Source organism: Tursiops truncatus, chromosome 1 (genome assembly GCF_011762595.2).
Source record: "Tursiops truncatus isolate mTurTru1 chromosome 1, mTurTru1.mat.Y, whole genome shotgun sequence".
Taxonomy (NCBI): Eukaryota; Metazoa; Chordata; class Mammalia; order Artiodactyla; family Delphinidae; genus Tursiops; species Tursiops truncatus.
Window position 1 is genome coordinate 161,670,408 of NC_047034.1, and position 144,179 is coordinate 161,814,586.

The 144,179-nt window shown below is 40.4% G+C and overlaps 1 protein-coding gene, 1 non-coding gene and 1 pseudogene across 13 annotated transcripts; 1 reads left to right on the plus strand and 2 right to left on the minus strand.

Annotated features, from left to right (window-relative positions):
* Nucleotides 1–721: 721 nt before the first annotated feature.
* PHACTR4 (phosphatase and actin regulator 4) lies at nt 722–117,930 on the minus strand. 12 transcript variants are annotated; one of them, XM_033839605.2, is made up of 16 exons: nt 117,820–117,892; nt 77,453–77,507; nt 76,993–77,046; nt 32,194–32,221; nt 31,069–31,239; nt 30,349–30,429; nt 24,072–24,236; nt 22,959–23,354; nt 18,155–18,758; nt 16,578–16,765; nt 15,602–15,755; nt 9,280–9,335; nt 8,001–8,062; nt 6,552–6,689; nt 5,854–5,930; nt 722–3,017 (listed from the first exon to the last, which is right to left on the minus strand). In XM_033839605.2, exons 2-16 carry the CDS (start codon nt 77,483–77,485, stop codon nt 3,002–3,004), a joined length of 2,223 nt encoding a protein of 740 aa, XP_033695496.1. In that variant the 5' UTR covers nt 77,486–77,507; nt 117,820–117,892; the 3' UTR covers nt 722–3,001. The 12 variants fall into 12 exon arrangements, with proteins under 12 accessions (XP_033695496.1, XP_033695518.1, XP_033695571.1 ...); XM_033839627.2 differs by having other exon boundaries at nt 32,198–32,221; nt 117,820–117,834; XM_033839680.2 differs by lacking the exon at nt 77,453–77,507 and having other exon boundaries at nt 117,820–117,930.
* TRNAR-CCU (transfer RNA arginine (anticodon CCU)) lies at nt 108,356–108,428 on the plus strand. The gene has a single exon. It is a non-coding gene; the product is annotated as a tRNA-Arg (tRNA).
* A 21,336-nt stretch (nt 117,931–139,266) lies between the features above and the next one.
* On the minus strand, nt 139,267–139,987 carry LOC101323118 (protein TEX261 pseudogene; annotated as a pseudogene).
* Nucleotides 139,988–144,179: the final 4,192 nt, after the last annotated feature.

Here is a 144,179-nt window from a genome sequence, read left to right on the forward strand (position 1 = left end):
ATAATCAAGGCCAGTCTCTGAAGTGACAAGTACAAAGTGAGTCATTGGTGGGGCCACCTCGAATGAAACTGGGCTGCTTGCCAGAGAGGAGTACATAAGCTACGATCTGTCCTATTGTGATGTCAGCCTGAGGTCTAATTATATGTGGTCCAGACACAGTAAGTCCTTGCAGGGACAACTGATTAGGATGCAATTGCTTTTCCTTGAATATATGTAAAGAGTGATTACATAATTATCTTTGACTTTGGGGAGGTAACTTCATCTCTCAAGTTCTTCACTGGTAAAATGAGTGTACTTTCACTTACCTCCCAGTCTAGGTGGGATTAATAAAACTAGAGCTGCACCTGCTACACAGTATGGGGTTCATAGTTGGCTTTCCCTTCTGCAGCTTATTCTTTTTCCACAATTCTGTACAGACAGACACAAACATCACTGACCTTCATCTCTGGTTACATTTAATGTTCTTACTATAATTTTTCCCCCTCATCTACTTCTCATTTAGGGTGTCTAGCAATATTTTAGGGATTTTTTTTTTTTTTTTGCCACGCTGTGCAGCTTGCAGATCTTAGTTCCCCCGCCAGGGATTGAACCATGCCCCCTGCACTGGGAGCACGGAGTCTTAACCACTGGACTGCCAGGGAAGTCCCTTAGGGAGCATTTTTAAGCAACCTTAAATCATTTGGAGTGAGGTAGAACATAAAAAATAAACACTACATACCAGAATAGTATAACTTTTTTTAATTCTAAAATACATTAATAATTAACATTGATAGGAAGACTGATTTACAATGCAATTATTTATTTTACAAGGAGATTCTGTACATCAGGGAAGCATCTTGAAGTACAATACAACAGGCTTTTATTTCTTCTTTACATTATGGTTGTGAATTGTTACTTACACGGAAAGAGAACACAAAATCCTCTTTATATATATATTTATATAAACACCTGAAAGACTTGACTCCCAAAGTATCTTGCTTCAAAAGAACATGAATGAGATGAAAGATGAACTAGATTCCTTGGTGGCACACAGAAAGCAGACAAGTAGCTCGGGAAATCAAATCCTGTTTCAAGCTTGGCACATTAAGGGAAAGGAAGGCGGTGAAAGGGGTTTGAAAAATGTCATCTGAAGCCACAGAGGATGCTGGCATAAGCCAAATAGTTTCCAAAACAACAAGACAGAAAGGTTAGAAGAAGTTAACACTTAATGTGTGGCCACCTTATATACAGACCTCTAACAACTTTGTAGAATTGTCACTTATCTTCCCTTGGTCATACCAAATGTTAATGAATTTGAAGGAGATGTGGGCCCAGTGTATCTCCACAGCCATAAAGCACTTGACGTTTACTGAGAAATCCAAATACCTCCCTATTCCCCATATGGAGGGAAGATATACCTTTTAAGGTCACTTTAGCTTTGTTTTAACCTGATATTCTGATTGTTCAGCAAATCTTACATGGACATGAAAGGAGGAAAAGAGAAAAATCCACGTAAAGATCACATACAGAACAACATGGACTGCAGAAGAAATCAGAAGACATCTATAAGATAGCCACCATTTTCTGAACATTAAAGGGAAAAAGCCACATTCATCAGTTAAGTAGAAACTATTTTTTTCCCTTCCACTTAGAATGTACAGGAATTAGAGGGAAATAGTAAGGCTGTATGGTTTTCAGTAATAATTCAAAGAAAGCAACTGAATCTTCTGTTTTAGGAAATCATATTAACATATATTACACATACAAAAAGGAGTGGGGCCTGAGTCAATGCCCAGGCACCAGCTGCACTGGCTACAGCTTGGAAGAGGAGTGAGTGAGGTGGAAGCTCCCAGAGAGGGTCAGCAGGAAGATCAGTGTTGGGAGTTAAGACAAAGCACACAGCAGGAGAAGGCAAACAGTACTGAGGAAAAGAGAGGAGCAGTGGGTCATGATCTTGCCCCTCCTAACTGCTTCTCCAAAGACCTTTTTCTATCTAGCACTCCACATCCCCAGGACCTTGCTGTGTTCTGGCTGGAAGTGTGGGGCTGACAGCACACAAGTGCTCCCAGAGTTGCTGCAACTCTGTTTTATGGGGGAAAACACATCTCTTGGTTAGAATGAGTTAGGGTATCATTTGGTACAACAAAAGTACAATAGCCTATAAAATTTAAGCCATGAGTCAGTTTTCTGCCAAGTTAGCCTCAATGTAAAGGCCTTTTTTGGTTTTGCTTTTATATACAGAAAACATATATGCTTTCTCATTTTCCCAACTTGGAATCTGGTTGCAGCTCAGACTGTTCAACAGACAGGAAAAACATAAGTTCCCATCATTTCTTCAAGATTTCTGTCTTTTTTTTACAGATAAAAGTCAGAATGACTTGTGCCAAAAGGAAGGACATGTCAGATCCTGAGCTTCTCTTGGGCTGGACTGCCTGAAGAGGACTGTCCTGCTGTGTCAGAAGAGGTATAGTGCAGTGCTTTCAGCTGACATGCCAGTGTGGTATGAAGGCTTCCCCTGGAGGTGGGGGCCACTTTTTCCAGAAGGTTGGGGGCCTCCAGAAGGTTTCCCCCACCACCAACTAGATGTGATGGCTAGAATTTAGCGCCTACACAGGTGGGTCTCACAACAGGACAGGGCAGGTAAGCCTAATCGTGCAAACTGTGCCTCAGCACAGGCAGTCATCGTGGGTGAGGGTGAGGTGCAGCCAATAAACCCTGGAACCTGCAAGTGACTCAGAACATTGGTGGCTGGTGAGGGAAGAGCCCTCAGGTACGCTGCAATATTAAAAGGTTCAAAAGCACTGACAAAGTGTTCAGCTTTGCCCAAGGCAGCGTATGAGAATCCATTCCAGTGAAATGCTACATTCACAGAAGTGCTGTTCACCCCAGAACTATATCCCAGAGGACTCAATTCTGGCTGCGCTGAGAAGTGCTGAAGTTCCCTCCATGTCGCTCTGGAGACTGAAGCAGCAAGGCAGCCCTGTTTTAGGGGGTTGCTTAGATCCTCTCTCAAACTTCAGCATCATGGACGGTGGTAGCTAAAACGGATGATCAAAAAGAGCCGAGTTACCAAATATCGTAGATTTCTTTGCTATTACAATTGACCCTTGAACAACAAGGGTTAGAACTGTGCGAGTCCAATTGTACGTGGACTTTTTTCAATAGTAAATACCACAGAACTACATGACTGAATAGCCTGTGTAGGAAGTGGAACCATGGATACCAAGGTGCCACATATATGGAGGGGAGCTATAAATTATATGTGGATTTTCAACTGTTCAGAGGGTTGTGGGAGCCCCAACTCCTGCCTTGTTCACAGGTCAACTGTATTATCTTAAAAGTAATGAAATGAATGTTCCAACTGAAAAAGTCACCTGTCCTCCACTCTAATCCTACCTAACGTTTCTGTAGCAGCCGATACTCCTGATCCTCTTCCTTCCTTCTGGAAACTCTCTTCTTTTGACTTCTGTAACACTATCTTTTCCCTAGTTTTCCCTCTTTTTCAATTGCTTTTCCTCAATGTTTTCCTGGTTCATTTTCCTCTGTCCACCCTTTAAATACAAAACACTTTTCTCCTTAAGAACTACTATCTTTTTTCGTAAATTTGAATCTTTATACCTTGCGTTTCTCCCTGGACTCCAGGCTGAATATCCAACTGTCTTCTAGGCAGCTCTCCCTCCATGTGTCACAGGCTCATCAGACTCAACATATATAATTGACTTTCTAGTTTGTTCACTGTCTGCCTTCCTCTTTTAGAATAAAAGCTCCCTGAGGACAGGGACTTTATCTTGTTCTCTGCTATATCCCAAGCACCTAGCACTGTATCTATCAGGTAGTGGGTGCTGAATATTCACCAAATAAATGTCCTAAACTCCTTATTAACTAAACAGTCTTCAAAAATCACATTGGAAATCTAAGGAGTCATTTTGATTACTTCCTTTAGTTCATCCTTGGAATCAACAGATTGCCAAATCTTGTTGATTCTATGCTTGAAATGTCTTTCAAACCTATCTTCCCTGGTCTGAGCTAGCAGTGTGTTCACTCTATTTTAGTTGCTTCCTAATTGGTCTCCCTGCTGCTGGTCTCGTCATTCTTCCAAATCACCTTCCACAGATCCACCAGGGCTTTTCCCCAAATACACAGAACTCCAATGGTTCCAATATCCTAGCATGAGTCAAAGCTCTTCAGAACACGACTGTAACCCATCTTGCTAGTCTCACCTTCACCATGCTGCCCCCATCCATCCTCTGCTCCAGCTACATGTTCTATTACTCAGAACACGCATTTTCCTGCCTCCCAAAGTCTTGCTAAAGCTGGCAGTTCTGCTTACAATGTTCCTTCCTTCCTTCCTGTCCAAATAAATTATTTTACATAATTTAAGATGCAGCCTAAATGTCACCTTCTCTCTGACTTTCTTGTATTGTTGCTCAATATGGTACTTTACTACTAATACTACTACTAATAAAAAGAGCTAACACTGGACTTCCCTGGTGGCGCAGTGGTTAAGAATGTGCCTGCCAATGAGGGGACACGGGTTCGAGCCCTGGTCCTGGAAGATCCCACATGCCGCAGAGCAACTAAGCTCATGCGCCACAATTACTGAGCCTGTGCTCTAGGGCCTGAAAGCCACAACTACTGAGCCCGCATGCCACAACTACTGAGCCCATGTTCCACAACTACTGAAGCCTGTGCGCCTAGAGCCCGTGTTCTGTAACTAGAGAAGCCACTGCAATAAGAAGCCCACGCACCACGACGAAGAGTAGCCCCCGCTCACTGCAACTAGAGAAAGCCGGCGTGCAGCAACGAAGACCCAACGCAGCCATAAATAAACAAACAAATAAATAAATTTATTTTAAAAAAATAGCTAACACTGACATAGCCAGGAAATGGTGGAGTTGGGATACGAAACCTGACAGATTCAGGCCTCAGAATGACTAAGGCATTTATCATAGGGATTGTACACAGTGGTACATAGGTCTCTTCCTGGATTAGACTATAATCTCCTTGCTGGCAAGTATGGTTTGTTATTTGAGTTCATATTACAGCACCCTGAATGGTGTTACTATTGTTCAAAGAATCTGCCTTCTCTAATCCTGTCAGAGTTCAGTACAAAAAAATTCTGTAGTTAAAATAACCATTTGTCTGTACTGTGATCGAAAAAATGTTTAACAATATTTTATTTCCAATTTTGCTTCTTCCTTTTTTTTTTTTTTTTTACAGCAAACTGTAATTGTCATTATAACTTCTTTCATTTAGCCTCCTTTTATAAATGTTCTGGGAGTCACCTAGATACTTTCACTGATTCCATTTGTGGCTCGCTGAGTCTTTAGGTATGGGCTGGGTCCTTAATCACAACAGTAATTCCAAATCAAAATGCTTCTTGGCTTGTTTCATGATGTTTATACACTAAATTGGTAAGATCAAGTGTGCTAGAAAGGACTGAAACCAGAGAGGGCAGGCTGTTGTCTAGCTCAGCAACAGTTCCTCATCCATAACCTGGGACAGTGAAGCGCAGAGAAGAAAGCACCCAGTGGCTTTTAGTCATTCATTCCTTTCCCCACATCCTGGTTGTGCAAGTCAAGCACATTACTTAACCTATTTGAGTCTACTTCCTCATCAAGAAAATGGGGATATGAACACACCTGGTATGTTTGCTGCAAGGATTAAATAAGATAATATACATAAAATGCCATATTCAATAAGGCATGAACTATGCCTCTTAGTTCTCATCTGTTTCTCTTAACGTAGTCTTCTTGCAATTAACACTGAGTGTTGTTCTTTTAACTATGTCATTAGAGTTCTTCCTAGCTGAACAACTCTGCTACATTTGCTTTCTGGTGGAGCTCTACTTAGCTCACAGTATTTGGGTCTTACCGTGTAAAATGTTTGCTCTCCTCATGAACTTCCATCTCTGAGCTTTTAAATTCATTTAATTCTTTTCTTATGGCGGCCTGCAGAGTAGAAACAAAAACGCTTCAGCATCTTCTGTCTGCTAGAGTACAGCAGTGTATCTGCCATCTAGTCTCTACTGTGCTTAACTCTGGGAGTGACTGCGATCCCCGGAAGGCAACCCAGAGGGAGGGAGGAAGCCAGGTCAACACATTGAGTGAAGCTCTGAGCCTGATGCATATCGCCTTTCCTGACACCCTTCATCTCATAATAAACCTGAAATCTCCAGTTAAATCGAAACACTTGAAGACCTCCAAAGAGATATTGTACTTTTTATAGTTTCCACAGCATGTAAAAGTGCTTTTCCTGTTATAAAAGTGAAATATGGGTAATTACTAAAATATTCCATCCAAACTCCCTCCAACCAAACATAACCACTGTTTAAAAATGTGTTGTATTTCCAGATTTTTGTACTCTGTGATGTAGCAGGGATTTTCTTCTGTTTCAGTTTTGGTGGTGGTGGTGAAGTCATTAGTATAAAGTTTTGGTTGGTACATCTTGGTATTTTGTACCTTAGATATTTAACATTATACGAGAAGTAGAAATTTTGTTATGGTTCCCCCTTCTAGTTAATGTCTTGTACCCTTCAAATAAAGAAAGAGAGACAGACAGACGACAGACACCTTGTCAGCAGGGGTCAGTTTGGTCCAAGGTTTGTCAGCTCGCCGGTCATAATCATGAGCATCTGTTACCTCCACGTATTCATTAAACCTCAGAATCTTCCTGGCAAGTAGTTCAGCCACAGTTGGCCTTTGACTGAGCTGAAAGAAATGGAGGCTCTCAGTTCACTATGCCAGGAGTTAGGCATCAATCATGCATTCAAACTGCCTCTAACTCAGAGCTTCAACCTTTCAGTGCACATCGGAATCAGCTGGGGACCTTTAAATGTGACTGATCCCTGGGTCCATCTTCAGAGATTCTGGGTATCAGGAGATTGTTTGTTTGTTTCTTTAAGCTCCACAGTGCACAGCCAAGACAGAGAACCATTGCTATAAACCAGTATAACCAGTGCTTCTCAAACTTCAACATGCATACAAACCATCCCATTGGGGATGTGGTTAAAGTGTAGATTCTGACTAAGCAGATCTGGGGTGGGGCCTGAGATTCTGCATCTCTTACAAACTCCAGGTGATGCCAATGCTTCTGCTCCGTGGACCACATTTTGGGTAGCAAAAGGGTCAGGGCTACAAATTCATATCTAATACATTAGAAAGTGAATACATTTAATATGAAAGCAGTATCTATTAATGGGTAATATTAAGGGTGAATTTCCTTTCACCATGAATAATGCCCAAGATATCAGATTCTGTAACAAATGATGATTAAAGGTTGAACAATCAGGTAACTTGCTCAATCTGAAGGCATTAAGTCCAGTGATGGCCTCTAGCCACCCCCAATCTATCAAGGATAATTCCTCTGGTCCTGGGGAAGGGGAGAAGTGGGAAAAATCAGGAGGAAAATGCCTAGATTCCTTGCTCTCCTGGGGATTCTTATACATTTTAAGAAATGTCTAGAGAACTCAGACCAACTCCAAGAACCTACAGGAGGTAATCACCAACTATTATGGAGGGAGGGAAAGGAAAAAGGGCTTAATCCCGGAGTTTAAGGGTTAACACAAGTTTGGTACAGAAAAGATTCTACCCTGATTTGGGACCAATGAGAAAATCCTATTTGGTTTTCATACTTTTCAGGTGTTACTAAGGGTCAAGTTCAGTTCCTTCTCTGTTTAGAAAACCACCAGTTTGCCCTGCAAAATTGAATTCTACCCACTCCTCCTGTTACCGCTTCCATACGTCAACAGCTTTTATAGTCTACACCAAAATCCCAGGTCTACCAAATAAAAGGTCAAAACTTGTGCAAACATTTATTGAGCACCTTCTTGTGCCAGGCTTTCTTTAAACAGTAAAAATGGGGAAAAAAAAGTTCTTATAATGCTGTGTTTTCTGTATTTTCATCATGTGTTCTATTTTCACAGCAGTCTATGGCAATTCAAGTCAAATTTATTTCTTTCCAGTCAAATAGGTCATTCAAATACAAGACACACAGTGAGTGGACAGACGGAGACAGTGTACCTTTCTCGTGAGCCGACGTTTAATCTCTCGTTTTTCTGCCTGACGATCAGCTTCATTTTTAGCTACAGTTGACAGCCACAAACAAAGAATATTACTTCAAAATGGCACTCTGCATATCAAACGTTTCAGTAATTACACACAGATATTTCTTTTTTTTTTTTTTGGCCGCACCCCATGACATGTAGGATCTTAGTTCCCTGACCAGGGATTGAACCCAGGCCCCCTACAGTGGAAGCCTGGAGTCTTAACCACTGGACTTCCAGGGAAGTCCCATACACAGATATTTCTTACAGGCTCCAAGTCAGAATAAAATACTTACTTTGGGACTGGTTAATCAAGACAATTTTCTTGTCAACTGGTGTAGTCAAATACTTAAGAGCATGGGTCAGCCAACTATGGTATCAAATCTGGCCAGCTGCCTGTACTTTTCCTGCCCATGAGCTAAGAATGGCCTTTACATTTTTAAATGGTTACATTTTGAATGGTTTGATAAGTACCTACATAATAGCTTCCTTGTGCTCTTTGGCCTGCAAAGTTGAAAATATTTACTATGTGCCCTGGAAGAAAAACTTCGCAGATCTTTGCTCAACAGTAACCACTAACAATGGAGAATGGAGCTCACACTAGGTTTCACATGATAAGTCTATAAAGGCTCCCACACTTGTAACCCTATGAAGCCTAATCCTCTTCACTGTGGAGGTATTTAAGGACAAATTTCACCCTATAATCGGGAAAAATAAATCTGTACTGGATTAGAATGCTATTTCAGTTAGTCATTTATATAAACAGAAAGCAAATTAAATACATGGTCCTATTTTCTGACTTTGGAGGTATGAAAGCCTTAAGAGATGAAAAAGGCAGAACAACTGCTGCATTTGAGACTTGCTCTGGGTCCCAGCTCTCAGACACTAGGAATAGGAAGGTCCACTCCAAATATACAACCACTACCTTACCTCTCTTAAGGCAGAGAAAAGTTGGGCAGCACACGCTGTCAAAACCTCTCAAATGCCCAAGGTAGGTGCAGGATACTATGAGAAAATTAAAATACAATTTTCTGGAGTATCCCAGTACACTAAACAATATCATAATGATATCTTGTAAAGGAAGCTTGGGGGGAACTATGTTCCTTCAGGGGTAAAAAGTATGAATACTCCTTCCTTGGCTAGAATACTCTCTCCTTGGCCCTTGTTGAAAAATGCTTCTCTTTTCTGTCATGTATATTAAAGTCAGAAACACACAAAGAAAATCTATACGACTTCATTTCCATAGCTGGACTCACGTTGTAGTATGTTTCGTTGTTCTAGTTCTTCTGGTGTCGGTCTTTGACTCAGTCGTCTAAAAAGGAGATAAATAAGAATATTGTCAATGTTAAGTCTCCCGGTCCTGTTTATAAAGATCTGTTTATGAAACACTTTTGAAACACGTTATGAAAAGTGTTTATAAAACACTTTTCACACTGAAAGTGTTAATACAGATATTACAACATAAAAAGGAATTGTACAGGCAAACAGGAGGCCAGGATTCTAGTTCCAGCTTTGATGCCAGCAAGCCCTATCACCACAAAAAAGCTCAGTTAGACCTTGAGTTACTCATGTGTAAAATGAAGATTTGGACTGTTCTGGTGGCAACCAAACAGATTTGCTCCTTCAGCATATGGGTTAACACAGATCCTCAAAGATATTAATAAAAATTCTCATTTAGGAAACCAGAATGAGGACTGAGACTGTGTGTGTGTGTGTGTGTGTGTGTGTGTGTGTGTGTGTGTGTGTGTGTGTGTGTGTGTGTGTGTGTGTGTGTGTGTGTGTGTGTGTGTGTGTGTGTGTGTGTGATGCTTCCCATATGACTCTGATGTTCCTCTTTTTATTTTTATTTTATTTATTTTGTTTTATTTTTTTTTTGGCTGTGCAGCATGTGGGATCTTACTTCCTCAACCAGGGACTGAACCTGCGCCCCCCGCATTGGAAGCGTGGAGTCTTAACCACTGGACCGCCAGGGAAGTCCTCTTTTGATTTTGATTTATTTATTTAATAAATTTATTTATTTATTTTTGGCTGTGTTGGGTCTTCGTTGCTGCACGCAGGCTTTTTCTAGTTTCGGCGAGCGGGGTCTACTCTTTGTTGTGGTGCACAGGCTTCTCATTGCAGTGGCTTCTCTTGTTGCAGAGCGTGGGCTCTAGGGTGCGCAGGCTTCAGTAGTTGTGGCACGTGGGCTCAGTAGTTGTGGCACACGGGCTTAGTTGCTCCGTGGCATGTGGGATCTTCCCAGACCAGGGCTCGAACCCGTGTCTCTTGCATTGGGAGGTGGATTCTTCTTCTTCTTTTTTTTTTTTGCGGTACGTGGGCCTCTCACTGTTGTGGCCTCTCCCGCTGCGGAGCACAGGCTCCGGACGCGCAGGCCCAGCGGCCATGGCCCACGGGCCCAGCCGCTCCACGGCATGTGGGATCTTCCCGGACCAGGGCACGAACCCGTGTCCCCTGCATCGGCAGGTGGACTCTCAACCACTGCGCCACCAGGGAAGCCTCTCTTTTGATTTTTAAACCAGTGTTTTAGGAACTACTGGAATTTAAAGTTGTCTCTTTTGGAGTTATATTCTGTAAAACCTATGATTTTAATTTCAGTTCTCTCTGAAATATCTGATGAAGTTTCTCATCTCATTCCCAGTTCTGAGATGTTATTCACCAACGACAACTTGTCATTTCTAGAATCAGAAAGTTCTTCATTTCTTACTTTTAACGTATAGCTCTGACAGTATTTGAACTATGTGCTAGTAACTCTTTAGTTGCATGGAAAACTCCCACCCCCATTTTATATACAATTTACAACTTTATGTATTTCAAAGCGTTTCTTTTTTCAATGTTCATTAAAAAAAACACCACCACAGCTTTACGAAGGTATAAGTGACATACAATAAATTGCATGATTTGATATTTTGACATAGGTATGTCCCTATAAAATCATCACCAGGACTTCCCTGGTGGTGCAGAGGTTAGGAATCTGCCTGTCAATGTAGGGGACACGGGTTTGAGCCCTGGTCTGGGAAGATCCCACATACCGCGGAGCAACTAAGCCCGTGCGCCACAACTACTGAGCCTGAGCTCTAGAGCCTGTGAGCCACAACTATGGAGCCTGTGTGCTACAACTACAGAAGTCCGCGTGCCTAGAGCCCGTGCTCTGCAACAAAGAGAAGCCACAGCAACGAGAAGCCTGCATACCACAATGAAGAGTAGTCCCCGCTCGCCACAACTAGAGAAAGCCTACACGCAGCAATGGTGACCCAAAACAGCAGCCAAAAATAAATAAATGAATAAATATATTTAAAAAAAAAGAGTGCATTAAACGATTTAGCTCCTCAGGGTAAAAATCTTAAAAAAAAAAAATCATCACCACAGTCATGGTAAGGAACATGTCTATCACCCTTGGACTGATTTCCTAGCGCTGCTGTAACAAATTACTACAAAGTGAATGGCTTATAACATTCACTTTGTGAGACATTTATTCTCTCACAGCTCTGGAGTCCAGAAGTCCACAATCAAGGTGTTAAAAAGGTTGGTTCCTTCTGAAGGTTCAGAGGGAGAATTTGTCCCATGCCTCTCTCCGAGATTCTGGTGGTTGCCAGCAGTCCTTGGCGTTCTTTAGCTTGTAGATGCATCATTCCAGTATCTGCCTTAGTCACACAGCGTTCTGTGTGTGTGTCTGTGTCTATCCATCCCAATTTCCCTCCTCTTATGAGGACACCAGTCATTGGATTAGAGCCTACCAAATCCAGTATGACCTCATCTTAAGTTGATTATATCTACACAGACCCTCTGTCCAAATAAGGTCACATTCAAAGGTACCAGAGATTAGGATTTATTTTGGAACATACAACTCTACCCACTACAACCTCCCTGACAAAATTTCATTTCCTTTGTAATCTCTATCTCCCTGCCTCCAAGCAAACACTCATCTGCTTTATTTACTCTCAACCACCCTGCCCCGAGGCAGCCACTGATCTGTTTTATGTAACTATAAATTAGTTTTCATTTTCTAAAATTTTATATAAAATCATACAGTATGTACTCTTTTTTTGTCTAGCTTCTTTCACTCAGGATAATTACTGAGATCCACCCAAGTAGTGGCATTATAAATAGTTCATTCCTGTTTACTACTCTGTAGTATTCCATCACAGGACTATGTTCATATTCATCCATTTATGTTTTGATGGACATTTAGGTTGTTTCTATTTTGGGGGACTATTAGAAATAATGGAATGGCTAGATCGTATGTTGTTTGATTTTTTTAAAGAAACTTACAAATTGTTTTCCAATAGTCTATTTTACGCTCCCAGTCTATTTTACCACCACTGTGGGAGAATACAGCTGGGCCTCATCCTCAGCTACTCTTTTTTAAAATTAATTTTTATTTATTTATTTTTGCTGTGTTGGGTTTCCGTTTCTGTGCAAGGCCTTTCTCTAGTTGTGGCAAGCGGGGGCCACTCTTCATCGCAGTGCGCGGGTCTCTCACTATCGCGGCCTCTCTTGTTGCGGAGCACAGGCTCCAGACGCGCAGGCTCAGTAGTTGTGGCTCACGGGCCTAGTTGCTACGTGGCATGTGGGGTCCTCCCAGACAAGGGCTTGAACCCGTGTCCCCTGCATTAGCAGGCAGACTCTCAACCACTGCGCCACCAGGGAAGCCCCAGCAACTCTTAATATTATCAGTCTTTTATTATTTATTTTATTTTTAAAAATAAATTTATTTGTTTACTTATTTATTTTTGGCTGCGTTGGGTCTTCCTTGCTGTGCGCCGGCTTTCTCTAGTTGTGGCGAGCAGGGGATACTCTTCATTGCAGTGTGCGGGTTTCTTATTGCAGTAGCTTCTCTTGCTGCAGAGCACCGGCTCTAGGTGCGCGGGCTTCGGTAGCTGTGGCACGCAGCTCAAGAGCGCAGGCTCAGTAGTGGTGGCACATGGGCTTAGTTACTGTGCTGCCTGTGGGATCTTCCACATGCCGGGCCCCCTGCATTGGGAGGGCAGAGTCTTACCCACTGGATCAACAGGGAAGTCCTTGCTTCCCCCACCGTTTAAAAAGTGGGTTGTTTCTTACTGAGTTTGGAGAGTTCTTCATATATTCTAGATATAAGACCTTTATCAGATACATGGTTTGCAAATATTTTTCTCCCAGTTTGTGGCTTATTTTTATTTTTTTATTTTTAAACAGTGTCTTTCACAGAACAAAAAATTTTAATTTTGATGAAGTGCAATTTACCAATGTTTTTCTCTTAAGAACCATGCTTTGAGATCATATCTATGAAATCTTTCTTTAACCCATATTCTAGAAATTTTACAGTTTTAGCTCTCATATTTAAGTCTATGATCCATTTTGAGTTAATTTTTTATATGATACACTGAATGAATTGAAGTTATTTTTGTGCCAGGACCATTTGTTGAAAAGACCATCCCTTCTTAATGAAACTGTCTTTGTACCTTTGTCATAAATGAGTTGCACATATATGGGTGGGTCTATTTCTGGGCTCTCTCTTCTGTTCCATTGACTTCTTTGTCTATCCTACCTTTACGTCAATACCATACTGTTTAGGTTACTTTAGCTTTATAATATGTCCTAAAATAAGACAGTGTTAGTCCTCCAGTCCTGTTCTTTTTCACAGTTGCTTTATATTTCCGTAACAATTTTAGAATCAGTTTGTCAATTAAAGCCTACTGGGGGTATTTTGATTGGAACTGCATTAAATCTACTGATGTCTTGATAATACTGAGACTTCTGATCCATGAATATGTTATTTGTCTCCATATATTTAGGTCTTCTTTACTTTCTTCAGCATTATTTTATACTTTTCAGTGCATAGGTCTTACACAATCTTTCATCAGGTTTATCCACAGGTATTTAAAGAGTTTTGATGGTATTGTAAATTGCTATTGTAAATGTTAATCTCTTGTATTTCTACATTTTAATTTTAGACTATTCATTGCTAGTGTCCAACAAGCTCTTCTAAGACGATTATGACCTGGGAAAAAAAACACTCAAAGATGAGCAACTAGCATTGCAATAAAGCCAAAGGAATCTATTATTATTATTATTATTATTATTTTTGGCGGTACGCGGGCCTCTCACTGTTGTGGCCTCTCTCGTTGTGGAGCACAGGCTCCGGACGTGCAGGCTCAGCGGCCGTGGCTCATGGGCCCAGCCGCTCCATGGCATGTGGGATCTTCCCGGACCAGGGCACGAACCCGTGTCCCCTGCATCGGCAGGCAGACTCTCAACCACTGCGCCACCAGGGAAGCCCAAGGAATCTATTATTAAAGATCCCCATTCTTGGATGAAATATACAGTGTGGGAATATAGTCAATAATAATGTAATATCTTTGTATGGTGACAGATGGTAACTAGACTTATTGTGGTGATCATTTTGCAATGTATAGAAATATCAAACCACTGTGTTGTGCACCAGGAACTAATATAGTATTGTAGGTCTATTATACTCCAAAAACCAAACAAACAAACTCAGAAAAAGAGATCAGATCTGTGGTTACCAGAGGCAGGGGGTGGACAGGGGGAACTGGATGAAGGTGGTCAAAAGGTATGAACTTCCAGTTATAAAATAAATACATACTAGGGATGTAATGTACAACATGATTAATATAATTAACATGTATGTTATATATCAAAGTTGTTAAAAGAGTAAAGCCTAAGAGTTCTCATCACAAGGAAAATATCTTTTTCTTCCTGTTTCTTTTATTTTGTATCTATAGGAGACGATGGATGTTCATTAAGCTTATTGTGGTCATCATTTCATGATGTATGCAAGTCAAATCATTATGCTCTATACCTTAAACTTATACAGTGCTGTATGTCAAATGTATCTCAATAAAACTAAAAGAAAAAAAAATCCCCATTCTTAACTAATTCCTAATCTTGATGGTCTCTTGCTGACACTCAGAGGGCCACAGTTCTGCATTAAGATTGCCATCAGCAAAGCCAGGTGTCTGAGGTAGGAGAGGAGAATATATTTTAATTAACAGGCATCCTTATTTGTTTTTAAGGAATACACCAGGAGTTCCACTTTCCGAGAGGAACATCTGAGGTGGGCAAACACTTGTCTGTATACCTAGACTCTATGCATAGTGCATATGCAGGAAGCTGGCCTGCATTCAGTCTCTCTATGCTTTTGGTTCCAGCTGACTTGAAAAATATACTAACACGTTGAAAGGACGCAGTTACATGGAACATGTGAAATAGATACAATGGAAATTATGTGTGTGATTTTTAACTGGGCTGGCACCTCATGGTTGAGCAAGCCAGAACAGGCTTGCTGTCCTGGGAGCCACCTAAATCCTTAGAAACTTTAAAAAAAAACATACTTATGTTTATCTTATGGTGTAAAGCTGTGAGATCTATCTCATGGTTTAAAGCTCTGAGAGCCATCTAGTTCCTTAATTTCCAAACTCTTAGAAGATACCCATCTGTGTACAATATGTATTTTTAAAAATTATGCTATTTCTAAAATTAAAAAAATAAAGATACCTGCATGCTCCACCACAAAGTACATCTCTAAGACATGTACTGGCATAATCAAATCAAATCAATCTATTCTAAGAAAAGGCCTACCGGATGAGCGTGTTCCCAATCTGGTGCCGTATTTCATTCCACTCCTCTTTGCTTTTTCGAGGCCAAGAATTCACGTTCATTTCAGGTTCACTGGGTCTGTGGTTCAACTTCATTGCCAGTGTGTCTTTCCTCTTCACTTTGTTGGCCAGAGCACCTTTGTACAAGGGAAAGAAAAACATGTAGGAGCTTAAAGCTCAGCCTCACCTGGAGCTAGGTAAGAGTCTGAATAAACAATATCATAATCCCAGCTTTCTAGCTGGCCTCTGATGATCCACCTAACAGAGAGGTGGGGGTAAAGCTGAGGACATCTAAAAATCTTTTTAGCAGATGGCCTCAGACGGGCTAAAAATATCTTTTCCCTTCTACCAGTTCTCTGTCTACATTTTTCTTCTTTTTTTTTTTTTTTTTTTTTTTTTTTACATTTTTCTTCTTAATAAGAGTTGCTAGAGGAGGGATGGTCTAAGCAGGGGACAGCCTCTGAATTACAACACAGAGGCATTTGCACTAACACACCTCATAAGGTTCCTACTCTTAAAGCTGCTTTCCACTTTTAGGAATCAGGATTCTATTATTCACAGATGTGTGTACATGAACATGTTTTTTTTTTTCTTTGCCCCATGAACACAGGAAGCTCACTAGGCTGAAGGAGTGCATCATTTTTGTCTTTTCCACAAAGCCCAAATACCAACTTTCCTTTACTCCACATTCTTTAACACCATCAAGGTAAATAATTTTTAAATCAAAACCAAACACATAAAAAACTGATTGACTCAACCTACTGGGCTCCCTCTCACTGGCTTGTTATAACAATGGGAACAGCAGGGACAAGAGTCTTTCACAGAGCCTTCCAAGAGCAGTCAGCCAGACGACTCGATGGGAGAGGGTGCCTGCTTCCATGCATCTTACACTTGCTAAGACCAGCACACAGCTTTATCTGTAAGAGAACTTTCTCCTTCTCTTCCCCTCCCTTTCTTACTATGATGGCTTTCATCTTCATCCTCTTCATCTCGGTATTGAATAGGACCTTCTGAATCAGAGTCACTCTCTTTCCCTTCTTCTTCCTCCTGCAGACACTGCGGTAGTTTAGGAATGACTGAGGTAGATGCTACATCTGCATCGAATGCAATTATGTGGATCTGCTCCTCCTCTTCTTCATCGTCTGGACTAACAAATTAACATAATTACATTTTACGTTTTCCTTTCAGAGACATAAAGAATAACTGATTTGCAAGGCAAACTACTGAATAACCATGAAAAAGTCCATAAATGAAATAATCTATAGTTATTTCCCTTAATTTTTACATTCTTGCTAAGAAACTTGTTAGCAGCTATTAATCTAAAGGGCTCTGGGTTCAAATCCCAGATCTACAACTTATTTACTAGCTTGTTAAGTTATTTAATTTTTCTGTAAATGTGAATGATACCTACCTTGTTGGTTTGTTCTGAGAATGAAATAGACAAATTCTAGAATGCACTAGTGTCTTGCACATAGGGCCCTGATGATCAATACATAAAATGCAAGTTTGCCTTGGTCTGATTGAATGAGAAGATCACACAGCACCTAACACAGTACTTGGCTCATGGAAGATACTCGATAAAAATACTTAACCCATTTCCTAAACCAAGGAAGCAAAGAGAAGCACGGATGAAAACTAACTTCTTTGCTTTACACTCTGGAGGCATAAAACTATGACTTAGTCTACTTCAAATTCCTAAACTGTCTCAAAATAAATAATGCAAAATAAATAATACCAGGAAGTACAAAAGATTATGGCAAAAAAACCAAAAAGTAGGATACTGCAACAACTCTATAACAATTCTTTTAGTTATTAGTAAGACAGATTTCCAACTTGCCAAGAAGTGTTAATCTTCAGTCACAATTTGTCTGAATTTTAAAAAGACAGACAAAATAGGTATAAGTACCAATGCTACTGTGAACAGATTGAGTGTTTGGGGACAGATGAGGGAGAGAAAAGATGAGCAGTTTCAGTCTGTGGGGCTGGAATACTGAGCTATCTTTCAGAGCTCCCTTCTTTTTCTCTAGGCTTCTCTCTGTCTCTCTCTACCAGGTTCTGTGCCAGGCACTAGAGCTTTCAGATTTGTCTAATTTCATTCTCGCAAGCCTGTGAGGTAGGTATTATTTCTGTTTACAGGTTAGACAACTGAAGAGCAGGAAGATTAAGTAACATACACTACTGCACGCTAGTAAATCAGAGGCAGAGCTGGGATTTGAACCCAGAGCCATCTTACTCCAAGGTCAATGTTCATAAGCACCATGTTACACTGCTTCCCGTATATCATATAAAAATACATAGTGATTTTAATTTTCAAGTACAGAAGTTTGTAATTTTTGTATCAACATGGAAATTTCTGCCATGGAAACAATGTTATAGAAATCAGGAGAGTAAAAGTTCAAATTCAAGAACATGTCCTATTTGTTGAGTAGTATTCTTAATTTAAATTTATTCACATTTTCTCTCTATAAGTAATTTTTTCCAAGAAGGACTAGCTACAGTAAAGAGGGAACAAGAAGCAAGCTTTAAAGGCACTCACACTTTCAGCATTTCAATAGTGATGGGAAGTGACCTGGTCCGACCCAGGGTACTGCTGTCCTCAGAAAAGTTGTCACTGTTCTCGAAGAGCAATGAATGAGCTCTATGAGAGCCTTCCAAGGGAGGAGTCATGGGGAGTGGGCTGGCCAGGGCCTGCTGGATTCGGATATGCAGTGGGACTTGGGGCAGCCTAGAGGGTACATGGGGCTCCCCAAAGCTGTGGTCCAACATCCTCTTGGGTACTTCCCTTTTCTGACTTTCCTGCTGGGGAACCTCCTGGGGTAGGTCTAAGGAAGGTGGAAACTCATTTTCTGGCACAACTTGAAAAGTCTTAGCAGGGAATGGAGGGGACCGAGGGGGTTCTGGAGGTATATGAGTAGGCAGTGGGGGGGATGGGGCGGTAGGGGGGATCATCAGCAGGGGTTCGGAGCCCACAGAGCATGTGCTCTTCTCTTTCTGATCACTTGGTGCTTTTGTGGTGGTGGCAGTGGCAGCAGCAGACTCTGAGGTGGGTACCAAAGTTGACGGAATGCCTCTCTTAGGTGGTAAAGGTGGGGACAGCTTTGATAACAACGTACCACTGTTTATTGCTTGGGATAGTTCAGCTGGAAAAGAGAAAGCAACACCGCAGTTTAAGATGGCTTTACAGTGCTTTGAGGGGCCAGTCCAGGGCCTAGAATTAGAGCTGAGCTCAGTCTTAATCTTTTGGGCAAATTATACCATTTCATGGCTTTGCCATTCCCTAGCTATCTAATCCTGAAACAAAATTAATATTTAAATATATAGAAGCCCTAATAAATGTACAGAGGTGTAGGAAGACCACTACCTTAATATTTTGATGAGACACTTCTTACTTCTTTACTATGATAATAGACATGACAATTTTTTATGACTTGATCTTGGTGTAGATAAAGTTAATATGAAAAAAACAAAAAAAATGTGGCTAGTAAATTCTTTTGTCTAACAGTACTCCATTAAAAAATTTAAACATGCAGATTGAAACAAAAAAACAAACACTATCAGGCATTGTTACCATATACTGATAAATAATGATATCTAGACATCAGAGTACTTTATTATTAAATTATCAATGATATCTTGGATTTTTATAGCAAACGCAGAGGCCTTTGAAGAAAGCAAGGTGCTTTTCTATCCTTGACTTCATATTCTTCTTATACAAGAGATCATCTTTACCATTTTACAGAAGCAAAAACTGAGGCCACAGAAGTTACGTGACTTGCCCAAGATCATACTACAAACTGGTAAGGACTCAGCTAGTTCCCGGGACTCATTATGAGGCTCCATCATCTGGATCCCACTGACTTTGTTTCTTATTAGTGTCCACACCTCTTCTTGTCCCTTATGTCCAATCTGTCATCTCCACTCTTCACTACCCTATGGGCTCCTTGACAACAGGGCACCCCTTGTCTCTATCAGCATATTCACAGGGTGGGGCACAGTGCCTGGCACGTAGTGGGTCCTCAATACATGTTTACTAGATGAGAGGCCCCTACCCTGTATCATGACAGTATATATCCCTATGTGATCCCCCAAAGCCCACAACGTCTCAGGTGTTGATTCCACAAAGTCCCTTTGGAGAGCTCCAAATGGCTTTTAAGAAGTGGATCGGGCTTCCCTGGTGGCGCAGTGGTTGAGAGTCCACCTGCCGATGCAGGGGACACGGGTTCGTGCCCCGGTCTGGGAAGATCCCGCATGCCGCGGAGAGGCTGGGCCCGTGAGCCATGGCCGCTGAGCCTGCGCGTCCGGAGCCTGTGCTCCGCAACGGGAGAGGCCGCTACAGTGAGAGGCCCGCATACCGCAAAAAAAAAAAAAAAAAAAGAAGTGGATCAACACATCACAAAAGGTCAACCTTGCAAAATAATTAAATAGTAGTTCTCTCGGTTACCAACCTCCAACCCTCTACCCAAACCCCTCACTTGTTTTCAAAGGTTTTATATGTCTTACCTAGAGAGCAACACTTCAAGTTTCCCTAAATTAAAAATTTAACTGCACTAAATCCCATTCCATTGGCAGCATTCAAAGTAAAAGTCTAGCTAATCTGATAATGCTTTAATGTCACTCTTCATAAGTAAAATTTTAAAAGGTCCTTCTAGAAAAATACTGCATACACATATAAAAAAGGATTCGAAAAAAGTGAATTTCAGGATCAATAAAAGGTATTTTTTGGTAGACTGGATTTTTGCTGTCTGTCTAAAAACAGTGGTTAGCTATTCCATCTACAACAAAACCCACCCCTGACAAGACCAAATTTGAGTATTTTAACATTTGAATTGATAAAGTAAATTACCTTTGGTAATTTATGGAAAACATATACTTGAAAAGTAAAGGAAATGACCTCTGGTACACATACCCTCTGGTACAAATACCCAATGGCATTTGGCTGTAGTTCCGTGGGAAAGATGCCAAAATGTTCATTGGAGGGGTTACAAATTCCCTTCATCTGTTCAGTTATTTATGGTGGTCCTTCCTTAGTCCCGACACTACTAATTAGTCCTAATACTATTATGCCCGTTAGTAGACATAGCAATGTCTAAACATTGGTTTCCAAATGTTTGGGTTTCATGGACCAATACTATTAAAAAGATTCTCAACCAATCTCAGGTTGTCAATTTTTATTATTTTCAACTAAGGCTTCTTTTTTTTTTGGCCGTGCTGCGTGGCTTGTGGGATCTTAGTTCTCAGCCAGGGATTGAACCCAGGTTCCCAGCAGTGGAAACATGGCACCCTAACCACTGGACTGCCAGTGAATTCCCTCAACTAAGGCTTGATATTCAGTAAACCACTTACGAACATAACCCCTTCATGGAAGAAATGGTCTTTTAACACCAAAGAATTAGGAAGGTCCATAATTTCAGAATAAAGGATAGTCCTTTTATTTATTTATTTTTTTGGGGCTATGTGGGATCTCAGTTCCTCGACCAGGGATTAAACCCAGGCCACGGCAGTGAAAGCTCGGAATCCTAACTACTAGGCCAGCAGGGAACTCCCTAAAGGATAGTTCTTTAAATCAAGTCTACTTAACCTTAATAAAAACTCTGTGAACTATCCTATTTTTCTCTTTCTGCCGAGGACCACTTGTGGACTGATGTTGGTCCCTCAGTCACAGGGCCTATTGCTTTGGGCTATTCATCTGAGGCCAAGAGTGGCCTCTGCAGTTTAGCCCAGGATACAGTACACATATTATCATTTTTTAATATTGTCTTACCCTGAAAAGGGTGGAGTACTACTGGTTTAGAGCAGTGGTTCTTGATGTGTGGTCCCCATATACAGAGCATCAGCATCATCTGGGAACTCATCAGAAATGCAAATTCTCAGGCACTACCCCAGACTTACTGAATTGGAAACTCTAAGGGCAGAGCCCAGCACTCTGTGTTTTAACAAGCCCTCCAGGTGACCATGATGAGAACCCCTGTTTAGACAACAGGTTGAGAACACAAGTATACAGGACAGAGGTCTGTACTCCAGAGTTGAAAAGGTTGTGTTTGGTTTCTATCTTTCACTAACTGCAACCTGAGTCAATCACAACTTCTTCACATTCTTATTGCCCTAACTATATAATAGATAAAATAGATAAAACTTCACAAGGTTTTGAAAATAAGTATATGAAAGCTCCTCAGTCCTCAGAGATAAGTCAACACAGCACTATCCATCCAAGGTAGTGATAATAATAATAATAACCTTCATCCTGTTTTTATCAAGCTCCTCCAACCTGCTATAGTCACAATGAATTCTAAGCCTGTTTTTCAAGGTTCTAGTCACTCCACACAATTTGGTTAATTAGCCATTTGATGAGCACACTTTTTGTTTCTCCAATCATTAACAAAAACTTTAAGCAGTACTAAGCCTAATATCATTTTTCTTGAAAAACTACCTTTTTTCCTCTCCTCCCTTTCTTAAAATTCCTCTAAATTTATATAAGGAAAACTGACCTAAATATACTATAATATATTCAGGTAAATATAAAAAAATTACTAAACCAATAAAAAGTTACTGGTTATCTTCCCTGCTTTCATTCTTCCACCACTTATTTTATTAAAAGTAGCATTCTTAACTCTCCTGAGACAAAACATGATTTTATCAGGATAATTTAAATACCTTTGCAGTTCCCCATGAATGTACTATGCCAGACACTGAATCGCAAGTTACACTGGCACCTATACAATCATCTTTTTATCTACTGGATTTATGCTGAAGGAAGGCATTGGCAGTTTAAAGTAGGTTAAAGAAAAAACCCTTTTCTCCAAGCAGATCAAACCCATTGTGGTCTTCACACGTACAGTCCCCCAACTACAAACAGTAGTTCAGAAACATTGTTTTAGGAAAATAAATATTAATCCCCCAAAACTTGAACCTAATTTTAGTGATATTTAACCCCACTGTTTCCATTTATAGCCATCTGCCTCATTTTCAAGGCTTTTTTCTATATTGAGGGCATTCATAAGGACAAGCTATGGAGAACTCTCTCACAGACCAAATCAATATTGTACCAGTTATCCAATAAAACAACTGTCTTGGGCTTCCCTGGTGGCGCAGTGGTTGAGAGTCCGCCTGCCGATGCAGGGGACACGGGTTCGTGCCCCGGTCCGGGAAGATCCCACATGCCGCGGAGCGGCTGGGCCCGTGAGCCATGGCTGCTGAGCCTGCGCGTCTGGAGCCTGTGCTCCGCAACGGGAAAGGCCACAACAGTGAGAGGCCCGCGTACCGCAAAAAAACCCAAAAAAAACCAAACAGCTGTCTAAAACCAAACCAAACCCCAAACAATGGAAATCTAAAGACTTACTTACCAATGACAGGGTTGCTATTTCTGTGAGCTGGTTTAGGGGGAGGGATAGGGGGCTGCTTGGCAGGAACTGTATGAGTGAGGCTCGGGGTAGCAGTAGTGTTAGTGCTGGCAGAAGAAGCAGGCAGAGTCCTGGGTGCTTGGGAAGGGGGGACAGAGGAATTAACAGTTTTTGCTGGGTTTGTGGCAGCCGTGGTGGCAGCGGGTGCTGTGGTGATGGCAGTGGTGGGCGTGGAGGAGAGTGGTCTTGCTGTGCTGCCAGAGGAAGTGGCATCCTTTGCTTGCCCTTCATTTGCTTCGTGAGAAGAGGCCAAGTGTCTTTTAGGGGGAAGTAAAGGCTGTTTGGGTACATTCTCAGGAATGGACTCTGCTTCAGAATTAGGCTGGTTTCCAGTTGAGCCTGTGTAATAACAGATGTGATTTAAAAGGAAAGAGTTACAAGACAGACTGAAAAAGCTAACACACCCATAGCTTACGGTCAATTCCATCCATTATTTAATGTATAGATTGGTTTACGGACAAAGTTTCCCAACCTCAACGTACTTAAGGTATATGACACTTTCTCAATCATAAGACAGACTTGTTATGGTAGTGATTCTTCACACAAGAGCCAGGCAACTGGACACAGAGTCCCTTGGGTGGAGGAGGAGGAATGTGTAGCTTGAAAAAGTCCTACAGTTATCTGATATTTAACATCCTCTTCCATCCTTGAGAATCACACATTTAGGTATTTTGTGAATACAAGAATGAGGGGAGAAATTGTACTTAAAGTGGCAACTAGGTGAGGAACTGCTAGAGGAGAACAGAAGTCCCTCTGGATTTTATTTCTCCCCTGGCTCTTGGAACCCCCCGAAGTAAATTAGAATGACTGATCCATGGCTCTTAAACTAAAAAATTCAGAGTTGGGCTTCCCTGGTGGCGCAGTGGTTGAGAGTCCGCCTGCCGATGCAGGGGACACGGGTTCGTGCCCCAGTCCGGGAGGATCCCATGTGCCGCAGAGCGGCTGGGCCCGTGAGCCAAGCCTGCTGGGCCTGCGCGTCCGGAGCCTGTGCTCCACAAAGGGAGGGGCCCCAGCAGTGAGAGGCCCGCGAACTGCAAAAAATTCAGAGTTAATTACCTAGTCGCTTCTTTGGGTCCTCTTCTGGAATAGGCTTCTTAAGACTTGCTATTCTTCTTGGCTCTTCCTCTACTTGGACTGGACTAGAAGATCTGGCACTCCCTATGGGGGTGGTATGGCCATTCTTTAATGTGGCATGGCTCAACTTCCCTGGATCCTCACCACCTGCAAGGTCCAAAAGAAAGAGCAAACTGATGGACTGGTGTGGTCAGGTAGGGAGAAGAGTTGGCAATTTCTAACCTTTCTTATCCCCTTTATCCAACCCTCTTCCTGTTTTAGCTTATTATTTAGAGTTTATAGTAGTAATGAAAATAAGTAGTTCTTTTTCCAATAAACATTTGATTGTCTATTATGTGCCGGCTGCTTTGCTACATGAATAAGACAGATTTATTTCACACGAATAATTACAATGCTAAATGTTAAGAGCTATTATGAGTGATGTGCTATGGTACAAATGAAGAAACAATTTTCTTGGGGGTGGGAATGGGGTTAGAAAAGCTTCACAGAAAGTCGTAGCTAAACTGAGTCTTAAAGGAGGAGTAGGAGCCTGCCACTCGATGACAAGATGAGCAAAGACCATGTAGGAAGAAGAAATAGCATGTATGAAGGTGTGAAATTATTTGACATGTTTGGGAACTGACAATTAGTTTGTCCTGGCAGGAGAACAGATGCACATAAGAAAAAGTTAATAGGAATGGAAAGGCAAGCAAAAGCCAGCCTATGAAGGGTGCCAAGCACCATGTAAAAGAGCCTGGACTGAATCCTGTAGGAAACAGGAAGCCAAAGAATTAAAGTAGAGAGAGATATGATCTGCTCTGTCTTTTAGAAAGTTAATTCTGAGAGCTGTGAGAAGGATGGATTAGGCAGTGATTGGAATAGGAAAACTAATAATGAGCAGAATGTAGGTGAGAAATAGCAGAGGGTGCCTGAGGGCATTAGGAGTGGACAGCAAGGGGGAGAACTGATAGACACATCAAAGGTAAAACACGGTACACATGATGAATTCCTATAAGCTAAACTGCAGGAATGATCACTAGGCTGCAGGCTTTGGGATGAACACTCATCGCTATTAAACTTGTAGGCAAGATCCTTTTATGGAGGAATTAGACAAGTGTTCCCAGTTACTGCTGAGGTTTCCTTTGGAGGAGAGAACTGAAACACTGAGGTTAGAGACTGAAAACTGTCTCACCTCCTAGTGTCATGGGAACTGGAACTATTTGCTCTCTAGTTACTCTCTTTGTTTTCCATAGGGAGACACTCTTCATTTTAGTGTCTCTTGAGTTAGTCCCTCGAGTTCTCATAGACCAGACTCCCTCACCCCAACCCACCACTTCCTACTAAGAGATTAGACAGTATCATTCTTCATACAGTCTCAGAAAGAGGTGGAGCTTGGGCTAAAAGTAGTATAAGTCTAAGGCAAATGAGCACTGAATGAAAAATGTACTTCTAAAGTGAAAGTATTCTGACAACTATTTTTTAAATTTTAAAACAGAGGAAGGGACAAGATGACAACAACTATGTAAATGTTGTAAGTTACTACTTATGTTAATATAGCGCACCTTTAACAAAAACAGGACTTTCTAGAATGTAAAGCAATGAATCATTTCAAAGCCCCTACTTTCTTTCTTTTTTTAAAAATATTTATTTATTTATTTTTGGCAGCATTGGGTCTTCGTTGCTGCGTGCAGGCTTTCTCTACTTGCGGCGAGCGGGGGCTACTCTTTTGTTGCAGTGCTCAGGCTTCTCATTGCAGTGCCTTCTCCTGCTGCGAAGCACGGGCTCTAGGCACGTGGCCTTCAGTAGTTGTGGCACACGGGCTCAGTAGTTGTGGCTCGCGGGCTCTAGAGCGCAGGCTCAGTAGTTGTGGTGCACGGGCTTAGTTGCTCAGTGGCATGTGGAATCTTCCCGGACCAGGGCTCGAACCCATGTCCCCTGCATTGACAGGCAGATTCTTAACCACTGTGCTACTAGGGAAGCCCAAAGCCCCTACTTTTAAAAAACATACAGTGAAAGGTAAAGACACATTATTAATTAGTTTCTACTCAGCACATACCAGCAAAAGTGATCAGTCATCTTGCAAGTTACTTAATCAGGATTGTCTACTTTGAAGTGAGACTTCTTATATATACATATATTTTAAAAAAATAAATTCATTTATTTATTTTTAGCTGCGTTGGGTCTTTGTTGCTGTGCATGGGCTTTCTCTAGTTGCAGCGAGCTGGGGCTACTCTTCATTGTGGTGTGCGGGCTTCTCATTGCAGTGGTTTCTCTTATTGCTGAGCACGAGCTCTAGGCCCATGGGCTTCAGTAGTTGTGACGTGTGGGCTTCAGTAGTTGTGGCACGTGGACTCAATAGTTGTGGCTTGCGGGCTCTGGAGCGCAGGCTCAGTAGTCGTGGTGCACAGGCTCAGTTGCTCCACGGCATGTGGGATCTTCCCGGACCAGGGCTCGAACCCGTGTCCCCTGCATTGGCAGGTGGATTCTTAACCACTGTGCCACCAGGGAAGTCCCAAACTTCTTATGTTTAATGCAAAGGGTTTGTGCTCAATGCTAACAGAATAGAATAGAATTAGAATCTGGCCTCAACATCTATGAGTGCCTCTCAACCCCCAACTCAGAAAATCCATTACATATTTTATAATATAGTCAAGTCAGAACCATAATCAAGCCAAAAGCCATCTCTGAGTATGAAAAGAACTGCAAGGTTCAAATACTGCTTTTAGCCTAAACTGGAGATATGTAAGCCAGGCTGTGAGGCCCATCTCTTAGTTTCTTCTTTTTTTAAAAAATTATTTATTTATTTATTTTTGGCTGTGTTGGGTCTTTGTTGCTGCACGCGGGCTTTCTCTAGTTGCGGCTAGTGGGCGCTACTCTTCGTTGCGGCGCGTGGGCTTCTCATTGCGGTGGCTTCTCTTGTTGTGGAGCATGGGCTCTAGGCGTGCGGGCTTCAGTAGTTGTGGCACGCAGGCTCAGTACTCTTGGCTTGTGGGCTCTAGAGTGCAGGCTCAGTAGTTGTGGCTCAAGGGCTTAGGGGCTCCGCAGCATGTGGGATCTTTCCGGGCCAGGGATCGAAACCATGTCCCCTGCATTGGTAGGCGGATTCTCAACCACTGTGCCGCCAGGGAAGTCCTCTTAGTTTCTTCTTACAGAGTACAGTTTAGGTCAGTTCTCTGGTTGGCAGAGGGACATCTTGTCCAATGGCTACAATTCACTTAGCAATTGGACCTCTGAGCTTGCTTCTAAGCTGTAAACAACTTGGATCAAGAGCCAATAGGAAGCATATGGCAAAAAAGACTGAATGAAGGTGAAAAACAAGAAAGAAGTAATGTATGGGGTTTGGTGAGTGAGCAAGAAAGGTGAGAGGTAGGAAAGGGCATAGGGTGAGGAATGGCTATTATCAAAAAACAATGGCCAAAGACGTTGCAACAGAGGCATTATAACTGTAGTTACCCACCTAAATACCTAGAAGTTTTTGTGTCCTACTGTAAAAAAACAAATAGACTCATGAAAATTTAGAAAATTTAGAAAAATAGAAAGAAAAAAAATCCCCTACATTCCTATTCCAACATCCAGAAATAACCAATGCTAATAATATTTTAGTATTTTTCCTTCAAGCTTGTTTTTTCTACTTAAGCTTTTATATAGTTGAGACAATAAATACATAATTTAATTAAATTTTGCAAACAAGCAATATATTCAAATGGTTCAAAACCTAAAGAGTATAGTATTTCTTCGGTTTGGTTCCTTTCTTCCACCAACCAAAGGATATATTTTTAAAATTTGGCTTTCAGGGCTTCCCTGGTGGCGCAGTGGTTCAGAGTCCGCCTGCCAATGCAGGGGACACGGGTTCGTGCCCCGGTCCGGGAAGATCCCACATGCCGCGGAGCGGCTAGGCCCATGAGCCGTGGCCGCTGAGCCTGCGTGTCCGGAGCCTGTGCTCCGCAACGGGAGAGGCCACAACAGTGAGAGGCCCGCATACTACAAAAAACAAACAAACAAACAAACAAACAAAAACTTGGCTTTCATATTTTGTCTCATGCTAAGTAATTCTAATGAAGAGAAATGAAATGCAACCAATGTACTACAGCCTTACTCTTCTGATAAGCTGCTTCATAAAAGTCATACATTAGAGAAAGTCCTGACATTATTAAACCAGCAGTGAGTGTTGAAATACCAAAACATGATCTTTATGACAGACAAACAAGAAATATTAGGGCAGCAATATGGGCCTGGAGACAAATTTGGTATTTAAAAAATAAAAAGGAAATGACACAGTACTGCAGCTGGCACAAAGCTGAGGATGTACAAAGAGACAGAGAATGGTTGTCCCAAGGATCCTTCACCAACCACTCAACTGCAATTCCAGAGTTAAAGACCACAACCAGATAAGGTAGGTACTTGGAAGGAAGGGTGAAGGAAGCTTTTTTTATTCCTCAGCAAGAAAATGGACTTTAATACAGAAAATTAGGCAGCAATTATTGGAAGGGGTTTACCCCTTATGTTTACCCCCTAAGCTGAGATTCCTTAAACAAAAAAATCAATTATTCTCATTTATGTTTTAATATTTTTTTCTTCATTAGATATTTTCATTCCCACAAAAAATATATGCCCAATTATATGCAATAAAGGGGTGGGGAAGTGGGAGGTACAAACTACTGAGTGTAAGACAGGCTCAAGGATGTATTGTACAACACGGGGAATATAGCCAATATTTTGTAATAACTGTAAATGGAAAGTAATCTTTAAAAATTATACAAAAAATGCCTTCTTAAAATAAATCAAATATAGATGGTATGCCACTGAATTCCATAGAAATATCTTATCATTATTTAGTATTTTTCATTGTCAAGTTTAATGCCAGTAGAGAAAAATGTACAAAATAGAAATGTAAATTTCAAAGACATATTACAAGGAAAACCTTGTGTGATCATCATGGACATTAGGAAATAAAATGTTTTCAGAGCTCTCTGAAGCCTCTCTCTCTCCCTAGTAACATCCTTTCCTTCCCCCACAAAGCAATCAATCACTCTCCTAACTCTTATGATAATCCTTGCTTTGTGTTATTATAGTTTAACCACATAAGCATGCATCTCCAAACAGTTTTTCCTTTTTCTTTTTTTTTTCTGTTTTGAAGGCATTTATTTCAACAGTTCATTCATTAAAACCCCCTGAGCTTTAGTCCAAAAAGTTAGTTTCCATTTTCTTTTGATAATCAGGAGAATCAACCCACTTTTCTAAACAATCACTTTTTTAGATCATTTACTGGGAGAAAGTATCTTTTAAAAGCATGTTTGGAGTGAATTTGTAAGCAAAAATTAGTAAAAGGGCAAGAAGAACTTTTTATTCCTCAGTTCAGTCTCAACTCACATTTAACTTTTAATTATTTCCTATCTTGTAAGAGTCATTGCTGCCATTAGGCCTTTCTTTGTGAGGTGGCCAGTTTTCTCCTTAATACAGCTCACTAAACTCTTTTTTTTTTTCCTAACACTGTTTTTTCTTCACACTTACAGAAATGATACAATATATATTCTTTCATCACTGACTTCAATTGCTCAGTATTACTTATGACATTCATATTAAAGCATGTAGGTATAGTTTGTTTGCATTGCTATATAATATTTCATTTTATCAATGTGTCACAAATTATGTATATATTTTACTATCGATGGACATTTGGGTTGTTTCCAATTTTGCTCTACTGTTAATAAATATTGCTGCTATGAGCATATTTATACATATCTCCTGATACACACGTATACATATTTTTGTTGCGTATATACCAAAGACTGCACATAGGTTTACATATCTCCAGCTTTCATAGATTATGCTAAACTGTTTTTCAAGGTGATTCTTCCACTTTAACACTTGCATCAATAGGTGTATGTGAATTCCACTTATTTCATACCCTCATCAACTCTTGTTGTTGGTCATCTGATTAATTTTAGGTTTTCTAGTTTATACGTAGAGCTATTTTACTTTGGTTTTAATTTGTATCCCTTAATTACTAATGAAGTAAAAAACCCACCTTTTTGTTTATTGGGCATTTGTATGTACTCTTCAGTGAACTGTCTGTTCAGTGCTTTTGCAGACTTTTCTACCGCATTGCCTTTTTCTTTTCTAACAGAAGTTAGAAAAATATATATTCTAGATGCATGAACAGTTTTTTTAAGTCCCCTTCCCTCTCAACAGCAGCAATAATAAAGAAAGAAAATTCAAATACTTAGCAGAACCAAAGACCAAGTGTACAGAGACAGGCATATGCTATTTGCAAACTCACCCTGCTCAGGGTCTTCCAACAGAACCCCTCTTTTAACCAGCTCTTCTCTCGGTTTTCGCATAGATATTTTTCGCTCTAAAACTAACATTAAATTGGAAAAAAACACTCAGAAATGTGGCAGATAAAATTCACCTCCTTAGGTAAAAGAATAAAGTGATTCAATTTTCTATTCTTAGGAAAGAAAAGAACACAAAAACTAACTTTGAATTTAAAAACTTAATTTCATTCACAACCTGTACTATTGGGAAAATATCATTTCCAAAAAGAACCATCCTTTCATAAGTTTAGCTTTTCCTTTTTTTAAATTTTTGGCCCGCCACCCGGGCCCTTGGCAATGAGAGCGAGGAGTCCTAACCCACTGGACCGCCAGAGAATTCCCTCCTTTTTTAATGGAAATCGCAATAGTAAGATACTTATGGATGAACTTCTTCTGGGAGGAAGTGGCCAGAATAGAAAAAAAGAAGCATCTTATATCTGCTGTAGTTCAGGAGCTCCATTCACCACTCAATTGATAAACATGAACCCTATCAAAATACCAACCTAGGAATGAGGATATAGCATATATGGCTTAGTGAGTGACCACTTGTTTTTTTAATTAAAAGATTCAATTCCCTTTTCAAACAGGGGGTTATAGAAACTTGGGAAGAGAATGAAAAAGTTAGGTACCTTCAATGGGGAATTCTCTAACTCAGAACATATATTTAAATCTTAACATCTCACCTTCTGATGTCTCTTTGAATTTATCGCTTTTTTTTTTCCGCCATTTCCAGGGCTTGAAGATCTTGCCAAACCCTGAGAACTTGCTCTTCCTTTTGGTAGGAGGTGTTGTGTCTCCTGCTTCCACACTGTCCATGACCATGCCTGGGTCTGCAGTGGGCTGACCTGCTTCTTCTGTTGCATGGTGAGAGGGAGAAAGGGAAGAGAACAGCCAATTTATTATTTCAGCACAATCTTGAAAACGTCCCTTCCCCTCTCTTCCTGTGGTAGTTGGAAAGGATCAGAGCAATGATAAAATAATCATGCAGACAGACTCCTTGACATCACATGGACACCAAACATCAAAATCCATAACAGATAAATTACTAAGGAGGAAAAGGAACCAAACGGAGCTGACATCATTTTAGGACAAAAATTCAATGAGATGATCATAACCAGCTCAAGTCTCTTAAAGGCACACACACGCACAAATGTGGATATCTTCCCAATGTGCATGAGATCTTGCCCCAATGTAGGCTATTGCTGTTGCTATGCTCATCCTCTTGGCATGGGGGAAGGCCTGTCTCAGCTAACACCACTATCTCTTGTGTCATTGAAGCAGAGAATTCTACCATCAGTGAGTGAGTCATTATTCTCTGTTAAACACTGCCCTCCCTTGCCCTCCTTTTTCAGGATATAAATAGTTCAGGGAGGGGGGTAACACTTAAGTATTAACACCTTACTTGTATATGTTATCAAATTATTTTCTCCCTTCGCAAAAAAGACCTTAGGTAGTTTTGGAGTATTGGAAGGGGCTTGGGGGGCGGGGTGAGGCAGGGGTATTAGTGCTTCAAAATAAAGGAAAACTTTTTTGAAAGTAGAGATGAGATTTCAGTTTGCTTATTACAATATTGCTTTAGGGACAATCCTGATTCTAAAGATTTGACAAGAAACATAACTGACATGATAAATGTGCAGGATCGAAATGAAAGGCCATGAGTCCCTCATAATGACCACACATGCAGGGTTTAGTGAGTGAGCTTTAGTGGCAGAGAAAGGAGCAGCCAAGACTGGGCCAAGAATAATAAAAAAAAGCAGGAAGGCAACAAAAAAAGCAGGAAGGCAACACAATACAACTTTGCACTCCACCTACTGTCCCAGCGTTCTTTGGAGAAGTCTAGAGGAGAAGAAAAAAAAGAGTCATGTGGAATAACAATCCTGGAATTAAATCGGGACCTTTACTTTATAGAAATACATCAAGGACCACATACTGTATAATCACATGTAATAAGTTAACATGTTTATTGTAAACAATTTCACATTTGAAGCAAGTAATGCATTTGGAGGTGGGGGGGACAAAGGGGCATAATATATACTCTTAAAAAAACCCTCTTAATTCGATATTTTTTCATAAGAGAAAATACACAATCAACAAGCATTAATTTTTTTTAAAGAAACACTTGAAAAATTCAATCTTTTTTCAGTTCATAGATGCTGAGTCTAGGGAAGTCCATTGATAAAGGTAAGATTTACACAACAGTAATTATCAGAGCGACTGCAGCAATGGCTGCTGATGCATTACTTTGCTATGCCTAAGATGACATAGGCAAAACAGGGGTCTGGTTCCTGAAGTGCAACAGATGAAGATGACAGAGGACAGTGACTCTTTTCTTTACTTGAGGGCATCTTGGGTCTCAACTACTTTAATTCTTTACATGAAATGCAATAGAACATGGTTATAACATTGGATCATATTTTTTAAAGTTTAGTTGCTAGAGACGTAGAATAACTCCTATCCTAACAATTTCCCCTCAATGGTACCCCAGGATGGACCACCAAGAGTGGCACTAGGGTGAACACATGGTACTGTTTTTAAGAGTGAGTGCTTTAACTAAGACAGTATTCTACCAATTGTGGAATGTCAATGAGACCTGGACACATTTCAGAGCATTCATGATATCATAACATTGATATTTAACATATGTTAATGATAACACTTTCAGAAATGGAGATAAGTATCATAAGTTGTTCATTCTCAAAGAGTAGCCTTCCTTACAGAGACAAGGAAGGACTGAAACTTTAAATCTCTTGCTAACCCACCCACTGAGTGAAATTCACTGAGTTCCAAAAGACACACAGGAAAAAGCCTGTTTGGTTAAAAGTAATAGGGAAGATAATATAAAAAAACAAAACCCAAACCAAAACAAACAAAACCCCAAACTAACAGTATGAAAGTAAAGGTTATTAGCGCTATGTGACACTTTTACAAAGAAAAATAGCCAAAAACTTTAGGAATGTTAGGTGGTAACATATTCACAGAAAAGTTCCTGTCTGTAAAGTCCTAAAATGAAATATATCCAATCTAGCCTGCTTCCACTATCTTCTTGGCTATCTAATGACCTTCTAAAGTAGGATTTAGTTCAACCCTTTTAGTTCTTCATTATATTGAACAACAAATTTATCTGTCCTTTCTCTTATACATTCAAAACAAGAAAATCATGATATCCTTTCAAACATATTTACGCCTGCTAACATACGAACTCAAAATAAGTTCAGTTTCTATTAAGTCACAGTGTGTGTGGAAAATACCAACAGCTTACGATAAAAATGAATGCATCTGCCATCAAGGCACTGAAAACAAAAAGCAAAGAGAGCAGTACTTTTTTTCTTTGATGCTTTATGAAAATGTGTTTAATCTTCATGTCCATAAAGCTTTTAGAAACTGGTATGCCTCTTGCATCAGGCAGTGAGGTTCAGCCACACCAAGTCCTGACCCAGTTATCATCCCAAATTCATTCATTCATATTCTTATATTCTCACATTCTCCTTTCCTTCCCCTTCTCCCCTCCTCACTTTCATGACAAACAGAACATTATTTCCGTGACACCCAAATCTGTTCCAAATACTTGGAATCAGCCCAGTTGCCTTTTCAAAACACAGAATCTCCAGGAGCTGGGACCTAAAAATCTGTTTTTAAAAAATTTCTCAGGCAATTCTTACGATTAGTCAGCTTGTTAAATGCAATTCCAGATTACTATCTGGAAAACTTTTGCATGTTAAAAGAGACAGGCAGACATTCTCTGCACGTAACCTAATTCTTTCTTTCTCCCTCCCTCCCTCCCTCCCTCCCTCCCTTTCTTCCTTCCTTCCTGCCTCTCTCCCTCTCTCCCTTCCTTCCTTCCTTTCTTCCCTTCTTTATTTTTGGCTGCGTTGGGTCTTCGTTGCTATGTGTGGGCTTTCTCTAGTTACAGCAAGCAGGGGCTTCTCTTTGTTGCGGTGCATGGGCTTCTCATTGCGGTGGCTTCTCTTGTGGAGCATGGGCTCTAAGCACTTGGGCTTCAGTTGTTGCAGCATGTGGGCTCAGTAGTTGCAGCATGCAGGTCACTTCAGTAGCTGTGGCACACGGGCTTAGTTGCTCCGTGGCATGTGGGATCTTCCCGGACCAGGGATTGAACCCATATCCCCTGCATTGGCAGGCGGATTCTTAACCACTGCGCCACCAGGGAAGTCTCTATTTATTTATTTTTTGATGTGGACCATTTTTGAAGTCTTTATTGAATTTGTTACAATATGGCTTCTGTTTTATGTTTTCATTTTTTGGCCATGAGGCATGTGGGATCTTAGCTCCCTGACCAGGGATGGGACACATACCCCATGCATTGAAAGGCAAAGTCTCAACCACTGGAACGCCAGGGAAGTCCCTATTATTTTTTTTAAAAACATTTATTTATTTATTCATATGGCTACATTGGGTCTTAGTTGTGGCACGTGGGATCTTTGCTGCGGCATGTGAGATCTTTTGTTGCGGCGCGGGGGCTATCTCTAGTTGTGGCATGTGGGCTCTACAGCGTGTGGGCTTAGTTGCCCTGTGGCATGTGGGATCTTTGTTCCCCAACCAGGGACTGAACCCATGTCCCTTGCATTGGAATGAAGATTCTTAAACACTGGATCACCAGGGAAGTCCCTAACTAGGTATTATTTAGAACTAGAATAGGGGCCAGGGCCATGAACATATTTTTTCAAATACAGGATAAAAATAGAGTAGGGGGCTTCCCTGGTGGTGCAGTGGTTGAGAGTGCACCTGCCGATGCAGGGGACATGGGTTTGTGCCCCAGTCTGGGAAGATCCCACATGCCGTGGAGCGGCTGGTCCCGTGAGCCACGGCTGCTGAGCCTGTGCGTCCGGAGCCTGTGCTCCGCAATGGGAGAGGCCACAACAGTGAGAGGCCCGCGTAACACAAAAAAAAAAAAAAAAAAAAATACAGTAGGAAGTTACATGCACTGCATTACCTAAACTATAATATACATTAAAAAGAGAATGGGATATTCACAGAAAGTCAGACAAAATGAAAAGGTAGAGGACTTTGTACCAGATGACGAAACAACATAAAACCCCAGAAAAACAACTAAATGAAGTGGAGATAGGCAACTTTCCAGAAAAAGAATTCAGAATAATGACAGTGAAGATGATCCAGGACCTCGGATAAAGAATGGAGGCAAAGATCAAGAAGACGCAAGAAATGTTTAACAAAGACCTAGAAGAATTAAAGAACAAACGAACAGAGATGAACAATACTATAACTGAAATAAAAAATACACTAGAAGGAATCAATAGCAGAATAACTGAGGCAGAAGAATAAGTGACCTGGAAGACAGAATGGTGGAATTCACTGCTGTGGAACAGAATAAAGAAAAAAGAATGAAAAGAAATGAAGACAGCCTAAGAGATAAGAGACCTCTGGGACAATATTAAACATAACAACATTCGCATTATAGGTGTCCCAGAAGGAGATGAGAGAAAGGACCTGAGAAAATATGTGAAGAGATTATGGCTGAAAATTTCCCTAACATGGGAAAGGAAATAGCCACCCAAGTCCAGGAAGCGCAGAGAGTCCCAGGCACGTTAAATCCAAGGAGAAACATGCCAAGACATATAGTAATCAAATTGACAAAAATTAAAGCCAAAGAAAAATTATTAAAAGCAGCAAGGGAAAAATGACAACATACAAGGGAACTCCCATAAGGTTAACAGCTGATTTCTCAGCAGAAACTCTATAAGCCAGAAGAGAGTGGTATGATATATTTAAGGCAATGAAAGTTAAGAACCTACAACCAAGATTACTCTACCCGGCAAGGATATCATTCAGAATCGACAGAGAAATCAAAAGTTTTACAGACAAGCAAAAGCTAAGAGAATTCAGCACCACCAAACCAGCTCTACAACAAATGCTAAAGGAACTTCTCTAAGTGGGAAACACAAGAGAAGAAAAGGACCTACAAAAACAAACCCATAACATTAAGAAAATGGTAATAGGAACATACATATTGATAATTACCTTAAACATGAATGGATTAAATGCTCCAACCAAAAGACACAGGCTCGCTGAATGGATACAAAAACAAGACCCACCTATATGCTGTCTACAAGAGACGCACTTCAGACCTTGGGACACATACAGACTGAAAGTGAGGGGATGAAAAAGATATTCCATGCAAATGGAAATCAAAAGAAAGCTGGAGTAACAATACTCATATCAGATAAAATAGACTCTAAAATAAAGAATGTTACAGGAGACAAGGAAGGACACAACATAATGATCATGGGATCAATCCAAGAAGAAGATATGATAATTATAAATATATATGCACCCAACATAGGAGCACCTCAATACACAAGGCAACTGCTAACAGCTAGAAATGAAGAAAACGACAGTAACACAATAATAGTGGGGGACTTTAACACTTCACTTACACGAATGGACAGATCATCCGACAGAAAATTAATAAGGAAACACAAGTTTTAAATGACACCATAGACCAGATAGATTTAATTGATATTTATAGGACATTCCATCCAAAAACAGCAGATTACATTTTCTTCTCAAGTGCACACAGAATATTCTCCAGGACAGATCACATCTTGGGTCACGAATCAAGTCTTGGTAAATTTAAGAAAACTGAAATCATATCAAGCATCTTTTCTGACCACAATGCTATGAGACCAGAAATCAATTACAGGGAAAAAAACGTAAACACATGGAGGCTAAACAATACGTTACTAGATAACCAAGAGATCACTGAAGAAATCAAAAAATATCTAGAGACAAATTACAACAAAAACACAATGATCCAAAACCTATGGGATGCAGCAAAAGCAGTTCTAAGAGGGAAGTTTATAGCAATACAAGCCTACCTCAAGAAACAAGAAAACTCTCAAATAAACAATCTAACCTTACACCTAAAGGAACTAGAGATAGAAGAACAAACAAAACCCAAAGTTAGGAGAAGGAAAGAAATCATAAAGATCCGAGCAGAAATAAATGAAATAGAAACAAAGAAAACAATATAGCAAAGTGAATAAAACTAAAAGCTGGTTCGTTGAGAAGATAAACAAAATTGATAAACCTTTAGCCAGACTCAACAAGAAAAACAGGGAGAGGACTCAAATCAATAAAATTAGAAATGAAAAAGGAGAAGTTACAAGGGACACTTCAGAAATACAAAGCATCCTAAGAGACTACTACAAGCAGCTCTATGCCAATAAAATGGACAACCTGGAAGAAATGGACAAATTCTTAGAAAGGTATAACCTTCCAAGACTGATCCAAGGAAGAAATAGAAAATATGAACAGACCAATCACAAGTAATGAAATTGAAACTGTGATTAAAAATCTTCCAACAAACAAAAGTCCAGGACCAGATGGCTTCACAGGTGAATTCTATCAAACATTTAGAGAAGAGTTAACACTCCCAAATTCATTCTATGAGGCCACCATCACCCTGATACCAAAACCAGACAAAGATACTACAAAAAAAGAAAATTACAGACCAGTATCACTGATGAATATAGATGCAAAAATCCTCAACAAAATACTAGAAAACAGAATCCAAAAACACATTAAAAGGATCATACACCATGATCAAGTGGGATTTATCCCAGGGATGCAAGGATTCTTCAATATACTCAAATCAATCAATGTGATATACCATATTAACAAACTGAAGAAGAAATAACATATGATCATCTCAATAGATGCAGAAAAAGTTTTTGACAAAATTCAACACCCATTTATGATAAGAACTCTCCAGAGAGTGGGCACAGAGGGAACCTACCTCAACATAATAAAGGCCATATATGACATACCCACAGTAAACATCATTCTCAATGGTGAAAAACTGAAAGCATTTCCTCTAAGATCAGGAACAAGACAAGGGTGTCCACTCTCGCCACTATTATTCAACACAGTTTCGGAAGTCCTAGCCACAGCAATCAGAGAAGAAAAAGAAATAAAAGGAATACAAATTGGAAAAGAAGAAGTCAAACTGTCACTGTTTGCAGATGACATGATACTATACATAGAGAATCCTAAAGATGCCACCAGAAAGCTACTAGAGCTAATCGATGAATTTGGTAAAGTTGCAGGATACAAAATTAATGCACAGAAATTTCTTGCATTCCTATACACTAACAACGAAAGATCAGAAAGAGAAATTAAGGAAACAATCCCATTCACCATTGCAACAAAAAGAATAAAATACCTAGGAATAAACCTACCTAAGGAGGTAAAAGACCTGCACTCAGAAAACTATAAGACATTGATGAAAGAAATCGAAGATGACATAAACAGGGGCTTCCCTGGTGGCGCAGTGGTTGAGAGTCCACCTGCTGATGCAGGGGACATGGGTTTGTGTCCCGGTCTGGGAGGATCCCACATGCTGCAGAGCGGCTGGGCCCATGAGCCATGGCCACTGAGCCTGTGCGTCCGGAGCCTGTGCTCTGCAATGGGAGAGGCCACAACAGTGAGAAGCCCGCATACCAAAAAAAAAAAAAAAAAAAAAAAAAGATGACACAAACAGATGGAGAGATATACCATGTTCTTGGATTGGAAGAATCAATATTGTGAAAATGACTATACTACCCAAAGCAATCTACAGATTCAATGCAATTCCTATCAAATTACCAGTGGCATGTTTTACAGAACTAGAACAAAAAATCTTAAAATCTGTATGGAGACACAAAAGACCCCCAATAGCCCAAGCAGCCTTGAGGGAAAAAAACGGAGCTGGAGGAATCAGACTCCCTGACTTCAGACTATACTACAAAGCTACAGTAATCAAGACAATATGGTACTGGCACAAAAACAGAAATATACATCAATGGAATAGGACAGAAAGCCCAGAGATAAACCCACGCACCTATGGTCAACTAATCTACGACAAAGGAGGCAAGGATATACAATGGAGAGAAGACAATCTCTTCAATAAGTGGCGCTGGGAAAACTGGACAGCTACATGTAAAAGAATGATATTAGAACACTCCTTAACACCATACACAAAAATAAGCTCAAAATGGGTTAGAGAACTAAACGTAAGACTGGACATTATAAAACTCTTACAGGAAAACATAGGAAGAACACTTTTTGACATAAATCACAGCAAGATCTTTTTTGATCCACCTCCTAGAGTTATGGAAATAGAAACAAAAATAAACAAATGGGACCTAATGAAACTTAAAATCTTTTGCAAAGCAAAGGAAACTACAAACAAGACGAAAAGACAACCCTTAGAATGGGAGAAAATATTTGCAAACGAATCAACGGACAAAGGATTAATCTCCAAAATATATAAACAGCTCAAGCAGCTCGATATTAACAAAACAAACAACCCAATCGAAAAATGAGCAGACCTAAATAGACATTTCTCCAAAGATGACATACAGATGGCCAAGAAGCACATGAAAAGCTGCTCAACATCACTAATTATTAGAGAACTGCAAATCAAAACTACAATGAGGTATCACCTCACACCAGTTAGAACGGGCATCATAAGAAAATCTAGAAACAATAAATGCTGGAGAGGGTGTGGAGAAAACGGAACCCTCTTGCACTGTTGGTTGGAAGGTAAAGTGATACAGCCACTATGGAGAACAGTATGGAAGTTCCTTAAAAAACTAAAAATAGAATTACCTTATGACCCAGCAATCCCACTACTGGGCATATACCCTGAGAAAACCATAATTCAAAAAGACACATGCACTCCAATGTTCACTGCAGCACTATTTACAACAGCCAAGTCATGGAAGCAACCTAAATGCCCATTGACAGATGAATGGATAAAGAAGATGTGGTACATATATACAATGGAATATTACTCAGACAGGGACGAAACTGGGGCATTTGTAGAGACGTGGATGGATCTAGAGACTGTCATATAGAGTAAAGTAAGTCAGAAAAACAAATATCATCTATTAACGCATATATGTGGAACCTAGAAAAATGGTACAGATGAACCGGTTTCCAGGGCAAAAAAAGAGACACAAACGTATGGACACCAAGGGGGTAAAGTGGCGGGCAGGGGGGAGCAGTGTTGGTGGTGGGATGAATTGGGAAATCGGAATTGACATATATACACTAATATGTATAAAATAGATAACTAATAAGAACCTTCTGTATAAAAATAATAAAATTCAAAAATTCAAAAAAAAAAGGAGAATGCAAAGAACTAAACGAAAATGTAAATATAATTTGATGATAGGACTACAGGATATCTGTGCTTCTTCTAGCTTCTTCTATTTTGTGTGTGTGTGTGTTTTTATTTTACAGTGATCATGTATGGCTTTTATAATTGGAATAAAAACAAATTTACTTTGAAAGTGGGAGCTTTCAAATCATAACAGTTAATAAAGTCCAGCATATATATAAGTACATAAAAGAAAGCAATTCTTTCTAAATATTAGGTTCCTATAAAAATGAATTATTTCCGGGCTTCTCTGGTGGCACAGTGGTTAAGAATCCACCTGCCAATGCAGAGGACACGGGTTCGAGCCCTGGTCCAGGAAGATCTCACATGCTGCGGAGCGACTAAGCTCGCGTGCCGCAACTACTGAGCTTGCGCTCTAGAGCCCGCGAGGCACAGCTACTGAGCCCACGTGCCACAACTACTGAAGCCCACGTGCTTAGAGCCCGTGCTCCACAACAAGACAAGCCACTGCAGCGAGAAACCCATGCACTGCAACGAAGAGTAGCCCTCGCTCGCCACAACTAGAGAAAGCCTGCGCTCAGCAACAAAGACCCAATGCAGCCAAAAAAAAAAAAAAAAAGAATTATTTCCTACATAAAAATCATAGTCTGAAGTATTAAGCAAATTAAACCATTCAAGGACATTTTCTTGGAGTAGTGACACATGTTAAAGTAAGTAGGTTTGGATCATCCAAACAACAGTTTCTAGTCCTACATTCTTTTAAGAATACCACCCTTGTTCACCATGAGTACAATCTTGTGCTAAAGGAGCTAGAGACCAAATTTAACGGTAATCTAAATTCACCAGGTGTAAACTTTTCAGCTGTGGAATAAAGGGTTTTAAAGTATGCATAAATTCTTGATAGCAGTGGCTGATTAGATCTAACTGAAGCCACTAATCTCCGTAGCATTCTTGGATCCACTGAAACTATTCAGGCTTCCTACTGTGAATTTTTGTCTGACTTTAAGAAAATTCAATTGCATCACTTAGAAAACTGCAATAGAAAGAAAGAGAAACTGATGGATGAATAAATTATACAAGAAAAAGTATACTCAGGTATTGAGAAACCATCTTTTTAATTTAATTTAATTTTATTTTGGTGGTACGCGGGCCTCTCACTGTTGTGGCCTCTCCCGTTGCAGAGCACAGGCTCCGGACGCACAGGCTCAGCGGCCATGGCTCACAGGCCCAGCCACTCTGCGGCATGTGAGATCTTCCCGGTCCGGAGCACGAACCCGTGTCCCCTGCATCGGCAGGCGGACTCTCAACCACTGCGCCATCAGGGAAGTCCTGATCTTTTTTATTCTTAATGATACAATTACACCTCAAATATTGTTTCTGTACTCATAAATAAAAGGCTTAGGGAGGTGAATTTGAAACTGTTCATAAGCAAACCTGCACATCAACCAAATATTTGTTCTCAACAATTCTGATTTTATGACCATCTCCCTCCCATTTCCAATTTTTAAAAATTAATTTATTTTTGGCTGCACTGGGTCTTTGTTGCTGCGTGCGTGCTTTCTCTAGTTGCGGCAAGCGGGGGCTACTCTTCGTTGCCGTGCGCAGGCTTCTCCTTGCGGTGGCTTCTCTTGTTGCAGAGTACAGGCTCTAGGCACGCGGCTTCAGTAGTTGTGGCATGCAGGCTCAGTAGTTGTGGCTTGCGGGCTCTAGAGTGCAGGCTCAGTAGTTGTGGTGAACGGCCTTGCTCCGCGGCATGTGGGATCTTCATGGACCAGGGCTCAAACCCGTGTCCCCTGCACTGGCAGGCTGATTCTTAACCACTGAGCCACCAGGGAAGCCCCCATTTCCAATTTGACAGAAGAAATACAGGCTTGGAGTCACATTTGGATACCCCACTGTTTCTATTTAAACTCAGTATGGAATTTAAAATGTCCTCATGGTCCCATTCTGTTTTCCAATGAGAACCAAAACAAGGTGGCTTTTCCCTCCTTGTTTCCCTTTGTTTGCCAGAAAACAGGGTGTAGAATGCTGGCTATAGTTTTAGGATTGTGTGTTCCAAGGAAGTCATGAAGCCGCAGGCCACTAGGAAAGCAATTCACAGAGTTGGAGGTCTTGGTGTTTTTTGGAGGGGGTGGAGTTAGGAGAGGAAGATAACTAATTACAGTTTGGAGTTTCCAGTTTGAGAAGTACCGTGAAACTATGCCCTGGTGTTTAAACTACTTACTCCCTCCTCCAAGTTGTAGCTAGCACCTCACATTTCAGAGGCTTGTTTCTTATTTCACATATTATGCAGAGTTCTAGCAGTTTCTTTCTTCAACCCTAAGTTTTTTCCTGGTCAACATTTAATTCAATGTTTTTTAGTTCAAGTTTAGTTGTTCCAGGTGAATTTCTGAGGTGATTTTAAAATAAATGTATAGTATTATTAAAAAATAACTTAGCACTTTTCATCTTCAGATAAACTATTTGCTACAGATACATGTTATACCTACATTACTTGCTAGAGATAAGGGATAAAACAGGGTTAGACGGTAAACCTAGTTCATTTGAGAATCTGATTTACAACCAATTAGTCATTCACGTTGGAAGGCAAGGTAAGGCACAGGCAATTGTAGTTGACAGATAACTTAGTTTTCAAGATAGCCTTCACTACCCACTCCCCTTCACTAGGCTTAGTAATAAGCAACAAAATTACTGGGACTGTCTTAGTTCCACACCTATTTCTTATACCTTGTCGGGTCTTAAAAAATGTGTAGATTTAAAGTGTATAAAATTCTCTCATTTTACCCCCAAAACTTTTAATAATCAGTTATTGTCCAAAACTTAAAAATACATAGCTTTGTGCAACGAGATACATACTCCATTATCAAGAGGTACCAATTATCTTTTTTTTTTTTTAAGTTTAAGGTATATGGCATAATGGTTTGACTTAAATATATTGTGGCCAATTACTTTTATAATCTAATGGTTCTGTTTAATTATCTTTTATGCCCATCTAGCTTGAAACAGATCTTGCTTTTATACAATCATTTTAACAGCATTAGAATTCTGTAAATGGAGAACACTAATTTATGGTACTTACACTATTGTACTTATACTCATTTTTGCCTTCTGAAAGAGGATTATTATTGAATTTAAAAAACTGTTTTAGAAAACTGCAACAAAATTACAGAAAGCAAAACCTGCCACTAATGAACAAAGCAGGCTTTGTCTAGAGCAGGCCCATAACTTCCCTTGGAAATACTGCATAGTTCTGACCTTTGGGAAATAGAACTGGGCAAAGCACTCAAGAAGATAGCCAGGGAGAAGGTCTCTCTCTGTACCTGCAGGTACAATTAGGTCTGAGGTTCCAACCCTGGGAAAAGAGATCTTTGACCGTAACTACGTCAAGAAGTGATGCTGCTTTACTCTGGCAATTTGATATGTATACTTTTTTGATAAAAGTTCTAAGTTGAGAGAAAGGTTTTAAGGTGAGGTGCCAGAAAATATATTCTCTCATGGAAAAAAACTTTAAACGTATCAAAATTAACCTGCAAGTAGAAAGAGGGAATATACTGTTGTGACAATAGGCCATTCAGAAAATCTACTGAAGCAGAAAGAGGGAATAATAATTTTTGATTGGTATTCAACAGAAAATCCTTTAAGGAGTACATGACAGACCCCTAACACTTTCTCTTGATTCCTGGATTACATGAAGAAAGTATACCTGTTCCTTCTCTCTCAGAAGCATTTATTTTTAGATCTAGCTAGGTATGAGAAATGTCTCTGATAATTCTGGTGACCAAATAATGCCAAGTGTTCTTCTTTCAAGTCTCATGAAGAAGTTTATTTTTAATTAATCCATCTATTATTTATTTCTATGTTAATATTGTTCTATAGCTATATTAAAATTTATTCATCCAGCAATCTCCTTACTAACTTTGCCTCCAAATAACAAAATTATTTCTAAAGCACCTTTCCCAAAACCACTCCTATTCTCATGTGGGAGAACACATAACAACAAATTTCAGAGTAAAATGAATCGAATACTGATGGAAAAGGAATGAAGGAAAGAGGAAATATTACAACAGTGGTCCCCAACCTTTTTGCCACCAGGGACCAGTTTCGTGGAAGACAACTTTTCCATGGATGGGGGGGTGCGTGGGGGATGGTTCAGGCAGTAATATGAATGAGAGGATATTGGTATGCGGGCCGGGGATTGGGAACTCCCGTATTACAATATGACATCTTTTAAAGCAATATATTCTTATACAAAGGAAAAGTGGGGAAAAAAGAGGCTAATTATTGAGTGAAAGGTATATGATGGGGGAAAAAAAAAAAAAGAGCTAGAGAGAGGGAATGGAAAGTTAGAGAGAGAAGGAAAGTTCCAGCTTAAATGGTTGGGTAGAATTCACTAAAATTCTTGGTACTTCCCTGGTGGTCCAGTGGCTAAGACTCCATGCTCCCAATGTAGGGGGCTGGGTTCGATCCCTGGTCAGGGAACTTGATCCCATGTGCATGCTGCAACTAAGGGTTCGCATGCTGCAACTAAAGATCCCATGTGCCGCAACTAAGACCCGGCTCAGCTAAATAAATATCTTTGGTCTTGTGCCTAATTTAAGGACATGTGCTAAATCAGCTGGTTTTTTTTTTTTTAGCTGTTTGTTTTAATATGATACATAGTAAAGGATTCTAGTGAACACAGAAACAGCTTTTTATGTTGATTGAGAACTACAAAGTATTATTTGAAAGTTTTATCTCAGTAAATCTTTTTTTTGGCTGCGCTGCACGGCTTGCGGGATCTCAGTTCCCAGACCAGGGATTGAACCTGCGATGTGGCAGTGGAAGCCCAGAATCCTAACCACTAGGCCACCAGGGAACTCCCCACTTCACAGGACTTTTATTAGGATTATTGGTAGAAGGAAAAATTGATGAATGATGAGCCCTACTTTTTTTTAATAGGCAGAAAAAATTTGAAACTTTATCTGTTGAGATGAAATTTTTTGTCTAGTATATAGATATTAAATCGGCATTCTTCATAAATATTACCACTCATTAGTACACTGTACCTGCTTACCCATTTCTTGCTTTTCAAAGACCTTTCATTTCCATCTCATAGATAAATGCCTAGCATGATTTACATCCTGACTTGTTAACAGAGAACCACCTTTGTAGTAGAAACCACAGGAGAATTTAGTGGCCCAAAAGGGAATTTACCAAATTCAGGAGAGTGGTTACCTCTGGGAGCAAACAAGCAAAATGCCATCATAAGGGAATGTAGGCATAGAGAGAGGGGTGGGGTGGGATATAACTCTGTTTTTAATTTCATCTCAAGCTGAGTAGAGGCCCCAGAGGGTCCTTTATATTTTCCTCTATACCCTTTTCTAGCCATTGGGTTGGCCAAAAAGTTCATTCGGGTTTTTCCATTAACATCGTATGAATTTTTCGGCCAACCCAATGAGAACGATTTCATTAAGGGAATAAAAACAAAACAAAACAACTGAGCTACTGAATTGATATGGACCCAGCCCTGGTGATCAAAGTAAAGCAAGTCAAGTTCTGATTTCAGTCCTAAAAATCTGTGGCTGAATGACTCACTTTGCGATCCATGTGCTTCAGTTTCAATAAAATATGAAAAGTACTTTGTAGGAATTTCATCTGGAAAGTTCTCAGGGGAAAACATACCTTTAGAAATGAAATTACATTAAATCATGAGACACATTTGGGCGTGTTACCTGTGTTCCCACACTTCATGGTTTTCTTTAAAGTCACTAACATTTTTCATTTCTGGGGGGAAAAAAAAAGCACCCTGGGACTGAACATGTTTTCTGCTGCTTCATAAATCAAAGAGAAGGTATAAGAAGGTATGAATCTTAAAAAAAAAAAAAAAAGTATAATGTCAAGGAATGATTCACAGGCTTTTCCCCACTTTGTTTATATTTAGGAAGCCTTTAATGAGCATCCACTTAAATCTATCTTTCCCACCTTTCTATCTTCATTTTATACAAAACCCCACAAGGTTGGGAAAATGAGTCTTTTAGTGACAGTGGACTTCCATTTCACTTACATGCTTTGAAACTCTGGCTACACTTATCAGCCTGGTCTCCAGCTATCTCTGAGACAATAACACTTCAAACGCAAAGCACTGCCTTCAGCAATGTTTATACCAAGTATTGCCTTATGAGAAACGGAAACACCAGCACAATGGAAAAAGCCTGAGACTTATTTGGAAAATGTATAACTGAGTCTAAAAAATTAAGTCAAATCTCAAAAATGGTCCTGTCGGGAATTCCCTGGTGGTCCAGTGGTTAGGACTCTGTGCTTCACTTCAGGGGGCCTGGTGGAACTGGTCGGGGGAACTAAGATCCCGCATGCTGCAGCCAACAAAACAAAACAAAACAAAACAAAACAAAACAGGTCCTGTTTATAGAAGTCAACAATTCTAATGCTATACCACACGTATATATCAGCTGCCCAAGTCCTGCAAAAGAGCAGTAAAACACCATTGATTTCTAAACACGAGTTCCTGTAGCACTTATGTTCTGCAAGGGCAAGAAATTAACAGATGGTTTACTAGCAATATTGTCTTTAAAAAGTCCAAAAGGATCCAGTAAAACACAACTATGAGTGGTAAATTAATATAACTGAATGAAAAATTAACTTATTTTTCATTTATTCTTCACAAAGTGATAAACATCCCAAAGTTAAAAACATCAAAATCCTCATATTCAAATTCCTATAAAATAGTCAACTTCACCTACAGATCTGCCTTGCCTCTGTCAAGATTTTGTTTCTTTGCGTTCTATTACTCACCAACTCCATCTGGATTTACCGGTCTGGAGATGTCAGCTTGCCCCATGATTACGTTGTCTCATGTATCTCACAACAACAAATTGTCCCCGACCAAAGCGAACTTTTCTTAAACGATAAATCCACGTAAGGAGGGGACATGCACTCCTCTCTCAGTGTCACCGTCAGACATCAGGAAATGGCAGGAAGTCAGTTAATCCGCAGGAGTTTCTGTTTCCCTGTATCCCGGACAAGGCACTGGTGTTTCTCACAAATATGTCTTCACGCTGGCTCTCTTCACATAGGAATGCCTGTCATTCCAGAGTGCACACTGTGAAGAGCTCAAGTGCAGGAAGGGGAGGAGACTGCCAACCACATTCTAGCTGCTGAGCGGCACAGCCCTCAAAGTCCACACCTACTTTTTCTGACACTGAGCTGGGTTACAACTTTCCAGACTCACAGTCATGAAGAAAGGGAGGCTGCTCAAGAGTCTACCAAAGAATTTGTAAATTTAATCACACAAAAAACATCAGGGTTATGCGTAAGCAAGTTGATGGGAGCAGAAGTCCATTCAAAGGTACATTTTAGATACAAGCTTATCTCAAAATTAGACCATTCTGACATTTCACTGCTTGCTCTAAAACTGTATTTCGTACCTGTGAGTGGCATACTCAGAGCAGAATAAGATCTGTGTATTGGGAATTAATAACATTAGGAACAATATTTTAGAATTAAAAATACCTTTTCTAAAAATAAAAAGAAATATTTCTGAAAATTTTGCTTACTAAAATAGTAAACTAGAAATGAATATTTTAAGGTATTATGCAATATTTCTCTTTCTGCTAAAGTTCAATAATGATCTTGAGGAATACAAAACTATAGGGAGTAGCCCTACGTGCTGCATATAATACACAGGCAGTATCAGCTAACCACATGCAGCAATGGAAGGGCCAGCCTGCATGCTGATTTTTTTTTTATTCAGATATAACTAATTTATATACAGTCATATACATAAATATTAAGGATATAGCTTGATGAATTTAACATCTGAAGGTAAAGGGGGAACTAACAATTCTGAGCACTGTATTAAGGAGTTTTATACTGTCTATGTCCTTTAATTATCACCACAAATAAACAGGCATTGTGAAGAATATATTACTTACCCTATTATCAGATGAGAATAAGGCTACTGAGGTTAAATCCTGTGTTTGTCAAAGCCCTAATATTCCATTAACAAATGACAGCTACCCCTAAAACTGAGCTTTTAGTTTAAAACTTTGTTCTCCAAACTGAGATTTCGGAAAGATTTCTAGTATCTGGATTTTTCCTTTGCCTTTCCTTAGCACCTGCTCCTCTTTCCCCATTACCTTATCTCTATTATCTGCTTTTGATTAAAAAAGTAGCAAAGGTAAGGAATAAGAAAACGACAATGCTAAGGCATCAGTAAGAAAAAAAAAGTGTACACTTGGGCAAAACTCAGTTGTTAGTACTGGTAATAGTAAAAAAAATTATGATATTGACCATTAAAATAGGAAAGGATAAAAGGAAAAAAACAGCGAAATTTTCCATTAAAAGAATGCGCCAATCTAAGAATGTCAAATTCCTTCTAAGCTGGCCCTTACATTTATTAGCCTAAAAGCAGATCATGTGCAAGAGCACCACCCACTACTGTAAAATGGGGGAAGCAAAAGGTGGCAAATGCATTGCCCAGCACCTAGCAGGTGCTCAGCATATTGTAGTTATCATCATCATGCAGACAATACAGCATATTGTTTAAGATGAACTTTGGAGGCAGACTAAAATTTTAATTCCAGATCTATTACTAGCTGTTAACACTAGGCAAGTTATTTCACCTCCCTGAGCCTCAGTTTCCTCATTTGTAAAGTGGGCATAACAATACTTACCAGTACAAGGCATTAAATGACATGAACAGAAATAAAGTACTTTGTAATGTGCCTGACACATGGAAAGCTCTCAATAAATGCAAGCAATACCTATCACAGCTGTTATAGTAAAAAAAAAAAAAAAACAAACAAGTCAAAAAAGGAGAGGGCAGGTCAGGGGCAGCCAGACAATGGTACATGGCAGAAAACCCAGTCATTACAAGGAGGTTAGTCAGAAACGGAAGAGGATGACATTTCTGTACCATGAATCCAGAGAGCAAACTGGAAGAAGCAGGCCAAGGAGGAAGTGTGAACACAATCAGGTTGGTGCACAGAAACATTAAACAGATGGAACAGCCCAGATGTGTGTATTATCATGAATTAGTTCAAACCAGGCACATTAAACACACATACACACACACACACACACACACACACACACACACACACACACACACACACACAGAGCCCAGAAACAGTATTACAGAATCTAGTTCATGTTGACAGAATTATACAAGAGTAGAACAGATAGATTTAAGGATCCTCATATGGCTGCTGTTTACCACCTGCCAAATTTAAATGTCCAACTTGACTTGGCTCACTGCTGATCTTGGGTATTTGAAAGCAGCAATAAACTCAAAGATTAGAAAAAGGATTCTTAGTGATCATTTGGCTCAATCTCCTATTCTTTACGGAAGAAGGAAATTGAGGGTTCAAGAGGTTAAATGCTTTGCTCAGAGCCAGGACTAAAACCCAAGCCTCCTGATTCTAACTCCAGGACTCACTTTGGCTCTTGTATAAATGGCCAAGGAAATATTTATTTCCTAAAGATATATTCATTTCCCAGGGAAGTCCACACTCTACAACAATGACAAATCTCTCAGAGATTCTAATTCTGTCCCCTATGGACCAAACCAACACATGTTCCCTAATCAGCATGTTTCAGTTTCATTTTAACAATCAATATTTACTTTGTGCTGACAAAAGCAGACAAGCAGGGAGAGGGGAAAGTATTGGCCTACTAATGGCTTTAAAATTTAACAATAAGGCCTTGTGTTCATTCTAGTTTTCCATGTATTACATTTTAGAAATGCAAAGGTAACTCTCACTTCAACTTTACAAGAAGTAGACAACTCTCTCTTAAGTGTCACCTAATAAGATACTCTCTTTTTAGAGTACTTTTCTTCCACAGCTTATTGCCTCAAGGAATGGGGCAAGTAACAGATTAAAATTTGTGAATCTCTTCCTATTTTATTTAGGGAAAGAGCAAAAAAGGCCTTATAAAGTTTAATATGCAAAGGAATCTAAGTTACAGCTTAGATTTAGATAGCAATTGAAGCCCCCAAGCAGTCTCATTTTATCGAAGAACTGTTTATAAACAAACACTGCTGAACATTCAAAACCTTTAGTGACACTTACAATTCCAAAACTTTTTGTTGGCCAGCACATCAGACACTAACGTGAGAACATGCTTTATATTGTCAATAAACAGTTTACAAGATCAATCACAAAAGTATAATGCTTCCATTTAAATGTAATTTTATGCTGAGGTACCTATATAAATTGGCTTACCTAGGAGAGTAAACTCTTTGCTATTTCAATTACATCTCCCTCAGCTTAATTCAGCATACCACTTTAAGTCTGAGATGTCTCAAGGAGGTGAGCTCTAGTGCGAGGTTGGGAAGAAAGTCACTTTCCTCTTGGAAAGGCTGACCAACAGAAATTATTAACAGGTCACACGGATACATATTCAAGTAAAAGACTAATTTTCAGCTTCTTTATATATAATCGAGGGTGGGAGCAGTTTTCTATTCTTTATTCCACCGTCTAACTCTAATCTAGTCTGGCTGGCTCTGAATAGGAAATAAAATCCTACAATTAATAACCTTTGTCTCATATTCCATGTGGAAATTAGAAAGCCTTGCTAGTCACTTGTAAACTCTTCATTGTCTCATCTATTTGTACAAACCACTCCCTTGGCCTGGAATTTCTTTCCCAGATCCATCTAGGGAACTCCTACCCATCCTTTAAGAATTGGCTCAAATGTTGCTTCCACTATTAAGAGTCTTTTCTTAGTCACTCAAGCAGAATTCAGACAAAGATTTCCTGATCACTGATTATGTGCCCAGCAATGCTCTGGAACTAAAAAGAATAGTTTTTGTCCTTAACGTGATTACAGTTCAAATAAGTAGGATCAACAATAGAGCATGATAAGTACCTAGGTGCTACACAAACACATATTGATGGGGCTGGGGGCATCTAGCTTTCTCCTAAGAGATGACAGAAAATATCTTGAATTAAGTGACTTCTAAAATCTGAGAGAGTCAGTCATAGAAGGAATAACAGAGGTGAGAAAAAGGTAAGGGCAGCAAGAGATAAGACTGTAGAGGTAAAGAGCTGCTCATGACTGATGGTGCCGGATGTATCACCCTAAACTGCAATGATCTTCTGGCTTCTCTGCTGGGCAGGAACCATGATGTGCCTACACTTAAGCCCTCAGTGCCTGGCAGGACTCAGTGCACGGTGGACATGCAAAAAGTATTTCTTAACCTTGAGGACAAGGGAAGAAACAGCATTCCTCAACTTTAAGCTTTGCTCACAGAATCTGGTAGCAAAAGACAGTTAAGGCAAAAAGTGCCACAGACGAAGGCTGGAAGAAATGTCAAGACCATAGACTAGTTTATCATTCCAAACAATCTTGAGAACTACCGTGAAACTCTCAATTCTCTGTGAAAAAATGGCATGCTTATGATGGTTTTTGAGAATTTACTGCTTTGCAAGTCGTAATAACTTTCAAAGAAGACAAATGTGTCAGGTGAATGTTTACATAAACCCTCATATAATCACGACTGCTAGGCTCAAGATCCTCAGCAGAAAGCACTTCTACTCCATGTGAACGAGCCGGAAGAACAGGCTGAAAGACAGAGACTAAAGTTAAGGGGGAGCCACTGGTACCACCAGATACTCATCCCTCTTACTCCCAACGACACTGGTTTCTTTCTGTGGCTGGCTCATTGGAGGCAAAAAATGAACACACGTGCCACCTATTCTACATCAAATACTGTAACTCTTGTCCCCTGCCTACCCCCACTTCCAGAAGGAAGCATGGCTTACCAACGGAGGAAAGCTTTCGAGGCTTTGGAGTTACATATACATAACTATGTAAAATTTCAGCTTTTCCATTTGCTGATTAGGTGACTGAACAATTACTTAACTTATATGAGATAGAGATAATTACTCAGAGTTTTTGTGAGGATCAAATAAGAGAAATCTCTAAATTATAGTCTGATGACTGAAAGTGCTTAATATATTTGGCTCCTTCTCACCTCACTTAGATTCTTCATATAAATGACTCCTCCCCTCCACCGAATGCTTACATTTAAGTACCACCATTCCTTAGGAAAAAATGGGGAGGTTCTGCTATGCCTTTACATCACAGTGGCTATACATATGGCAGGCATGAAGTAATGTATATGTTTACAAACCTACAGTATGTTGGACTGTGTTTATGGGAGAAAGAAACTGAAATTATGCCAGCAGGACTGCTTTCAGATCCATGGAATAAGAGACCTCAGGCTAGGAAATTGGAGCTACAGAAATTCTTTTTGCTTTCTCTTAAAGTTTTTGTTTTGAAGACAATAAATTCTTAAGGATGCCCTAGTGGTCAGGAGATGTTTCTAGAACTGAGGAGTTAGTTATAAAAATTATAGTAACCAGGAAAGTTTCAGTTAAGAAAGATGAAACATTTCTCTCTGGTTGGGTTAAGGGATTAGGTAGTTCCTCAGAGTACAGTAGAGTCAGTGGAAAAGGTAGGCGTAGATGAAAATGAGAATTAGCTGAATGGGTACTTCCCTGGTGGCTCAGTGGTTAAGAATCCTCCTGCCAACGCAGGGCACACGGGTTCGAGCCCTGGCCCAGGAATATCCCACATGCTGCGGAGCAACTAAGCCCGTGCACCACAACTACTGAGCCTGCGCTCTAGAGCCCGCGAGCAACAACTACTGAGCCCGCACACCACAACTACTGAAGCCTGCACACCTAAAGCCTGTGCTCTGCAACAAGAGAAGCCATGGCAATGAGAAGCCCATGCACCGCAACGAAGACCCAACGCAGCCAAAAATAAATTAATTAATTAATTTTTAAAAATCCTAATTAAGAAAAAAGAACTAGCTGAATGGAGATGAGAAGAAGTGGAAAAAAAATTGAGCAAAAAGATTCACAGGTTGTGTGGATGAGGGAAAAAGGGAAATGAGAAGAGGATACAAATGACATTTATCAAACTTTAATCCACTATGTGACATCAGGCACCTGAATCAAATTATTGCCAAGCTCCCTTCAGGTTCTGAAATTCTACAGCAGAGTCAAACTAATGACAACTAATTCAGTGTTCTGTTTCAAATAATGGTTCCAAGAAATGTTTTATTACGGAAGAGAACAGTGGCCACGGTGCACTTTATATAGCTAATCCAACTCAATGTTTGCCATAGAATGCAAAATAAGTGCTTAATGAATTGGGGTATTATTATTGGGAAACCACAATCCTCATTTATTCATTCCACAAAAAATGTCCTGAGCACCTCTAAAGTATCAGTTACTGTTCTAGGTGTTGGAAACACTGACTGGATACGAAGAGGGAAAAATCTATGCCTTCTTTCTAGTATGGTAGACGGTGATAAGTGCTATAGAAAAAAAATTACTCAGGGAAAGGGAATACAATGGGCTGAGAAAGAGGGTGCTAAATTATAAACTGTGCAAGCAGAAGGGCCTCATTGGGAAGATGACATATAAACAAAGACCTGAAGTAAACAACACATTCCTCAATTAACGTACTAAAAGTAAATATTAATTACAACTACAGTATATTTTAATGACTGGTCAGTGAAGTAAGGGTTATCAAACGGGCTGCTCAGTTCTCAAATATTTAAAGATGTGCTGTCTAATACTGTGGTCACTAGTTACGAATGATTATTTATATGTATATTAATATTTAATACATTTATATTAAACACAATTTGCAATTCAGTTTCTCAGTTGTACTAGCCACATTGCACACATGGCCACCACATTGCACGATGCAGATCTAGAATATTTCCATCACTGCACAAAGTTCTATCAGACAGGCCAAACCCAAAGTATTTTTAAAGTACACTTACAAGTCTTCCAGTAACAATGCAAAACAGAGTATTTCATCAGCACGTGGTATCTATTTTCCATGGCACCAATGACTAAACACTAACTACTAGAGGCAGTATACTCCGAAGGAACACTGACAGTTAAAAAAAAAAAGTTTCCTTTCATTCAGTTACAAACTATTGAGCTATTTATACTCACAATCTTTGATACTCTTACTTTAACAGTTGAATTACTGTTTCTTTTCCTAGTAACACTCAAGTAAAGTCTTTGACTATTAATAACAACTCAAAGCTCAGGGAAGGATGGTTTTATTTCAATTTAAAGATCTACTGAGAATTACATCCATTTGTTACCAATTGAAAATTAACAACCCCCATCTTACTGGCCATCCATTTAATATTCTATCTACCCCAAATAGTATTTTTTCATGTAGTTACAGTGAAAGTGATTGAGAAATCTTAATCTTAAAGAAAAAAAATATTTAATAAAACCACATGATATTCATAAAAACTAAGTCCCAAGTGGCCTCTGTCTACTAAGGAACCTGGAGGTATCAATGATGTGTAGAAACTAACCAGTCAGAAATCAAGGAGCTGCCCGTCACAGGGTTTTGAAACACTGAATGTTCTCCAGTAAAGTGGCATTCATTACTGATGACTCAGAGATGACTACTAGTTGATGCCACGTCTCTCCTTCCTTCTCTCTTTCATAATTCTTTCTAACTCATTTGGTTCTCAGTTTCACTTTCAGACAGTGAAAAAGAAATCCAAATATTACCAACACTCAGCCACATATCCAGTGGAAATACAATAAGTCTGATGATAGCTATAACATTTGTAAAAGTTATTCAGAAATTTCTAACAAGAAATCTCCTTAAACATTCTTTTCTGGTACACGTGCAGGAGAATACAGACTTCATCTTCTACTAAATAAAAATTCTGAGTAATGAACACCTGGTTACACTGTGAGTCAGCAGTAATTCTACAAAAGAACCAAGGATGACCATATAAATGAATGGTGTTTCTATCAAACTTGTTCCAGCCAGTAATTCAAATGTACTTTATTCTTTGTTTTCCATGTAAGAAATACCCATCTCTTTTATACCATTCTCTTCCCTCAAAATTCTCAAACTTTCACAACCACAGAACCTAGGAGGTGAGGTACAGGAGAAAAGAAAGGCTATGTATATAATTTCTAAATTCAAAGAGAAATAGTGTTTTGGATTATACATACCTTTGCTTCTAAATCTTGTAAAATAAAATTAAAAAAGTAACAGTGAAACACCTTAACACTTTAGGAAAACAATGTATGAGGTTAGAGAAAATATGAACAACCTGTCCCTTTGCTCATCTGTCTGTGTTAAAGCAATGAGCCCAATCCTAGTTTAACCTTTCTGAAAAGCTAATCTTTATTAGTGCTACCGGGTCTATAAAAATGTAGTCACCAAATAAAACCATCTAAGATGCAAATCTGATTACTGTTTTTTCAGCCTAAAAATAAGTTCCTTTGTTGAAAAAGCCCCAAATGGATCCAATTAGCTATTAAACACTTTACCCATTCTCATCTTGTTCCCAGGCCTAGGCACCAAGAGCCTTCAGAATACCACCTATCCTAAAATCCAAATTGCTGACAACCAAGTTTGTTGTGTTGATTTGTAGTGAATGAAAAGAAAAAAAAGATGATTCTTCTGGGATTTATTCACTTGGGACAAAAAGTCTTCTATTTATAAATCCCAGTCTGACAGAATTTATTTGTGGATCACAGCTTTCAAATGTGACATCCTTTTATGTGTGTTTGGGACAGTAATAATTTCCTTCTTACCTGACTCCAGTTTTGTCCCTTTCTGATCTATTCTCAACAGTGGTACCACCATGACCTTTACAAAAACACAAATCTGACAGGACTCTTCATAGCTTATTAAAAATCCTTCAAGACCTGGCCCAATGTCTATCTTTCTTTCTTTCTTTTGTTTAATTTTTACTGGAGTATAGTTGATTTACAATGTTGCGTTAGTTTCAGGTATACAGCAAAGTGAATCAGTTATACATATATCCACTCTTTTTTAGATTCTTTTCCCATACAGGCCATTACAGAGTATTGAGTAGAGTTCCCAGTGTTATACAGTAGGTTCTTATTAGTTATTTTATATACAGCAGTGTGTGTATGTCAATCCCAATCTCCCAATTTATCCCTCCCCCCTTCCCTCTTGGTAACCATAAGTTTGTTTTCTACATCTGTGACTCTATTTCTGTTTTGTAAATAAGTTCATTTGTACCATTTTTTAGATTCCACATATAAGTGATATCAAATATTTGTCTTTCTCTGTGTGTCTTACTTCACTCAGTATGACAATCTCTAGGTCCATCCATGTTGCTGCACTAATGCCTATCTTTCTGTCTAACCTTTTCTCTCACCACTCTCCCATGCCTGCTGTCTTTTAAGTCCTATTCCAAACCACTTGGAATTCTTAAACGATGATATATTTGCCCAGGTCTATCTATCTATGCATCTGCTCTTCTAGCTGCCTAAAAGGTCCTCTCCCTCCATTCTTTAATCTGGCTAACTCCCACTCCTTCAAAATTCAGTTTATGTTTCACTTCCTCTAGGAATCGCTCCTTGAACATCTACCTTCTATACTTAAGACTGAATTATGCACCCCTTCGGTACTCTGAAGTCACCCTGTATATACCTCTACATATAGGGGTATAAATCACTTTCGTTAAAATTATCTACTTACTTATTTGTCTCTCCTACATTCTTTGAACAGATTGTCTTTATATCCTCAGCTAGTAACATACTTCTCAGCACATAGAAGGCATTCAATAAATATTTTTTTAAATGGAGGGAGGCAAAGGGAAACTAAGATCTTTCACTAGTTTAGCTTGTTAAGTGTCCCTTTCAGGTTGTGGAGTATTTGTTTTGGGAAACATGCCAGGCCTGTAGGTACTGAACATATTATAATAATTCACTGAACAGTTTCATGACAAACAGGAAAGAAAAAGACAGATATAATTGAGATTATCTTGCTAACTTAGCTATGGGTTACATGTTACTATAAATTCACTTCCATAGATGCTTACAGTGACATAATCTTTTAATTACTGTTGCTTTTAGACTTATAAAAAACTGATTTTAAAAAATAGCTCTACTTTTCTTCTAGTTCCTAAGAGAAACAAAAGGACTAAAGTAGCACCACGAGTTTTTAATCACTCAAAGCTGATTTCTGGTCTCTGCTTCTTCTCCCCTTCATTCCTGTTTTCTGGTTTCTGATCATTTCATTAAATGGTAAAAGTTTCCATCAAAAAAATCAAAACATAAAGAAAATAATACTAAACTCAAAATGATTTACTGTTACATATGAACATCTCTAACAAAAGATCTGATGAAAAAGAAAGCTAAAGCTTAGAAAAGGTAAATTAAGTTCAACTTCCTATGCATTCCTTCTCCCCATTCTCTACGGATAATAATAGCTAACATTAATCGACCATGTATTATAATGCCAGGGACTATTCTAAGTGTTTTGTTTTGTCTAATTCTTACAACAAGGCTATAAGAAGGATACCACTTATTATCCCCATTTAGTAGTTGAGGAAACTAAGTCACCCAGGGGTAAACCTGTCCAAGGAGTTCATAGCTAATAAACGGCAAAGCTAAGGTTCATATCTAAGTAATCTGGATGTGAATCTCCACTCCCAACTACTACAAGATAGTTTGTACTACGAAATGGACTTTGAATTCACACAATACCTCCTAGGTGTTTAGATAAGAACATTTATTTTTAACCTTATAAAAACTTTAGGAGGTAGTACTTTATTTATTTATTTATCTATCTATTTATTTATTTAGGGCTGTGTTGGGTCTTCATTTCTGTGCGAGGGTTTTCTCTAGTTGTGGCAAGCGGGGGCCACTTCATCGTGGTGCACGGGCCTCTCACTATCGTGGCCTCTCTTGTTGAGGAGCACAGGCTCCAGACGCACAGGCTCAGTAGTTGTGGCTCTCGGGCATAGTTGCTCCGCGGCATGTGGGATCTTCCCAGACCAGGGCTCGAACCTGTGTCCCCTGCATTAGCAGGCAGATTCTCAACCACTGCACCACCAGGGAAGCCCAGGAGGTAGTACTTTAACAAAAGTAAAATTCAGGTACAGAACAGTTATGTGAATTGCCCAAAATGACAATGTTAAAATTAAAAACACCAACAATTTGTTCTCTTAGCTTACCCCTGATATTTCCAGTATGACTACCAAAAAGAATGATGTTTCTTATCTCAAAATCAATTTTTAAAGGAATTACTTAGAAAATAAGTGAAAGGTCTAGAATCAAGAGAAGTTGGCTATATGGGATACAGACATTTCTACTACCCCTCAAACCAAATCTAGAACAAAAATACTTCAGTCCCAATACTGCATGAGAAACCCAAATTACTGAAGCACAGGTTTACACCTTTAACCCACATGTATGCTACTGGGAGCAATCATTATTAGCAATGTACAAGTGTGCTTCACCACCATGTACTCCTTAGGGAGTACCATACTCCCTAAGGTACTTAGGAGCCCCTAGTTTTTCCTATTTCTCCATGTTCACCAAATTTTCCTGTTAGATAACGAGACAAAAACAATTAAAACAAAAAAACTCTACTTAAAGTCATCAGTATTAAACTGTTCAAACAACACAGATATAGAAAAGGCAATATAGATGCTATAAAGCAAGTTTTGTTTTAATAATTTCCTTAAGTACAAGTCATGTTGAATAACATGGCATGAAATTCCAATAACACAACTATTTTTATCTGTATAAAAACACTTACTCATTCTGCCTAGCATTAATAGTTTTTAATCTCCTCTCTGAGTGATGAAACTATATCTTATTCTTTTTTTAAAATTAATTTTTATTCGAGTATGGCTGCTTTACAATATTCTGTTAGCCTCCACTGCACAACAAAATAAATCAGCCACACATACAGATATCCCCTCCCTTTTGGACTTCCCTCCCATTTAGGTTACCACAGTGCATTAGGTAGAGTTCCCTGTGCTATACAGTATGTTCCCATCAGTTGTCTATTTTATACATAGCATCAGTAATGTATATTTGTCAATCCCAGTCTCCCAATTCCTGCTTCCCCACCCCTTTCTCCCTTGGTATCCATACATTTGTTCTCTACGTCTATGTCTCTACTTCTGCTTTGCAAATAAGATCACCTATACCATTTTTCTAGATTCTTCACATATGCCTTATTATATGTTATTTGCTTTTCTCTTTCTGACTTACTTCACTCTGTATGACACTCTCTAGGTCCATCCACATCTCTACAAATGACCCAATTTCATTCCTTTTTATGGCTGAGTAATATTCCATTTATATATGCACCACATCTTCTTTATCCATTCCTCTATTGATGGACATTTAGCTTGCTTCCATGTCCTAGCTATTGTAAACAGCACTGCTATGAACATTGGGGTGCATGTGTATTTTTAAATTATGGTTTTCTCTAGGTATATACCCAGTAGTGGGATTGTTGGGTCATTTGGTGAAAGTATATCTTATTCTTTTTTTTGTTTGTTTTTTTTGTCCTTCATGGCAGCTAGGGCAATGTGCCTGGGAAAATTTATTAAATGAATTAATGAATCACTCAGCCAGCCAATCACCCACCTATCCGCTTTTTCACCTTTTGATTGGTTAGGGTATGTAGTGAGTATGACAATAAATTATCAAGCAAAACCAACTGGACTTCACTGTAACCAATGTTAAGCTACTGGCCCTGGATGCATTATGAGATAATAACTAGAAGTAATAAGCACACACCAAAGCGCTTCACCCCAGCAAGAATGTCTTTTCTTTGGTGCCACTTTTCTCCTTTACTATTTAAGACATAATTCTTACGGGTTCTTGCTATTCAAGCCCTTTGATTATCCAGCTCTATACTGAAGAGGGAAAAGACTGACCTGGGGTGGGGGGCGGGGTGTAAAACGGACAAAATAAAGCTGCTAGACCCATCTGCTTTACACCATTTAAATTCTTTTGGGAGATCAAAGAAGAAAAACAGAAGATACACAATCATCAAAAGAAACCTAAATCTGAAATTTTATAATGTTTGCATAGTCAAGTAAAATGTAGTATTTATTTAATATTCTCATGCAGTGAAAAAAAAGAAAGCTGTAGCTACAGACTGCAATCTGATATGATGTCACTCTGGCTACCAAGAGATACACACACTAGTTTGATGAGGAAAAAACAAAACGCAACTCTTTGGGACTTCCCTGGTGGTCCACTGGGTAAGACTCCGCACTCCCAATGCAGGGGGCCTGGGTTCGATCCCTGGTCGGGGAACTAGATCCTGCGCGCATGACGCAACTAAAGAGTTTGCATGCCACAGCTAAGAATCTGCATGCCGCAACCAAGAAGACTGCAAACCATGCCTAAGAGCCTGTATGCCACAACGAAGATCCTGCATGCCGCAACTAAGATCCGATGCAGCCAGAATAAATAAATATTAAACACATACACACACACACACACACACACACACACACACACACAAATCTTCAGTGAGGAACTGAAGGCCATCAACATCATTCCACAAGATAGTCCATTATACTACTATCCCCCTCTTTTAATGGAAGCCTCCATTACGGGGGTGTGTACGTGTGTGCACATCTGTGCGTGTTTTGGACTCCACTGATGTTTCATGTTGCAATCTTGTAAAACCTATCCTGCCTTTGAATCAAGTCAAAGCTCTATCATGAAAGGCCATTTTTAGTATGATAGAACTCTAGAGGGCCAAGAAGCCAACCACTGAGGTTGTTTTGAAACTAATGGTCCACCACCTAATGGGAAATGTTCATATAAGTTTTATTACCAGCTTTTAGATCCCACTGATCATACTTAACCTGAATTTGAAGTAAAGTTGAAGAAAAACATTTATTTATATTTTTATTTTGGCCGTGCCATGGGGCTTGCGGGATCCTAGTTCCCCGACCAGGAATTGAACCCATGCCCCCTGCAACAGTGCAGAGTCTTAACCACTGGACCGGCAAGGAAGTCCCACTCACCACTTACTATTAAACCATAAAAATTTCAAGAACTTTAAAGTTTTCTTTTCTTTAGTAAAAATAATACACACTTTTAAATCTGAATATGCCAATACACTGTGCTGTGCACACTGCTGTTTATCAAAGTTATTTCTTTAAGTAAATTGGGTAGATGGACACTCATAAATTTTCTTATTTCTTGACGTAACGCCTTTATTTACTTATCTATGATAGCAAATTTCTAGTTTTATAAGTTATGTACTTTTCTTGGGCTTCCCTGGTGGCGCAGTGGTTGGGAGTCCGCCTGCCGATGCAGGGGACATGGGTTCGTGCCCCGGTCCGGGAGGATCCCACATGCTGCAGAGCAGCTGGGCCCATGAACCATGGCCGCTAAGCCTGCGCGTCCGGAGCCTGTGTTCCGCAACGGGAGAGGCCACGACAGTGAGAGGCCCGCGTACCGCAAAAAAAAAAAAAAAAAAATTTATTCTAATAGATATAAAAATTTTAATGATTCATTTCTGAACATTTAGTTTGCATTTATCAGCCATGTTACTGAATTCTTTTTCAGTTGATCCTTTTGGGAATATTTTTCTGAAGAGAGAATAATACTAGCCAACAACTATATACTTATTCTGTTTGTTATTGGAAACACCTCTAATGATTGCTCATCTTACTGCACTAAGAACCCCCAAAATAATGTTAAATAAAGTAACAGTGGGCATTCTTGTCTTGTTCTTGCTCTAGTGGACATTTCTTCAGTATTTCACTGGTAAGTGTGCTAGTGTCTCTTGGTTTCAGATAGCTATTCTTTTATCATATTAAAGGATTATGCAAGCACATTATAAAAGAAAAAAATGAACTAAAAGGATATACACAACATTCATGTTATGGGTTGTCACTGGAGAGTAGTGGTCAAAGGAGATTATAACTAACTTTTATAAATATGCCCTAATGTTACCAATTTTAAAATCAATTGAGTAGAAATATAGGTTCTTGTTATTATTTAAATATTTTAGAATAAAAATAAATTATTCTATTCTTAGTGTAATAAAAGCTTTGAGTGAAATAGTTGAACTTTATCAAAAATTTTTGTGATCAGTAGAGATAAGCATATCGTTTTCCTCCTGTTTTTTTGACTTATCAATGTACTAATGTGTTATTATTTATAGTTTCCTTAATATAATACTTAGATCTTGAAAGAATTCCTCTTGGTTATATTCTTTTAATATACTGAGAGATCTGACCTATCCAATGGGGAAAAAAGCAGTTCTAATCAGTATGTTAAAATAACTATATAGCTATAGTAATATAGTTATCTATAACTATATAGATAACTGCTCTAGAAAAAAACATGGAAGTAAATATATCAAAATATTATCAGTAGTTACCACAGGGTGGAAAGATCAAGTGTGACTTAAATTTTTCTACTTTACACCACTTTATATTTTCCAGAGGAAATATGTATTGTTTTTGAAATCAGAAAAAAATATAATAATGACTTGTTGAATTTAATCTGCAAGTACTTTATACAGACTTTCTACAACTATATTCATTAAGCGAGATAGGAAAAATTTCAATTTTCTTTTTGCACTATCTTTGTCAGCTCTCAGTTATCAAGATTTTATAAAATAAATGAGTGTACTTTCTTTTTCTCTACAGTGTGTGATATAGCATTATAATTATTTGCTTCTTCAAACAATTAATGAAACTGTCCATAAGAATCACTGGGGGACTTCCCTAGTGGTCCAGCGGTAAAGAATCCACCTTTCAATGCAGGGGACACGGGTTTGATTCCTGGTAAGGGAACTAAGATCTCACATGCCACAGAGCAACTAAGCCCACATGCCACGACTACTGAGCTCATGCGCCTCAACAAGAGAGCCCATGTGCCACAAACTACAGAGCCCATGCACCCTGGAGCCTGCGCGCCACAACTAGAGAGAGAAAACCCGCTGCCACAACTAGAGAGAGGCCTATGCACCACAATGAAGAGCCCGTGTGCTGCAACAAAGGATAGCACATGCCTCAACAAAGATCCCGTGTGCTGCAACTAAGACCCGACACAGCCAAAAAAAGAAAAAGAAAAACAAAAAACAACTCACTGGGCTTAGATACATTTTAACATTTCGACCATGCCTGTTAGTCTATATGGGATTTTCATGTCTTGAGTCACTTTAGTAAATTATATTTCCCTAGAAAATTACCTATTTAATCAGGAATTTATTAATAAAGGTGTAAAAGTATGCAGTGGACAAAGGAGAATATTTTCAACTTCATACCATATACAAAAGTTAACTCGAAAAGAATCATTGACCTAAATGTAAAACCTAAAAAGATAAAACATCTTGAAGGAAAAACAAAAATATCTTTCTGACCCTGGGTTGAACAAAGATTTCTTAGAAGATAAGGAACACTAACCAAAAAAGAAAAAAATGGACTTCATCGATTAAAAACGTCTGCTAATAAGACAAACCACAGGCTGGGAAAAAAACATTTGTGTAGTAACACTTATAAAGAACTTGTATGTGGACCATGTAAAAAACTCTCACGGGCTTCCCTGGTGGCACAGTGGCTGAGAGTCCGCCTGCCGATGCAGGGGACACGGGTTCGTGCCCCGGTCCGGGAAGATCCCACATGCTGTGGAGCGGCTGGGCCCGTGAGCCATGGCCGCTGAGCCTGCGCGTCCGGAGCCTGTGCTCCGCAGCGGGAGAGGCCACAGCAGTGAGAGGCCCGCATACCGTAAAAAAACAAAAAAACTCTCACAACTCAATAATAAGAAAATAAGCCAATTTTTAAAAAGATCAAGATCTGAACAGACATTTCATCAGAGAAAAGATATGCATGGCAAATAAACACATGAAAAGTTACTCAATATTATTAGTCATGAGGAAACTGCATATTAAAACCACAATGAGATACTGCTATACACCTATTAGAATGGCCAAAATCCAAAACACTGACAGCATCAAATGCTGGAGCAACAGGAGCTCTCATTCATTGCTGATGGGAACACCAAATAGTACAGCCACTCAGGAAGACAATCTGGCAGTTTCTTAAAACACTAAACATACACTTACCATACATTCCAACTGTACCCTTGGTATTTACCCAAATAATTGAAAACTTATATCCACACAAAACCTACACACAGATGTTTATAGCAACTTTATTCATAACTGCCATAATTTGGAAGCAACCAAGATGCTCTTCAGTAGGTAAAGGATAAATAAGCCATGATACATCCAAACAATGGAATATTTTTCAGTGCTAAAAAGAAAAGGGCTATCAAGCCACGAAAAGAGGAACCTTAAATGCATACTACTAGGTGACAGAAGTCAATCTGAAAAAGCTACGTATGGGGGCTTCCCTGGTAGCGCAGCGGTTGAGAGTCTGCCTGCCGATACAAGGGACACGGGTTCGTGCCCCAGTCTGGGAAGATCCCACATGCCGCGGAGCGGCTGGGCCCATGAGCCATGGCCGCTGAGCTTGCGTGTCCGGAGTCCGTGCTCCGCAACGGGAGAGGCCACAACAGTGAGAGGCCCACGTGTAAAAAAAACAAAACAAAAAAAACCGCTACGTATGAAAAAGCTACTGTATGATTCCAACTTTATGACATTATGGAAAATTAAACTTAAAAGCTTTTGCACAGCAAAGGAAACCATAAACAAGACAAAAAGACAACCCTCAGGATGGGAGAAAATATTTGCAAATGAAACAACAGACAAAGGATTAATCTCCAAAATAAACAAACAGCTCATGGAGCTCAATATCAAAAAACCAAACAATCCAATTTAAAAATGGGAGGAAGACCTAAATAGACATTTCACCAAGGAAGACATACAGATGGCCAAGAGGCACATGAAAAGATGCTCAACATCACTAATTATTAGAGAAATGCAAATCAAAACTACAATGAGGTATCACTTCACACTGGTCAGAATGGCCATTATCAAAAAATCTAGAAACAATAAATGCTGGAAAGGGTGTGGTGAAAAGGGAACCCTCCTGCACTGTTGGTGGGAATGTAAATTGATAGAACCACTATGGAAAACAGTATGGAGGTTCCTTAAAAAACTAAAAATAGAACTACCGTATGACCCAGCAATCCCACTACTGGGTACATACCCTGAGAAAACCATAATTCAAAAAGAGACATGTAGGGCTTCCCTGGTGGCACAGTGGTTAAGAATCTGCCGGCCAATGCAGGGGACACGGGTTCGAGCCCTGCCTGGTCCGGGAAGATCCCACATGCTGTGGAGCAACTAAGTCCGTGTGCCACAGCTACTGAGCCTGCGCTCTAGAGACCGTGAGCCACAACTACTGAGCCCGCGTGCCTAGAGCCAGTGCTCCGCAGAAAGAGAAGCCACTGCAATGAGAATCCTGTGCACCACAACGAAGAGTAGCCCCCACTCGCCGCAACTAGAGAAAGCTTGTGCATAGCAATGAAGACCCAACACAGCCAAAAATCAATAAATAAATAAATTTAAAAAAAAGAGAGACATGTACCACAATGTACATTGCAGCACTATTTTCAATAGCCAGGACATGGAACCAACCTAAATGTTCATCGACAGATGAATGGATAAAGATGTGGCACATACATACAACAGAATATTACTCAGCCATAAAAAGAAACGAAATTGAGTTATTTGTAGTGAGGTGGATGGACCTAGAGTCTGTCATACAGAGTGAAGTAAGTCAGAAAGAGAAAAACAAATACCGTATGCTAACACATATATATGGAATCTAAAAAAAAAAAAAAATGGTACTGATGAACCTAGTTGCAGGGCAGGAATAAAGAGGTAGACATATAAAATGGACTTGAGGACATGGGGTGGGAGGGGGAAGCTGGGGCGAAGTGAGAGTAGCATCAACATATATACACTACCGAATGTAGAATAGTTGGCTGGTGGAAAGCAGCAGCACAGCACAGGGAGATCGGCTCGGTGCTTTGCGATGACCTAGAGGGGTGGGATAGGGAGGATGGGAGGGAGACTCAAGAGGGAGGGGATATGGGGACATCTGTATGCATATGGCTGATTCGCTTTGTTGTGCAACAGAAACTAACACAGTACTGTGAAGCAATTATACTCTAATAAAGATCTACTAAAAAATAAAACCAAAAAAAATATGAAAAAAAAGCCATGAAAGGAATGAACTACTGATACATGCAACAACATGTATGAATCTTGACAGCTTTATGCTAAGTGAAAAACCAGACTAAAGGCTACATATTGGGGCTTCCCTGGTGGCGCAGTGGTTGAGAGTCCGCCTGCTGATGCAGGGAACATGGGTTCGTGCCCCAGTCCGGGAAGATCCCACATGCCGCGGAGTGGCTGGGCCCGTGAGCCATGGCCGCTGAGCCTGAGTGTCCGGAGCCTGTGCTCTGCAGCGGGAGAGGCCACAACAGTGAGAGGCCTGTGTACCGCAAAAAAAAAAAAAAAGAAAAAAGAAAAAAGAAAGGCTACATATTGTATAATTCTGACTACAAAAGGTAAGCAGGGAAATTTTGGTATGGAAGGAAGTACTCTTCATCTTGATTGTGGTGGTAGTTACATGATTTTACGTGTTTGTCAAAAAAAAGAACTATTATATACTTAAAAAGGGTAAATTTTATTGTATATAAATTGTATCTCAATTAACCTGACTTATTTTTTTAAAAAAGGAATTCTAAGGAGCACCTTGTAACTGCTTAACACAGACCAAAAGCTCCATAAGAACAGTGATTACATCTTACTAGTGATCATAATTAATAACAATATTACAGCTACTGTATGTTCACTATGTGGTTACAATGCTAAGCACATTATAAGTACTAATTCATTTAATTCTTTTTAATAAAAATTTATTTATTTATTTATTTTTGGCTGCGTCAGGTCTTCATTGCTGCATGCGGGCTTTAGTTGTGGCGAGCAGGGGCTACTCTTCGTTGCGGTGTGTTCTCATTGCGGTGGCTTCTCTTGTTATGGAGCACGGGCTTTAGGTGTGTAGGCTTCAGTAGTTGTGGCTCGCGGGCTCTAGAGCACAGGCTCAGTATTTGTGGCACACAGGCTTAGGTGCTCCGCAGCACGTGGGATCTTCCCAGACCAGGGCTCAAACCCGTATCCCCTGCATGGCAGGCACATTCTTTTTTTTTTCCTTTTTAAAATTTTATTTATTTATTTATTTATGGCTGCATTGGGTCTTTGTTGTTGGGTCTTCGTTGCTGCATGTGGGCTTTCTCTAGTTGAGGTGAGCGGGGGCTACTCTTCGTTGTGGTGCATGGGCTTCTCATTGCGGTGGCTTCTCTTGTTGCAGAGCTCAGGTTCTAGGCATGCGGGCTTCAGTAGTTGTGGCATGCGGGCTCTAGAGTGCAGGCTCAGTAGTTGTGGTGCACGGGCTTAGTTGCTCCACGGCCTGTGGGATTTCCTGGACAAGGGCTCGAACCCGTGTCCCTTGCATTTGCAGGCCGATTCTCAACCGCTGTGCCACCAGGGAAGTCCCAAGCAGGCAGATTCTTAACCAGTGTGCCACCAGGGAAGTCCCCATTTAATTTTTATAGCAACCTTGTGGGAAAGGTAAAATTCATATCCGTACTTTAGGGATAAACTTAAGATTAGAGAGTAACTGTCTTGCCCAAAAGGACACAGCCACGAAGTGGCAGAACTGGGATCTGAAACCAAGTTTGCTTACTCCAGAGCCTGAGGGCTTAACTGTTAGGATATACTGCTTTGTTGATTTTGCTTAGTGTTTAGTGAACAAATGAATGGATGAGGAACAAGTCAACTATGATGGAGTTTGGTAGGGTAGGCTGAATCTATTGACAGTTCATAGGAAGAATAAAACATATATATATTTAAAAGGACACGTTATTAAGTAGAGATGTAAAGTGGTAATTTTAGGTGTAGCAGGTAAGCTGTGAATGTAGAATGACCATGATAGTCTTTAATACCCTTTAACAATACCCTTTTATTCTTTTACCTCCTTTAAGAAATAATTTTACATATTTTAATTTTTGACACTGAGGAATACAAAGAAGGAACTAAAACACCCATAACCCTACAATCCAGATAAAATCCTTTTTTACATTTAAAAAACCAAAAGTAATATATGTATATAGATGAAAATGCAAACCACACAGGAAGATACAAAATGATAAGTGAAAACCTTCTATCCTTCCTTTTTTTTTTTTTTTTTCTTTTTTTTGCCGTGCTGCGCAGCTACTGGGTATCTTACTTAGTTCTCTGACCAGGGATTGAACTCAGGCCTATGGTAGCAAAAGCTCAGAGTCCTAACCACTGGGCAACCAGGGAATTCCCACTATCCCTCCCTTTTAATTTTCATTCTTATAATCATTGCCTATGTAGTGTCCAAGACACATTTAAAAATATATATATATATTTATTTATTTTGGCTGTGCTGGGTCTTAGTTGCGGCATGCATGCAGGATCTAGTTCCCTGACCAGGGCTTGAACCCCAGCCCCCTGCATTGGGAGCGTGAGTCTTAACCCCTGGACCACCAGGGAAATCCCTGTCCAAGACCCACTGATGAAGGGCTCAGTATGCAGAAATAAATTCAGATGGAAAATCATCTACACATTTAGTCCACCCATCATACTTTCTATGATTTTCTAGGGAGTAAGTAGCAATCAGAAGTGATGAACAGTGGTGAGACGATATGGGAGATGGTCCAGAATGTCAGCATCACTACTTTTCAGGCTTGCATGACTACAAAGATGGCTCATCTTTTCCTATTGACAGAAAAAAATAATTATAGAGCATCTGTGTTATTAAAGTTCATAGTGTTCTACTATAACTTTCATGGTGTTCTATGCACTCTATTTCCCTTAAGATTGTTAATTGTATCTTAGGCAGAAAATTTAAAACCACTATAAGAAATACATACAAATATTGCCTACTATTGAGCAGTAGGATATAACAGTAAAAAGATCTTGCCCTTCATAAGTTATACTCTTATCAGAAAATAAGATGACAGAAGATATTTAATATACATATAATAATGCTATATTAAATTTCTATTGAACACCACAGGGAAAAAAATAGAAGTAACATCATTTTTGGCATTGTTTAATTCCAGAGGAATTTATCTCCTACACCTTAAGAATCTCAAAACTAATTAAGTTCATATTTTGCCTTCATTCTTAAAGAGAAGGGAGGGAAGGGCTGTGTTATTAGCATATTTTGAGCTTCAAGTACTAATAACATGATAACATCACAAAAAATTTTCCCGTGAACTTAAGTGAAATGCATTAGTCTTGAGCATGGTTCCTTAACAAATGTCCTTGAAAGGTTAGGAAAATCCCCTTTAAAACATAATAATGATTTATAAATTCAGATTCAGAATAGGAAAAAAACAATTGACTTTATTTGTTTAGGATATGGTTTCTGTTTTCCACTCAACAAACTGATTCTCATATTTCCTATGTGATACAAATTCTAATCTAAAGGTGATATTACCTTGTTTAATCTGTTTAATCTGTTCCCAGAATACCATGCATATGAATAAAGCCTTTGCACCTAGCTTGAAATTCAGGCTTCACAACAACAATCTATCTCATTAAATAATTATTTCATCAAACACAACCAAAAACTTTTTTTTCAACAAACTGTGCTCTCTTCTGTGGAAGAGAGGGTATATAGAAACTTAATGAAGTTGTTAGAAAATTTAAAACATTTTGAGAAGGCAATTTAGTATATACAGATCCTCTCCTACCCCAAAAAACCTTTTAGAAGAAGTTTCATATGCCAGGGTTTCAGTCCCTTTTCCTGGGTGTGCTACAGAGAGAATGGCTGTTAACCCATAAACATTTGAGAAGGGAGGAAGAAAGCAGAAGCAGGAATAAGCCATTTTTAAAAGTAGCAGGGTATGAAGCATCACAGTAGCTTAAAATGTATACGTATTTTCTCTGGACCCTGTCTTCCCCCAGCACTTATGTACAGTGTGGCCCTTACTTTAAAAAAGAAAACTAGTAGCTTATACCAATATAAATTAACAATGAATACTTTCACTGTATTCTACCAGGTCCCTTTGAAAGGAAAGGGAATAAAATAAGGAGAATCAGGGTAAAAGCTGTTTGATTCCTTTACCACCTTCCCCACTCCATGACCTTGAATGTCTGTCCCATACCAACCCTGGCAGAATTCTGGAGGCCTGTTTTCTGGAAGGGATAAAACAAATGGTCTCTGGACTGGGGGACTCAAAAGGCGGTTGAGCATGAAAAACTGAGGGGAATTGAGTGAACATAATGAATACTGAATGCAGCAACCCTCCCAGTCTTCATCACCCTTTACCATCCAGTGATGAGAAGACTCCGCCCCTTGAACCCTGATACTGGTAACAGACATGTTCCTCAACAATAGGAACAAGAAGCTCACACTATAGTAAGGCCCAAAGGCAACCAGCCTATGCATTTAAAGCTTCTAATTTAAAGCTCACCACTCTTAATCACAAGCAGACAGCTAATTATTACTAGACTTCAGAGGAAAACTCTTACATAAGAGAGATCAAAACAAACAAAGGAAAACAACTTTGGGGGAAAAGAGCCTATGCAGGGCAAAGTAAATCTGTTGAAACAATAAAGAATATTATGAAAGAAATATTCAGAGAATAAAAAAGACCTCCTAGGGACTTCCCTGGCGGTCCAGTGGTTAAGACTTCGCCTTCCAATGCAGGGGGTGTGGGTTCGATCCCTGGTCAGGGAGCTAAGATCAGAAGTGGCCTTGAGGCTAAAAAACCAAAACATAAAGCAGAAGCAATATTGTAACAAATTCAATAAAGACTTTAAAAATGGTCCACATCAAAAAAAAATCTTAAAAAAAAAAGAACTCCTAGAAATTAAAAAACATAATAGTAGAAAAGAATTTTTTTTTTTTGCCGTACGCGGGCCTCTCACTGTTGTGGCCTCTCCCGTTGCGGAGCTCAGGCTCCGGACGCGCAGGCTCAGTGGCCATGGTTCACAGGCCCAGCCGCTCCGCGGCATGTGGGATCTTCCCAGACTGGGGCATGAACCCGTGGCCCCTGCATGGGCAGGCGGACTCTCAACCACCGCGCCACCAGGGAAGCCCGAAAAGAAAAATTTAATAGAATATAAAGATAAAGAAATCTTTCAGGAGGTAGAGCTAAAGAAAAAAAGAGATGAAAATTAGAGAACTATTTCAGGAGTCCATCATCAAGCAGCTATTGGCAATCAAGAGAGAAGAAGCGGGAGCTCCCTGGTGGTCCAGTGGTTAGGAATCCACCTTCCAAAGCAGGGGACGCAGGTTTGTCCCTGGTCAGGGAACTAAGATCCCACATGCTGTGGGGCAACTAAGCCCAAGCGCCACAAATAAGACCTGACGGAGCCATAAATAAATAAATAAATAAATAAATATTTTAAAAAAAAGAAAGAAAGCAGAAGACATGGGATTTAGGAAACAAAAGAGCCAACACAGGAGAGAAGCAGAGTTCCCAGGTGAATAAGAATACCCCAGGATGACAGCTGTGTACCACACACAGGGAGACACCTGTCCATATTGGAGCAATGTGACTCAACAGACATACTGAAGGCTATTGTCACCAAGATCTCTGCTGCCATTTACTCTCTTTTTAAAGATAAGAAGATAGTGCCCAGGTGAGCTCATCTTGACTAAATGCTGGTGAATTTCTTCTCAAAATACTGAGCTGCCTAATGAGCTCAGAACACTCATTTCACCCACAGAAGTGTTCTTTAATTTATTCCTAAAAGCTTCAGGTAGGTCATGATCAACTTAGGAGAGACCACAGAGCAGCTCACTCTCTCTGACCATACTTCTGCCAAGTGTCCAAGATTGAAGCCCTGCCCAAAACAATTTCCAGGACTAAGTCTTGACTCTGTCCATGACTTCCACAGAAGAGACTCTGAAAATTAGGAAACTGAAGCAGGTATGGTCCACTGATGTCTGGGTATCCCCCAAGATCCTTTCAGGACCCAAGAGGTACAATGATATACTTAATAATACTAAAGAATTAGTTGCCTTTTTCATCATGTTGACACTGGTACTAAGGGTACAAAAGCAATGGTGAGCAAAACTGCTGGCACCTTCACACATATCAAGGCAGTAGCACCAAACTGTAGTAGGACGCATAATCTTCACCACTACATAATTACAGTTAAAAATAATGCCAATTTAAGAATATCCTTGATAAAGCCGTAAAAACTATTATTAGTTTTAATGAATCTCAAGCCCTCTATGTGTCTTTTTACTATTTTGCATGATGAAATGGTAAGTACAATGGTTACCTTCAGTTAAGGCACCTGTGTAGTTGAGTTGCAAGCTGAACTGGCCAGTTTGTTTCATGAAGTACTGCTTTTACTGGAAAGACTGAATGACAAACTATTTTGTTCAAGCTTAGATATTTCACAGATATTTTCTCAAAAATGAATGGAGCCTGTCACTACAAATAAAACTGACAGTACTTGTTGCCAGTGATATATGTCAAGCTTTCAAGAGAAAATTCTAATTTTGGAAAACATATCCACTAGAGTGAGCCTGCCAACTTCCCAATATTTAAAGACTTTTCTGGTGAGATCAGTGGTGGCATTAACAAATGTGATTTTAGAATATTATATAATAAAATGTGTAAACATCTGTCCATGTAAGAAAGGTCCTAGAGGCCTTAGGTCTGTCCCACTAGAATGTGATGGGTAAAAATCTCTCACTTTAATTTTCAGAATGCAACAAATAATTCTTTTCCAATGTATCTACATAACTGTTAGTTAACCTAACTGTAACAAAATTCTCAACCATCTTCCAGGGGCTCCATCTTCTTAGAAACAAATTCATTTTACATTCAGAATTCTTTTCCTTTTCAAATGGCACTGAGTGGACCATAACTCAATAAACCAGATTCTTATCATATGTATGTTTTGTGAGCAATTAAAAAAAAAAACCCTACAAACTATTATGCATAAAATAAGCTACAAGGATATATTGTACAACACAGGGAATATAACCAAATTAAATTAAAAAAATAAAAATAAAGTATAAGGGCTTCCCTGGTGGCGCAGTGGTTAAGAATCCGCCCGCCAGTGCAGAGGACACGGGTTCGAGCCCTGGTCTGGGAAGATCCCACATGCCGCGGAGCAACTAAGCCTGTGCGCCACAACTACTGAGCCTGCGCTCTAGAGCCCAAGAGCCACAACTACTGAGCCCGCCGTGCTGCAACTACTGCAGCCCGCGCGCCTAGAGCCCATGCTCCGCAACAAGAGAAGCCACCGCAATGAGAAGCCTGCGCACCGCAACAAAGAGCAGCCCCCGCTCACAGCAACTAGAGAAAGCCCGCGCGCAGCAACAAAGACCCAATGCAGCCAAAATAATAAATAAATAAATAAAAGTATAAGAGGAAAAAATCCTCTCACTAGCACAGAAGACAAACATTTTCTCATACTAGTGATCAAAAGCACATATTAATTTATATTTCAACTGACTACTAGCCAACTGTAACTTCCATAGCAACTTTCCCTTTGGTATTCTCTAGTAAATTTAAATTATATTTAAATTTAATTTAAGTTGATTTAATTAGCTTAATAATAAGTTTAATTAATTAGATTAAATTCCATTTAAGTTATGTTTAAGTTAGGTGAGGTAAGGAGGTCACTCAGCAGAAAAAAAAATGTTTCCCATAAAAGCCTTTGGAGTTGTCGTACGTTACACTAGTTTATCATACGAACATGTTCTTTAGGATTTGTCACCAAGCAACTATATCAACTCGATTCACCAAATTGTTCATAAATAACGCCCTTAAGAATTAATTTGTAAAGAAACTGCAAATTTATGAATAAAGTACTGACTGCCCTCTAGTGTTCAAAATAAGGATTTCACTGATGAGCTAGATGCAAGGTACACTACAGGGTGAAAAAAGCCAAACTCCTAAAGAAGCCATTTAGGGTCATTAAAATCAGAGGAGAAATTCTTATCTGGCAAGGTTTTCAACAACAGTCTTTTCAAAGCAAGACAACAAGCTATTAATCTGAGCTATCTGGTTACTTACTTGTACCAGGTGCCCAAAGAGCCTAATTTCAGTCATCTACAGTAACTGTGTGTGAGTAGAATATAAACTTGGAACCTTTTTTACACTACTACTTCAAGTTACACTGCCATAAAATGAGATTCAGACTTTTCCCCATTTGGTGAAGAAGCACAAAGTGCTCGAATCAAAACCTGCCTCTTGAAAAAAAAAAAAAAAAACAAAAAACCTGCCTCTTGGGCTTCCCTGGTGGCCTAGTGGTTGAGAGTCCACCTGCCGATGGGGACACGGGTTCGTGCCCCAGTCTGGGAAGACCCCACATGCCGCGGAGCGGCTGGGCCCGTGAGCCATGGCCGCTGAGCCTGCGCGTCAGGAGCCTGTGCTCCACAACGGGAGAGGCCACAACTGTGAGAGGCCCGCGTACCGCAAAAAAAAAAACAAAAAAAAAACCTGCCTCTTGGGACTTCCATGGTGGCGCAGTGGTTAAGAACCCACCCGCCAATGCAGGGGACACGACTTTGATCCCTGGTCCGGGAAGATCCCACATGCCGCGGAGCAACTAAGCCCATGCACCACAACTACTGAAGCCTGCGTGCCTGGAGCCCTTGCTCCACAAGAGAAGCCACCACAGTGAGAAGCCCAGCGCACTGCAACAAAGAGTAGCCCCCCTGCTCACCACAACTAGAGAAAGCCCGCGCGCAGCAACGAAGACCCAACGCAGCCAAAAAATAATAATAATAAATAAATAAAATAAAAGTACCTATCTTTTTAAAAAACAAAAACAAAAACAAAACCTGCCTCTAGCATAATGAGGTTATTAACAAGGAAAACTTTCTCTGGTTGCTTTTTTTTTTGCTGATGCATATAAAGTGGGAAGTACGTCCTAACTAGTCTTCCAAGTGTATAATATGTGGGTTTGTTTTTTTTTTGGCTGTTACGCTTTTAATTGTGGGAGGTACAATATGCATCAATGTACAAGAATGTTTTACATACTCATTAGCATAGTGATTAATGTAAATTTAAGGATATACAATGTGTTAAACCTAAAAAACTACAAAGTTTCCTGCAACTTAAGATAATGGAAAGGCTCCTTCTTAAGTTTTTACACACCACCTTTACTTTTAAAATTCTAAATCGTATCGGGGGGAACTAAAAAGTAATAGAAGGCTTGTTTCAGCTGTGGTTCAACAATTCTAATGAAGCTGTACAGCAATGACACTGGAATTGTGAATTTTTCCCCCAAAGGGCTTTCTAGATGACCACAGGAAAAATTTTTAAAAGTATTTCCAATAACATGTAGGCAAGGTGAGTAGCTTAATAGTTTAAAAGGCTGGGGACTTCCCTGGTGGCGCAGTGGTTAGGAATCCGCCTGCCAATGCAGCAGACACGGGTTCAATCCCTGGCCTGGGAAGATCCCACATGCTGCAGAGCAACTAAGCCCGTGCACCGTGACTACTGAAGCCCACGTGCCTAGAGCCTGTGCTCCGCAACAAGAGAAGCCACCGCAATGAGAAGCCTATGCACTGCAACTAGCCCCCACTCACCGCAACTAGAGAAAGCCTGTGCACAGCAATGAAGACCCAACGCACCCAAAAATAAATAAATAAATAAATAAATAAATAAATAAATAAATAAAATGCTGTGGATTCAGAACACAATGATAAAAAATAAAATAAAAGCCTGGAAAGCAGCTAAGATGTCTCATCTTAGAGAATTTTAAAATATGGTAGAAATACCATTTCTCTCCTACAGAGAAACTTTTTAAAGCACGGATATAACTCTACAGATACTAAAGAAACATCAATAATTTTCAAAAAGCTTCAATAAACACCCCAAGGCACAAGTGTTCAAAATGGCCTACTAACTATCTCAGACCGTATCTCTCTGTGAAATTGCAGTCAATAGGAAAACAGAGTTCAATACACAGTGACTGACTTTTTAGTCAAAAAGGTAGATACAAAACCTTTGTGTATCTAGATTTATACTCCCTTAACCATGTTGTTACAGAATTTAAAACTTATTATTTTAACTTGCCAACTGGTTCTTTGCTGTATTTGAAGTAACTAACATTCTAGAGCATTAGGTCTCAAAGTGTGGTCTAGGAACTACTAGAGATGACGCATAGCAATGTCAGAATTACTTTTTATATTACAAAAGTGCTATTTGCCTTTTCACTCTCATTAGCTCCAATCAGTCAATTCTCCAGAGTCTACAGGGTATGTGATAACAAAACAGATTAAATGCAGAAGCAGATATGTGAATCCAGCTGTCTTCTATTAAACCAGACATTAAAGAGATTTGCAAAATGTAAAACAATGCCACTCTTTTTGTTACTCTTTTTTATTTGGGGAGTTATTTTTCATTAAAAAATTTTATTTATGTAACATATAATGGGTTTATTAATGTTATTTTGAAATGAATTAATATCTTTAAATGTCTATTTTAATTTGTAATATAGTAAATATCAATAGATATAAATCATACAAACAAAGCTCTTTGGGGCCCTCAATTATACTTCAGAGTATAAAGGGATCCTGAGGCCAAAAAGTTTGAGAACTGATAAACTAGAGAGCTTAGCACACTAAACATGAAAAAAATCAATTTATTCTCAAAGCTTTAATGGAGGTAAGGATAAAACACAAATATCATTTACTAAGAAAAATGTAGGTGATACTCACCAAATGGATCTTCCATGCCACTATTAACCAGTTTAGGGAGGTGGTATATAGTTTCTAAAAAGAGAAAAAAGTAAATGATATACTTAAAACATAAAATCCATCACCTTTTATATTTCTTAAAAAATAAACCCAATTCAGTAATACTGATTATAGTTTAAAACTAGAACATTATAGAAATGTACAACTTATTAAGTGAGAACATTGCCAACTGGGATTTATTTTAAGGGGGTTGAGGTACAGATATAAGTTCCCTTTCCAATCTCCATCTTGAATTTACTGGAGTGTAAGGAAAAAAGCAAGTTAAAAAATTTTTTTTTTATTTTTTAGGGAGGGGGGACAAAGGGAAAAAGGGAGGGGTGGGGAAGGGGAGAGGGAAGAAGGGAGGGAAGGAGAGAGAGCAGCAAAAAGCCAAATTTTTATGCAAAAAAACCCCCAAACAAACAAAACTCACAAAACTCACATAAACATCTGGGAAAGCATATGAGGATATCATAGAATGAAGGAATTGGTTTTGCCTGAGGAAAGTAGAAAGTAGTTCAGTAAGTTAAGAATGCTCAAGTATTAAAATAAAACAAAAAAATTTTGAAAAAAGTCGAATAAGTATAGATATTCAACCTCCCTCACCCTTAATCAAAACAAGGATCGAATCTGCCCAATCTTGCTTTTTTATCTCTTTCATAGTTTTGATCCCAAGGGCACTCCTTAGTTAACAATTTGAATACTAAACTCCAATTCAGAGTCTGCTTTTCAGAGAATATAACCTACTAACAGTGGGGGCTGGCAGTGATCTGAGAAAATTAGGACTGTGAAGGGGTTTTGGAGTTGAATCCTCACAGACTAGATAGCACTGAGGACCCCACTGGTGGTGGTAGGTAACCAGATAATCCCTGGCACAAGGTGCTGGTACAATTCTTAAACTTTCACTAGTGGTGAATAATGATGATCTATCTATGGACAGAATGATCTAGTTGATTGGATTGATGAGGTACTTGAAGAGTAAGGGGGAAATAACTATAATGACAATGGAATTCAACGGCTATTACTAAACTTAACTGATGCGCTAGAAGAAGATAACAAAAAGCTAAGAGTGATCAACAGTCAACTGAAAGTCAAATGTGGGGAATTCCCTGGCAGTCCAGCGGTCAGGACTCCATGCTTTCACTGGCAAGGGCCGGGGTTCAATCCCTGGTTGGGAACTAAAATCCCACAAGCTGTGTGGCACAGCCTAAATAAATAAGTAAATAAGCATCAATAAGTAATTTTTAAAAAGTCAAATATGAACACCCCAGGGCCTCCTGGTAATTCATAAAGAGGCTCTTTTCTGTGGCAGCAGGAGGAGAGAAAAAGCTGGAGACCAGGCCCAAGAGTTAATCAACAGAGTAGCCGAGCACCAAGGAAGGTTAACTCTCAGCCAAGGGAGGTATGCTATGCCACGTCAGGCCCCTGACTGGGAAAGAACGAGACCCTCATACATGCGATGGAGACAAGTGAGTTGATGCCCCTCCAATATCTTGAATGCAATAGGGCCCTTGAAACTGCGAAACTGGCTCACCATCTCTGTAAGAGCTAGCACTCTTCCCGCACTTGAAGATGATGCAGAGGCCTCCCCACCCTGCTCAATAAACAATGTCCCCTCAGGATCTGCCACCTCCATGCCTCCTAACTTGTAGTAGGTCAGGGCATAACCCAGCCCAGATATTTTGTGCCTGATAAGGTCACAAAGAAATTATAACCCAAGGGAGCTGCAAGACTTAGCCAGCATGTACTGGCAGGGGCTAAGTGAGAGCAAATGTGAATTCTGAGGGTGCTTGAACATCAGAACCAGAACATAAAGTTACTGATCACTCTCCAGAGATACAGGATTTAACACCCTGGCAAAAACCTCAGAATATGGTATGAACTTATCACTAGGATGGTTCCTAAAAGCTGGAAAAGTCATGGCCCATGATAAGTAGCAATGACAAAACAGCAGTGGCAGACAGGGGAGGAAGGGATTAAAAGGCTCACTTAGTGAAGTTGGCTTGCTGAAGTGGTCAGAAAAAAGTATTACGTTCCTTGAAATGGCTGGGAGGATACTATAAGGAATGTGCTGGTGAGAGGGGCACCAGCATCATTAAGAAGTTTAAAAGCTGTTCTCCACAGAGAATTTGTTATAAAACTAATGCCACTGGGACTTCCCTGGTGGTGCAGTGATTAAGAATCCGCCTGCCAATGCAGGGGACACGGCTTCGATCCCTGGTCTGGGAAGATCCCACATGCCACAGAGCAACTAAGCCCGTGCGCCACAGCTGCTGAGCCTGTGCTCTGTAGCCCCCGAGCCACAACTACTGAGCCCGCGTGCCACAACTACTGAAGCCCACGCACCTAGAGCCCATGCTCTGCAACGAGAGAAGCCACTGCAATGAGAAGCCAGTGTACCGTAATGAAGAGCAGCCCCCGCTCGCCGCAACTGGAGAAAGCCCGCGCGCAGCAATGAAGACCCAACACAACCAAAAAAAGAAAAAGATGTATAAAACAAAAAAACCCCCTAATGCCACTGATAGCAACGGTGATGATAGGACCCTAAAACAAAGGAGACCAGGCCATGGTACTTAATGATTGAAGCCAGATGGAGACACTTACTATAAAGATCAGCAAAGTCAGAGTGGCAGTCAAAGGAATCCGACTCACAGATTTGCAGAGATAGTTAATAAAGCATGGTGTATTTATGAAGCAAAATAGACAAGCAGCTAATAAGAGCACTTCTCCATCTGTAACATCAAAAGAAATCAGGGATGGAAGATCTGGATGCTGAGGTCAGTCCCCTCAATAAAAAAATATCAGAATCCATGCCCAGTGTCTGAAATGAGCCAGTTTCAGATGCTGACCCCTTTGACTGAAGGAGGCCAGGTACCCAAGAGAAAAGAACCTGCAACACCAAAGCAAGTATAACAATTCCCTGAGAAACCTATGGCCTAAGAGACCCATATACTATAGGTCTTACGGACTCCATACTCAGAAGGTCCCTGCACTTGAAGTTTAATGCTCTGCAGTCACTGTCTTAAAATTCTTAATAATTTTATCTATGAATTTCTGCTCCATAAGTGAAATCTGAGGGGGAAAATGAAGCATGTGCTGGGGGCTTGAAGCCTCAGCTCACACACAGTCCACCTCTTCCTGTCTTCCCAGGAGCGGCCTCTTGGCCACTCCCTCTGGTCCCAGCTGGCCATCCTTTCCCTGCCTGGGCTAGGAGTGCCACGTACTTTTGGTGGGCAATTTCTCTCGCCCATTCTCAATCCAGGTGTAATCAGCATGCAAATTATGTAGTCAGCTCTGTCTACGGTCATTTACTCAGGTAACAGTAAACTGCGTAAACGGGAATGCTAACATTTTAAGGATAGGTTGACATTGACACCTGGAGTCTGGAAGTATAATCATGGACTTATGAGGACCAGGAAATAAACTGAGCCCTGGCCAAGGTCCAGTTCACGATGGGCCCACTGGGTGTGTGAACCATCCTGGTGGTCACTTCCCTGGACCCTGAATGTATAATTGAAACAGACATACCTGGAAGTTAGTGAGTCCTTGGCCTATGGGATAGGAGTTATACTGGAGAAGGCCAAGTGGAAGGAAGCCTCTAAAGGTGGGTGCCCCATCCCACCTTCCAAGATAATAAACACAAAAGAAAACAATATTGTATTCTGGGGGCAAGGGAGGGGAGATGGCAGAAATTAGTGCTACACCCCCAGAGGATGCAGGATTTAGCAGTGTGGTCCCGGCAGAAACCAGATAAATCCTGGAGGAAGGTAGATTACCACAAACTCAATCTAATAGTAGCCACAACTGCAGCTGCCATGCCAGATGTGGTATCTTTGCTAGAGCCAATTAACACAGCCCCAGGAGCATAGTACACTGTCAGAGATCGAAGGAATAAGTTCTTTTTCTCTTATCCCGTCAAGAAAGTAGGATCAGCAACAATTCACATTCACATGGAATGGATTATAGCATACTTTTACAGGACCATGTCAATTTTGCCACTGTCTCATGTAATATAGTCTTATGATAATATAGACTTCTTGTAGAATATCACACTGACCTACTATATTAATAACATCATGCTAATTGGGCCAGATGAACAGGAGGTGGATAGCACACTGAAGGCCTTGACGGAACACATGGACTCCAGAGGGTGAAAGATAAATGCTACAGAGATTCAGGCACCCATTCATCAGTAAAATTTTTATAGGCCCAGTAGTCAGGGGCTTGATAAAACATGCCATTCAAGTAAAGGCATCCAAGTAACCAACTGCATCTTGCACCTCCCACCATTAAGAGGGAAGCATGACACCCAAGAATACTGTTCTGGCTTTTATATCAGGTGACACAAAAAGTTACCAGTTTCCAAAACAGTAAAGGACTCTGCAGGTCTGGATGGTGAGGCAAACAATCTGGCAAATGCTATGGTATTATGGCAAGCCCCAGTGGGAGAATCACTATGCAGACCCCTGGGATCTGGAGCAAGGCCATTCCATTTTCAGTGGAAAATTGTATGCCTTCTGCAAAACAACTCCTGGCATGCTACTGGGTCCTAGCATATACAGAACACCTGATGATGTGACACCAAGTGACCATTTATCCAGAATCACCCACCATGACCTAGGTTCTATGAGATACCAAGTCATAGGGTTGGGTGGACCCAGCAATAATTCAGCATTAAGATGAAGGTGATACATCCGGTATCTAGCACAAGTAGGACCAGAAGTCACGAGCATGAGCAGATAGCCCAAACCCTCATATCATCTACCATTGTTGCAAAGTGCCCCTTCATTAGCATATACCTTTGGCCATACTGGGGGGCCCTCACAGCCAGCTGACAAAGGAAAAACCCTCACCTTCTTCACAGATGGCTGTCACTGGGTCCAAGTCAAAAATGGACAGTGGTTGCACCACAGCCTCACTCGGGGTTGGCACTGAAGGACAGTGCCCAATGGGCAGAGCTTCAGGCAGACTGTCTACTTTGTGCAGACAAAGAATTGGTTTGAGGTTAAAATATATGTGGACTCACAGGTAAATGTCCTGATGTGCTGGTCAGGGGGCATAAAAGGAGAATGATTAGAAAATTAGGGGGAGAAAAAAAGAAAATTAGGGGAAGGAGGTCTTAAGGTAGAGGCACGTGGGAGGATACAAGAATAGACACATTTGAAGATCTTCATATCACATGTTAACAGTCATCAGAGAACATCTACCATGAAAAAAGCACAAAACAACCAAGTAGACAATGACTCAACCAGTTTACATCAGCCATCTTTTGTCATGGCCTCCCCAGTGCTAGAAAAATGAGCACCTGAAAGAAGGTGGTCATGTGGCAGAGATATACTCTATGCATAGACAACAGTATGAAGTCCTACTTACCAAGTATGCTCTAGCTACTGATGCCACCAAGAGCCCGAAGGGCCAGCAACAGAGACAAACACAAAGCTTCCAGTATGACATCTTTCAAGGAAACCAACCAGCCTTTGGATGGCAAGCTGACTGTATTTGGCCCCTTCCACCCTGAAAAGGTGAACAATTTATTCTGAAAGAAACAGGGGGACTTCCCTGGTGGTCCAGCTGTTAAGGCTCCATGCTCCCAATGCAGATGGCCCGGGTTTGATCCCTGGTCAGGGAACTAGATCCCTCATGCTGCAACGAAGATCCTGCATGCTGTAACTAAGACCTGGAGCAGCCAAATAAATTAATTAATTAAAAAAAAAAAAAAGAAAGAAATAGGGACATATTCTGGCTGTACATTTGCCTTTCCTGCCCTCAGGGCTGCAGTGAACAGTACATGAGAGTTAAGGAAATGTTTAATCTACCAGTAAGCATCATCCTACATAACATCATTTCATGACAAGGGACCCACTCTGTAGTAAAGTAAGTGCAAGAGAGGGCCCAGGACCATGGGATCTACTGGTGGTATATATACAACACCACCTAGTATCTGCTAACCTAAAAGAGCACTGGAATGGCCTGATGAAGGCACAGCTGAAGCACCAACTCAATGACGTATTTTATGACAAAAGAGTACCATCTTCCAGGGTGCAATATATACACCAAATCAAAGACCTTTATATGCTAGTGGTCTTCAAAACAGGAAAAATACATGGATGTGAGAAATGGGGCAGGGGGGTGATGGGTAGAAATAGCATACCCTGTTTATTATCAATCCCAAAGACCCACCTGGGGAATTTTTGTTTCCTATCTCTGCAACTCTGGGTTCTGCAGAGTTAAAGATCTTGGTCACCAAAAAAGGAACACTTCCACAGGAGACAAGAGTCCCAAGAGGCTATAAGCTACAGCTGTCACCTGGGCATTGTGGAGTCCTCGTATCCAGGGATCATCAGGCAAGAAGAGGAACTATCATCTTGGTAGGGGTAACTAATCCTCATTATCAGAAAGAGGGTTGCTATTCCGCACCACAATGAAAATATATTTAAAATTCAGATGATCCACTTTGGTGCCTACTGGTATTCTCCTTCCCAATTCTGACAGTACAGTAAACAGACAAGTTGGAAACTCTAACCTGAGAAAAGCATGGTAACCAGTGGTTCAGATCCCTCAGGAATGAGGGTTTAGGTCATACCACTAAGTAAAGCCATTGAGACTGGCAGAGATGGTAGCTGAGGGCAAGGGGAATCTGAAATGGAGAGTGGAAAGAGGTAACAATTATTAGTTGTAACCCTGAGACCAACCAGTTGCAGCAGCAGGAGACAAAGTACTAATCTTCCTCTTCTAAGTATTCCCCAGGAAGAGAGGCCCTCCAGCTACTCTCTCAACATATATAAAGAAGTAGATGAGACGAATGAAAATGATGCAAAATACCAAAACGTATGGGATGCAGCTAAAGCAGTGCTTAGAGGGAAATTTATAGCTGTAAATACTACATTAAAAAAGAAGGAACATCTGAAATCAACAACACAATAGTTTACTGTAAGATAATAGAAGAAAAACAAAATAAATCAAAAGGAAGGAAATAATAAGGATTAGAGTGGAAATTAATGAAATAGAAAATACAAAAATGAACTCAAGGGCTTCCCTGGTGGCACAGTGGTTGAGAGTCCGCCTGCCGATGCAGGGGACGCGGGTTCGTGCCCCCGTCCGGGAAGATTCCACATGCCACGGAGCGGCTAGGCCCGTGAGCCATGGCCGCTGAGCCTGCGCGTCTGGAGCCTGTGCTCCGCAACGGGAGAGGCCACAGTGGTGCGAGGCCTGCGTACCGGAAAAAAAAAAAAAAAAAAATTAACTCAAAATAGGACTTCCCTGGTGATCCAGTGGTTAAGACTCCACACTTCCACTGCAGGGGGCACGGGTTTGATCCCTGGTCAGGGAACTAAGATCCCACATGCTGCAGGGTGTGGCCAAAAAATAAAGTAAATAAAATTTAATTTAATTTAAAAGGTACTTTGAAAAAACTAACTCAAAATAGATAAAAGATCTAAATGTAGGAGCTAAAACTAGAAAGCTCTTAAAAGAAAACATAGGCATAAATTTATGACCTTGGATTAGGCAATGGTTTCTTAGTTATGACACCAAAAGAAAAAAATAGATAAACTTGACATTATCCAAATTAAAAACAGAAAATAACAAGTGTTAGGAGGATGTGGAGAAATTAGAACACTTGTGCATTAGTGGTGGGAATATAAAATGATGCAGCTGCTGGGAAAACAGAATAGTACTTCCTCAAAAAATTTTTAAATTAAAAACAATTACCATATGATTCATCAAGTCTACTCCTGGGTATATACCCCAAAGAATTGAAAGCAGGAAATCAAACAGATATTTGTACACCTATGTTCACAGCAGCATTATTGACAATAGCCAAAAGGTGGAAACAATCCAAATATCCATCAGTGGGTGAACAGGTAAATAAAATGTGGTATGTATTATTCAGCCTTAATAAGGAATGAAATTCTGACATATACTACAACATGGATGATTATGCTAACTGAAATAAGCCAGACACAAAAGGATAAATATTGTATGACTGCACTTCCATGAAGTACCCAGACTAGCCAAATTCATACAGGCAGAGAGTTCGATGGCGGTTGCCCGGGGTAGGGGGAGGAGTTGTTTAATGGGTAGAGTTTCAGTTTGGGAAGATAAAAAAGTTCTGTAAACGGATGGTAGTAACAGCTGCACAACAATGTGAATGTATTTAATGGCACTGAACTGTACCCTTAAAAAATGTTAAAATGGTAAACTTTATATTATGTATATTTTACTATAATTAAAAAAAAAAAAAGAAAATGCCTGAATCTTGGTAAGTACAGTGAGTTTTATGGCATTTTAACTTGCCTGATTCCCATCTCCCTCTCCTCCCCTAGCTTTCTGGCAGCCTTGAAAACCAAGAGCCTCACAACATTAGTTATTAAAACCAGCAGCCTAGCAACCACTGGAGGGGGCAGAACAAATTTGGAGCTCCCCAAAAACCCCATGCCCAGAGAACTGTTACTATCTGATCTGATTAGCACCAAGAAGTTCCATTCTCAGAGTTACTTTATTTGACCTGACTCAGAGCTTGTTGTGTGTGAACCACCTTATCCTTAGCACATTTTTCAAAAATAATCAGTGGCAACTGTTTAACATCCCAACTGCCTAAGGCAGTGATGATACCAGTTAGGGCTAACAGGACACTGACCAAAAAATTTGAATGTTCAGGAATGAGACGTCTATAAGGGGCTTTGAAAAGCTGACATATTCTTGGATATCTAGAAGGACACACGCATTTATGGGCTCAGGGAAAGTCTTAAGAAGGCCCTAATCTCTCACCTCTGGGTGACCTTGAGGTCTGTGCAAGCAGACAGTGATGGCTAAGGCAAAGTTGTAAATTGCCTGCAGGAACATTGATGGCATACTGCAATATACACAGAGTACCCTCGGCAAAGGCTAGAAAACTTATTGGTTCAAGGCATTTAAGGAAATTTCTGTCTAATCATTAGCTAACCACAACCAAGCAGGCACTTCAACGTCTGCACAAAACAAAGAATACAGGCTCTACAGATTTAGTCCAGGGAAGTCACTCAACAAACAGCAATGAGAAACCCACAGGAAGGAGGGGAATCTGATTTGCAGACTTGCCACATTATTTTATTTTATTTTAATTTTTAAAAAGATTTATTTATCATTTTATTTATTTTATTCTATTTATTTTTGGCTGTGTCGGGTCTTAGTTGCGGCACATGGGATCTTTCGTTGTGGTGCGCAGGCTTCTCTTTAGTTGTGGCGTGTAGGTTCCAGAGCGTGTGGGTTCTGTAGTTTGCAGCATACAGGCTCTCTAGTTGAGGCGTGTGAGCTCAGTAGCCGTGGCGCACAGGCTCAGTTGCCCCACGGCATGTGGGATCTTAGTTCCCTGACCAGAGATCGAACCTGCGTCCCCTTCAATGTAAGGCAGATTCCTCACCACTGGACCACCAGGGAAGTCCTGCCACATTATTATTATTATTTTTCTTTTTGCGGTACGCGGGCCTCTCACTGCTGTGGCCTCTCCCGTTGCGGAGCAACAGGCTCCGGACGCTCAGGCCCAGCGGCCATGGCTCAGGGGCCCAGCCGCTCCGTGGCATGTGGGATCTTCCCAGACCAGGGCACGAACCCGCGTCCCCTGCATCGGCAGGCGGACTCCCAACCACTGCGCTACCAAGGAAGCCCCCGCCACATTATTTTGAATGCTCACTTTTCAATACAAAAATAAGACACATCAACAGGAAAGTATGGTGCATATATAGGAGGAAGAAAGCAATCAATAAAACTGTATCTGAGGAAGCCTAGATGTTGGACTTAATAGACAAAGACTTTTTAAAAAATTAATTTATTTAATTTATTTATTTTTTGGCTGCGTTGGGGTCTTCGTTGCTGTGCGTGGGCTTTCTCTAGTTGCGGCGAGTGGGGGCTACTCTTTGTTGTGGTGTGTGGGCTTCTCATTGTGGTGGCTTCTCTTGTTGCGGAGCACGGGCTCTAGGAGCGCAGGCTTCAGTAGTTGTGGCACGCGGGCTCAGTAGTTGTGGCACACGGGCTTAGTTGCTCCACAGCATGTGGGATCTTCCCAGACCAGGGCTCGACCCCATGTCCCCTGCATTGGCAGGCGGATTCTTAACCACTGCGCCACCAGGGAAGCCCTAGACAAAGACTTTAAATAAGGTATTATAAATATTACAAAGAAGGGAATTCCCTGGCGGTCCAGTGGTTAGGATTCTGCGCTTTCACTGCAGGGGGCCCAGGTTTGATCCCTGGTCTGGGAACTAAGAACACACAAGCAAAAATTCAAAGAACTAAAGGGAACCATGCCTAAAGAATTAAAGTATGAGGGACTTCCCTGGTGGCGCAGTGGTTAAGTATCTGCCTGCCAATGCAGGGGACACAGGTTCGAGCCCTAGTCCGGGAAGATCCCACATGCTGTGATGGAGCAACTAAGCCCATGGACCACAACTACTGAGCCTGCACTCTAGAGCCCGTGAGCCACAACTACTGAAGCCCGTGCGCCTAGAGCCCGTGCTCTGCAACAAGAGAAGCCACCGCAATGAGAAGCCCATGCACCACAACAAAGGGTAGCCCCTGCTCGCCACAACTAGAGATAGCCCGCGTGCAGCAACACTCAATGCAGCCAAAAATAAATTAAAATAAATTAAAAAAAAAAGAATTAAAGTATGAGAATCATGCCTCATTAAATAGAGAATCTCAACAGAGACAGAAATTATATTTAAAAAAGAAAGAAACAGATTTTTCTAGATAGGCTCAACAGCAGATTTGAGCAGGCCGAAGAATCAGCAAACTCTAAGATAGGTTAATTGAGATTATCCAATATGAGGAACAGAAAGAAAAAAGCATGAAGAAAAATGAACAGAGCCTCAGAGAACAAATTATCAAGTATACAAACCACCAAGCATACAAACAAGCAAATGGGAGGATGAAGAAATAATGGCGGGCTTCCCTGGTGGCACAGTGGTTGAGAGTTCTCCTGCCAATGCAGGGGACGTGGGTTCGTGCCCCGATCTGGGAGGATCCCACATGCCATGGAGCGGCTGGGCCCGTGAGCCATGGCCGCTGAGCCTGTGCGTCTGGAGCCTGTGCTCCGCAATGGGAGAGGCCACAACAGTGAGAGGCCCGCGTACCACAAAAAAAAAAAAAAAGAAATAATGGCCAATAAGTGCCCAAATATGATGAAAAACACATCCAAGAAGCTAAATAAAGTCTATGTAGGATAAACACAAAGTGATCCATACTTATGTTCAAGTGCTGAAAGAGAAAGACTGTCAACTAAGAATTCTATATCCAGCAAAACTATGCTTCTAAAACAAAGGAGAAATTATGACATTCCCAGATAAACAAAAACATAAAGCATTCATTACTAGCAGACATGCCTACAAGAAATACTAAAGGGAGACTTTTATGCTGACATAAAGAGAAACCAGACAGTAACTAGAATCCACAGGAAGAAATAGAGTACCAGTAAGGTAACTACATAGATAAATATAAAAATAAAGAAGACAGTATAGGGACTTCCCTGGTGGTCCAGCAGTTAAAACTCTGTGCTTCCACTTTAGGGGGCAAAGGTTCAATCCCTGGTCAGGGAACTAAGATCCCACATGACAGCTGGCACACCCCTCCCAAAAGAAGAAGACGGTATAAATGTTTTTTTTATTTCTTCTCCTATCTAATTTAAAAAACAATGCATAAAGCAGTAACTATAAAACCATGTTAATGGGCTTGTAATATATAAATATATAATTTATATGAGAATAAAGCACCAAGAAGGGGAGAAGGAGTCAAGCTACATTGGAGAAATTTTTTTGTACACTACTGAAATTAAGTTGGTATTAATCTAAACTAGATTGTTTTAAGGTAAAATGTGAATTGTAATCCCCAGAGCAACCACTAAAACTAGCTGGGAAGTCAAATTAGTAGAGTGTTAACCTTCTAAGAACAAGTACAAAAGAAATTAGAAAATTGTCACTAATATGGGCAACAGTCATTAGAAACCTCAATACAGTGTGTTCATTTGTGTAAACAAAGCTCCATCCAACCTCTCATGCCAACAGATCTGAGGTTAGCACGTTTTTTTCATATGTACTTGGCACTGGATAAATATCTGGTAAACAAGTGAAATGGCAATAATAACAAAAAATTGAATATCTGAAATGGTTAATGAAAGTAACAGGATTTACAGGCAGATTGAGAAGGGAGAATCAGTAGTACCTCAACTGTTGATCACATTATCACTAGATAATAGGGATGATGATCCTGGGTTAGCTGATGTAAAGTTTCAATTAAAACACGCCTGGGGTGTCGTCCCTGGTGGTCTAGTGGTAAAGAATGCGCCTTCCAATGCAGGGAACACTGGTTTGATCCCTGGTCGGGGAACTAAGATTCCACATGCCGCAGGGCAACTAAGCCCATGTGTGCCACAACCACTGAGCTCACGCACCTCAACGAGAGAGTCCATATGCCGCAAACTACAGAGCCCATGCGCTCTGGAGCCTGCACGCCACAACTACAGAGCCCACATGCCATGGAGCCTGATGCCACAACTAGAGTGAGAAAACCCGTACACCACAACTAGAGAGAAACACGCGCACCACAACTAGAGAGAAGCCCGCATGCCGCAACAAAAGATATCCCACATGCTGCAACTAAGACCCAACACAGCCAAGAACATAAATAAAAAACAAACAAACAAAAAACACCCCTGGGACTTCCCTGGTGGCCCAGTGGGTAAGACTCCATGCTCCCAATGCAGGGGGCCCAGGTTCGATCCCTGGTTGGGGAACTAGATCCTGCATGCATGCCACAACTAAGGAGTCCGCATGCTGCAACTAAGACCTGGCAAAGATAAAATAAAACAAACAAACACACCCCTGTCCTCAGAGAATCACAAACAGAAGGGTATCTTGCTGAAGAATCCTGTGTAGTCTTTGCAGAAAATGAGACTACTTTGTGTCTCCATCTAAATGAATGCATGTGCAAGACAGAAATATTCCCATGGCTTCTCTAACCGTCTACGTGCAGAAGATGCCCAAACCTATACATATGCTCAGTCCAGATCCCTCTCAAAAGCTCAGGATAAAAGCCAAAGTACTTTCTTTTTTTTTTTAATTTTTAAATTTATTTTTTGACCACACTGGGTCTTCGTTGCAGTGTGCAGGCTCTTCGTTGCAGGCTTTTCTTTAGTTGTGGCACGCAGGCTCAGTAGTGGTAGTGTGCAGGCTCTAGAGCATACGGGCTCAGTAGTTGCGGTGCACGGCTTCTCTCTAGTTGCGGCACGCAGGTTTAGTTGCCCTGCGGCATGTGGGATCTTAGTCCCCTGACAAGGGATCGAACCCACGTCCCCTGCATTGGAAGGTGGATTCTTAACCACTGGACCACCAGGGAAGTCCCAAAGTACTTTCAACAGATGACCATGCTCACATACCCCCATCATGCTCAACTACGCTCTCCCTCCCTCACTAAAACGTCAGGCAGGTGAGCCTCCTTGCTGTTCCTTGAATCTGCCAGGCATGCTCAAGGCCTTTACACTTGCTATTCACTCTGGAATGCTCATTCCCCAGATATTCATTCCTCAATTCCTTTAGTTCTTTGCTCAAGTGTTGCCTTCTTAGTGAAGCCTTCCTTTAACATCCTACTTTTTAAAAAAAATATTTATTTATTTATTTGGCTGCTTCAGGTCTTAGTTGCGACATGCAGGATCTTCCTTGCAGCATGCGGGATCTTTCGTTGTGGTGCGTGGGCTTCTCTCTAGTTGTGGTGTGTGGGCTCCAGAGCGCGCAGCTCAGTAGTTGCAGTGCACAGGTTCTCTAGTTGGGGCACGCGGCCTCAGTAGTTGGGGCACATGGCCTAGTTGCCCCGCGGCATGTGGGATCTTAGTTCCCTGACCAGGGATCGAACCGCGTCCCCCGCATTGGAAGGCAGATTCTTAACCACCGGACCACCAGGGAAGTCCCTATCATCCTACTTTAAATCGCAATCACCAGTATCACCCCATTCTACCCCTGCTTTATCTCTTTTCCCAGCTTTATATTTCAGAGAGCACTTATCTTCTACACATTGTATAAATTTACTTTTTAAATTGTGTTTATCATCTCCTCTCACTAAAATACAAGCTCTTTCAGGAAAAGTATTTTGCCTATTTTTGTTCACTGCTATATCTCTATAACACCTAGAATAGTACCTGGAAAATAGTAAGTGCTCAATAACAAATATATTTTGAATGAATGAGCTCCAAATATACACACACACACACACACACACACACACACACACACACACACACACAAACTCACTAAACATCTCCACTTAGATATCCATAAACCTCCATTCAACATGCACAAAACAATTCACTATCTACCTCCCACTCATCCTTACTCCTTCCCCTTCCTGCAATTTCCTACCTTACCACCACCCACCTAGTTGCCCAAACCAGAAATCTCATCCTCCACATCATATGAGATATTTCCAAAACATATTTCATATCCATCTCTTCATCTCCACTGCCTGAAGACACAACAGAATCCAAAATAGTCTCACTGCCTCTGGACTTATTCCTCTTTAATCTAGGTACCACAGCTCCAGTAATTAATTGTTAAAGTGTTCCCTAAACTGGGGTCTATGCAACTCTTAGAGTTCTTGTTTTCTTCCTACTTCAACTGAGGTAGTCTCTTGCAGGAACCTCCTCTTCTTCCTGACCCCTAAACATTGCAGAGCTCCAGATTTGGCCCCTGAATCTCATCTCTTTACTATTTTCACTCTCTCCTTCCCTAGAACATCACTGGCATTTTGGCTGAGACAATTCTTTATTGACTAATGTCCCATACATTGCAGGACATTTAGCAATCGTCACTTAGTATTCTTTACCCCAGCACATTAAGTGCCCATTGCCTCCTCAGTTATTATGACACCCAAAACCATCACCCTAAATATCTAAATCCTCCTAGAGATGTAGTAACACCCCAAATATGAACCCTGACTAGTCATCTTATCCACTCCTATAGCTTTAAATGCTATATATATATTGATGACTCCCAAATTCCTATTTCCAGATTGAATCTCTTCCTTGAACTTCAGACTGGTATATTCACAGTCTACACAATACTTTTACTTAGAAATCTAGTAAGTCTCTCAAACATGTTATACTTTAAAAACCAAACTCTTTGATTCCCAATTCCTGTTCCTCACCTGCCTTCGATAACTGGGGTAATAAGATATTATCACAAACAATTATGTACCATAAATGGACAACATAGAAGAAATGGACAAATTCCTAGAAATGTACAATCTCCCAAGACAGATTATCAGAAAGAAATAGAAAATATAAACAGACCAGTTACTAGTAATGAAACTGAGTCAGTGATTTTAAACAATTCCCAACAAACAGAAGTCCAGGACCAGAAGGCTTCACAGGTAAACTCTACCAAATGTTTAGAGAAGAGTTAATACCTACCCTTCTCAAACTATTCCAAACAATTGCTGAGGAAGAAATGCTTCCGAATTCATTCTATGAGGCCAGCAACATCCTGATACCAAAACCAGACAAAGATATCACAAAAAAAGAAAATTACAGGCCAATATCACTGAACATAGATGCAAAAATCCTCAAAAATATTAGCAAACCAAATTCAACAATACATTAAAAGGATCATATACCATGATCAAGTGGAATTTATCCCAGAATGCAGGATGGTTCAATGTCTGCAAATCAATCAATGTGATGCATCACATTAACAAACTGAAGAATAAAAATCATCTCAATAGATGCAGAAAAAGGTTTTGACAAAATTCAACATCTGCTTATGATAAAAGCTCTCCACAAAGTGGATGTAGAAGGAACGTACCTCAACATAATAAAGGCCAGTTTTGACAAGCCCACAGCTAACAACATACTTAACAGTGAAAAGCTGAAAGCATTTCCTCTAAGATCAGAAACAAGACAAGGATGCCCACTCTCACTGCTTTTATTCAACATAGATTGGAAGTCCAAGCCACAGCAATCAGACAAGAAATAGAAATAAAAGGAATCCAAATTGGAAAGGAAGAAGTAAAACTGTCCCTGTTTGCAGATGACATGATATTATACATAGAAAATCCTAAAGACACCAACAAAATCTACCAGAACTCACCAGCAAATTCAGTAAAGTTGCAGGATACAAAATATACAGAAATCTGTTGCATTTCTTTACACTAGCAATGAAATATCAGAAAGAGAAATTAAGAAAGCAATCCCATTTACAGTAGCGACAAAAAGAATAAAGTCCTAGGAATAAATCTAACTAAGGAGGTAAAAGACCTATACTTGAAATACTATAAGACCCTGATGAAAAACTGAAGACAACAAAAACAGATGGAAAGATACACCATGCTCATGGATTGGAAGAATTAATACTGTTAAAATGACCATACTACTCAAGGCAATCTACAGATTCAGTGCAATCCCTACCAAAATACCCATGGCATTTTTCATAGAACTGGAACAAATAATTCTAAAATTTGTATGGAAACAAAAGACCCCGAATAGCCAAAATTGTCTTGAGAAAGAAGAACAAAGCTGGACATATCACACTCCCTGATTTCAAACTATAATACAAAGCTAATCAAAGCAGTATGGCACTGGCAGAAAAACAGACACATATTATCAATGGAACAAAATAGAGAGCCCAGAAATGAACCCACGCTTCTTGCGCAATTAATCTACGCCAAAGGAGGCAAGAATACACAATAGGGAAAAGACAGCCTCTTCAATAATGGTGCTGGGAAAACTGGACAGTTATATGCAAAAGAATCAAACTGGACTACTTTCTCACACCATGCACAAAAATAAATTCAAAACAGATTAAAGACTTAAATGTAAGACTTGAAACCATAAAAATTCTAGAAGAAAACACACAGAGTACACTCCTTAACATCGGTCTTAGTAATATGTTTTTGTTTTTTTTGGTTTTTGTTTTTTTTGCAGTTCGCGGGCCTCCCACTGTTGTGGCCTCTCCCGTTGCAGAGCACAGGCTCTGGACGCGCAGGCTCAGCGGCCATGGCTCACGGGCCCAGCCGCTCCGCGGCATGTGGGATCTTCCCGGACCGGGGCACGAACCGTGTCCCCTGCATTGGTAGGTGGACTCTCAACCACTGTGCCACCAGGGAAGCTCAGTAATATGTTTTTTATCAAACTAAAAAGCTTTTGCACAGCAAAGGAAACTATCAACAAAACGAAAATCTGCCTACTGAGAGAAGAAATTTGCAAACAAAATATTCTGTAAGAGATTAATATCCAAAATATACAAAGAACTCATACAACCCAACATCAAAAAAAAACTCGATTAAAAAATGGGCAGAGGATCTCAATAGATATTTCTCCAAAGAAGACATATAGATGGCCAACAAGTACATGAAAAGATGTTCAACATCACTAATCATCAGGGAAATGCAAATCAAAATCACAATGAGACAGCACTTCACACCTGTCAGGATGGCTATTAACAAAAAGACAACAAATAACAAGTGTTGGCAAAGATATGGAGAAAAGGGAACCCTCATGCACTATTGGTGGGAATGTAAGTTGGTGCAGCCACTATGGAAAACAGTACGGAGATTCCTCAAAAAATTAAAAACAGAGCTACCATGTGATCCAGCAATTCCTACTCTTGGTTATTTATCCAAAGAAAACAGAAACACTAATTAGAAAAGATATATACACCCCTATGTTCGTTGCAGCATTATTTACAACAGCTAAGATATGGAAGCAACCTAAGTGCCCATCAATAGATGAATGGATAAAGAAGATGTGGTACACACACACACACAGACACAGACACACACACACACACTGGAATATTAATCACCTATAAAAAATAATGAGGGCTTCCCTGGTGGCACAGTGGTTGAGAGTCCGCCTGCTGGTGCAGGGGACACGGGTTTGTGCCCCAGTCTGGGAAGATCCCACATGCCGCGGAGTGGCTGGGCCCATGAGCCATGTCCACTGAGCCTGCGCGTCTGGAGCCTGTGCTCCACAATGGGAGAGGCCACAACAGTGAGAGGCCCGCATACCACAAAAAATAAAAATAAAAAAAAATGAAATCTTGCCATTTGTGACAACGTGGTTGGGACAAGAGACTTTAATGAGAAGTGAAATAAGTCAGACAGAGAAAGATAAATAATATATGAGTTCACTTATATGAGGAATCTAAAAAGCAAAATAAAGGAACAAACAGAACAAAACAAACAGAATCATAGATACAGAGAACAGGTGGTTGCCAGAAGGGAGGGAGGTGTGGGGAGGAGAGAAATAGGTGAGGAAGATTAAGAGGTAAAAATTTCCAGCTATAAAACAAATGAGTTATGGGTATGAAATGTACCATTGGGGAATACAGTCAATATAATTATGTAATATCTTCATATGGTGACAGACAGTAACTAGACTTATTGTGGTGATCATTTTGAAATGTATAGAAATATCAAATCACTATGTTGTGTAACAGAAACATACTGTTATAGGTCAATTATACTTCAAAAAATAAACAAACAAACTCACAGAAAAAGAGATCAGATTTGTGGTTACCAGAGGCTGGGGTAGCGGGTGGCGGGGGGGGTCTGGTTGTAGTCAGTCAAAAGGTACAAACTTCTAGTTGTAAGATAAATAAGTACTAGGGATGTGACATAAAACATGATAAATATTGTTAACACCGCTCTATGTTATATATGAAAGTTGTTAAGAGTAAATCCTAAGAGTTCTCATCACAAGGAAAAAGATTTTTTTCCTTTTCTTTACTTTTGTATCCACATGTGATGATGGATGTTCACTAAACTTATTGAGGTAATCATTTCATGATGTATTTAAGTCAAATCATTATACAGTATGCCTAACACTTAATACAGTGCTATATGTCAATTATATCTCAATAAAACTGGAAGAAAAAACAAAACAGATAAAACCTCATGTTCTGGACTTCCCTGGTGGCGCAGTGGTTAAGAATCCGCCTGTCAATTTTTCACAGAACTAGAACAAAAAATTTCACAATTTGTATGAAAGCACAAAAGACCCCGAATAGCCAAAGCAATCTTGAGAAAGAAAAACGGAGCTGGAGGAATCAGGCTCCCTGACTTCAGACTATACTACAAAGCTACAGTAATCAAGCCAGTATGGTACTGGCACAAAAACAGAAGTATAGATCAATGGAATAGGATAGAAAGCCCAGAGATAAACCCACGCACATATGGTAACCTTATCTTTGATAAAGGAGGCAAGAATATACAATGGAGAAAAGAAAGCCTCTTCAATAAGTGGTGCTGGGAAAACTGGACAGCTGCATGTAAAAGAATGAAATTAGAACACTCCCTAACACCATACACAAAAATAAACTCAAAATGGATTAAAGACCTAAATGTAAGGCCAGACACTATAAAACTCTTATTAGAGGAAAACATAGGCAGAACACTCTATGACATAAATCACAGCAAGATCCTTTTTGACCCACCTCCTAGAGAAATGGAAATAAAAACAAAAATAAACAAATGGGACTTAAGGAAACTTCAAAGTTTTTGCACAGCAAAGGAAACCATAAATAAGACAAAAAGACAACCCTCAGAATGGGAGAAAATATTTGCAAATGAAGCAACTGACAAAGGATTAATCTCCAAAATTTACAAGCAGCTCATGCAACTCAATATTAAAAAAACAAACAACCCAATCCAAAAATGTGCAGAAGACCTAAACAGACATTTCTCCAAAGAAGATATACAGATTGCCAACAAACACATGAAAGAATGCTCAACATCATTAATCATTAGAGAAATGCAAATCAAAACTACAATGAGATATCATCTCACACTGGTCAGAATGGCCGTCATCAAAAAATCCACAAACAATAAATGCTGGAGAGGGTGTGGAGAAAAGGGAACCCTCTTGCACTGGTGGTGGGAATGTAAATTGATACAGCCACTATGGAGAACAGTATGGAGGTTCCTTAAAAAACTAAAAATAGAACTACCATATGACCCAGCAATCCCACTACTGGGCATATACCCTGAGAAAACCATAATTCAAAGAGTCATGTACCAAAATGTTCATTGCAGCTCTATTTACAATAGCCAGGACATGGAAGCAACCTAAGTGTCCATTGACAGATGAATGGATAAAGAAGATGTGGCACATATATACAATGGAATATTTCTCAGTCATAAAAAGAAACGAAATTGAGTTATTTGTAGTGAGGTGGATGGACCTAGAGTCTGTCATACAGAGTGAAATAAGTCAGAAAGAGAAAAACATATACAGTATGCTAACACATATATATGGAATCTAAAAAAAAAAAAAGACAAAAAGGTCATGAAGAACCTAGGGGCAAGACGGGAATAAAGACGCAGACCTACTAGAGAACGGACTTGAGGACATGGGGAGGGGGAAGGGTAAGCTGGGACAAAGTGAGAGAGTGACATGGACATATATACACTACCAAATGTAAAATAGATAGCTAGTGGTAGCTAGTGGGAATCAGCTGCATAGCACAGGAGATCAGCTCGGTGTTTTGTGACCACCTAGAGGTGTGGGATAGGGAGGGTGGGAGGGAGGGAGACGCAACAGGGAAGAGATATGGGAACATATGTATATGCATAACTGATTCACTTTGTTATAAAGCAGAAACTAACACACCATTGTAAAGCAATTATACTCCAATAAAGATGTTAAAAAAAAAGAATCTGCCTGCCAATGCAGGGGATACGGGTTCGAGCCCTGGTCCAGGAAGGTCCCACATGCCGTGGAGCAACTAAGCTCTTGCGCCGCAACTACTGAGCCTGTGCTCCAGAGCCCGCGAGCCACAAGTACTGAAGCCTGCGCACCTAGAGCCTGAGCTCGGAAACAAGAGAAGCCACCGCAACGAGAAGCCCACGCACCACAACGAAGAGAAGCCCCTGCTCGCCACTAGAGAAAGCCCGCGCGCAGCAATGAAGACCCAACAACAAAGACCCAACGAAGCCACAAATAAATAAATAAATAAATAAATAAATAAATATTTTTGCGGTACACGGGCCTCTCACTGTTGTGGCCTCTCCCGTTGCGGAGCTCAGACTCCGGATGCGCAGGCTCAGCGGCCATGGCTCACGGGCCCAGCCGCTCCGCAGCATGTGGGATATTCGCGGGCCGGAGCATGAACCCGTGTCCCCTGCATAGGCAGGCGGACTCTCAATCACTGTGCCACGAGGGAAGCCCTACAGGTCTATTTCTTGATCACAGGACCAAAACCACCTTGTATAACGATTACGGTTTTACAATGAGTCCTGTAATCAGGTATGGCAAGTTTCCCCATTTTGTCTTCAGAAGTATCTTAGCTGCTCCATCAAAGTGTCAAGTTCCATGAAAAAAACTTCTTGGAACTTTTATTAGAATTACATTCAACCTAAAATACAAACTGGGGAGAACTGTCATCTTTATAATACTGACTCTCAATCCATGAATATCATATGTGTCTCCCATTTATTTAGGACTTCTTTATTACTTCTCTAATTGGACCATCTTGGTCTTTTAAACAGAGAGTTCTGGGGGAAACCTGATCTAATTTATTTTTATTGTGAATAAGAGATATCTGTATCCCTTTCTACCATTTTATTTTCCATTTTTTATTTCTTCCACTTTCCAGTTTTCTTTTTCTTTTGCCTTCTGTTGGATTTTTTTCTCATCCATTTTTCTACTAATTTCTATTTATTTTAATTCTTTCTATTTCTACTTTTTTATTGTCACCCCTGAAAGGCAAAAATGAATACTTTACCTGAAGTCTAAAGTTAATATCTTTACTCTCCTTCTTAATTAAACAAGAACTCTTGGAATGCTTTTACTTCAAACCCCTTCCCTACTTATATTTGAGTACTTTCCATTTTTACATCCACAAATAATATGTTATTATTGTTTTATTAGGTCAATCCTTCTTAAGATTTTCCCCAGCGGACATCATATCCTTCGCTCATCATTCCTCTTTGCATCTCTGACCTTGTTTCCAAGAAGCATTCTTCCGTCGACCTGAAGTACATCCTCTAGAAGTTCCTTTGGTGAGGTTCTGTGGCAATATATTTTTCTCAGTTTCTTTGTTTGAAATTTTCCTTCTTTTAGACTTATTTTTTTAAAATATTTATTTATTTTATTTAACTATTTGGCTGTGCCGGGTCTTAGTTTCGGCACGTGGGATCTTCATTGCTGCGTGTAGGATCTTTGTTGTGGCATGCAGGCTCCTTTGGTTGCAGCGTGCGGGATCTAGTTCCTTGACCAGGGATCAAACCTGGGCCCCCTGCATTGGGAGCATGGAGTCTTAACCACTGGACCACCAGGGAAGTCCCTAGACTTATTTCTGAAATATGATTTTAGTGGGTATACAACTCTAAATTGACAGGTGTTTTCTTTTAGCATTTGTAAAATATTGTTTCACTGTCTTCTTGATTTCAGTCCTGGCTTGACCAGAACAGCAAACAATCTCTCAAAATGTATATATGCTGCTAAAGGAAATTATGTAGTCTCAGGGTCCATTAGAAACACTTTTTCCGGGACTTCCCTGTTGGTCCAGTGGGTAAGACTCCACGTTGCCAATGCAGGGGGCCGGGGTTTGATCCCTGGTCAGGGAACTAGATGCCACATGCATGCCACAACTAAGAGCTCACATGCCACAACTAAAGATCCTGCGTGCCGCAACTAAGACCCAGCACAGCCTAAATAAATATTTTTTTAAAATAAAATAAAAATAATAAAGGAAATAAAGTAAAGTAGTATAGTTTATCTAACTACGAGGAAACCAGGAAAAAGCATTTAAAAGTCAAACTGACAAAAACAAGTAAAGAAAACTTGTCAACCAAAAAAAAAAAAGTCAAAGGTACTTGAACTGGTACCTCTCAGGACTTGAATAGGCTACTTGCCTGCTATATGACCTTAATCTTCAACATAACCATAAGGTAGATATTACCATCCCCATTTTAAGATGAACTTAGGGTATATGGAAGGTTAAGTAGCTTATCCAAGGTCAATTACCTAATAAATAGTGAAGCCAGGATTTTTTAATCCAGGCAGCCTGACTTCTGAGTTTGCATTTAAACCATATAGGATGTTGCCTGATCCTAAATCAAGGAATGTTAACTGATTTAAGATCTGTAAGAGGTTTACACTCTGCTAAACCAAAGAGCTGAGGAATTCCCTTGTGCAAGATATTCGTATGTTAAAAGTCCTGATCAATACAGGTTTCCTCTATCTAAAATTGTAAGATAATTAGAATTATTTAAAGCAACAAAAAAAGCACAGCCACTAGTCTAATATGTCTTAGAAGATTCTTCACCAGCTAAACTGCCAAGTGTTTTTTTCTTTTAATAGATAAATTTATTTATTTATTTTTGGCTACGTTGGGTCTTCGTTGCTGCACGCAGGCTTTCTCTAGTCACATCGAGCAGGGGCTATTCTTCGTTGCAGTGCGCGGGCTTCTCATTGTGGTGGCTTCTCTTGTTGTGGAGCAGAGTCTCTAGGAACGCGGGCTTAGTTGCTCCACGGCATGTGGGATCTTCCCGGACCAGGGCTTGAACCTGCGTCCCCTGCATTGGCAGGCAGATTCTTAACCACTGCTCCACCGGGGAATCCCGCCAAGTGGTTTTAAGATCATATAAAAATTCAACTAGGGGATTATGAACAAATGCATAACATAACTAACAGCAGGACGTTTCTAAAAAATACGGCAAACCCCTGATACGTGAATGGGTTCATTTCAATTTGCAAAAACTGGAAAGTTGCTCCCGCCATAAAAAATGGCAGGACAAGAAAGAAGGAAAGGCAGTCAAATCCCAAGACACCACCCCTCTTTTCATGAATCCTTGTATGCTTTTCATCCTCTTCCCAATACTATTCCACACCCCACCATCATCTCCAAATTCTTCTAACAAATTCCTCCAAAGTCCCCTTCTGGTTCTGCATATTCAGAAAAGGGTAAGAAATATATTGGTGGATTTTTTTATTCCATGAAAGCACTGATTACAAATGAAACTAGCCAAACAACAAATCAGTTAAATTATTTCATCAAATGCTAAAAATCTTGTTTTGCATGAACACTGCTTTAAACTAAACATCAGCCATTCATCAATACAAGGATGTGCTGGGCCACACAACATAGATAAAAGTGGATTTACAAAGGACAATCGACTATAATGTTTCTACTTCTGAGCCAAAACCATCTTTTTTTTTTTAATATCAAGCAGATTTTAAAATAAAATTTTAGAGGTATATGAAAACCAGATTTGTCAATTTGGTTTACATTTAAGTTGTATCTGTGACAATGTCCATAAAATCTAGGGCAAATAATAAGAAAAGTAATTTTAGTTTTATTTTATATCTGCAAAACTAAAAGGCTTGATCTATAGTTTACCTAATAGATATTTAATGCTGCTGTTGCTAATGGTAGCCGTAGTCTTGATGGTATTAACATTAGTGTATGCAAATCGTGAAATACAACTATCCCCTTCCCAGCTTTAGCAAAACCGTTCATGTGTACCAGCTTCCTCAACTTTAATAACCATGGCTAGGTCAATCTAGTGAGAGAAACACATAAGCGTGCACTGTAGACTAATAACTTCTGATATTAAAAGCAAAAATGGTTCTTTATCTCAATCACCCTAGTAATAGCCTTCATTCTTTGTTTCACTTTGTGTGTCCAAGATAGCCACAAGTTGTAAATACAGATATAAATGAGTCTACCAATATGTGAACCATCAAGAATGAAAAGATTATCTTTCTGCCTTTTCTATTCCTTTTTATGGCACTTCCAAAATGCTAGACCCGTGCTCTGCAAAATAACCTTCTTCCTCCTGAGAAAGCACAACAAGTGAATATAATTATTCAGGCAAAAACTAAAGAACAAACATTTACTGGGTAGATGGTTAAGAGAACTCAGATTATTTTCCATTGAACAAATCAGCATAAATTAGTTTTAAATATCATTCACTCACACAAAATTGATTAGTCATTTTGGTCACAAAAGATAATACTGCAGAATTTAATCTCCTTGTCCTTTTGGCTTCAAGTGGGATTAATAATACCTGACCTCAAAGAGTTGTGAGAATATCATGAAATAGTATTTGTTAAAAAAAAAAAACAGTAAAAAATGAGCTGTGCCTGCATACAGTAAGTACTTAATAACTGTTCAGCTAAGCAAGTGGCTATTAAGAACCAATTATTGATAGATGCCAAGTACCGTGCCAGACAGCGTACAAAGAGAAGTAAGTTTATGGTCTTTAAACTTAAAAAGCAACACCAGTAAAGAAAAAGAGATGGTCATGTTAACAAATAGGTATTAATATAATATACATGCAATAATGTAAATACAGATAGCAAAGAAAAGGGTTCCCCCGCCCTTTCCTTTTTAACCACATGAGAAATAGGGCTGGACTTCCATGTAATGCTAAAGCTCACCCCACTCCTTGATTTTAGTTCCAAATCAAAACTCAAAGCAGATTTTAGCTGTCATGAGTCTAAGCTTGACCAGAATACATGATATCTACAAATATTATCAAGATGATGAAACCAATTTACATTGGCAGAGAAGGGACAATTTAAAGTATCATTTCCATTTATTCCTTGGACTTGACCGGAAAGCACACCATTACAGAAATAAACAAAATTAAGAAACAGTGTATCAACTGCTCTTCCAGAGTGATCTACAATTGCTCAGACAGATGCTACTACCTTAATGTAAGGAATTAACACTGTAATCTACATGTACCATTATTATCTGTCACCACAGAATCTACCCCTTTGACTGGAAATTGGAAAACTTCTAGTTTCTTAAAATAACTTTCTTTGCCATTTCTTAACTATTTTTGTTAATACTACATAGAAATTTGGCAGCTACAAATAGTTGGTTCACAAAGAACTTCATTTGTTTTTGCCTTATCAGAAAAATGAAACATTATAAAGAGATTTACAGATAAGTTAAAAATATAAATGGGATTTTAGCAGAAATAAAAAATACTGAAAAATTTAAAATAGTGATTTACAATCATGCTCTCAGTACAACAGTTTTACAAATGTCTTTTAAAAGGTCTGTTCAATAAAAATTACACTTGCAAAAAGATTACTTAATTTTAAGCACAAATAATGAACATCTACCATATTACTTAAGGGTAAAGACATAAAAATGGGGGTAATTTCCCTTTTTAAGAAAAACTGTAGGGACTTCCCTGGTGGCGCAGTGGTTAAGAATCCACCTCCTGATGCAGGGCACACGGGTTTGAGCCCTGGTCCGGGAAGATCCCACATTGCCGCAGAGCAAGTAAGCCCGTGGGCCACAACTACTGAGCCTGCGCTCTAGAGCCTGCGAGCCACAATTACTGAGCCTGAGTGCCACAACTACTGAAGCCTGCGCACCCTAGAGCCCACACTCCGCAACAAGAAGCCTGCGCACTGCAATGAAGTGTAGCCCCCGCTCGCCGCAACTAGAGAAAGCCCGCGTGCAGCAATGAAGACCCAATGCAGCAAAAATAAACAAATAAATAAATTTATTAAAAAAAAACAAAAACTGTAACCTCCTCCTAGTTAAACAGTCCTTCTGTCTAAGTCCATTCACACTAAGCAGTATGAATCAGCTTTGAAACAGAGGTGTGGCTTACTGATAACCAAAAGTACTCTCAGGAAATATCATTAGTGAGTTATAAAGGACAGACCTCAGCAAGGGCAATTCAAATAGCCATGACAAAATCTACACCCAGAAAAATGTAGCACTGGCATTATGTATATCACATTTTGAGAAAATCCCCCAGAACAAAACATATTTTTAAAAGCTACAGTATTCAGTAATATATCAAATCTTCTTAAAAAACAGTTTTGGCAGTGAACATTAACTATGAGGAAAATACTATTTATAAAATCTCCAAAAATAACTTTATCCCCAAACTGAAAATGTAAAGAAATGAAATTCATATTTGTTGTCAACTTGACTTTTAAAATAGTTATGTGATGAAGACACATGAACAAATAAATGGAATGATGAGAGGGAATTCATTGAAGAAATACAAATGGTTAATAAAGATGAAAATATGTTCAACCTGATTATTAATAAGGAAAATGCCAATGTAAAGTGAGTTTTATTTTTATTTTTCTTGCCTATCAGAATGGCTAAAAATTTGAAGATTTAAACTATTCAGTTTGGCGGAGAGAGGAAGGAGAAAAGGAAAGATATTGATCAAAGGGTATAAGATAAGTAAGTTCTGGAGACCTAAAGTACAGCATGATGACTACAGTTAATAATAATGTATTGTATACTTTAAATTTGCTGAGAGTAGATCGCAAATGTTTTCAACACACACATGTGTGCACGCTGGTAACTGTGTGAGGTGATGGATATGTTAATTAGCTTGATGTGGTAACCATTTCACAAAGTATATGTACATCAAAATATCACACTGTATACCCTAAATACATACACTATTTATTTGTCAATCATATCTCAATAAAGCTGGAAAAAAAAGAATAAAATATCCAGTATTGATGGTATTCAAGAAACAAAAGCGGCCGTGGAAAAAAAAAAAAAAAGCGGCAGTGGGTGGTGGCGGTGGTGGGATGAATTGGGAGATCGGGATTGACATATATACACTAGTATGTATAAAATGGATGACTAATAAGAACCTGCTGTATAAAAAAATAAATAATATTCAAAAATTCAAGAGAAAAATAATACTAATGCATAGAAAAGTATTCTCATAAATTAACAGGTAATTTGATGTGTCTTTTTGGAGGACACTTTGGCAGTACCAATCAAATTTGTAAACCTTTGACCCGGCAATTCCACTTCTAAAGTACAGATATACTAGACTCAAAAAGATATTGCGGCAGTATTATTTATAATGGCAAAAACTCGAGATACCTGAAATGTCTGTCAACGGGAAAATGGCTAAAGAATGAAACCTTCATACATTGAATACCATGAAGACATTCAAAGATCTACTATGTCCTGACATTAAAGGATATACTCAACATATTGTTGAATGAAAAAAAGAAACAAGTTGCATAACGAAAGGTAGGATTATAAGGCTACACACCAAAAGGGTTCTCAGTGGAAGTTTGGAGGGGACAGGAGTGGGAATAAGAGAGAGAGAGTAGGGTGATAAGGACTTTTGCTTTTTATTTTATGCACTTATATACTATCTGAATTTTTATTGTATATTTCCTTTACAATCAAAAATTATTTTTAGGGAATTCCCTGGCGGTCCAGTGGTTAGCACTCCACACCTCCATTGCAGGGAGCATGGGTCTGATCCCCGGTCAGGGAACTAAGATCCTGAACAGCATGACCAAAAAAAAAAAAATTATTTTTAAGATTTGCAGAATCGGAATTAATCATCTTATTTCTTCTCCTGGAATACTTGAGACTAAAGTTGTGTTTTAGGCAAGAAAAGTTTCCCTTTAATAGATGAAGTTTGGTTAAATATATCTATACAGTGTTAGAAATGAAGTAAAAATGGTCAATGGAAAGACTGACAAATGAATTTTAAAAAATAGTTTCATAAGATACATGCACCTCCTATGTTCATAGCAGCACTATTTCCAACAGCCAACACATGGAAACAACCTAAATGTCCATCGACAGATGAATGGATAAAGAAGATGTGGTACATATATACAATGAAATATCACTCAGCCATTAGAAAGAATGAAATAATGCCATTTGCAGCAACATGGATGGACCTAGAGATTATCATACTAAACAAAGTAAGTCAGAAGGAGAAAGACAAATACCATATGATATCACTTATATGTGGAATCTAAAATACAACACAAATGAACATATCTACAAAACAAAAACAGACTCACAGACACAGAGAACAGACTTGTGGTTGCCAAGCGGGAGAGGGAGTGGGGGAGGGAAAGACTGGAAGTTTGGGATTAGCAAATGTAAACTATTATATACAGGATGGATTACATCAAGGTCCTACTGTATAGGAAACTATATTCAATATCTTATGATAAACCATAAGGAAAATAATATGAAAAAGAAGATATATGTATATGACTGAGTCACTTTGCTGTACAGAAGGAATTAACACAATATTGTAAATCAACTATACTTCAAAAACATTTTTAAAAAAGTTTCATGTATCCCTGGATCATACGATATCACGTATGAATATTTTTTCATGAAATAATATTGAGGATCACTATTTATAGGAACTTAATGTGGCATAACTGATGTTTAATAGGTTAACCCTTTTTTAAAAAAATTTATTTTGGCTGTGCTGGGTCTTAGTTGCAGCATTCAGGATCTTCATTGTGGCATGCAGACTCCTTAGTTGCAGCATGCATGAGGGATCTAGTTCCCCGACCAGGGATCGAACCCCAGGCCCCCTGCATTGGGAGCACGGAGTCCTACCCACTGGACCACCAGGGAAGTCCCAGTAGGTTAACCCTTTTAATCTCTTTTAATTAAAAAGAAGTTGCTCAACAACTGCTCCTTAATATTTTCCTTTCTGTTCTGCCCTCCAAAAGCACTAGCACATACTAAAATATTTTAGTTACCAAATCCTCTAAACCTTTTATTAATAATTCTTAATATAAGCACCCTGAAGATAGTTAAATGCTTGCTCTTCTCCAGAGAGTTAAGAGGCTAGAGAGAAGCTTCTGATTTTCTACAAAATAAAACAAATGTAAGCACAAAGAGGAGACAGTTTTAAAAATATAAAGAAATAGGGCTTCCCTGGTGGTGCAGTGGTTGAGAGTCCGCCTGCCAATGCAGGGGACGCAGGTTCGTGCCCCGGTCTGGGAGGATCCCACATGCCACGGAGCGGCTAGGCCCGTGAGCCATGCCCGCTGAGCCTGCGCGTCCGGAGCCTGTGCTCCGCAACGGGAGAGGCCACAACAGTGAGAGGCCCGCATACCGCAAAATAAATAAATAAATAAACACAGACACAAAAGGTCAAATATTATGATTCAACTTATATGTGGCACCTAGAATAGGCAAATTCATAGAAGATAAAAAGCAGAACAGAGGTTACCAGGGGTTGAGGGGGGAGGACAATGGAGAGTTATTTAATGGGTACAGAGTGTGGGATGCCGAAAAAGTTCTGGAAACGGATATTGGTGATGGCTGCACAACACTGTGAATGTACTTAATACCACTGAATTATACACTAAAGAACGGATAAAATGGTAAATTTTACAGTTTGAAAAAGTTTGCAATCATTAATGCAGTTGCAGAGAAGCAGACTTCTTACTTATCTTATGCCATAATATGCAAATGCATATTTGTTTAACAGAACGGTCTTAGTGGTCTGTGCCTACAGTGGAAGGACAAAGCCCCTCTCCCAATTATACAAAGATATCCCAGAAGCCAATTATCTCTGGGATTTTATGTAAGCACATAGAACATGTAAAAGACTGTTTGTAAAATAGCCAATCTTAATGGTATCACCAATAGGTAAAAAACATCGTGGGACTTCCCTGGTGGTCCAGTGGTTAAGAATCTGCCTTCCGATGTAGGAGATGCGGGTTCAATCCCTGGTCTGGGAAATAAGATCCCACAGGCCACAGGGCAACTAAGCCTGTGTGTTCTGGAGCCCACATGCTGCAACTACTGAGCCCGCATGCTCTGAAGCCCCCGCGCCACAATGAAAGATCCTGCATGCTGCAACAAAGATCCCATGTGCCGCAACTGAGACCCAATGCAGCCAAATAAATAAATTAAATAAATTTATTTTTAAAAAATTGTGTCTTTTTAAAATACTTACAGCAAAGATGCACCCATATCCTGAATCCTAATGCTCTCCCTCAAATGTAAATTCAGAGGAAGGGACGGGAGGCAAAGCTGAGTGTGTGCAAATAAAAGGAAGTGGAAAGTACTCTTCATACCTTCTGACTGGTTCTATCCAGTTATTCTTTGGTATCTACTGGCAGTATTTTTTTTAACATCTTTATTGGAGTATAACTGCTTTACAATGGTGTGTTAGTTTCTACTGGCAGTATTTTTAAAAGGGGTTTATCCATGAGGGAGGGGAAGACAGGTAAGGCTACCCTCCTTAGGAACTCGCCTCCTTTCTACCTGTCACCCACAGGAAGAGGGGAAAAAGTATTTCAGGGCTCTACTTTTTAACCTTGATTAATAGACAATCAACCCACCCAAAGAACTACTATTTTCTATGAAACCCATTCCGAGGTAAATAAGAATAAAATACATCATCAACACGAATGTGAGAAAAATACTTCATATTTTTTTTAATATCCTTGATCCCTTATAAAGATTTTTAATTTCTAGTGACCTAGGTGGATATTAGTAGTGCAAGTTTAATAAGAACACTTCAATTTAGTGTCCTCCAAAGCTTAAAATGTCCTCACGAAACAATGCTACTAGAAATAACTGGATACGGGACTTCCCTGGTGGTCCAGTGGTTAAGACTCTGTGCTCCTAAGGCAGGGGGCCCGGGTTCGATCCCTGGTCAGGGAACTAGATCCCGCATGATGAAACTAAGGCCCAGAACAACCAAATAAATAAATAAATATTTTTTAAAAAAGAAATAACTGGATAGCATTAAGAAAAAAAATAACTTCACGCTGGTCAGAATGGCCATCATCAAAAAATCTACAAACAATAAATGCTGGAGAGGGTGTGGAGAAAAGGGAACCCTCTTGCACTGGTGGTGGGGATGTAAATTGATACAGCCACTATGGAGAACAGTATGGAGGTTCCTTAAAAAACTAAAAATAGGGGCTTCCCTGATGGCGCAGTGGTTGAGAGTCCGCCTGCCAATGCAGGGGACATGGGTTTCTGCCCTGGTCCGGGAGGATCCCACATGCCGCGGAGCGGCTGGGCCCATGAGCCATGGGTGCTGAGCCTGTGCGTCTGGAACCTGTGCTCTACAACGGGAAGGCCACGGCAGTGAGAGGCCCGTGTACCGCAAAAAAAAAAAAAAAAAAAAAACCAACAAAAAGACTAAAAATAGAACTACCATATGACCCAGCAATCCCACTACTGGGCATATACCCTAAGAAAACCATAATTCAAAAAGACACATGCACCCCAATGTTCACTGCAGCACTGTTTACATTAGCCAGGTCATGGAAGCAACCTAAATGCCCATCAACAGCAAATGGATAAAGAAGATGTAGTACATTATCTACAAAGGAATATTACTCAGCCATAAAAAGGAACGATACTGGGTCATTTGGTGAGACGTGGATGGATCTAGAGACTGTCATACAGAGTGAAGTAAGTCAGAAAGAGAAAAACAAATATCGTATATTAACGCACATATGTGGAACCTAGAAAAATGGTACAGATGAACCAGTTTGCAGGGCAGAAATTGAGACACAGATGCAGAGAACAAATGTATGGACACCAAGGGGGGAAAGTGGCGGGGTGGTGTTGGTGTTGGTGTGATGAATTGGGAGATTGGGATTGACATGTATACACTGATGTGTATAAAATGGATGACTTATAAGAACCTGCTGTATAAAAAAATAAATAAAATAGAATTCAAAAATTAAAAAAAAACAAACGTTTTTTCCCACACCTCAAAATTAATTTTTCAAAAAAAAGAAAAAAGAATGGGAGAAACAGAAGTTGAGAAATTAATATTTGCTCCACCTATGGAGAAACAATTTTCTAACGATGGAAGAAATTACAAAGGAACCAGTGAAGAGCTACGGCATGAAATATTTAGATTTCTGTACAAAACAAAACAAAAATAAAAATGAATATCTCATGGACTTCCCTGTGGCACAGTGGTTGAGAATCCGCTTGCCAATGCAGGGGACATGGGTTTGAGCCGTGGTCCGGGAAGATTCCACATGCTAAGGAGCAACTAAGTCCATGTGCCACAACTACTGAGCCTGCGCTCTAGAGCCCGTGAGCCACAACTACTGAGCCCAAGTGCCACAGCTACTGAAGCACGTGTGCCTAGAGCCTGTGCATCGCAACAAGAGAAGCCACCACAATAAGAAGCCTGCGCACCGCAACGAAGAGTAGCCCCCGCTTGCCACAAACTAGAGAAAGCCTGTGTGCAGCAATGAAGACCCAACGCAGCCAAAAATAAATAAATTAAAAAAAAAATAGTCAACAAGGACCTACTGTATAGCACAGGGAACTACACGCAATATTATGTAATAACTTATAAGGTAAAAGAATCTGAAAAAGGATATATATGCTGTACATCTGACATGAGATATTTTAAATCAACTCTATTTTAATAAAAAAAAGATTTTTTAAAGAAGTAAAATAAAGGAGTTCCCTGCTGGCCTAGTGGTTAGGATTCCGGGCTTTCACTACTGTGGCCCAGGTTCAACCCCTGGTCGGGGAACTCCCACAAGCTGTGCCGCAAGCTGTGCGGCGTGGCCAAAATAAATAAATGAAATAAAATGAAAAAAATAAATAAAATATTTTAAAAATCAAGCACTGTGTAAATGTTCATACCTGGTGATCCAGTAATTTCATTTTTTTAATTTATTTTTTATTGACGTGTACTTGAATTACAGCATTGTGTTAATTACTGCTGTACAGAAAAGTGACTCAATTATACATATATATACATTCTTTTTCATATCCTTTTCCATTATGGCTTATCACAGGATATTGAATATGGCAGTAATTTCATTAAAAGAAAAGTTACACGTACAGAGACCTATGTGGAAATATTATTCACAATGGTTAAATAAATTGAAGCCAACAATATAGGAATCCTTTGTTCAGTTGTTCTTTTTTTTTTTTTAATTTGGCTGTGCTGTGTGGCTTGCCAGATCTTAGTTCCTGGACCAGGAATTGAACCTGGGCCTACTGCAGTAAAAGCACCAAGTCCTGACAACTGGACCGCCAGGGAATTTCCCTTAGTTCAGTTTATTTTCATAAAAAGGCACTGTTTAGTGGGGAGAATAAAGAGGTAAATAAGCCACAGAGGGAAAAGTGCCCTGCAAAGACATGGACAAAGTGCTCTGGGATCACTCAAGGTAAGGATGAATCATTAACCTTCTAAGCCAGTTTTTGACACTGTACTTCCAACCTAAGAGCAAAGAAGAGAACAGGTAGCTGGGTAGATAGAATCAAGTACGTTGGTTATCTGCTAGATATCTGCAGGGTCAAGGCGGGCTAAGACAGTTCTCTATAAGAGATTTTGTTGAGTTCCATCAGAATTAGCCATGCACAAAGGAAACAAACAAATGAAGCAATGTACTTAAGTTCTGTGAGATAATCATAAAATTGTTATCTACCCTTAAATAAAATACAGTCAACAACTATTTTAAAAATATTCCTGGAAATTTGGCTAACAAGTTCACATTTGAGAGAATAAATGCAGAGAATCTTTAACAATGGAGGGTTTTTTTTTAAGTCACAGATATGATTCAAGATTTGATTTTAATGTATACCTGAAAAAACATCCAGCAACATCATATACTACAAACAAATTTCTAAATTCCGTGCACTGATAGTATATACCCTGAGAGGTTTCCCTTACCCACTCAGTACCCTGGAAGTGAAGGATGCACTTTAAACCAGTTCTCACTCCCTTGTACAGCACTGATCACAGTACTAATCCCTTTTTCTTTGCCAGCTATAATCATATCTTTTCTCTTATTTACTAAACACTATACAGTTTACAAAGACTTCTCATATACGTTATCCCATCTGACACTTTTGAAGAAATAGTTACTAACTCTGTTTTATAAATGAGGAAACTTAAAGTTCAAGGTCAGCTGACTTGGATAGTCACAGCTAAGAAGTGATGGAGCTGGAACTAGAACGCAGGTTTTCAGACTCCAAAGGTAGTAAATACATTGCATTGAGTAACTATGTCAGAACTTTCAGATTGTCAAAACAAACACCTGGTGCTTTTAACACAATAGAGAAGTTCAACTGAAAACCAAGCTTGAATCTGAAAGCTGTATGGTTTCAATCATCTCTTCCCTAAAAATCAGTCACTAAACACACTTCCTTTCCTAAACTCCTCGGAATACCACAAAAATCCTAGAATTTGAGAAATCAACTAAACCAGACCCTTTTAGAGATGAGAAAACTGAAGCATAAGACTTGTGACTTGCTCCGAGTCTCCCATTACAACATAGTTTGTCTTTTTCTAAGGCCCACATCAACAGTACTGTATTCAAGAAATGTCTTGAGAATGGAGGAGACAGAATGGATGGCCGACTGGCTAATTTGTCTGACCTTGGTGGGGCCCTAACTGAGGTTCAGCAGCCCTTTTGCTCATCTCTGGTGGGCTCCCTTACATTTTCCATGACTGCTATTCCAAACTTTTAACACTCTCTGAAGTCCTCTAGCTCATTCTGCAGATAACTTAACTCATTCATTCAGAAAGATTTTAAACAAAGAGTCATCAGGCATTAACAGACCCTACAAGGCAGAAATTATTATTCTAAACTTTGAAGTCAAAATATATCTGGGTTCCAGATCTCTTCAATTACTTAAAAGTGCCTTTGGGAAATTTAATCTCTCTGAGCCATACCTCCTTCAGCTGTCAAATGGGAATGCCCACCCAATCTACAGAATTTTTGTAAAATTAAATGAAATAGCACATAGAAAAGTACCTAGATCAGTGTCTGGGTACAAAATAGGCTGTTGGTAACTTACTCCAATTTCAATGTCCACCTCCGTCACTTCAAATATATCTTCTCCCATCCTTTCTTCATGTTTCATTTTCAAGGCTCACCTCTCTATGAGCTTTGATTTTATTTCCTCCCAATGTTTCTCTATTATCTTCCTTTTCTTTTGCGCAGATCTTCAATATCTAGCTCTCTGCTGGCTCCTTTTCCTTTACCTTCAAACATGTCAAATCTCTCCCATTCTTTAAAATCAAAACAAAATCAAAAAAAGACCCTCAATCCTGCCTCCTATTTAGCACTTACTCTAAATATGCTCCTAAACCCTCTAAGATAGCAAGCAATTACCTCAAAACAGATCAGCTTATGTCAATTTCCTGCTTAAAAACTTTTGATGGTTTAGCAATTCCTTAAACATAAAGCCTGAAGTCTTCTTTTGGCCGTGCCACCACACAGCTTGCGGGATCTTAGTTCCCTGACAAGGGACTGAACCCAGGCCACAGCAGTGAAAGTGCCGACTGCTAACCACTGGACTGCCGGGGAATTCCCATAGCCTGAAGTCTTTAACAAGCATTCTGAATCCTTCTCAGCACCCAGCCATCGATCTTTCCTTTCACCTGCCATTGCACTTTTCAACTTCTCAGCCCCACTGGTCCAGAGATCCCTAAGTATTCCATAACTTTCTAGAATGGTATGTATATGTTTCCTTTCTTAAAAAATATTTAATTATGTATTTATTTATTTGGCTGCACCGGTCTTAGTTGTGGATGTGAGATCTTTCAGTTGCGGCATGTGGGATCTTTAGTTGTGGCATGTAGGCTTTTAGTTGCGGCATGCAGGATCTAGTTCCCTGACCAGGGATTGAACCCAGGCCCCATGCACTGGGAATGTGGAGTCTTAACCACTGGACCACCAGGGAAGTCCCAGCATATGTCTCCTTATATGCAGTTTTCTGGGGTGAAAATCTATTGCTATTCGCAAATTTTCTAGAGGGGGTACCTGAACCAAAAAATGTAAAAACCCACTGCAATATCCTCTAGCCACACCAGACACACACCTTATACTTCAGCATCTCCATTCCTATGCTCAAACTGCCCCCTCTGGCTGGAATAACCTTAATAGTAACTGTTCTTATTAATCCCTCAAGAACAAGCTCCAAAATCACTTCCTCTGTAATGCCTTCCTTCACTGTCTACCAAAACAGAATCATTCAGTCCCTTACCTATAGTATAACACATCCCTATTTAATACTCACCAGACTACTAGGTGTTGTAATGTTAAGCTTTAAGGCGGGAGCTATATACCTTCACATCTTTGTACCGCCAGAACATAACCCAGGTCCTAGCACATGATGGGCAAAACAAAAAAATCTGCTGAACAATTTTGGCACTCAACTGCTCCTGCCCACTTCTGTTACTCATTCACTCATTCACCAAACATTTATAGAGTTCCAATGAAATACCTGGAACTGTGTGCCAAGCAGTAAGGATGTAGACTAGGGCATGGTCCCTGACATTAAGGCAGTTAACTGTGACAATATAGAATAATAATGGTCTTATTTGATAAGTGCTATTTAAAAAGGTCTACATGAAGGGCTGTGATAGCCCATGTGAAGATGTGACTAACACTCACAGAAGGTTTAACAATGGGACATCAGACTCTCTCAGAACAGAGAATGCAACTACTCTGTCTTTCTTTTTTTAAAAAATTAATTAATTATTTGTTTGTTTTTTATTTTTGGCTGTGTTAGGTCTTCGTTGCTGTGCACGGGTTTTCTCTAGTAGCGGCGAGCAGGGGCCACTCTTCGCTGCAGTGCGCAGACCCTTCATTGTTGTGGCTTCTCTTGTTGCAGAGCACGGGCTCTAGGCCTGCGGGCTTCAGTAATTGTGGCACGCAGGCTCAGTAGTTGTGGCTCGCGGGCTCTAGAGCGCAGGCTCAGTAGTTGTGGCGCACGGGCCTAGTTGCTCCGCAGCATGTGGGATCTTCCAGGTCCAGGGCTCAAACCCATGTCCCCTGCATTGGCAGGCGGATTCTTAACCACTGAGCCACCAGGGAAGCCTTGTCTTTCTTTATAAACAACATTTCCCCAATGTTCCTTTTCCTTTTCTAAGAGCAGTAACAATAACTTACCACAGGAATGTGAAGGGTACAGTGCAACCAAATTTTTATCCTACTCGATTCTGGAAACAATTCCACAAGCTAGGTAGAGCAGGAATCATTACACCCATGTTAAAGATGAGAAAACTAAAGTTCAAAGAGCTTACTGATCAAAATTGCACAGTAAATAAGAGGGGATTTATTTAGTACTTATTTACAGTCTTACTCCTCCCTTTCAAACCTAATCAGTTTGTAAGCCCCAGAGAAAAAAGACTTGTTCTCACTGCTTTGTCCTCAGGGACTACAAAGGTGCTTAAAACACAACAGGTGGGGTTTGCCTGGTGGCTCAGTGGTTAAGAATCCGCCCGCCAATGCAGGGGACACGGGTCCAAGCCCTGGTCTGGGAAGATCCCACATGCCGCGGAGCAACTAAGCCCGTGCGTGCCACAACTACTGAGCCTGTGGTCTAGGGCCCGCGAGCTACAGCTACCGAAGCCTGCGTGCCTAGAGCCTGTGCTCAGCAACAAGAGAAGCCACTGCAATGAGTAGCTTGTGCATGGCAACGAAGCTCAACACAACTAGAGAAAGCCCCAACGCAGCCATAAACAAATAAATAAATAAAATAAATAACTTCCCTTCTTAAAATAACTTCCCTTCTTAAAAAAAGAACACACAACAGGCTTTCAATAAATATTTGTTGACTGAATTGATTTGAAAATACAGCAGATCAACAGCAAAAAACACAAAGGAAAAAAGCTCCTTCCCATTATGATGGCATAATAAAAGATTTAAAACAGGCTTCTACTAGTTAGAAAGGCTATACTAATTGTATTGACTCAATTCCACTGGCATGTAATGCATTTTACCTAAGAAGAATTTAAGTAAGGGAGGTGAAGTAGGTTTTTATTTCTGATGTCACATTCATGGCATGTACTGACATAAACCCAGGCTTAAACTGCAAGTTTGAAATTGATCAAAAGTTTTTATTAAAAGCAAAAACTAAGAAAGCATTTTCTTGAGTTTTGACTCTCTGGCTAGAAAAATGTCTGAATATCAGTTCCTTCTGTTATTTTCAGCGGCTGACGCTGCCGTATATACGTTCTCCAATATATTTCTTAATATACCTTTAAGCAAAGATTAGTTAAACCCTTTTAGTAAATAAAACTTTCAATAACCATTAGTCAAAACCACAGCCCAATAACTCACCACCCTTCCCCACCTCCAGGGCTCCATAAAGTTGCCATTCTGCCTGGGCACAAGGTAACACAGCATACCATAAGACAAGGTGACGGAACCGATGTTCAGTATGGCAATGGTCTGTGGTCCTAGAAAGTCCAGTTCCTTATAAATCAGGGGCTCTGACTGAAAATATTTCCATACTTTTCTCCAATATTTAAATTTCAGTGAATCACAAGCTGTTGATAGTGTTATGATAAATAACTGCAATAGGCGTGAGGTAACAGATAGAGCCCTGGATTTGGAATACGGTTTACCCTACTATTTCCTATCCAGGTTAACTGTGTGACCCCCGGCAAGTCAGTTAACATTTCAGAGGCTGTCAATTTAACATTTTACAGCTGTAAAATGAGAGAACCACCACCTCACAGAACTGCACAGTGAAAATTCAATTATATAACATATATGAACAGTTTTCAAAAATAGCACTGTGGGAATTCCCTGGTGGTCCAGTGGTTAGGACTCCATACTTCCACTGCAGGGGGCACGGGTTCAATTCCCGATCCGGGAACTAAGATCCCTCAAGCCAGGCAGGGAGACCACAAAAAAAAAAAAAAAAAAAAAAAAGCACCGATAGCACTATCATCCCTACACAATATTACTAACACAATCAGAGATTCTCAGAGTAAATCACTTGCATTAAGAGATATCAAACAAAGTAATAAAGTACAAAGGGGTTTATTTGCCTACGTGACTAGGGTGGGAATTTTACCTATATAACTTAAATAACCTTCCCTGATTCATGTAAAGGGACCTGGTTGTCCTCATTTCAGAGACTTGAAAGACTAACGTATTTTTCAAGAGAAGTATCTGCAATGGCTTTTATTTTAAAAGCTTTACCTTAAGCTGAACCTAGTCTTCCAACGGGACATACACAAAGATGCCACTAACAAAATGTGATCAAACCCACAAAATTCACCAGTTGCAGTAAGGATCTACTACCTCTCCTCCCTCAAACTGGCTTCATTTCGATTACTTCTGTAGCTTTCTAGAAGCCACTAGGTTTCTGGTTTCTTTATAAAGCAGATCCTTCTATTAATGGACATTTGCTTTCAACTCTGCGTTTTCAGCAGAAGTGAAAATGGATTTGAGGGGAATACAGGGCGTGGAACTGGGCGGCTGGATGAAGTACTGTGGTCTTTTTCTGCGTGCAATGGATGAAGAGGCTGCTCGCCGCCCTATAAATCACTTTCTCTCCTCCGAGATTCTAGCGGTGTGTGAACTACCATTCTGACCATCCGCACCGGTTCTGATTCCTCGATCACAGCAGCGACCCATACGGACTTCGAAGCAAATTCGATCCCTTCCCGGTTTCCTGGGGAGGGGGGCTCACTTCTTTCCCATAGGCCCATCCCCCCTCCAGAAAAATGCCTGGAGATTAGTGCCCTGAAGCCAACCGGGACTGACGTTTAAGAGTTGGACAATAACCTCGAGGTTTCAATAGAAACCCCGTCCGCCTCGCCTTGGCTCCGAAGCCTCCGATCTGCCCAGCTGGGATGCAGAGGTATGAGGGAAGACAGGTTTGAAAAGTGGACTTTGACCCGATCTGGTTATCGTAACCGGATCCCCTGTCAGGGACCGGACCCTGTCAGGGACTGGCCCGGCGGGCTCCCCCGAGGAGGCGACTCCACGCCCGGGCACAAAGGGGCGCAAAGCAGCCGAGACAAAAGGGCCCAGCCAAGTCGCGGTGGGCGGAGAGGGCGAGCCTGAGCGAGGCGCGCCGCAGGCGGAGAAGCCAAGGCGGACGGTTGTGGGAGGGCCGAGGAGGAGGCGGCGGCCACCGCCCGCCCCGCCCTGGCTCGAAGCGACCACCGCCCGGCCGTTACCCCGGCCCGGCCGTTACCCCGGCCCGCACCGCCACCCTCTCGCGGACCTGAAAGCGTGGCCCGAGCCTACCAGGCGCCCGCAGCCCGACTCTGTGCACTTTCCGCTCACTTTCCCTTGCTTGCCGAACTCACCCGGGGCGTCGCCGCCGCCTCCTCAGTGGTTTCCCCCGGAAATCCTACCTGGCCTGCCGGCCGCCAGGCTGCAGCCAGAGACTTCGGCCCCCGGGGAGGGGGGGTGGGGGGGGGAAGGGAGCCGGCGGGACAGTGAGGGGTAGGAAGTGCCGCCGCGGGGGCTCATGGGACTTGTAGTTCCAGGAGGAGCCAGCTGTGCCGCGGGCCGGACAAAATGGCGGGAACCTCTCGCCCTTAGTTCTGGGCGGCCGGCCCCACACGGCCTCTCTGGGCATGCGCCGCCCCTTCTTGTAAAAGAGCTTGGACACCTTTCCTGCTATGCAGGAGGGCAAAGGTCTTTGGACTTGGGAGGACAGAGTTCAATGCTGGGTTTCAGGGAGTGCCTAAGGAGGGAGCTGATGAAGGTGTGCTGTTATAGAAATCTGTGCCCAGTCCCTGTCTGGCTAAAGTTCAGTTATAATCTCCGCAAAGGAAAAAGCTATTGAGGGCCAGTTACTGAAGTGCAGTAAACTTAGAAGCAAGTTACCCTCAATTTTGTGCATAAGGAAGAAACCCAGGAATCATTTTTATCTCCTTCAGCCTATTAAGTCCAGTCATTTTACATCCCAGTTCCTTACCAGTTTTGCCACTACCACCTTTCCAAGGGGAGGTACCATCACCTTTCCAAGTTTCTCTAGTTTCAGGCCTCCAGGCAGTCACCGTCCAAACACCTTCCTTCCTGCTGCCAGAGGATCTTTCTAAATGCCAAACACATTGTGTCACAACCCAAGTTAGACCTAAGTGTAAAACCTAAAGCTACAAAACTTTTAGAGGAAAACACAGGAGGAAATCCATGTGACTTTCAAACACACAATCCATAAAGGAGAAAAACTGATAAGCTGCACATCATCAAAATTAACACTTTTGCACTTTAAAACACAGTTATGAAAATGAAAAGACAAGCTGCAGACCTGGATGAAAGAGCAGCAAAACCTATAGCCAACAAAGGACTAGTATCTAGAACACACAAAGAACTCTTTCAACTCAAGACAAACAACCTAGTTTAAAAAAAATGAACAGAGACACTTTACCAAAGACGATAAATGTACGGCAAATAAACACATAAAAGATGTTAAGGAGGGCTTCCCTGGTGGCGCAGCGGTTAAGAATCCGCCTGCCAATGTAGGGGACATGGGTTTGAGCCCTGGCCCCGGAAGATCCCACGTGCCACGGAGCAGCTAGGCCCATGCACCACAACTACTGAGCCTGCGCTCTAGAGCCCACGAGCCACAACTACTGAAGGCTGTGCACCTACAGCCTGTGCTCCGCGACAAGAGAAGCCACCGCAATGAGAAGCCCCCGCACTGCAATGAAGAGTAGCCCCCGTTCGCCCCAACTAGAGAAAGCCCGCGCGCAGCAACGAAGACCCAACGCAGCCAAAAATAAAATAAATGAATTTATTAAAAAAAAAAGATGTGAAGGAAATGCAAATTAAAACCACAGCAAGATAACGTTACACACCCACTGGATTGGCTAACATAAAATAGACTGGCAGTATCAAGTGTTAGTGAGAATGTAGAGCAATGGGAATTCTTACTCACTGCTGGCTGGATTGTTAAGATGCTACAACCACTCTGGGAAACAGTTTGTCAGTTTCTTTAAAAATTAAATATATACCTACCATATGGCCCAGCCATTTACTGACTATAGGTATTTACCCAAGACAAATGAAAGCATACATCCGCACAAAGACTTGAACATGAATGTTCATAGCAGCTTTGTTACTAGCCAAAGACTGGAAACAACTCAAATGTTCTTCACAATGCAAATGGATATTTCCGCAATGGAATACTCTTCGGTAATAAAAAGGAATGAGCTACTAATACATGTAACATCATGATGAATCTTAAAATAATTATACCGAGTGAAAGAAGTCAGACAGGGACCTCCCTGGTGGCACAGTGGTTAAGAATCAGCTTGCCAATGCAGGGGACACGGGTTCGAGCCCTGGTCCGGGAAGATCCAACATGCCGTGGAGCAACTAAGTCCATGTGCCACAACTACTGAGCCTGCGCTCTAGAGCCCGCGTGCCACAACTACTAAAGCCCGTGCACCACCACAGTGAGAAGCCTGAGCACCAGGACAAAGAGTAGCCCCTGCTCGCCACAACTAGAGAAAGCCCGTGCGCAGCAACGTAGACCCAATGCGGCCAAAAATAAATAAATAGATAGATATTAAAAAAAAGAAAGAAAGAAAGAAGTCAGACATAAAAGAGTATATTCTCTATGATTGCACTTACATAAATTCTAGGAATTATCGTGACAAAAGCAGATCGAGTGGTTGCCTGGGGACCAACGAGGCAGAAGCATGACAGGGAGGGATAATAAAGGGGATGAGGAGGAACTTCCTTGGCGGTCCAGTGGTTAAGACTCTGCGCTTCCACTACAGGGAGTGTGGGTTCCATTCCCAGCTGGGGAACTAAGATCCCCCAAAGTAAAAATAATAATAATAAATAAAAGGGATGAGGAAACTTTTGGGGTGACAGATGTCAACTGAAAAAAGAAATACACAACCTAAAAGTTGAGAGTTATGTTTTATTTGGTGTACAAAACTGAGGACTTAAGCCCGGGACACAACATCTCAGATAACTCTGAGAGGCTGCTCTGAAGAGGTAAGGGGAGACCCAGGATATATAGGAGTTTTTGCAACAAAGACCAGGTAGTAGGAACATCAAAAGATTATGGTTAATTAAAGAAAACCAGATGTCTCAAGTTAAGGAATTTAGCATTTTTCTATATATGGAGAGATGAAAGAGTCTGGGCTCACTGAAATCATTCCTTTGGTATGCACCTCAGGTATCTGGGGGCAGCATCCTGTGCTTTCTCATCCTGAGTTTCCTCAGCATGCTAGATGGCGGGCATCCTGTTTCTATCCTGAGTTCCCTTGGGGCTCACCATCCAGGAGGCTGTAATGTGATGGTTTGATGGCTGCAACACCCTTTGTTTACTGATACGGCAAGTAATATTTTTAATTCACACAATAACACAGTAATTAATTGTGTTAATTATCTTGATTGTGCTTATGGTTTCAAGGTTTGTGCTTATGGTTTTTGCCGCAGCACGGCAAAAACAAAAAAAAATCAAAACTCATCAAACTACACACTTTAAATATATGCTGTTCATTGTTTGCCATTGATACTCCACTAAACCTGAAAAATAATATAGTCAAAAAATTGTCCAGTGATTAAGACTCTGAGCTCCCAATGCAAGGGGCCTGGGTTCCATCCCTGGTCGGGGAACTAGATCCTGCATGCCACAACTAAGAGTTCGCCTGCTGCAGCTAAAAGATCCCGCATGCTGCAACAAAGATCCAGTGTGCTGAAACTAAGACCTGGTGCAGCCAAGATAAATAAATAAATATTTTTAAAAAATTGTTTTTAAAAAAGAAAGAAAATTCTTCAATGGCTTCCTAGTACCCTAGGAAAAAAGCAAAAATCACTGCATAGAAGCTCTAACTGTGAAGCTTCAGTATCATCCATGAGGAAGGGGACTAATAGGGATGGCAATTGTGAAATTCCAGGTAACTAATAATGGTGGTAACAGTAGTAGTAGCAGTAAAATAGTAATAATAAAACTGCTGGGACGTCCCTGGTGGTCCAGTGGTTAAGAGTCCGCCTTCCAATGCAGGGGAAGCGGGTTCGAGCTCTGGTTTGGGAACTAAGATCTCACATACCATGGGGCAACTAAGCCCGTGCTGTGCAACTACTGAGCCCTGAGCCCTTGCACTCTGGAGACTGCCTGCCACAACTAGTGAGAAGCCCGCATGCTTCAATGAAAGATCCCACGTGCCGCAATTAAGACCCAATGCATCCCAAAAAACCCCAAACAAACAGACAAAAAACAAACAACTGCTACTTTTTCTTGAACATCTGCCATGAACCAGGTATTTTACATATGTCTTAATTAGGACTCCCGCCAGAAAACAGAACCAAGACAACTACTAGTTGCAGGTAATTTACTTGGAATGTGATCCCAGGGATTTAATGTGAAAGTACAGGGTAAAATAGGGAAAGAAGAAAGGCCAACACAAAAGATGCATTACCAAGGTGTTCACTGCTGTGGGTACCTGGGGCTAGATCATACCAAAGCCATCTGAGGATTTCCTAGAATGCTTCTCAGCATGGTCCACCTAAGGACTGCCATGAAGAAGCATTTATCCATTGACTCCCATCCCCCATTGTTTAGGATGGCCCAGGGGCATCAACTCCCCTCCCACTTCTGGGTAGGCTCCCACTGTACCGTTTTCTGCAGCTTCATCTAGAATCTAAGGTAAGGCTGAGACGACAGAAGGCAAAAGAGGTCCCACACCATCCCCTGCAAGACTCAGATTTGCCCACGCTCTACATTCGATCCAGTCTCTCACCTAGTCTTCAGTAATGGCTGGCTACAATCTCAGTGGTGCTCATAATTCTTTGCAAAATGTACATTGTGCCATACGCCTTTTGTGCCCTATAAACACTATACTCAACCATATGGATGATTCTCACAAATAATATTAAGTGAAAGAAGCCAGACCAAGTAGTGTATACTGTATGATTTCACATAAATAAAACACAAAGCAGGCAAAAATAGTCTGTTGAAAGTTGGGACAGCAGCTACCCTTCCAAGTGGAAGAACAGTGTCTGGAAGAGGGTGAAAGGACATTTTTAAAATGCTGGTTATACTCTGGTTTTTGATCTGGGTGCTGGTTACATGAATATATTCAGTTTGTAAAAATTAATCAGTGGGGTATGTATAATTTTCTGCATATGTATGATACTCCTGATATAATTTTTAGCTGGAAGGTGGCCTCTCTTGTCTTCTGAGAGACAATTAACCATAAAGACTATTTCTAACTATTAATATTTCTGGATTTGGGGCTTTGGGGCACTACTGGAACATAATGTTAATTTAACAGCACAGGCTTTGGCAATAGAGAGTTGTTCTGTCCCTTTCTGTGTGCAATTGGCTAAGTTATTTAAACTTGTTAAGATTCAGCCTCCACACTCCTGTTTCTCTTCAAATCGAATAAATTTTTCACCTTTTACTAAAGAAAAAAAAAATTCAGTTTTCTCGTTGTACCATAGGAAACATAATAGTACCTAATATATAGGTTGGTGTGAGAATTAAAGTAACCCATAAAGTACCCAGCATTGTACCTGGTTTAATGCTCAAAAAGTATTAATAATAACTGTTACGGTAGGCAATATTAGTTTTCATCTTTCTATTTTTTTTAAGCTTCCAAATTTTCAACAATGAACATTGACACAGGCTGCAGGTGCAGGAATGTTCATTTTAGCACTGTTTGAAATGGAAAAAAAAATGGAGACAATCTAAATATCCATCTACTGGATAATGGGCAAATTAATTGTGATATATTCATAATACAGAATAATTCAAAACAGTTAAAATGAATAAACTCAAGCTACTGGTTATCAACATGGATAAAACAAAATGTTGAGGGGAGAAGAAAGCTGTAGATAGATACAGCTTGATACCATGTATATAAAATTTTACAACGTGCCAAGCAACACTATGTACTGTTTAAAGGTTCATATATACATTGTAAAAATATAAAATCATGTGTGGAAATAAAATATTCAGGTAGGTGATTACTTCTTGAGGAGGAAGGAAAAGATTGGGTGAAAGAGAGGATACATTGGGGCTTAACACATCTCTCTTATTTTTTTTCTTAAAAAAACTAAGGAAATAAGGCAAAAGGTTAAGATTTGACAAAGTTGGTGAAAGGTACTTGGATGTTACATAAACCTCTTTTTACCTGCTTCTTGAAATAGTTCTCTATTTAAAAAAAAAGCAAGCATGGGGCAGAGCAGTGTGCAAAATACTCTTTTCTTTGGTAAGGAAAAACAATTTATTTATATCAACAACTGCTATTATGCCAACTTGAAATCAATGGCTTTGGTGGGGAAGTGAAGTATTGGGTTTTGTTTGTGGGGTTTTTTGGTGGCGCTGTGCGGCTTATAGGATCTTAGTACCCCAACCAGGGATTGGACCCTGTAAATTTCATTCTTTTTGGTGTTCAGCTCTATGAGACAAATGCATATACCTGTGTAACCACCACCATAATCATTTAGGTAAGAACTGTTCCATCACCCCGGAATATCCCCTTGTGCTATCTTTTGTAGTCAGCCTCTCCTCCTCACCCAACCCATGGCATCTACTGATCTGTTTTCTGTTCCTATAATTTGGGTTTTTCCAGAAAGTCATATAAATGGAATAAAAAACAAATAGCTTTCTGAGTCTGGGTACTTTCACTTAGAATAACGCGTGTGCGATTCATCCATGTTGTCTCATGTCTCAGTATTTTGTTCCTTTCTACTGCTGAATAGTATTCCGTTGCAGTGATGTACCATGGTTTGTTTTTCCATTTAGCAGTTTTAGGGCATTGGGATGGTTTTCAGTTTTTGTTGACTGTCAATAAAGCTCCTATAAACATCTGTATACAGATTTTTGTGTAAACATAGGTTTTTATTTCTTTCAGGTAAAGAACTAGGCATGGGATTGCTGAGTTGTATGGTAAATGTATGTCCAACATTATTAAAAAAACCACCAAACTCTTTAACAAAATGTTCACACCATTTTGCATTTCCACCAGCAAGAATTGAGAGCGCCACTTGCTCTGCATGCTTATCAGCATTTGGAATTGTCAGTTGTTTTGAAAATAATTAGTATTTGTTTTCAGCCATTCCAACATGTGTGTAGTGGTCTCTCAGCAAAATATGCATTTCCCTAATGCATAACAATATTCAGCCTCTATTTTTTTTTTTTTTTGGCCTTGCAGCATGCCAGGCGAGATCACCAGGGAAATCCCTATCTGTACATCTTCTTTAGCGAAGTATTTTTATTAGTCTTGTGCCTTTTTAATTAAAATTTATTTATTTGGCTGCATTGGGTCTTAGTTGCGGCACGCGGGATCTTTGTTGCAGCGCGCAGACTTCTCTCTGGCTGCGGCGCAACGGCTCTAGAGCACACGGGCTTAGTTGCCCTGAGGCACGTGGGAATCTTAGTTCCCTGACCAGGGATCAAACCCACGTCCCCTGCATTGGAGGGTGGATTCTTAACCACTGGGACCACCAGGGAAGTCCCGTGCCCATTCTTTTACTGGGTTATTTTCTTATTATTGAGTTGTGAGAGTTCTTCATATATTCTAGGTACAAGACCTTTATCAGATATGCAATTTGCAAATGTTTTCTCCCAGTCTGTGGTTTGTCTTTTCATTCTCTTAACAATATCTTTCACAGAGCAGAATTTTAAAATTTTGATAAAGTCTAATTTGCCCTTTCCCCCCCACCTTGTGAATCATGTCATATCTGAGAAATCTTTGCCTAACCTGAGATCACAAAATGTTCCCCCTAAGTTTTCTTCTGGAACTTTATAGTTTTAGGTTATCATTTATTTTTTTCAAAGGATAGATGCATATTCTCTTATATCCATATTCTATACCTGGAAGAATACACAAGTTTTTCTCTGGGGTGGGAAAATCATGTGATTTGAACGTGATAGAGAAACTGACTCTAAACTGTATACCCTTTTGTGCTATTGAATTTTTCCTTAAATGTACACATTACTGTACCTTAAAAACAAAAACAAAATAGGGAATTTTTTTAAAAAGCTAAGATCTCAGGACTTCCCTGGTGGTGCAGTGGCTAAGACTCTGCACTCCCAATGCAGGGGGCCTGGGTTCAATCCCTGGTTAGGGAACTAGATCCCACATGCCTAATGAAAGATCCTGAGTGCCTCAACTAAGACCTGATGCAGCTAAATAAATAGATAAATAAATATTAAGAAAAAAAAAAGCTAAGATCTCAATATGTGTTGGGGACTACTGAAACCCAGTTCCACCTAACACAGTTTAAAATCACCACAGTGGTTGCTGGACTGAATGACTTCACCATAGTTTCAAATCCTGAGATCTTTTCTTTCACAAACTGTGAAGGGCTCCCAAATCCTGACAGTCCTTACTGGGCTGAGAACCAAGTCCAATTAACTGGCAAAGAATTAACTGGGCCAATCACTCAGTAAAATGCAAATGAGTGAGTCTGACTATATAAAGCTTCCTTAACCTTTCTTTGAACATTGCAGAATTGAGGCTGTGGATGTTGCTGCCACCTGCAGGCCACATCTGTCAACAGCAGGTTCATGGAAATAACCCACGCGGATCCCTCTCTCAAATGAGTCCTCTGTGGGACTCTGGATTGGAGAAACAGGGACTTATACATTTTTCTTTTTGCCCGTCAGACCACTACTCTGCTACAAACACAAACCGGTGATAGGAGTTCCTAAGTGTGGGGACTGTGGTCTCAGATTGTCTGGGTTTGAATTCTGACTCTTGGGTAAATCAGAGACCAGTCTATACCTCAGGTTCCTCATCTATGAAGTGGAGATAATAGTAGCTCCTTTGAATAGATGTGAGGATTGAATCGGATCATTTAAAATGTGTAGCTGGGGCTTCCCTGGTGGCGCAGTGGTTAAGAATCCGCCTGCCGATTCAGGGGACACGGGTTCGAGCCCTGGTCCGGGAAGATCCCACATGCTGTGGAGTAACTAAGCCCGTGCGCCACAACTACTGAGCCTGTGCTCTAAAGCCTGCGTGCCACTACTACTGAAGCCTGCGTGCCTAAAACCCGTGCTCCACAACAAGAGAAGCCACCACAATGAGAAGCCTGTGCACCGCAACGAAGAGTAGTCCCCGCTACTATAAAATAAATTTATAAAGTGTGTAGCACACTGCCTGGCACTTAGTGAGCACACAACCAACATTAAGAGTTGTTGTTAGGCAAACCTGCAGAAGCCTCTCCCATTCTAAACTGACAAATTGGTTTTTTTTAAAATAATTACTTTTTTTTTTTTTTTTTTTTGCAATACACGGGCCTCTCACTGTTGCGGCCTCTCCCGTTGCGGAGCACAGGCTCCGGATGCGCAGGCTCAGCAGCCATGGCTCACGGGCCCAGTCGCTCCGCGGCATGTGGGATCTTCCCAGACCGGGGCACGAACCCATGTCCCCTGCATCGGCAGGCGGACTCTCAACCACTGCGCCACCAGGGAAGCCCTAAAATAATTACTTTTTAAAAATAAATTTATTTACTTGTTTATTTTTGGCTGCATTGGGTCTTCGTTGCTGCACACGGGCTTTCTCTAGTTGCAGCGAGCAGGGGCTGTTCTTCATTGCGGTGCACGGGCTTCTCATTGCGGTGGCTTCTCTTGTTGCGGAGCACGGGCTTTAGGCACGCATGCTTCAGTAGTTGTGGCACGCGGGCTCAGTAGTTGTGGCTCACGGGCTCTAGAGTGCAGGCTCAGTAGTTGTGGCTCACGGGCTCTAGAGCGCAGGCTCAGTAGTTGTGGCGCATGGGCTTAGTTGCTTCCAGGCATGTGGGATCTTCCCGGACCAGGGCTCAAACCCGTGTCCTCTGCAATGGCAGGCAGATTCTTAACCACTGCACCACCAGGGAAGTCCCTGACAAATTGTTTCTCGACACACGGTAGTGCAAGAAACTACTGTGTGTCAAGAAAAAACCTTTAATACCTGGCTGCACCACTTACAAACTGTGACCTTGGGCAAGTGTCTTAACCTCTCTGAACTCTACTGGCCTCACAGGTGGTTTTGGATATTACATGAACTCATCTATGTAAAGCACCAACCACAGTGCCTGGCATGGAGTGGACAGTTAATAAATAGAGTGATGATTAACACAGGAATAGTTACCAAGTATAGCCAAAGGTTGAACAGGTCAGGTTGCAAACAGGCAGGCCACAGGCGGTCACTAACCTACAGATATTTTGGTTGGCCCTCAGTGTGTTACAATTTTTAAATTACTTGCCAGCATTAAAAACAGAAATTTCACATGTAAGTCGATTCTTAACTTCTGTTTTTATAATGTGAAGCTCTGACTATATATCACACCAGATCTACAAGGAAGATGGCATATAACAGGGAAATCTAATTTCTTTCAAGGGAGCCACTTAATGCTCCCTGAAGAAGTGATATTGAAGCTGAAACGTGAAGGTTGAGTAGGGGTTAGCCTAATAGAGTGGGGACGATGCTCCCAGCAGAGGAACTGGCAGGTCTAAAAGCCTGATTCAGGGAGATTAGTGCCTCCAGGGCACTTCAGGAAAGTCTGGTGGCTGGAGGACAGTGAAGGGAAAGGTGGGAAGAAGATGAAGCTCCAGTTAGCACCTTAAGGATTTTGGACTTTATCGTGAGGATGAATGTAGTTCAAGGCTGGAAGCTGGGAGGTAGCCAACAGGTAGCTGGTAGCCAACAAACTGAGGGGCTAGACAGGGTCAGATGGATTAGGGTCACGGGTCAACAGTGAGCAGCTGAGAAAGCAGAGGAGTACTAGGGCATTATAGGATCCCTATCTAGAAACTCTGGGCATACATAGGATAGCCTGTCAGGTGTGGTCTGGCAAAGGGCAGACTTTACAAAGACCAAGCTAAGCAGGACGCCAGGGTGAATTTCCTTTTTTTTTTTTTTTTTTCTGTTGCGGTACGCAGGCCTCTCACTGCTGTGGCCTCTCCCGTTGCGGAGCACAGGCCCCGGACGCGCAGGCTCAGCGACCATGGCTCACGGGCCCAGCCGCTCCGCGGCATGTGGGATCTTCCCGGACTGGGGCACGAACCTGTGTCCCCTGCATCGGCAGGCGGACTCTCAACTACTGCGCCACCAGGGAAGCCCGCCAGGGTGAATTTCTTATGTTTATTTTAATAGTGGAAAAATGAGAAGAATTAAGATTTGGCCAAGGACATATGTCAAACGAGATACAGAACTAGATTCACAACACCTATCTCTAATTTGCTGCTTTTCTCACTATATTAGTTTTCTCAAGGTGAATAAACTCAGCACCAATACTGTGTTGTTGATAATTATATAGGCCATTTATTGAGAGCTTGCTAAATGTTAGGCTCTGTGTTTTTGTGTATTATTATCTCATTATTTCATTCAGTTAACAAATATAGTCCACTCAAAATATTATGTATCAAGGGACTGTTAGGCACTGGAGACACAGGAATGAATGAGACAGACACCATCCCTATCCTGTGGAAGCTCACAACCCGGAAAGGAATTGAGTAGCTGAAGAAGTAATTACAAAGGGTAACTGGCAGACACTGGAGTGAGAGTACAACAGTGAACCCAACCTATCATGGGTGGCAGAGAAGGCTTTCTGGAAAAAGTGACAGTCAAGCCGAAAAGGCAGGAGTGAAACTCAGGGGAACACTGTTCCAGGAAAGAGAACAGCACATGGAAGGCACTAGTCTCACCATAACCTGATGAAACAGGCGCTATGATTATCCCCTTTTCACAGATGAGAAAACTGAGGTTCTAAGAGAGATGAAGTAACTGACCCACTAGACGGTGCTGGAGCCAGGATGTAAGCCTGGATCTACCTAGACCAAAGCTCATTTTCTTAGCTGCTAAACTAGATATTTCTATTAGTTTTTATGTTCCTTCAAAGGGTCATGTGAGTGGAATGGAATATTAACTGAGATGCCTGCAATGCAGGGAGTTGAAATAATGGCTTACAAACTATGCAAGCATGTCTGTGTCAGGTTTAGCTGTCTGTTTCGGAATGACAGCTATTTAGTGACACAGCTCCTGTCCTAATGTCTGAATAGATGTTCAGTTCAACTGAATATGGTTCAACAGCGATGTACTGAGTGCCTACTGTGTGCTAGGAATGGTGCCAGGCATTGTCAGAGTTACAGAGATGATGAGAAAAGTTTCCAGGTACTAGGCTAAAGATCATGTTAATCACTAACAAATTTATAGGTTTTTTGTTTGTTTTGTTTCATTTGTTTTTGTGGCCGCGTGGCATGTGGGGTCTTAGTTCCTTGACCAGGGTTCGAACCCATGCCCCCTGTAGTGGAAGCACAGAGTCTTAACTACTGGACCACCAGGGAAGTCCCAGTCACTAACAAATTTAAAAAGGTAAATAACAGGGCTTCTCTGGTGGCACAGTGGTTAAGAATCCGCCTGCCAATGCAGGGGACAAGGGTTTGAGCCCTGGTCCGGGAAGATCCCACATGCCGCGGAGCAACTAAGCCCATGCGCCACAACTACTGAGCCTGCACTCTAGAGCCCGCGTGCCACAACTACTGAAGCCCACGTGCCTAGAGCCTGAGCTCCGAAACAAGAGAAGTCACCACAGTGAGAAGCCCACGCACCACAAAGCAGAGTAGCCCCCGCTCGCCACAACTAGAGAAAGCCCGCACGCAGCAACGAAGACCCAACGCAGCCAAAAAAACCAAAAAAAGTTAAGTAACAAAGCCATAATCCTGGCAGTTAGAAACCATAGGTAACTTATCATAACAGCTGCCAGGTTTTGAGTGTTAACTACGTGCCAAGCACTGCATGAGGCACCTTAATGAAATTACAAATGATCGTAACTACAAACTAAAAGCCCACACTGTGAGACCGTGCAGAGGAGTTTACATGTATTATCTCTTTTAACCCATGTTCATTCTATAAAGCTAATATCATAGTATTGACATTAATATTGCCCATTTACAGCTGAGGAAACTGAGCTTTAGAAATTTTTGCCTGAGATCCCAGCGCTAGTAAATGGAAGAGCTATAATTCAAACCCAGGTCTGCCTGACTCCAAAACTTGGGCTCTAGACAATTGCACCACACCACCTCTGCAAGGAGAGTCAGTTTGTAAAAATCCAGGGGAATGTGGTATGATCTGCATAGCTAGGTACATATCCAGACAGGAGAAATAAATATAGGTGCTTTAAAAACCCTCTAGGGGGAGTAGAGAAACAGGGGGAAAAAATAAAACAAAACAATGTATCTAGTCATTAAACACTAGTTAACCTCTAAATAGAGAGTCCACCCCAAATAGTTATACTGCTCTTTTCTATCACTTCATTGTGCTTAAATTTACCTCTAGAATTATCTTTAAATTTAATTAGTAGCTAAAGCTGAGAATTTTTTGTATCAAGATATATCTCTTTTAATTCTTTTTTTTAAATTAATTAATTATTTATTTTTGGCTGCGTTGGGTCTTTGTTGCTGCATGCGGGCTTTCTCTAGTTGTGGTGAGCTGGGGCTACTCTTCTTTGGGGTGCGCGGGCTTCTCATTGTGGTGGCTTCTCTTGTTGCAGAGCATGGGCTCTAGGCGCGCGGGCTTCAGTAGTTGTGGCATGCGGGCTCAGTAGTTGTGGCTCACAGGCTCTAGAGCGCAGACTCAGTGGTTGTGGTGCACGGGCTTAGTTGCTCCGCGGCATCTTCCCGGACCAGGGCTCAAACCCGTGTCTGCTGCATTGGCAGGCGGATTCTCAACCACTGTGCCACCAGGGAAGTCCCTCCTTTAATTCTTGTTTTACATCTGTGTGCGAAAGAAAAGAAACAATTTCATAAAAGTCAGTGTCAAGCAAATAAGTGACCCCCCATTAAGGATGGGGGTACAAGCTGTGCTGTGCTTTGTAAACTGGGAGGAAAGAATCCCTTGCAGCAGGCAGCCATCAGCTGTGGGACATATGAACATCCTGTCTCCGTGATTATTTGTGGCTGTGGGCAGGGAGGTATGCAGCCTCATTCCAGACGTTCAGATATAGCCAGAAGTGAAATCTATGTAGCTAAGGAAGTGCCCAGAATTGGCTCTGTGACACATGGACTGGGAAGATCGTTGCTGTGTTCAAACATATGGATGTTTGCGTTTCCATCTGCTTATTTACCCTTTGTCCCAACATAAAAGGCCAAAAATGAAACTAATATTCACCTAGTGCCACTTTTGTTTGTTTGGTTTTTTGGCTGCGCCCCGCGGCATGTGGGATCTTAGTTCCCTGACCAAGGACAGAACTCAAGCCCCCTGCATTGGAAGCATGGAGTCTTAACCACTGGATCGCCAGGGAAGTCTCTACCTAGTGCCACTTTGAATATGCTATGCTACTGTCTCTTAACAATTCATTTAATACTGTCGAAGTGAGTTCAAAGAGGTAGAACACGTAGCAGCTTCTATCACAGCAACTATAACAAATTATTTATTACAATTATCATATTACTAAAGCAATAATGATAGCTTCCATTTATTGAGTGCACACTCTGTGCCAGGAACCGTACAGGGCACTCATACATTATTTCATGTAATCTTCACAAAAACCCTATGGTATAAGGACTATCACCCATTTTACAGAAAAAGAAACAGACATTCAGGAGGTTAAGCAACTTCCCAAGGTCACACAGAGAGCAAGTGGCATCTGTTTCTTTGTCCATCTTCTCACCGATTACTGTAAATTTCCTGAGGGCAAGGACTGTGTCTTACTCATCTCTGTATTCCTAGTCTCTAACACTGTGTCTGGCACAGAGCAGGTAGAATTCAGTACATATTTTTGAATAAATGAAAGAACAAACAATATTTCCCCAGATAAGCGGTAGAGCTACCATTGGGATTTAGGTCTTTTGTCTTTAAGTCTCGCGTGCTTTCCACAATTACAGATGCCTACCCAAATCAGGATCCTGATTAATCACTCACATGCCTCTTTTACTCTGGAAATTCCTATTAGACACTTTCCATATGAGTGTGATAGAGTGATTCCACTTCTAGGTCTTTATCATACAGAAATACTAACACATGTCTATGAGGATATATTACTAGAGTGCTTGCTATTGGTATTTCAGGAAAAAATTTGAAAAAAAAATGTCCATCCATGGAAGAGTGATTAAATGGAACATCGATTCTATGGAATATCATATAACTTCCAAGAGAGTAAGGTAGATCTCTTTCTACTAAGGCAGAAGAATGGACACAAGATTGTATGAAGTAGGACAAGCAGGTTTTGGAATATTAAGTATGGTTTAGTGTGTATAATAATAATCCCGTCTTCCACGTTTATTGCGCACCTTGTTCCAGGCTCTCTGTGAAGTGTGTTACATGTATTACCATATTTCACTGCACCTAAGATAATTGTTTCCTGAATGTTTACAAGATACTTGGACCTGTGTTAACATTCTGACTCCAGAGATATAAAAATCTGGAAAGAATGTGTTTCTTAAAAACAATTAAGTATGGCATTTTGCTTAATCTTCACAATAGTATAAAGTAGATACCATCATTTCTCCCATTTTGCTGATGAAGCACAGAGAAATCCAAGTAAGTTGCCTGTGTGTAAATAGTAGAATGTGGTATAATTCCATAAAAACAAAACAAAAAAATTAAAGAGTTCTGGATAAAGACAGTGAATATAATTTCTCACGCATGTAATTTTCCTTTCCACTTCCTCCCCTCCCAGTCCCATCGCACTAAAACTTCAGTAAAGGATTATTTTAAAGAATAAGGAAAGGGAGAGGGGGTAATAAATACAACAGAATTTTGCGGGTGAGAAAGCAAATGAATGAGTGTTAAAAGGCCCGGCAGACCCAAGAATGTGGAATCCTGGACCAGAAACTGGAGAAAGCTGAGAAGCAGCCTGGATGTGTTCAAGAATTAACCAGCGGTATCCCTGGAGGTGGGGGTGAAGAACAGCTAAACTAAGAAGGACTAGTTGAAGGTCAGTTGGCTTCCCTCACCGTACCCTCCAGGTGACTGCCCCTCCTCCACCTCAGCAGAAGTATGGGGGGTATTCTCTTGAGAGAGTAAAACAATCTCTGGAGTAATACAGGTCACCAGGAACAGTTAAGAGCATCATACTGAAAAAGGGGCAATCAGTAGACTTTTTCCACACTCTGCTCCCGGAATTCTGGTAGCCAACCTTTACCTCCTGGGAAGATGTATCTTCTTCTTTGGGGAAAATGAAGCCCAATATGAAAGATGTAAAGATAATGACACTGAAGTCTTCCAGCTAATGGTCCCTCATGGTCATTGGTTCATGGACAAATGACCTCATGGTCAATGATTCTCCCCTTCATGCACAGAGTTTCCAATCAGCTTTTAGTCCCCTACTTTTATTCATGAGCAGAAAGCCAAGGATTATGGGACACGAGGATTTCCTCTAACAGGAAAGAAAGAGATGAAAACAAAGAGAAGAAAGAAACTTGGAAGAAACTGAGACAATGCAGAGAAAACTAATTTTTTTTTTTTTTTTTGCGGTACACGGGCCTCTCACTGCTGCGGCCTCTCCCGCTGCGGAGCACAGGCTCCAGACGCGCAGGCTCAGCGGCCACAGCCCACGGGCTCAGCCACTCCGCGGCATGCGGGATCCTCCCGGACCGGGGCACGAACCCGCGTCCCCCGCATCGGCAGGTGGACTCCCAACCACTGCGCCACCAGGGAAGCCCGAGAAAATAAAATTTTTAAAACTATCATGCATAGCCTCAACTAGAAGAAAAGATATCTGAATATATGAAAAAAATAGCAATAAACAATGATAAAGAACATTCAGAAGGGAAAAAAAGTTCTTTGAAATGAAAAAAACATGAAAGCAGAAGCAAGAGCCCAATAGAAAGAATGGAAGATAAGGTTGAGGAAATTGCCTATAAGTAGAGCAAAAAGACACAGATATGGAAACTAGAAGGAAAAAAGATATGAAAATTAGAGAACCAGTCAAGGAAGTGCAACAGTTGAATAAAAGTTTCATAAAAAGAGAATATATAAAAAAAGAGTTGAGGAAATCATAAAATAAGGAGTACCCAGGACAATAAATGAGAATAGACCCACATTAAGACCCACACACTGTGAAATATCAGAACACTGTTGACAAAGACAAGATCCTATAATCTCCTAAGAAGATAAGAAACTGGTCCCAGATAGAGGTTCAGGGATCAGAGTGGCTTCAGACCTTCAGACCTAGAAGTAGAAGAGAAGGGAAGAATACCTTCAAAATTTCTGAAAGATGATGATTTTCAACCTAGGATCCTATACCCTGTTAAACTATCAATACCATCATTAAAACATATGGATAAGACAAAATCAGATATACAAGGTGTTGGGAATTCCCTAGTGGTTCGATGGTTAGGACTTGGCGCTTTCACTGCTTGGGCCTTGGTACAATCCCTGGTCCGGGAACTAAGATCCTGCAAGCTGCACGGCCTGGCCAAAAAAAAAAAAAAAAAAGATATACAAAGTGTTAAAAAACCTTACTTCGGACTTCTCTGGTGGCATAGTGGTTGAGAATCTGCCTGCCAATGCAGGGGACATGGGTTCGATCCCTGGTCCGGGAAGATCCCACATGCCGCGGAGCAACTAAGCTCGTGTGCCACAACTACTGAGGCTGCGTGCCACAACTACTGAAGCCCGCATGCCTAGAGCCTGTGCTCTGCAACAAGAGAAGAACTTACTTCTAGTGCATTCTTTCATAAGACATGGCCACCAAAACTAGAGGGCAAAAAAAGATAGAGAAAGTTATGGAGTAGATGATAAAAGTTCTCATCACAAGGGAAAAAAATTGTGCAGTGATGGATGTTAACTAAACTTACTGTGATCATTTTGAATGTGTACATATATTGAATCATTATGTTGTACACCTGAATTAATACAATGTTATATGTCAGTTAAATCTACATTTTTTTTTTTTTTTAGAAAAGAGAAAGAAAGTTATGGGATTCAGGAAACAGGAGAGTCAACACAGGAGAGAAGCAAAGAGAATTCCCAAGTGGCTGTAAGGAACATTCTAGGATGACAACTGTGCTCCAGACATAGCATCTGGATGCCACCTATCCAGACTGGAGCACTATGACTCAAGAGAGAGACACACTGAAGACTGTTGCATTCAAGAACTCTGCTGCTCTTGTATCCTCTTTTGTGTCTACCTCAAAGTAACAGAACAATCCCTCAAAATCTAAGTTGTAACAAAGTGGAGTGTATTTCAAAGAGTAGAAGATGATGTGAGATATATATATATATATATATTACTTAGCCATAAAAAGAATGAAATAATGCCATTTGCAGCAACATGGACGGACCTAGAGATTATCATACTAAGTGAAGTAAGCCAGACAGAGGAAGACAAATATCATATGATATCGTTTATATGTGAAATCTAACAAAAAAAAATGATACAAATGAGCTTATATACAAAACAGAAATAGACCCAGAGACATAGAAAACAAATTTATAGTTACTAAAGGGGAAAGAGGGGGAATAAATTAGGAGACTGGGATTAATATATACATACTACTATATATAAAATAGGTAACCAATGAGGACCTACTGTACAGCACAGAGAAATATACTCAATATTTTGTAATAACGTATAATGGAAAAGAATCTGAAAAAGAATATATATGTATATATGACTGAATCTCTTTGCTATATACAGGGAAAAGAATCTGAAAAAGAATACATACATATATATATATATATATATATATATATATATAAAATGACTGAATCACTTTGCTGTATACCTGAAATTAACACAATATTGTAAACCAACTATACTGAAAAAAAAAGAGTAGAAGAGACCCTGCTCTACTTTGTCACATATTTGTCCCCTGGACCCCAGAGTAGCTCTGCATGAGAACTGGAATGGAACAGGAAAAAGCTTTAACCTACAACCCCTTTCTCTACATGAATCTGATACAGACATGTCCTCAAGGCTCACGTTGGGACTAATGTCATACACAGACATCAGGCTGTCTTCCCTATGCAAGCTTTTTTCTTCTTCCTCATCACTATAGCCCTCCATCCCCACCCCGATAAACTAATGCAAGTAATAAGAGCAGGACTGCATAGCAAGTGAGCCTTGAGTCAGACAACCTAGGTTAAAATCTAGTTCTACCTCTCACAGCTGTGACCTTGGCCATGTTTCTCCATGAGTCTCAGCTTCCTTACCAGTAAAATGAAGATAATAATGTCTGTCTCAAAAGATTGCTGAAAGAGTTTAAGATGCGACAGTTTTTGCGTTTTTTTAGCACAGTGCCCAGAACACAGTAAGTGCTTAATAAATGGTTAACATTGATCATTACCTGTAGGCCACCTATCTTATCAGGTACATCTAATAAGGACTGAATTTCAGGAGTGGTCCCAGTTTAAGGTCAGTCTGGGGCCCACAACACTATTATGCCTGGTTCTTTAAAAACAGGACACACCTTATACGTACAAATGAATGTTGTTTACTTCAAGTTGTCATTACCTTGGAGGCAGTGCACTTATTCCAAGGATGCTTCCACTCTCCAGAACATTTTTGGGGTACTCAATTTAGAAATTTCTTCAGGGTCTATGACACATTCTTCTGAATATCCTCATCAGTAGGAAATCTTCATCTTCTGTAAAGATAAATTCAATGTTTGAAATAATCAGAAGTTGATGAATAAACAGGGTACAGGGGAAGATGAAGTAAGACTAACTTTCTTATATAGCTTTTACATGGATTTTATCCTTTTATTTTATTTTTGGCAGTGCGGCTTGCGGGATCTTAGCTCCCCCACCAGGGACTGAACCTGTGCCCTCAGCAGTGAAAGTGTGGAGTCTTAACCGCTGGACTGCCAGGGAATTCCCAAGGATTTTATCCATTTAAAATAAACTAATTTTTAAAAGATAAAAGCAATAAAGTCCAATTAGGGCTTCCCTGGTGGCACAGTGGTTAAGAATCTGCCTGCCAATGCAGGGGACACGGGTTCGAGCCCCGGTCCGGGAAGATCCCACATGCCACGGAGCAACTAAGCCTGTGCACCACAACTACTGAGCCTACACTCTAGAGCCCATGAGCCACAACCACTGAGCCCATGAATCGCAACTACTGAAGCCCGCACGCCTAGAGCCTGTGCTCCGCAACAAGAGAAGCCACCACAATGAGGAGCCCGCACAACGCAACGAAGACCCAACGCAGCCAAAAATAAAATTAATTAATTAATGAAATAAATTATTTTTAGAAAAGTCCATTAGACTACTAAAACAAAAAGGGAAATTACCCATAGCTTACAATACAACTGCTATCATTTTGGTGCATTTTCCTTATCTTTCCTTAATATACAGTTTTAAAAATAGTAGTAATAGTGTACATATCATTTGTAACATGCTAACCTAATTTAAATTATGTCATAAGCATATTTTCATGTTGCTGTAGAGTCCTCATAATAATATTTTTAATGGCTGCATAATATTTCATCCAATGGATATGGCAGAATTTACTTAACCACTTCTCTTTTGCTGAACATTTAGGTTGTTTTAAGTGTTTTATTATGAAATATATGTACATTTCCTCAAATTTTTGCTTATTTCCTCAGCCTGGATTACCAGAAGTGGGAATGTTGGATCAAAGGGTATGAGGATTTGATGGTTCTTGATAGTTACTTCCAAATTGTTTTCCGGTAGGTTTTCACTAATTTATAATGCCAAGGAAACAGTAGAATACCCATTTCACTGCATCTAAAACAAGAACTTGGTATCACAATTTTAATAACTTAGGAGCTAGAAAAATATTTCATATGAACCAATTTTAAAGTCAAGTGGTTTGGGGCTTCCCTGGTGGTGCAGTGGTTAAGAATCCACCTGCCAATGCAGGGGACATGGGTTCAAGCCCTGGTCCGGGAAGATCCCACATACTGTGGAGCAATTAAGCCCGTGCACCACAACTACTGAGCTTGCGAACCACAACTACTGAGCCTGAGTGCCACAACTACTGAGCCCGCATGCCTAGAGCTAGTGCTCCACAAGGGAAGCCATTGCAATGAGAAGCCCGCGCACCGCAAGGAAGAGTAGACCCCCTGCTGGCCGCAACCAGATACCCATTACTCCCCTACGAAAGCAATGATCTCTTACTGGTTTTTTTTTTTTTTTTAACTATTATTACTTTTCAGTTACATAAGAAATATACATTCATCATTTAAAAAAAAAAAAAGACAGGCAGAAACAATAAAAAGTACAGCTTATTTCCAACACCAAACAAAGACCATTACATTTTGAAGTACTTACCCTCACACCATTTTCTCTATAGGACATGTTTTATAAAAGATAGCACACCAGGGAACTCCCTGCTGGTCCAGTGGTTAGGACTCCATGCTTCCACTGCAGGGGACACAGTTTCTTTCTTTTCTTCTTTTTTTTTTTTCCAGGGTATTAAGGCAAACAGGGTCACCTAGAATCTATTCAAACGGGAATCAGCACTTGGACAGAAATCACAGTTCAACAGCAAAAACTTTCTCTTGCAAAGGCTAAGCCACGGCCCCTCCCCACTGCCATCTGCCCATAGCAATTATCCCTGTCTGCTCTCCAGCTTCACAGCCCCTGCCCTGCCTGAGCCAGAACTCCTGACCCATCACAAGAGGGGGCGGGAGGGCCACAGGAGCTCAGCTTTTGCACACCCAGGTGGACCATGGTCTCCTGGCTAAGCAGGCACCACATCCTCCCTGGCGCCCTCTGAGGTCTCAGCCTCTGGCAGCATCAGATCTGAGCCAAGCTGAGCCTCCTGAGGACGGTGGGGATGGGGGCTTCTGGGGGAGTCGAGGGAAGGAGGGCCAGGGCTGGGGAAAGGTGCCTTCCAGCTCCCGGCCCCCACCTAGTGCAGAGGCCCAGAGGCCTGACTCTCCTGATCTTGCCCCGGTATCCCCTCCGCAGAAGGTCAGTATATCTTCTGCCGACTGGGTAGAATGGCCCCTTTGATGAAGGAGAAGACAACCAGGATCCCTAAGCGTTTGCCCCGCTTGCCTTTGGCGAAGTGATTGGAGACCACATCATCTCCAGGCTGCATGGTGGCAGGCAGGACGTTCTCCCCAGCCGACGGTGACACAAAGAACGCAAACGGGATTATCCACAGACAAAAAGTGAAATAGGCCAGGACCTCTGAGAAAGGATAATATTCCTCTGCAAAAAACTGAAACGCTAGGTAATGATTCACCACCAGTAGCCCACAGGACAGGATGAAGTTAGGCGAGGTGAGCATGATGAAAGGGAAGGTCTGGAGGAGGCCAAAGTAGACCAGGTAGACCAGGAAGAGGCCTACACCAATCATGCAGGTGGGAAAACGCTCAAAAACATAGAGGCCAATCAGCACAGCTGCGGAGAACCAGACCCTATATTCTATGATCCTGCTGGTGGCCACCGTGTATTCTTCTAGCAATTCTGCCAGGTAATAGAGTCCGGCTGCAATGGCCAGCGTGATGAAGGCTACCTGGCTGAAGAGCGACAGCCAGCTCAGCACATACATGAACCACGTGGCGCCATCGGCCGGGCCGCCCGCCCCCCGGCCGGGATGGGCCTGCGCGCTCCGGCTCCGGTGACACGGAGCCGCCGCGTTCCCGCGCCCGGGACACATTTTCGATACCCAGTTGGGGAACTAAGATCCTGCAAGGTGTGGGGGGGAAAAAAAAAAAATATATATATATATATATATATATATATATATATATGGCATACCATACACGTTGTTTTTAAACTTTTTTTTCCCCCACGTAATAATTATAGCTCATGTCTACATAATGTTTACTATGGGTCAGGTACAATTCCAAGTAGTTTTTTTTTTTTTTTTTGCGGTACGCAGTCCTCTCACTGTTGTGGCCTCTCCCGTTGTGGAGCACAGGCTCGGGACGCGCAGGCTCAGCGGCCATGGCTCACGGGCCCAGCCACTCAGCGGCATGTGGGATCCTCCCGGACTGAGGCACGAACCCGTGTCCCCTGCATCTGCAGGCGGACTCTCAACCACTGCACCACCAGGGCAGCCCCCAAGTAGTTTTACATGTAATAATTCATTTAGTCCTCATGATAATTCTATAAGGAAGGCAATATTAGTACTCCCATTTAATGATGAGACTGAAGCAGAGAAGTAAGTTGCCTAAGGTCACAAAGTCAATAAGTTAACGAACGGGCACATTTTTCCATGTTGCTAAATTCATTTTCCACACATTTTCTTTTTTTTTAAATGGCTGCACGATATCCATGCAGCCATTTTGTGGATGAAGTACCATTTAATTATTCCACTTCCTTTTATGAGACATCTAGATTATTTCCATTTTTTGATTTATACACATCACTAACATGGTGATGTAGTATAAGATGCCTTATACTATACCTTTGTGCACAATCCTTAATTATTTCCTTGGGCTAACTGCCCTCAAGAACAGTTGCATTGATTTTTCTTTCCTCCAAAGGGGTGTTCCTTTCTCTATGTTCTCCATGACCTTAAATGTAAATAATTTTATCACTTTTGCCTACAGCAACATTTTATAATTCATTTTACCAGTTCTGAGAAATAAATCCAAGCACTAAAGGATGAGTGATTTCTCTAGAGTAAAAGAGTCAGGGTCTAAAATCTACCCCCTTTCCATGCTCTCCTGCTTTTTACAGATGCTGAACCTCATGGCTTATACACTAACTCATGGCAGAGGAATGAGGAGTGTTAACCTGGGACAAACCAGCTAATGCAGGCAAGATTCTTATGGTCTACAAGTCAGCATTCACTAATTCACTCACTCATTCATTCAATAAATATTTGAAAGGTTAGTATATGAGTAGTACTAAGCAGGGGTTACGGGGTTCACAGAAAAAAATATTGAGAACAAGGCTAAATAAAACATTTAGCACATAACCTGGCACACAATAATTGCTCAATAAATCAGTATTTATGTCAGGCACTCTGCTAAATGCCAAGTAAGTGTATTATCCCCTTTAATCTCTACAACAACATCCAGGAACTGTTGTGGTTTTTTTTTTTAATCATCCCCATTTTTCAGATAAGAAGACTGAGGCCTAGAGAGATTTACCCAGCTTGAGCAACATACTTGTGGTGTTCATATTTGAACTGAAGACTCCAGAGTCTGTGCTCTTAGCCATTATACTATATTACAAAACACAATTTCTCCCCTTAAGAAGCATATAGCCTTATTAATAATACTAAAATTGAAAACAGCTATCAAGTGTTAAGCACTTATGTGCCAAGCACTGTGCTAGGCCTTTATGCATATTGATCATTTAATTCATATGACAACTCTATGAAATACTCTTGTAATTATGCTTGTTTTATAGATGAGAAAATAGATATTCTGAGAGTTTAAATAACTTGCCCAATATACAAATAGCTCTTAAATAGTAGCACTAGAAGCCAAGATATACAAAGAATTACTATATAGGGAACATGATGAAATGTAAAACAAGTGATGCTACTTAGCTACCATCAAATTTCAGAAGTCACAGGAAAGAGACTTTGTGACCTTCTTGTGTTCCAGGAATGATCACACAAGGATAGAAAGGGAAAATCCTGGCGGTTTGTCAGGCCCTGTGTTGAAAGCCTTCACAAAGGTCTGTTTATTATATCCTCTTTGTGAATGTATTATTATTCTTCTAAATTTGACAGACGAGGAAATGGATTCTCTGGAAGGTGCTGCGTATGTCCAAGGTCACATAGCTAGTAAATGGCATAGCTAGGACTGGAACCTATTTGTCTCTCAAATCTGAGCCCTTAAGCACTGTGTTACATGCTTTCCATTATTTGATCTTGCTTTTTGGTTGTGTAGGTGTCACATAGCCAGAGATGAGTGGAAAAGGCAAAAGTGAAAGGGTATTAAGGAAGATAATACATAAGCAAGAGTATTGAGTTACATCCAAGAAAAAGGAAGCAGACCTTCTTGTTCAGTGCTAAAGATTCATTTGTTTTGGGAAGGAACCCTTTGTTTGCATACCTTTCGTGACTACACAAACTGTATAAATGTCTGTTTCTGCCATTATAATGGGAGCTATTAAAGACAGGGACTGTATCTTAGCCTGTGCTGTAACCCAGTGTCTAGCATAATGCTTAGCTTGTAGTTCCAGCAGAGAGGTTGGAAAAATAGGGAGTAGTCACATTGCATAGATCTCTGGATGGCAATTAGGGTAGTCCACGGAGCAAATACCCTAAACAAAATAATAGGTGCTCAAATCCAACAGGGCGTTTAAAGGATAAAATCATGATGCATAGGAGTTATCCCAGGAGTACTAGGGTGGCCCAACAGCAGAAAATCTCTCAATATAATTCACCACGTTGATGGACCAAAGGGTAAAAATTATGATTTTTTTCATACTTAGAGAAACTTGATGCAGTAGCATTAAGGTCAGGACTAAGTCGTGGATGCCCATTATTAGCGTTAGCTAGAGTCTCAGAGAGTCTGGCCAATTCTTTTAGATGAGAAAAAGTGAAAGATGTATGTACTCTTTTGCTTGCCATTCTTGCCAATGATATGATAGTCTATATGGAAAACACAATATAATCAACAGGCAAACTATCAGAACTATAAAAGAGTTATTGTCAAGTTTGCAAGAATAGAAATCATCTTACAAAATTCAATAGTGTTCTTCTCTATTAGGAATAACCACCTTAAAAATGTAATAAAAAATATAACACAATCTACAGTAGCAACTAAAGTCTATAGCAAATATCTGCAAACTCTTTCTGTAAAGAGCAAACAGTAAATAGTTTCTGTTTGGCAGGTCATGTGGTCTCTGTTGCAGCCATTCAACTCTGTCACTGTTGAACAAAAGCAGCCATAGACAGTATTAAATGAATGAATGTGGATGTTCCAATAAAATTTTATTTACAAAACCAGAGCACAGGCTGACATGCCCAGGTGTAGTTTGCCAACTCCTGGTCTATAGTAATTGGCCTAAAAACTGTGGACTGAAGAAAAACGCACGACCTAAAAGTTGCAAGTTAAGTTTTATTCGGGACCTGAGGACTAGAGCCTGGGAGACAGCCTCTCAGATAGCTCTGAGGAACCACTCTGAAGAGGTAAGGGAGGAGCCAGGATATATAGGAGAGTTTTTGCTGAAAAACCATGTAGACGAACATCAAAAGATTACTGCTAATCACAGAAGACAAACATCTCAAGTTAGTAATTTTAGAGCTTTTCTACATATGGGAAGATGCAAGATTCTGGGCTCACTGAAATTTTTCCTTAGATATGCAGCTTAACTCTCTAGGGCCAGTATCCAGAGCACAGAATATTTCCTATTTTCCTCTATCCTGAATTCTCCTCAGGGTGCACTGTTGTGAGTGTGGGGAGGTGGCTGTAGTGCCTGATGCCTTGATGGCAGGCAACATTTACTGTTTACTGGAATGGCAGGCAAACTTCCCTTACCACAAAGCAATGCCTAAGAAGTTTATCAAGGAAAGAAAACTAAACTCCATTCAGGGACATTAGAAGGCCTGAATAAATGTCATAATTCAAATAACTTCAGGAGTGTAAAGATTTTATTCATTTGTTTAACAAATATTCAGAGTGGCCACCATACGCCAGGCATTGTTCTGGGTACTAGGGGTGCAGCAGAGAACAAAACAGGGCACCTATCCTCACGAATCTTACATCTTTAGCAGAGAAGCAGAGATTAAATAATCTAAAGTTGGATAGTAATAAATGCTATGAAAAAGATTAAATAAGAGAAAGAAAGAGTGATGAGGAGTGAGGGTGCTACTTAATTTAGGATGGTCAGGGAAGGCCTTCCTGATGTTTCAGCAAAGACCTGAAAGAGGTGAAGGAAGC

Excerpts from the sequence above, each read along its gene's own strand:
- PHACTR4 (XM_033839605.2), bottom strand. The coding sequence starts at position 77,485 with ATGATATCCTCATATGCTTTCCCAGATGTTTAT. Across the intron at positions 15,756-16,577 it reads TGAAGATGAAAGCCATCATA|GTGCTCTGGCCAACAAAGTG; the intron begins GTAAGAAAGGGA and ends CCTTGTACAAAG. Across the intron at positions 6,690-8,000 it reads AACGTCGGCTCACGAGAAAG|CTCAGTCAAAGGCCAACTGT; the intron begins GTACACTGTCTC and ends CATTTCTTTCAG.